Source organism: Equus caballus, chromosome 11 (assembly GCF_041296265.1).
Source record: "Equus caballus isolate H_3958 breed thoroughbred chromosome 11, TB-T2T, whole genome shotgun sequence".
NCBI classification, from domain to species: domain Eukaryota; kingdom Metazoa; phylum Chordata; class Mammalia; order Perissodactyla; family Equidae; genus Equus; species Equus caballus.
In genome coordinates, this window is record NC_091694.1 from 40,541,453 (window position 1) to 40,646,988 (window position 105,536).

The 105,536-nt window shown below is 39.0% G+C and overlaps 3 protein-coding genes and 1 long non-coding RNA gene across 8 annotated transcripts; 2 read left to right on the top strand and 2 right to left on the bottom strand.

The window, feature by feature from the left end:
- Positions 1 to 1,629: 1,629 nt before the first annotated feature.
- On the bottom strand, positions 1,630 to 7,222 carry LOC138916287 (uncharacterized). Of its 2 annotated transcripts, XR_011423371.1 has the most exons (4): positions 6,813 to 7,222; positions 6,061 to 6,137; positions 5,514 to 5,918; positions 1,630 to 2,692 (listed from the first exon to the last, which is right to left on the bottom strand). It is a non-coding gene; the product is annotated as an uncharacterized lncRNA (long non-coding RNA). The 2 variants fall into 2 exon arrangements; XR_011423370.1 differs by lacking the exon at positions 1,630 to 2,692 and having other exon boundaries at positions 5,009 to 5,918.
- TEFM (transcription elongation factor, mitochondrial) lies at positions 7,207 to 13,467 on the top strand. Its single transcript, XM_005597594.4, has 4 exons — positions 7,207 to 7,321; positions 8,156 to 8,619; positions 11,194 to 11,343; positions 12,635 to 13,467. Exons 1-4 carry the CDS (start codon positions 7,291 to 7,293, stop codon positions 13,067 to 13,069), a joined length of 1,080 nt encoding a protein of 359 aa, XP_005597651.1. The 5' UTR covers positions 7,207 to 7,290; the 3' UTR covers positions 13,070 to 13,467.
- Positions 13,468 to 15,136: 1,669 nt separating this feature from the next.
- On the bottom strand, positions 15,137 to 54,566 carry ATAD5 (ATPase family AAA domain containing 5). 4 transcript variants are annotated; one of them, XM_070227687.1, is made up of 23 exons: positions 54,101 to 54,566; positions 49,142 to 51,066; positions 48,399 to 48,507; positions 45,159 to 45,323; positions 43,561 to 43,684; positions 42,907 to 42,988; positions 41,757 to 41,941; positions 39,936 to 40,093; positions 39,302 to 39,461; positions 38,091 to 38,405; positions 36,610 to 36,706; positions 35,323 to 35,402; positions 34,952 to 35,094; positions 34,700 to 34,850; positions 30,085 to 30,261; positions 29,692 to 29,825; positions 29,130 to 29,223; positions 28,060 to 28,124; positions 20,983 to 21,163; positions 18,921 to 19,102; positions 17,304 to 18,169; positions 16,684 to 16,839; positions 15,137 to 16,572 (listed from the first exon to the last, which is right to left on the bottom strand). In XM_070227687.1, exons 1-23 carry the CDS (start codon positions 54,164 to 54,166, stop codon positions 16,494 to 16,496), a joined length of 5,694 nt encoding a protein of 1,897 aa, XP_070083788.1. In that variant the 5' UTR covers positions 54,167 to 54,566; the 3' UTR covers positions 15,137 to 16,493. The 4 variants fall into 4 exon arrangements, with proteins under 4 accessions (XP_070083788.1, XP_023508813.2, XP_023508814.2 ...); XM_023653045.2 differs by having other exon boundaries at positions 16,684 to 16,842; XM_023653046.2 differs by having other exon boundaries at positions 17,304 to 18,172.
- Positions 54,567 to 61,981: 7,415 nt separating this feature from the next.
- CRLF3 (cytokine receptor like factor 3) lies at positions 61,982 to 105,214 on the top strand. Its single transcript, XM_023653048.2, has 8 exons — positions 61,982 to 62,200; positions 73,855 to 74,062; positions 76,880 to 76,967; positions 78,000 to 78,177; positions 79,577 to 79,799; positions 80,456 to 80,588; positions 102,741 to 102,853; positions 103,744 to 105,214. Exons 1-8 carry the CDS (start codon positions 62,084 to 62,086, stop codon positions 103,998 to 104,000), a joined length of 1,317 nt encoding a protein of 438 aa, XP_023508816.1. The 5' UTR covers positions 61,982 to 62,083; the 3' UTR covers positions 104,001 to 105,214.
- The last annotated feature ends 322 nt before the right edge of the window (positions 105,215 to 105,536 follow it).

Below are 105,536 nucleotides of genomic sequence, written 5' to 3' on the forward strand. Positions count from 1 at the left end.
GAGGAAGATGGGCAGGGATGTTAGCTCAGGGCCAGTCTTCCTCAGCAAAAGGAGGAGAATTAGTGGCAGGTGTTAGTTCAGGGCTGATCTTCCTCAAACAAGGTACAAACATTATGGATTCATCCATGTTGCTGGGTGTACTTGAAGTTTATTCAATATATGCATAATCTTTTGACATTTGAGATATTCTAGGTGTTGGCTAATACAAATAGTGCTGCTATGAACATTCTAGTATTAGGTTTAACCAAGTGAAATTGCAGTTTTTGTAAATCAACAACTGTCAAATACTGGCAATTTTATACATACAGTTCAACCTATTGCATATCTTTCAGTGCACATAGGTTTGCATTCTGTTGAATATATATATACCCAGGTGGGAGTGCTGGGTCATCGGGTATACATCTGTTCAGCTTTAGAAGATACTGGAAACGGTTTTCCAAAGCCATTCTACCAATCACTCTGCCATCAGCACGTGTGCAAGCTGCACACCCTCACCAATGCTCCGGTCTATTGATCTGTTGGGGTTATGTGTGTTTCTCACTTCCGCTATTCTCCTGGGTGTGTAGTGGCATCACGGTGTGTTCCCTGATGACGAATAAAGGGAACACCTTTCCATCAGCTAATTGCTCACTTGAATATCCTCTTTAGGTGAAGTACCTATTCAAGTCATTTGCCCTTTTTTTCAGTTGCTTTGCCTGCCTTTTTCTTATTTATTTATTTTTTAAGATTGTATTTTTTTCCTTTTTCTCCCCAAAGCCCCCCGGTGCACAGTTGTATAATCTTTGTTGTGGGTCCTTCTAGTTGTGGCATGTGGGACGCTGCCTCAGCGTGGTTTGATGAGCAGTGCCATGTCCGCGCCCAGGATTCGAACCAACGAAACACTGGGCCGCCTACAGCGGAGCGCGCGAACTTAACCACTCGACCACGGGGCCAGCCCCTGCCTTTTTCTTATTAATTTGTAGGATTTTTTTTAATATATTCTGGATAGGAGTTCCTGTTTGTTATATGTATGGCAGATATCTTCTTTCACGCTGTGGCTTGCCTTTTCACTGGTGTCTTTTAACGAACAGATATTCTTAACCTTAATGAGGTCTAATTTATCTGTTTTTTTCCTTTATGGTTAATGCTTTTTATGTTCTGTTTTAGAAATGTTTGCCTATGTCAAGGTCACGACGTTATAGAGCACTAAGTTTTTATGTTTTTCCCAAATAAAATTAACCTTTTGGATGCTGCATTCGTGATCATTCATTTATTTTTTTCAACACACACTTAGTGAATGCCCAAGTGCACCAGGCAATGTGCTGGCTATTACAGGGGATATAGTTACGGCCTGTATCTGTCGTGTACTCTGGAGAGATCTGAAGAGGCTTGCCAGGTACCTCACTTGCCCCAGTTCACACTGTTAGCATGCTGGGATTGGCACACCGGTTAAAACACAGGCTGGATGGATTCCAGAGTCTGAGCATCATCACTGAGCTCCTGTCTCCAGGAGCAATGTAGAGACACCAGGAATGGATTTTTGATATATTCCAGTTGGTAGCTTCCAGATCATCTGGGGAAAATGTATAGAGTCAAATAAGAGGACAAAGACATGTAGTCAAAGCAAAACAAGACCAAAAAAACCCTGTGTCTCAAAACAGTGTGTATTATGAGAGAGACAGGAGTCAAGTGCTTGGGAGAAGGGAGCGGATGCTTCTGAAGCCTGGTACCTGAGGGTGACTGTAAATAACCAGTAAGAACATGATTACCCTGGGGCTGGCCCCACGGTGTAGTGGTTAAATTCGGTGGCCAGGGTTCATGGGTCAGACCCTGGGCAAGGACCTACACCACTTGTCAGCCATGCAGTGGCAGTGACCCAGTATAAAGTAGAGGAAGATTGGCACAGACGTTAGTTAGTTCAGGACTAATCTTCCTTAGCAAAAAACCCCAACATGATTACCCTTTGACCTTGTTTCAAACACAATCACAGATGAAAAGAAGTTAATCTTGTTAATTTTTGCTTTTCTTATTTAGCCTGAAGGGTGACTGAAGGGTCACAAGGATTTATGAGCTTGTTTTGTAGAAGAAAAACAATGTCTTCAAGGAAGTTATGATCACCAGATAACCAGCCTCCAGCTGCCAATGCCCCAAGTCTGATTGCCCAAGGGCTTATGTGGAGTGAAAGAAATAGGATGCCCCCTTTTGTTTCTATGAAACTCACCCTCCCAAGCCCCTTACCTCTATAAAAGCTCCTGCTCTCTTCTTTTGTTAAGGTGGATTTGAGAGAACCCATCCTCCCGCCTTCTCATTTTGGCCAATTTGAATAAACCTTTCTCCATCTCCAAGCAGATGTCTTAGTAATTGGCTTACTGCACATTGGCACAGGAATTTGAGATAAAGAGGTTTGGTATCACTTCTGGCTTGGGAGACAAGGAGACTTCTTGGGGTGGGAGGCACCCTTGTTGGCCCTTAAAGGTGAGCAGAGGCCGGCCTGGTGGCACACTGGTTAAGTTTGCAAGTTCCATTTCTCAGTGGCCTGGGGTTTGCTGGTTTGGATCCTGGGTGCGGACATGGCACCGCTTGGCAAAAAGCCATGCTGTGGTAGGTGTCCCATGTATAAAGTAGAGGAAGATGGGCACGGATGTTAGCTCAGGGCTAGTCTTCCTCAGCAAAAAGAGGAGGATTGGCAGTAGTTAGCTCAGGGCTAATTTTCCTCAAAAAAAAAAAAAAAGAAAACGGTGAGCAGAATTCAGACTGTTTGAGGGAGAGAGCATTCTAGGCCAGGGGACTGTTAGGCATGAAGGTGCAGAGGTAAGACAACACGGAACATGGGCGGGACTTCAAGGCGCCCAGTTTGTCTCCTGAGTGGGTGTATTAATCAGGAAGTTATGAGCTCCAGGTAACAGAATACTGATCTAAAAGCGGCTTAAACAATAAGATCAATTATTCCCTCACTGAATCAAAAGTCTGCAGATGGGTGGTTTCAGGGTTGGTCTAGCAGGTAAGCAGTGTCATTGTCATCAAGGCCTAGGCGCTATCCCTCTTTCTGTTCTTCACGCCCTTGTCAGCATTGCCTGTCCATGGAGAGGTGGCTGCTCCTCCCAGCTCATCCTCCCCAGATCACAGCCACAAGAAAGGGAAGGTGGCTGCTTCTCCTCCCACTGTTTATCAGCATATACAGTCTTTCCCTGATATGCCCCAAATGATGAGGATCAAGGCTGCCCCAGGGAGAGAAGCCCAAGGTGTCCTGCCCTATACACCAATCTATACCATCCTCCGGGAAGCATAGGACGTCCTGACCTGACCCGACCTGACTCGTATGCAAAGTTACAGGACCACCCAATAACCAGACTCCACCTGCACTGATACTATTTTAAGGACTTTTTTACATGATCTTTCCTTTGTCTTGTAAAGAAATAACACACATACCTATGCCTTATAAATGTAGCCCTACCCTCAACCCACTGCAGCTCTTCACTGCCCGTGGGTCCTGTCCCCATCCTATTCTCTGAATAAAGGAGCACTACTACCAGACCTTGAGAGTCCAAGAAACATTTCTTTCGATTCCTCAGCTCGCCAAGCCCACATCACAAACAGAATCACACCCACTCTCATCTTAATCATTAGAAAGGGAAATGGGAGCCAGCCCTGATGGCCTAGTGGTTAAAGTTTGGGGTGCTCTGCTTAGGTGGCCCAGGTTCGGTTCCCGGGCATAGAACCACACCACTCCTCTGATGGTAGCTACACTGTGGCAGCAGCTCACATAGAACTAGAGGACTTAAAACTAGAATATATAAGTATATACTAGGGCTTTGGGGAGGGAAGAAAAACAAGAGGAAGACTGGCAACAGATGTTAGCTCAGAGCAAATCTTTCCCAGCAAAAAAAAAAAAAAAAAAGGGAATGGGACCACTATAACTAGTTCATCTTCCTTGAAGACACTGCCACTTGCCTACAACCAGGCATCTATCAGCAAGGAGGAGAGGCACCACCGTGGGTGTTGGGTGCCAGAATGGGTGCCCGGTGCTGAGCAGAGAAAGAGCTGGAGGGTGAAGGTGAGGCCCCACCACAGGCAGGAGCTGATTTAGTCAGCACTGGGGCTTCTGGTCAGGACATGTGTGTGAGGGACAGAGCGGGGGCTAGCAAAGCTGGGAAATCAGGTGTGTGTGTGGGGGGCTGTTATTGCAAGAGCTCAGGTGAGAGACAATGAGGCTCTGACTAGGGCTCACGGCAAGGAAGAGGTGAAAAAGACATTTTGTAGGCAAAGCAGATAGAATTTCATGTATTTTACACTGCAAGTTGCCACGTAGTCATAAGTCATGAAATTAATATCAATTCAGTGGTTCCAACTAACCCAACTTTCTTGTTTTTAATCTCTTGCCTCCTCAAAATCCTCTATGTCCTTAGTCTCCTTAACTTGGCTTTATCCCATTTCCTTTTAAATTTCTCTGAATATTGCTTCTCAATCTTTTGGGGAATCCGAATCCTCTACTCACGCCCAGTGCTGGCGCCCCCAGCATTCTCCTTGCCTCACTGTGCTTTTTGCACAGCACCCCTCTCCTGGCTTATCCCGGGCATTCTCATGGGATAAAGAGTCATCTCTCTAAGCTGCCAGTCTCCAGATCTACACCCCAGCACAGTCTTCTCCCTTAGCTTCAGACCCACATATCTGACTAGCTACTAGACGTCTCTACCTCATGTCCAGAAAATTTAAAAACGGTGAGCAGGGGCCGGCCCTGTGGCTGAGTGGTTAAGTTCACGTGCTCCGCTTCAGCGGCCCAGCATTTCACCAGTTCGGATCCTAGGAACCGACATGGCACTGCTCATTAGGCCACGTTGAGGTGGCGTCCCACATACCACAACCAGGAGGACCCACAACTAAAATATACAACTATGTACTTGGGGGATTTGGGGACAAAAAACAGAAAAAAAAGAAAGAAAAAGATTGGCAACAGTTGTAAGCTCAGGTGCCAATCTTAAAAAAAAAAACGGTCAGCATTTTTTTTAAAAAAATGAAGCAATAGAAAATCTGAAGGTGCATCATATGTAAAAACACAAGTCTTTTTTTTAAGCTTTTGTTTCATTTGTACATCTATGTGTCCTGAGTCATGGTCAAAAAAGCTTTAAAAACATACGAACTAGATAACAGGCTAGATATAATGATGAAAGGAACAGGAGGAGCCAATGACATCTGCATCTGGGAGCAGAAACAGGGAAGTGAGGAGGAGCTGGTTTCTGGGGAAGACGACGGACGACTTTCATTTTGAACGCACTGATTCTGGTTTACAGTAAATCACGCACAGTGGTTGCCTCTCTCCCTACCGCTTCCAGCCTCCAGTGACAGTGTTATTCTGAACAAATGCTCTGAGGAATGAGGGAGTTTCCCCCAGGGTCATCAATAATTAGTTCCCAGGAAGAGGAGATGCTTTCATGGGGGAACTAACATTCATCGCACCCTTATTATATGCTGGGATCTCTGCATCCAATTATTAACAAGAAAGCCCCTTTCCAGCCGTGTGAGGCAGGTACCATTACCTCCATTTCATGAATGAGGAAGCTGAGATTCAGAAAAGATGAGAAACTGTCTAAGGTTGCACAGTCAGAAAGTGATGGGTGGCATCTTGCCCACGAAACACACCATCTCTGGAGGCATCACCAGGGCTCCTGACGGCCCCAGGTATTAGTGTCCTGGAGCTGCTGTAACAGATTGCCACAACCTGGGTGCCTTAAAACAGCAGAAATCTATTCTCTCACAGTTCTGGAGGCTAGAAGGCTGAAATCAAGGTGTCAGTAGGACTGGTTCCTTCCCAGAGTGAATGTGTTCCACGCCTCTCTCCTAGCTTCTGATGCCCCGCGGGCAATCCGTGGCCTTCCTTGGCTTGTAGATGCATCACTCCAGTCTTGGCCTCCATCCTCACGAGGTCTTCATATGTTGTCTTCCTATAAGGACACAAGTCATATTGGATCAGTCATCCCCCCACTTCAGTGTGACCTCATTTTAACTAATTATGACCCTATTCCAATGACCCTATTTACAAATAAGGTCACACTCTGAGATACTGAGGGTTAGGACTCAACTTACCTTCTTTGAGGGATACAGTTCAACCTCTAACACGTCCATAAATGGAATAAGCCCTGGAGTTATGAGGAAATTATTTCCTATGGAGTTGAAGGATTTTGCATCAAAAGTTGACTTTATTTCTTGTTAGATTCCTAAATTCCCCAGAAACTGGCAAGGTTTCCAGAATTCCTATGAGTAACGTGTGTAATTCCCCACATCCCCATTGCCTCCTGGACAATGTCTACACAGACGTCACCACCTCATAAAAACACAAACCCATGACCCTTCCCTCCAAAAGCCAACTCCCTCCTGACTTCCCCGTTTTTCACAAAACTAGCCAGAGGCCCCTCATCTTCCAGAAGAATTCTCTTCTCTCCACTCCTTACATTTCCCAGGTTCAACTCCTTATGGTTGCCTGTCTCTTGGGAAGATACACTCGCTTCCCAACATCTCTCCTCGTTCCCAAGCCCTTCACCTCCAGTCTGGCCTCACACTTCTACATACGGCCAGTTTCCTAAGACACATCTCCAGTCTGACTCCACAAAAGCCTCAGCGATTCCGGCTCCCTGGTGGAGCTGTTCGCCTGCTCCATGCCGCATTCAAGGCCCGAGGCTGGCGCTAGCCTCTTCTCCCTGCGTCCCCTCCAAATGGAATACGGCGACGGTCAAGGCCTCGTGCCAAAGTCACCTCCTCCTGCCTCGCCCTTCCCTGCCCGCTGAGTCCCGGCTGAGCTCCCGAAACACCTGGCATCTCCCCCAGTTATTCCACTCCACCTGCTGCTGAGGGTTTTTGTGTATCTGTCTACGCTGCCGCCCCGGACTCCGCTCCTGGCGCCCCAGGCACGGCCCCAACAGGAGCGCATCAATCTCCGCGCCAAAACCCAGGGAGTCTCCCCGACGGAGGGAGCCGGCCGACTACAGGCTAAAACTTGCCGGGGCACTTCCTTCCCCGCGGGGCGGTCGGCCCAGCCGCTCTCCGCGGCCGGACGGGGCGAGAACGCCTCCTTAATGCAGCGCCCTGAGTCTGCGGAACACCCGGGGGTTCGGGATCCGGGCACACGGTTTCTCCCGGCATGCACCCGGAACCCCGCTGCCCAGCCGCTGCCCGGCAGCTGCTCCGCCAGGCAATCCGGAATGCCGTGTTGACCGGAACCCTTCCGCCGAAAGGCCGGGCACTTTTGGGCGATGCACACAGGAACCGGAAGTCAGTGGAGGACGTGACCTGTGGGAGCCCGCTGATTTAAGCTGGAAGATGAGCGTGCCTAGTCTCCTCTTGGCAGGAGGTAGGACGCCTATATACGCGGTTAACTTCCCGCCCGCCCTTAGCCGCTGGTCCTGGAGTGTTTCCTCCCTCGGCGTCCCGGCTGAGCTGACCGGCCGGTTCCGGTCCCCGAGCTTCGGAGCGATCGTGCTTCGCCGCCCCAGGGGTCCGCGAGCGGCTGCTTCCCGGACCCGGCGGCGGGCGGCGGGGTCAGATCCGGACAGCCGCTTGCTTGCCTCTGGCTGCGTTATTTTCCTGCGGCTGCGGTGTCAGAGTGACTGTCTGTTGTTTTTTTTTACAACCATACGAGTTGTTCCTGGTGTGGTTTTTCTTCTCCTTGCAGAAACGTAGTCATGGTAGAAATCTTGAAAAGGGTCTAGAAGAAAATAAGAACCGCTCTTAAGTCTCCTACTCAGCTAAAACACTTATTATGAACGTATACAATTTAATTTTATTTGGTCTCACCAGATGAGAAATTAGTGAAAATAAATAGTTAACAAGAGATATTAATCACAAAAGATCCCTCAGGTTAAAAATAGCAAAAACGTTAAGCAGTTGAAATCATTTTAAATACATGCTTCTTGATGGGCATAAAAAAAGATATCTAGGTAGTAAAACTTCGGGCTTATCCACAAAAATCAGTAGCCATCTCTTGTGAATAAAACCGAAAAGCCCTATTAGAATAAATAAAGAGATATAATTTGAAAACTTAATTTATTTTAAAGGTGATTCTCCAGGAGAGTTTACGATGGTGCACTAGTTCTTAAATTATGGAAAAGTGTCACTTTGCAAGCCACAAGTAACTCTAGAAGGAAGTAGGACATCCCAACTTATGTTTTGCTAAATTCTCTTTTAGGGAGGTGGAGATGTTTTCCAGTTCCGTTAGGGTCATCCTTGTTCCAGGCCCTACGGAATTCCTGCTGTCGGAAAAAATCCACTGCTCCTAAGCAAACTGCTCCCAATGTTGCTTTTTGTGATGAAAATACAAAGGAGTCTGGAGATGCACTCGACAAGCTCTTCTCTGCGGAGCAGCAGGCTTCCATCCTGCGTGTGCTGAATACAGCATCTAATAAGGAACTGGAAGCTTTCAAATTGCTTCGTGGAAGAAAGTCCACCAATATTGTAGAGCACAGAGAAAAGTTTGGGCCATTTCAGAATTTGGAGAGTTTAATGAATGTGCCCTTGTTCCGGTATAAAACTACCGTCCAAGTTTGTAACAACATTCTTTGCCCAGAGACTGGAGGGAAAAAAGGAAAGTTACAGGAAAACCGGCTCTTGAGAAAGCTCATCAAACCAGAAATAGGAAGAGAGAGACTTAAGGTATATATACCCTTTTTCTTCCTGTGTGTTATAGTGCCAAAATGTTTGAGAACCTGCTTTGCAGAGCACCATTCTGGGCACCAAGACAGCGTTCTTCAGGGAGCTTATAGTTTAGTTGGTGGGCCCAGACATACACATATAAATAGACAGCCTATTAAATAAAGTAGTATGTGATCAGTACCAAAGCATGAGATGTACAGATAGAAAATTGGCAATTTAGAGGAGAAAGAACTGTGGGCCGTGATTGTTGGGGGGAAAGTTTACTGGAAGAACTCAACCTGGATCTTGGAGGGAGAGAATTAGGCTAGCTGGAAGAGGAGGGCATTCTGGGAAGAAAGAATAGTTGATGTAGAGAAGTAGGGCTGTGCAAGGCTTCTTTAAGAGGAATGAGCTGGAGATAATCTGGTGGTGTCTCAGGGTTATGTGGGGAGTAATAAGAAATTAGGATGCAAAGATAGGTTATGGCCAAGGGGTAACTTTAGAACATTATACCAGTCTTTCCAGCAAGATTTAAAGTTATTTTCTATCCCCTCTCCCTGCTTTTAAAAAGCATTCTAAAAGCAAATCTTTTTCAATATTGTCTTAAAAAATAAATATTATAATTAGTTGGCACAGCAAACATTAAACCTTTGAGGAACTTAGATCCTCTGTAGCATTATTTGATTAAATAGTCTCTTATTCCATAACAATAATAAGCACAATTTTTTCTGGACCAGTAGTTCTGAGTTTTTTGGCGATTATGCATACTTTTTGAAAACTTGATGAAACTATGGACCCTCTTTTCAGAAAAAAAGAAAATAGATTATATCTACACAGAACATTGCATATGCTTGCAGAAGACTTGCAGATTTCCTTAAGTCCATCCATGGACTCCGGATAGAACTGCAATTGATCTGGAACTTATTTGAAACAAATTTTTCATGGTTTGGATTTTCATTCAAATTTACGGCTAAAACTACTGTTTATACTCAGATTATAGTGGAGTTGCATCCTATTTAGACGGCTAGGTTCTAAAGTCAGTTTGTATGGAAAAAATCATGCAGTAAAAGTCCTTGGAAAAAATCTCTTCCCTATGAAGTGCCGTGTGTAACCTGGTTCAGGATTCTTATGCACACTAAAGCTTGGGAATCATTGAGCTAAAGAACTAAACGAAGGCCTGTATTTTGTAGATGTCTGGGCATCCAGACTGTTCTGCCTTTAATGGGTATTTATCCATTCCTTAGCAGGGAAAGGGAGATGAGTATAGAATTATAAAATGTTCCTGCGTATGTACCTGTGTATCCATGGAGCATATTAGTTTATTTGTCCACCTAAGTAAATGAGCCATGTGGGAGCGAGGTAATGCCATTGTACTGTATCTCCAGCCCAGACTTGGCACAGAGTGAAATCCACCTGTCTAATTCCCTATTACACACCTCTCCTTGAGGCCCTATAGGCAGCCTGAACTCAATACGTTAAAAAACTAGTCTCCCCCCACCTTCCCAAGTTTATCTGCTTCCTATCATCATCCTGATTAAAGATGCCATATAGTCACTCATAAAACTGGAGTTATTCTAGGCTCCTCCTTCATCTTGCGTATCATTTTTACTTCTATTATCTCTGATCTGTTTCTTGTCCTTCTATCACTGTCTTAGACTTTTTTTTTTTTTTTTTGGTGAGGAGATTGGCCCTGAGCTAAAAATCTGTTGCCAATCTTCCTCTTTTTCTTTTTTTCCCCAAAGCCCCAGTACATAGTCATATATCCTAATTGTAGGTCAGTCTAGTTCCTCTGTGTGGGATGCTGCCACAGCGTGGCTTGATGAGCTGTGCATAGGTCCATGCTCAGGATCTAAACCAGTGAATCCTGGGCTGCCAAAGCGGAGCACCCAAGCTTAACCACTCGGCCACGGGGCTGGCCCCTTAGATTCTTAATACTTTGTCCTATAATAGGGACCTAACACAAATCCCCACCTCTAATCCAGCCTCCTCTGGTCCATCTCCCACACAGCCATCGGTGATCTTTCTGAAATGTAACTCTCATGTTATGCTTGAATGTTACATGCTTGGGTGGCTCCCTGTAACTCAGGGTAAAGCAAGTTGCTTTCTGCAGAAATCTGCCTGCCCCCCTGCCCCTTTCGCGATGGCTCTTTTTTCCAGTGCCCGAGTATGAGGTCAAAGAGCTGCTTTGCAGACAGCTAGGTGAAATAACTTCACGTTTACCATTTTAACTCATTCTCCAATCCCTCAGTACGTCTTCCCTGACCGTTTCTCCTCTCTACGGTGTCACTGTTGCATTTCTCATGATGTCTGGTTATGTTCCTTGTTTCCCAGTATCCAGCAGTCCCCAGCAACATTTGAATATTTGAATGCCTACTCTGAGCTGGGTGCTGAGAACAAGGCTCACTGTCTATGAGCTGACTGCTCCTGGTTATCTTTTAATCATACTTACTCCTGCATTTCTTTAACAATTATCACTTCATAAACCGTAAATATATTTCTATTACAGAAACTAATTTGGCATTCTGAGTTTGTAGCTTAAATTTTCTATCTATTAAAATGTTTACACTTATAATTAAACTAGCCTTTTTGTTTTAGGCAGTTAATAGTATCGTATCCATTGTTTTTGGTACTCGAAGAATTGCCTGGGCTCACCTTGATCGTAAATTGGCGGTGTTGGACTGGCAGCAAAATGAATGCTGCCGATTGACGAAAGGAACATACACATCATCTGTCTACTTAAAAGAGGTAAGGCAGTTGCACCTCCAAATTCCTACCTGCCAGAGTTCCTGGTGTTGTTTAATCTTCTCATTCTAAAAGGAATGTAATAAAATAGTAAGGATAGATTTTCTTTTGGTACTTATTATTCACGCATTCCTATTAGGTTTTCTGTTACCTATGATTTTTAAAAATTGAATCTTTCTTCATTTAGTTCAAGAAATGCCTTATGTATCAAAGACACATACTGGGAAAATCAGTGGTCAAGTATATTACAGGAGTCCTTCCTTATCCACAGTTTCAGTTACCTGTGGTCAATCGCAGTCTGAAAATATTAAATGGAAAAATTCCAAAAATAAACAATTCGTAAGTTTTAAATTGTGTGCTGTTCTGAGTAGCGTGATGAAATCTTGCTTCGTCCCACCTGGGACTTGAATCGTCCCTCTGTCAGCGTATCCACGCTGTATACACTACCCGCCCATTAATCACCTGGCAGCCATCTGTTCTCAGACTGACTGTCCTGGTATCGCAGTGCTAGTGTTCAAATAACCCTTGTTTTACTTAGTAATGGCCTAAAGCCAACTTTATTATTAGTTATTGTTGTTAGTCTCTTACTGTGCCTAATTTATAAATTAAACTTCCTCATAGGTAAGTATATACAGGAAAAAACAGTATATATAGAGTTCCTTACTATCTGTGGGTTCAGGTGTCCACCAGAGGACTCGGAGTGTATCCCCCACGAATAAGGGGGGACTGTTGTATTCAAATGTTACAGAACTTCCTCGTGGTATTTATAAAGCTTATTTTTCAAAATACGATCACTTACTGTCTCATTTGAGTCTCTGACACCTTGGGAGACGGGCAGAAATTATCTGATCATGCCTAAGAAGACTGGTTCAATCAAGCATCGGGTGTGCTTAATCAGTTGCAGAGGTAACTGATTCTAGGCTGGTTATTCTAACCCTATGCTCTACCCTGGAAACTTCTAAAAGGTTAATGAAACTGTTTTAAGTTGTCTAATCTTAAAGCCTATAGAGATTTTAGGAATTATGAAGCCCATTTTTACAGATGAAGAAACTAGTACTTAGGAGGACTAAATGGCTTGTCTTAGCTCAGCTTGCTTCAGATAGAACCATGACCGGAACTTGGCTGTCCTGGCTCCCCTCTAAACGGCTTTTTCAATGACTTCACAATTGTCAGTAGCAATATAATGTAAGTTATAGAATTTCAAAGTAGAAGTGGGACAGAGAGAGGACCCAAACAATAAAACTTGATGAATTATTTCTGCTCACTTATTCTGTCTTTTTTTTCTTTTTCACAGATTTCTTCAGTCATTTCAAAGATACCTAAAGCTGACTTCTATGTTCTGGAAAAAACAGGACTTTCACTTCAGAACTCATCTCTGTTTCCTATACTGTTACATTTCCACATCATGGAAGCCATGCTGTACGCCTTATTAAATAAGACTTTTGCCCAGGACGGCCAGCATCAGGTGCTGAGCATGACCCGGAATGCCGTGGGCAAGCACTTTGACCTGATGATCGGGGACACACGGACTAGTGGAAGAGAACTCGTGAAGCAGTTCCTCTCCGAGTCTGTGCTGAAGGAGCCTCGCGTGCTCTTCCCATCAGATAAGATAGTCCACTACCGGCAGGTGTTTTCATCTACCGAACAACACAGGGTGGAAGAGCTGTATGATTCATTACTACAAGCTGTTGCTTTCTACGAATTAGCGGTTTTTGACACTGAACCTTAAGATTCTGAGGTTAATATATTATCTACTGTAATATTATATTAATTTATATTTATTAGCTGTAAAGTAAAATCAACTGTTTTGAACAACCATGTTAATGGAGAAGAAAACATGTCTGAGTGTAAATACATCTAAATAGATGTTTAAAGTCAGACTTTTGGCTGTTGAATGGTTTACACAATAAGCCAAGGCCAAATCAATAAATATGTTATGAAATTCTGTGACTTTTAGGTTTAAGTGTTAAATAGTAAGATGCCCCCTAAACAGCCAAAACAAGAAGCAAAGTTATCTCCTCTTAAAAGCAAATACCATCTTTGCTAAAGGTTTTATCATTGTTAAAATAGGGAATGATTTTTCTGGGTGGTGCTCATCATGGGAATAAAGCTAAATATGATTGATAACACAACGTGTAGAATCCTCTTATTTGTAGGTAGAATGTGGTTTAATGCACTGCCTCCAAAAGGTGATTTTCGTAAGCTCAGTCTATCAAGCCCAGAACAAACAAGCTTTAACTAATAGGCTCTTTTTTGTTTTTACTTTGAAATATCTTACTTGACAGACTGTCTTTTGAGAAAGTAGCACTTAATTTTTTCCCCACATCCCTCCGTTTTCCATCACATTTGCCTTGGTTCAGGCTGCCATATGTCATCTATACTGAATCCAAGTCTCTTTGATGTCAAAGCATCAAGTCTGGGGCCAGCCCTGTGGCCTAGTGGTTAGGTTTGGCTTGTTCTGCTTCAGCAGCCCGGGTTCAGTTTCCAAGCGTGGACCTATACCACTCGTGAGCAGCCATGCTGTGGTGGTGACCCACATAAGAAATAGACGATGATTAAGGGCCGGCCCCGTGGCCGAGTGGTTAAGTCCATGCACTCCACTTCAGTGGCTCAGGGTTTCGCCGGTTCGGATCCTGGGTGTGGACGTGGCACCGCTCACCAAGCCATGCTGAGGTGGTGTCCCACATGCCACAACTAGAATATACAACTATGTACTGGGGGGCTTTGGGGAGAAGAAAAAAACGAACAAGAAGATTGGCAACAGATGTTAGCTCAGGTGCCAGTCGTTAAAAAAAACATAGAGGAAGACTGGCACAGATGTTAGCTCAGGTGAATCTTCCTCAGGAAAAAAAAAAAGCATTAAGTCTTTTCTTTCCTTTAATCTAAAAGTGAAATATACTTGTTGACAAAAATTCAAATCAGAAATAAATGAAATAAGTGGAAGTCCTTCCTTCCAGCACCTCCAATGCCCCAGGGACTTTGGTATTCATTCTGCACTTGTTGCCATGCACATGTAAATCTCTACATTTACATGTATGGTTGTATACATAAACATCTCCACCTAGGAAACATAGATATATCAAACTACACATCTGAAATCATACTCTTTCCTCCAAACCACCTCCTTTACCATTGCTTTATACTTTGGTAAATAACTTCACCAACCATCCAGTCGTTCAAGCCAGATACATGGCATTCTACCTCCCATGTATTTCTGGAAATAGCTGTAAGTAAAAATGTGTCCAGAGGCTGGCCCGGTGGTATAGTGGTTAGGTTTGTGTGCTCCACTTTGGTGGCCCGGGGTTCACAGGTTTGGATCCTGGGTATGGACCTAGCACTGCTTGTCCAGCCATGCTATCATGGCATCCCACATAAAATAGAGGAAGATGGGCACAGATGTTAGCTCTATGACAATCTTCCCCAAGCAAAAAGAAGAAGATTGGCAACAGATGTTAGCTCAGGGCCAATCTTCTTCACACACACAAAAAAGGAAAATGTGTCCGTTTTAGACAGTTATAGGTATTGAAAAGCCATCAAAATTTGGTTACTTTTACCACAAAAGTGAATCTAAATCTTACAGGAACTTATCATCTTTAAGAATTGAGAAAAAAATGTCTTCCCCAAATTATGCTAAACCAAAAAAAAAAGATATGAAACATGTCTCTTAGGAAAATATCCCCATTATTTCTTGATTTTTCATCATTTAAATACCATTCTATGGAGCTTTTTTTTGGTTTCTCAATTATTGAGAATTATAATTTTCTAATGAAAAAAGACCAAATTAACAGGCAAGTGCTTAGGTACCGAACTCTTGTATTCAGTAGAAAAAAATAAATCTGTACATTAAAAATAAAAAAAGCTTCAGATCTTATTCTCTCTGTTGTACAGGGATGAAACATAGACGATACAGCCTATAGCCAAAGCTGCACAATATCCATACTCACCCAGATGATTACTTCTAGAACTCCTATTTAAATATTGCATAAAGCCTCTTAGCTTTAGCCTTTAATTAAATCAACATACTATCAGCACAAGAAAAGGTAAGTTGAACAAATAAGAGGTAAAAACTTATCTTCATACACATTTATAGACAGGTATACATCTCTATCTTTTAACTGTACAAAACTAGGATCCCTACCTTTTGAGTTGAAAATGTAATTCACCAGATAACATAACTGATTAATATGTAATATAAACACTTGAAATAGGAAACTATTTTCAGATTCACTTGATTATCTGATTGCAAAAATTATTTTAAGTGAAATGTGGTATTTTAAAATCTTGTAATTAAAAATACATACTTTCTCCAAAAACAACCTCAAGTGGAAATGGCTACGTAGAAATTCTATAGTTGAAACCTTCTTTGTTACAGTTTTAATGAAGAGCAGTTTGTCCAAAATAGATATATTAACATCATTAATATCTTTATGAAATAAAACATCAATGATATAAAAATACAAGAAAAATGTACAAGGCAAATGACGAGTTGGCAAAATATACAAGATATCACATATGTATGGTTGCTGAAAAAGATTTATGAAAACTACAATTTATAATCTTGATTTCACTTTATCAACATTCAATGATTCAATGGTAAAATATGCTGGAGAAGCACACTGAAAAACTGATCAGGAAGATTTTACTTAGAAAAATGAAGCATAATGTCTTTTCTAGAAGTTTTCTTATGTATTACATACGTAATTTTGTATTTTGGATTGTGTAAACTTATTTAAAAAAAGATTATCACCTAGGTGATTCATATTTACCACTTGACAGAGTACCGACACTTTGTTGGAGAGAGGTGGATTAAGGGTAACAGGAAAGGGAAAAATTACAGATTAGTTTAGCATTGAAACATCTTTACAAATATCTTAACGAACTCTAGCTCCTAGAAACAGCTCAGTCACATACAAAAATAGTCCAACAAAGCTAAGTCAGATAATACAAGAAATCCATTAAAAAAATACTACCACAATCATAAATACAATTTGTAACTCAAATTTTTCACTTTAAATATTTGCACACTAATAAAAATATACAAAGTCTGTTTCAAATGTACACTTAGAGAACTAAACTCTTCCATGAAAATCAATATAAAAATGTATCTTAAAGACCACATGATAATCTGTACACGGCATTGTCAACAGGGAACATTAAGGGAAGCCAGCTGCCAAAGTGTTCACAGTCTCTTTTGAAATGTTAAGATGAATTCCTTCAAGATAGTGCAAGAACCTGTCAAAATTACAAGGAAAAATACAATTTAATATCAATATTTCCATTAGATGCAAATATTTAATAATATTGAAATAGCTATCTAAAATGTTATTTTTATAGAGCCCTTACCTTCTTTTACTTTTTCCTTGTTCTTTTAGCTTCTCAGTCCTACAAATGTTTCGAAGAGTTGGCAAGTATTCAATTACACTAGCTTGTCTATTACCCAGGTTCAGAAGAGATCGGCTGGAAAACACACCTTTGATGACTGCTATCCTCTTCCAAGCACTGCTGTCAATGAAAAGGATTGCATTACTCTTTATTTTTAATGCTCAATAAAAATGCAACAATCCCAAACACAACAGCTTCTGGGCTCCGCTTCTCCCTGCTTCTGGTCTCGAGTAGACTAACTGGATTCCAGAGGAACTTCTTACATCACTTTCAACAGAGCGATCACTCCACTCCCGTGCTGAAGAGTCTTTAACGCTACCTGTCGTCTGCCACAGCAAATCCAACCCCTTTCCCTGTCATTCACGAGTCTCCCAAATCTAGCCCCTGAATCTCCTACTTCCTTTCCCAGCAATCAGGCTGCTCTCCTTAACTGTCTCATTAGAAGCTAGATTATTAATATTAAGGGCTTACCATGATCAACAAAGCCCAGCATTTCAAAATTAGTAAGAAGAAAGAAACTAATAATTTCCCCTTTACCATTTATTATTGAAAAATTAAAAGTAAAAGGAAGTAAGACTTACTCTAAATCAGCGGCTGACTGACTGAAGTGTACGTTGTTGCGCTTTTGTGAAACACAAAAAGTAAGCTCTTTCGTGGGATCTCTTCCTAATTTCTTGCAAGAATTCAAGGAGGTTTCCAATGCTTTTGAAATAGCAGAAGAACACTTAGTGAAGCTGAGCGCTTCTACAGCTGCCTTTAACTCTCCAGAGCTCGGAGACGTCCATCCATCGCTACCCTCAAGACTAAACTCATCACAAAGTCCGCTTTTAACCTTCCCATTTGTCCAAGTGAAGTCATTTTTACCAAAGTCCTTTTGTTCCCTTACGTCAGTTAAAAGGGCATCTAAGAAGGACATATTATCCATGAACTCAGTGAGAGAATTTAAACAGTGAGAAACCAGGGCAGAACATGTTTTTTCTGCTGGTGTTTTAGGAGGACAAGGAACAGATTCAGTGTTAGACTCTAAACATTTGTTTAGTTTCTTTGTCTGTGGATTGCTTCCTTTATCTCTGGCTTTGCTTTCTTGTGAATTTGAGGAAGAAGATGCAGAGGAAAGGCTAATGAATTCATCAGGAAAGTCCAATCCTGTGTCAAATAAGTCACTATCATCCAGGATTACCATCTTTTTCTTACGTTTCTTTTTTTGTGACTTTTTCAATGGCTTCTCTCCTTCAGAATGTCTCCTAGCAAGACACTTCATATTTTTTGTTGCTGCACTGGTGTCCACACTTACTGATGAACCACCTAAGTTTTCTGTTTCTAGAATGATATCAACAGGCAATGGTAGAATGAACTCAAGGTTACTATATAAGAAATCGACATTCCGCATTTGGAATTCTGTAAGAAGCTGGATGAGCTTATGCCATTCTTCCTTTGTTCTGATTTTCTGCTGAAAAATAATTTTGAGTAAAGAAATGTTATAACAGTACATACTCTCAACATTTTTCTACACATATGAATATAGTGTCATCCCTATTCTATCCTCAAAGTAATGAGTCACTAATAATTTTATTAACCTATAATCCCTTAATACATCAAAATAGCACTGTGAGTCTAAAAAATAAATTTAGACTGTTAATTTGAAGAATTATAATTCTCTGATATTCAGTATACACTCCAGTTCAATAATTAGAAGCTCATCTGTTTAAAAACTACTTTTATGAAATTGTCTCCTTTTTTTGCTGGGGAAGATTTGCACTGAGCTAACATCTGTTGCCAATTTTCCTCTTTTTTATTGAAGATTAGCCCTGAGCTAACATCTATGCCAGTCTTCCTCTATTTTGTATGTGGGTTGCTGCCACAGCAATGCTGATGAGTGGTGTAGGTCCACGCCTGGGATCCAAACCTGTGAACCTGGAGCATGCCAAACTTAACCACAATGCCACAGGGCCAGCCCCTGAAATTGTCTTTTTTATCTGAGCTATTTCTAAGTTCTATTCTAAATCCTGTGATGTGCATTTAGAGCAATGCCTGTGTACCATTTGTCAAAATGGTACAATGTATTAAAATAAGAAATCTGAAGCCTATAAAAATTATAGGCAAATTTAAGTTAACCCTAAGATTCAAAACATAGAGTGAGGGTTGAGAAGATGAAAAGGAACATAAATTTAACATTCCAAACCATACACTGAAAATACCTTTAAAAATGAAAATAAGTCTTCAGAAGGGGAAAAAATGTTCTTAAGGCCAAACAAGGTCTCAACACAGCCTGTGTCACATTTAGGAAGGTCTGTAGGATTCCTTTTAGTATTTTTAGTGTTATTTTTGGAATCAGGGCCATCTTCAGAGCAAACAGGTTGTACATTTCTGCTATTTCCTCCTACAAAATTAATAAAAGAAAATTTAGCTATCTATATTTTTAACAAATTGTACCAAACAATTATTTAAAATCTAAGATTCTTTGGCATCTTTTGTGGACCTATACTCCCATTTTGTTCTTCTCCACATATGTATGTAATTCATAAAGAGTACAATACAAACCTGATTTCTAGTGTGCACAGGTTAAGTGGGGGTGGGGTGGGGTGGGGTGGGCTTATAAAGCAATCCAACAGGAAAAAGTGCAAGGACTGTGAACGGGCAAGTCACAGAAGACGTATAAATGTCCAATAAACTCACAAAAAGATGTGCTATTTCACTAGTAATCACGAAATGCAAATTAAAACAAGATATTCTTTATTTTTCACCTTTTAAATTGGCAAAATTAAAACAACTAAAACCTAGTTTTGTCAGAGGTACACATAAAAGGGCCATAAGAAACTATTCATAGGAGCATAAATCCATACAATTTTCTTGGAGGGCAATCTGGCAACGCCTATCAAAATGTAAAATGTATATAGCATTGGCCCAGCAACCACACTTCTAGAATTCTGACAGAAATACTCACAGACGTGCTCAAGGATATATGTATAAAGATATTCACTGCATGCTTTAATGACAAACTCAAGATAACTTAAAAGTCCCCTAATAGTCAATGGTTAATTAAATTATGTCACATCCATTCTAGCACGCAGCTGTGAAAAAGCGATAAAACAGTATGCTCTGACAATAAATTGTTAAGTAAAAAACAAAATTGTTTAACAATATATATAGTATTGGTCAATTTGGCTAAGTCAGTAGGTAGCAATATTTGTATATGCATAGATAAAAAGTCTAACAGTGGCTACCTTTAAGAAGTGGGGAAGATCTTTGACTTTTGTACTTTATTATCCATCTGCACTGTTTGAATTTCCAATGAGTGTGTATCTGTGTTTTTTAAAAACAACAGGAATAAAATGCATATAAGATCTTCAAGAAAAGAAACAACGTTATGCTTGGTTTTTGTCTTCTGAAGTTCTTGGTATAGCATTTTATATCCAGTCGTATGGCAATAGTTATTAACTAATTTTTTATAACAGGATATATTCCATGTCTTACTTATCATATTTACTTCCAAGAAATAAAGCTACTAGCTTACATTGAATTAAATATATGTTTGTCTACTTTGAAAAAGAATATATTAAAAATTTGAACTAATCAAAGAAAAAAACTGATAGGGATTAATATTACAGAACTTCACCTTGGTTTTATTTAAATATTTGTGTATTTCCCAGAGCAGGATCTGTAACTACAGAACTGTGACTATGGAGCATGGAAACCACAAACTATGAACTTCTTCAGAGAAGGAACCATGTCTTATTCATGTAAACACAGGACCTGGCATGGAGAAAGTCCTCAATAAATGTCTGTGACTTGAATTAGGTTACGATGACTGAAGATCAATGAGAAATAAAATAAAGCATTTCTGAAATAATGAAGTTCTTAGGAAAAATAGAACTATAGACTATTGAAGAAGCTGAAAGGGAACTTATAATACAGTCATATAAAAAGAATTTACATATATGGAAAAATCACCAATGTTTTTTAATAAGTGAAAAAAGGAAGTTTCTAAATAATATAATTACATTTTTTTATAAGAAACTATATGTTTATAAATGTATAAGTTTGTATAAATTTGTTCCAGGTGCAGTTTAATTCTATTTACTCACATTTCACATTTACAAAACTTTTCATGAACAAAGTTGACATACGCATGTTTACTTTTAAGATTGACATGACACCTGGATGCTCACAATGTTTATACTCTTTGAAATATTTTGATATAGCATATATTTTAACATAGGGTCTCATTACAGAAATTTCTTTTATAACAGATCAACTTACGACGAAGGGATAAAGGCCTTTCTTCTAAAGATCCACCTCCACTTCTAATCCAGAACTGTAAATAAAGGATGCTTTTCCTGACGTCACAAACATTGGCAGTTAGCAGCGTCACGACGTCTTTCACGTCGGTTCTAGAATTTTCAGTCAAGCAGATCGTCTGCAGGTAGCTGGCGACATTCAGCTGAGAGACGGAGCGACAGAGGAGAGGGAAGAGACATGCTCAGTTGCATAGTTAACAGAAGTACAGCAATAACACATATCTAAAAGAAAGACAGATTTTGCTAAAATTCACAGTATCTTAAGCTCTTACTGAGAATGAAACTGATCTAGAAAGATATAAGGAATATACTACCAAATTAAAAGCATTTACATATACTTCTTTTATTAACTGTATATAGTCTAAGACAGCAAGGAAACTTATGGGACATTCTCCAACCTGAACCCTGGAGGCAATTTTATTAAAACTTGAGAAAACCCCTTAGGATGACATAATGGTACAACTTGATGGAATATTTTACAGCCATTAAAATTATAAAGATGAATACTATAATAAGCCTGAAAAATACTTATTATATGATTTTTTAAAACCAGAGTTAGAAAATTGAACCAATGCATACAGAAAAGCATAAACGTATGCAAACAAGAAATAGAAGGGAAAAAATGAAATAACTATGATTTGTTGGAAGATAAATGGACCAAGTAAATTTTTTCATTTTATTTAACGTTCCACTAATATTGCTCTAATATTTTTTGTAAAACAGCAAAACATATACAATTCTCTTCCCATTGTTGTTTATAGAAAGCTTTTTACCTTGAAAAGCTAAAACAAAATTATATTTACGTTTCACAGGTTTTACAAGACCTTTTACTTTACTAAACAAGACAATTAAAAAAATGTTTTCCCCTATGAAATCATTGACTTTATTCTATATATGTACATTACTCCTGCACACTTCTGGAACTTCTGCTCCCACAAACTAGGAATTCTGCTTTCAACAACAAAGGAGTACCTACTATCAGACAAACCCTGCCATTGATAACAATAAACTCTATAATCAACTGCAAATAAATATAAAAAACCAACTACCTGAAAGCACAAGAGAGCAACCAGAGGCAGAAGACAAATGAAGGAAATCACACTTGGACAAAGGAAATGGCCCCGAGTGAATTCCCCCTCTCTCTCTTTTTAAAAATAATTAATTAATTAATTATTTTAGTTCATAAACAAGAGAAATTTATTTCTTACAGTTCTGGAAGATGGAGGACCTAGATCAAGGTGCCAGCATTGGTCACGTTCTCATGAGGGCCCTGTTTCTGGTTCAAAGCTGGTTCCTTCTCACCGCATCCTCGCATGGCGGAAGGTGCTGGCAGCTCTCTAGAGACTCCTTTGTAAGGCACTAATCCCATTCCTGAGGGCTCCACCCTCACCACATAAGCACCTCCCAAAGGCCCCAGTACTAGTACCATTACATCAGGCATTAGGATTTCAACATATGAATTTGGGGTGGGGACACAAACATTCAGACCACAGCAAACACAGTTTAATTCCACATTTTACAGTTGCAGAAACTAAGCAACAGTCAGGTTAAGCAACTTTTGCAAGGTTACACAGTAGAGCCAGGATCAAACCCAGGCAGACTGCTCTAGAGTATGTGCTTTCAATTACTATCATACATATTAAAAGGAGGAGAGTAGAGAGCCACATTACCAAGTCACTCAAATCTTTAGCAGCTTTGCCCAAAGTACATACAAAGTCTCTGCTTCCCGCTTTTCAATAGCAAGTCTAACTCCAGGCTTAGAGCACATTTAGAGCAGTGGTTCCCAACCTCGGCTACACATTATAATCACCTGATGAGCCTTTATAACTCTGGAGGCCCAAGCTGCCCCTCAGACTAATTAAGTCCGAACCTCAACCCCCTCTCCCTTTTCTCAAGGTGATTTCTGGCTGAAGGCCGGCTGCAGCAGTGGTGGTTAAAACTCAAACAGAAACTCACAGTGATACTGGTTTGAACCAGAGGACAGAGTTTGGGATGACTGCAGCAGCTGGAAAGCGAGAGGGGAGGTCCATGAAAGTAGAGAAATGGAAATTCTAGCCATAAAAGAGAACACAATCATTGGTTGATGCTTGAACTTCATGTATGTGGGCCTGTCTCAAAGCATCCCAACCCAAACTAAAAGAACTAAACAGAAATCTCAGCTGCTACATACTACAAGAGAATACTTGTTCAAAGGAACACAACAGAATCCAGAGTATCTACAACATATCATTCATAAGGTAGGGGATAAAAATCTAAAATTGCTAAACACACAAGAGAAATAGGAAAAGTAACCAAGACCTCAGAGACAGGACAATCAATCAATAGAGACTGACCACAAGATGACGAAGATGTTGGAATTAGCAAAGAGTTTTAAAACAGCTGGTAAAACTATGCTTAAGGAAAACATGCTCATAATAAACAAACAGGAAATCTCAGCAGAAAAACAGAAATTATAAAAAAGGAAATTGTAAAACTAAAAATGATAATATCAGAACAAAAATTTCACCGGATGGGCCACATGTAAGAATGGAGGTGGCAGAAAAAAAAAGTGTCAGCAAACTCGAAGATAAAGCAACATAAATGATCAAATAAGAAGTATAAACAAAAAAAAACTAGGGGCAGGGAGGATGAACAGCATGCTTCAGTGACATGTGGGACAATGTAAAATGTCTAACATACCTGAAATTAAATTCCCAGGAAGGAAAAAGAGAGAAAATGGGCATAAAATAAATTTGAAAAATGTTAAAAACTTCCCTAATTGGAGGAATGACATATATTTAAGAATTGTAGATATCCAAGAACCACAGGCAGGATAAATATGAAGAAAAATAACACCTAAGCACATCACAGGCAAATTGCTGAAAACAAAGTTAAAGAGAATATCTTGAAGGCATCCAGAAAAAAATGACATATTATGTATGAAACCAAAAAAAGACTGCTGACTTATAATCAGAAAAAAGAGTGACCAAAAGACAGTGGGATGACCTCGTCAAAGTACTGATGGAAAAATTGAGAACCCAGATTTCTACATCGAGGGAAAACATCCTTTGAGAATGAAATAAAATAAAGACATTTTCAGGTAAAAGCAACTTAATATAATCCTTTGTCAGCAGACCTGCTCTATAAGAATTGCCAGTGAAGTTCTTCAGGCTGAAGAGAAACAAAAGCAAAGAAAGTGAGATCTTCGGAAAGGAAGGAAGAACATCAGAAATCATAATTATATGAGTAAACATAAAAGTCAACTTTTTACCCTCTTAATTTCTTTAAAACATATTTGACTGGCTAAAGCAAAAAAATAGAATAGTTAGAGTTTATAATGTATGTAAATGTAAAACATTTGAAAACTAAAGCATAAAGGATAGAAGGATGGTAAAAGGACTTATACTTTTGCAAGGTTCTCAAATTCTCCGTAAATTCATTCAATATTAATGCTAAATACACTATGAAAAGCTAAGAACATATATTTTAATCTCTACAGAAACTAATAAAAAATACGTCCTAATCCACTTCATGTAGCCTAGAAACTACACACCAATATCTTTCATGAATGTAGAGAAAAAATCCATAACAAAATATGAGCAAATCAAATCCAGAAAGACGTAAAGGACATAACACATCAGGACCATATCATCCCAAGAATTGTAAGGCTGATCCGACATTCAAAAATCAATCAATTCACCATATTAATAGAATTAAAAAGATAAACCACATGATTGACTCAAAAAACAGAGAAAGTAGTTGGCAAAAGTCAACACCAATCACGATAAAAACTTTCAGCTAACTGATAAAGAGCATCTATGAAAATACACAGCTAATATCCACTCAGTGGTCAAAGAATGAATGCTTCCCCCTCAACATCAGGAGCTAGGCAGAGATGTCCGTTCTAACTTGCATTCGACAGCATACTGAAGGTACACCGGCATTAGCCACTGGGATGTGGCAAAAAGAAATTAAGGTACAGATTGAAAAGGAAAAATAAAAGACTTTTCTTTTTTTTAAAGATTGGCACCTGAGCTAACAGCTGTTGCCAATCTTTTTTTTTTTTCTGCTTTTTCTCCCCAAATCCCCCCCAGCACACAGTTGTATATTTTTAGTTGTGGGTCCCTCCAGTTGTGGCATGTGGGACGCCTCAACGTGGCCTGATGAGCGGTGCCATGTCTGGGCCCAGGATCTGAACCGGCGAAACCCTGGGCCGCCGAAGCAGAGAGCGAGATCTTAACCACTTGGCCACGGGGCCGGCCCCAAAAGTCGTTTTAACTTACATGACCATCAATACAGAAAATTCTAAAGACAATCTACTACTAGAACTAACAAACCAGGTTAACAAGCTCACAGGATACAAAAATCAATTGTACTTCTACATACCAGCAATAAACAACTGGAAATTGAAATCTTAAAAATACCATTCACAATAACATCAAAAAACATTAAATCTTTAGGACTAAGTTTAACAAAATATGTGCAAGGTCTCTACAATGAAAACTACAAAACACTGCTGAATGTTAAACCCCTCTCCTAAAAAAACTGTTCATGAATCAGAAAACTCAATATTGTTAAAATGTCAGTTCTCCTGAAACTGACTCATAGATTCAATGCAATTTCCACCAAAACACCAAAATAAACTGTAAAAACTGACAAATTGTTTCTAAAATTAAGAGAGAAATTAATGACATGATAGACAAAACAATTTTGCAAAAGAATAAAATTGGAGGACTTACACTACTTGACTTCCAGACTTGCTAAAGAGCTAGAGTAATCAAGACAATGCCGTATTTCACACAGATAAAGAGAACACAGTAAGACATACACAGTCTATCGATTTATGACAAAACTGGAAAGTAATTCAATAGAAAAAAGATAGTCTTTTCAACAAGCAGTGCTGGAACAACTGGATATCTGTGGAAAACAAATGAATCTTATGTCTTACCTCACATTACCTATAAAACTTTACTATACATAGATAAAAGATCTGTATGCAAGAGCTAAAACTACAAAACTTCTAAGAAAAAATCTTCGTAAGCTGGAGTTTGGTAAAGATTTCTTTTTTTTTTTTAAAGATTTTATTTTTTTTCTTTTTCTCCCAAAGCCCCCCAGTACATAGTAGTGTATTTTTAGTTGTGGGTCCCTGCAGCTGTGGCATGTGGGATGCCGCCTCAGCATGGCTTGATGAGTGGTGCCATGTCCTCACCCAGGATTTGAACCGGTGAAACCCTGGGCCACCAAAGTGGAGCACGCAAACTTAACCACTCGGCCATGGGGCCGGCCCCTAAAGATTTCCTAAAAACTATGAACCATAAAAGAAAAACTTGGTTAACTGGGCTTCATCAAAATTAAAAACAAAACTCTTTACAATTAAAAAAATGTAAAGGTAAGCCACAAACTGGGAGAAAATATTTACAAAACACATATCCAGTACAAACTTGTATCCAGAATATATACAAAGAACTGCTAAAACTCAGTAAGAAGACAACCGATTTAAAAAATGGGCAAAAGATTTGAAGATACTTCACCAAAGAAGAAAGACAGGTGGCAAATGGACACATGAAAAGTTGCTCAACCTAATAGTCATTAAGGAAATGCAAATTAAAACCACAATGAGATATCAATACATAATTATTAATATGGACAAAATGAAATAAATGGACAATTCCAAATCCTGGTGAGTATATGAAAAACAACTGGACTCTCATACTTTGCTGATGGGAATGCAAATCGTTGGAAAACTTCAGAAACAGTTTGTCAGGTTCTTATAATGTTAATCAGAACAACAATTCCATCTGTAAGTATTTAAGTAAAAGAAATGGAACTATATGTCCAGATAAAACCTTTAATGCGAATATTCATAGCAGCTTTATTTATAATAGTTTAACCATAGACAACCCAAATGTCTATCAACGGGTGAAGACGACAGACACAAATTCATGTATGTGAGGTATAGCCATACAATGGAATACTGCTCATTAATAAAAAGGAAAGAACTACTGACACAGGTAACATGAATCAATCTGAAAAAGCACTATGGTGTATAAAAGAAACTAAATAAAAAACGCTAACATAAGATTCCATTTACATGAAATTCTACAACAGGCAAAATTATAGTGACAGAAAACAGACTGGTAGTTGCCAGGGCCGAGGGTTTAGGAGAAAGGACAAGACAATGGAGCCCAAGGGAACTTTCTGAGGAAATCGAAATGTTCTCTATCTTGATGGACACATTCTGTATCAACATTTGTGAAAATTCATTGAACTATACACTTAAAGTGGGTGAATTTTACTATATACAAATTATACTCAGATAAAGCTAATTAACAAAACGCAAACACACACGCAAGTACAATTACAAACACACAGATGGATATCACTACCGTGGCTAAAGTTAGAAAGACTGACAATAGCTGCCAGAATTCTCATGCACTAGAGACCTATTTGACAGATTCTTAAAAAATTAAACACATAACATAACGCATATGACTCAACAATTTCACTGATAGAATAGCATGGATAAATCAAAAAAACATTAAGTGGAAGAAACCAGATATAAAAAGACACACAATGTTTCCTATTATTTGAAATTTCAGAATAGACAATAATATTAAAGTTGATATGCATTAAAGTAGTGGTTACCTCTGGTGGGTAGGGGAGTGCTGACTAAAACGGGCCCAAGGGAACTTTTGGAGGTGATGGAAATGTTCTAAATTTTGATCTGAGTGATGGTTACATGGATGTTTATACATGGTAATATTTATCAAATTGTATACTTAAGTGCATTTTAACTGTATGCAAATTTCACCTCAATACAGCTCTATTATTATTAAAAAAACCTAATGAACATTGGAATATAGTAAAAATTTGAGTATTTGAATTTTGAAAAAAATATTTTTAAAGCAAAAAAATAAATATAATAATCAGAAGTTTCCTAAAACTCAAAAACTTTAACATATCCCTTAGTAGCTAGATTTTTAAATTGTAACTATCATAATAAACTATCTTTTATATAATTGTGATATGTAATTTATGATTGTCAAAATTCAAAACTTACCAGCGAAGGAGTATTGAAATTAATTTCTTCAAAGCTGCCATCAAACATTAAACTAAATGTTGGATCTACAGGGGAAAAAAATACTTTTTTAATAACACTAAGACTACTAAATTACTTTTTCCAGTTATACTTTTTCTATTAAAACATTCTGTATTTCATCAGTAATAAAAATAAAACATCATGCAAATTATAAATCATCAAGGAATGGAATTTCTGTCTTGACCTAAAGTTACTAAGATCTTTTACGTAAACTACCATTTAACTTGGTATAGTAACTTGATGAACATGATTTTTATTGATATTTTTATAGTACAATCACTAACTGTCAAATGGGCCATTAATTTCTAAGTGGAATTTAACATAAAAGACATTTTCCTATAGAAATCCATAGCAGAGATATTCCACTGAATATTTGCAATGAAAATACCAGAAAATGATATTACAATACAAAATTGATAACAAAAAAAGAAATTGTATGAGTTTTAAAATTAAACATTTAATGCTAATTATTGGGAAGCTGAACCAATTGTTAGGTTGATGACGGCTTACTTTACCTGAAATATGCAATAATCCATAAGTGTTATCAGGGGTTGAGGAATGGCTAAGTTCAATATTAAGGAACTGCAAAAAAGTTGAGTTCCATAAAAAATTTTGACCAGTGAATGAGGTTTGGTGATCTAATTATAGGTATGCAGAAGAGGCAAAAAGAAGGATCTTTTATTTCCCTACCAAAACCCCTTCCCCAGTTAGTTCATGAATCTCTATCGGCATTCGAGGCTGTTGTCAGCTTCCTAAATATCGAAAATCCAACACAGTGATTCAAAGTAGTAGCCATTTTTAAAGTCACTGCTATTTGCAAGGTAATATATTAATTTTATAATGTTTCAAGGCTGCAAATCAATTGCAAATTTGAATAGTTCTTAATTTAAAAAATGACCTAGGAGCCTCCTCAATTTAGAAAAAAAGACAATTTACTAGCTCCTTTTAAAGGAACATTTCTAACTAAAATTAGAAGCTTTCCCAAAATATTTTAACCAAAAGTTATTAATTGTAAAATCATTGTTACCTACCACTTGTAGTAAGGATTACAGGTCTTTTAGTTGTTGCCATGAATGTTTTGATTGCATTCAAAAACCCAGCATCTTCTTCAAAAATGACATCAACCTAAGAACATTTATTAGAAAATTAATTGTATTAAGCAACAATATACTTGCTGGAAATCAGTTCTGTATACATAGTAGATACACACTACGTTTGTTAGAGACAAAATTTATGAATTTATGAACAGTATGAATTCAGCCCAGGCTGAAAGCTTACAATGCCTTACACTCTTAAAAGAGTAAAAAAATTATCAAACATTAAAACCAAAGAAATGCAGGCACCTATAACTGGATAAGTATAAGTCAGAATAATTTCTACAATCATTGAACAATAATTAATAAGCGTGAGTTGCATTAATCCTCTTCCTGAAAAATTCTATGATTGACAGTTTCATTCACTTTAATTTCAAATAGATTCAAGTATTCCTGACTTTCTTGGCCATTTTACAATACTTCATAGTAACACATACAGTAATCTTTAGAATAAGTTTTTATCACGAGATATCAAAAATGTCTACTTCTGTAAGCCTACCTCTTCAAAAAGAATGAGAGATGTTGCATTTTTCCTGTTGGGTTCCTCAGCTCCAAATTCTTTGACATTTGAATTAGTTGTGTTTGTAGGTTTAGCCTGAATAATTTGCTTCTGTTCAAACGAATTTTTGATTCCTGCACAAATAAAATATTAATATTTTAGATAAAAATCACCTTTTAATAGAACACTAGATATTTCCACAGAATAAGCTCAAACTGAAATCCCCTATTAAAACTGAAACAAAATATCAAAACTCCTATATGGAGGACCTTTGGGGTAGCTGAGGTTTAATAAAGAACAATAGGAACTCATGAAATATGATCAGATTTCTATTTATCAGGGTCATTAGTATTAAAAAGATGTCAAGTTTATCTTGTCAATTTAATGTCTTACCTTTATTGTTTTCCAGAAGCACTCCTATTTCTTCACTATTTTTTGGCTTAGAAGACGCTTTAAAATAATTTGCCAAAGTTTTAGGTGGAAGTGCTCGCTTTGGTCCACTACTTTGTGGTGATGGTGGAGGCAGTTTCCTTGGTGATGTCACAACTTTCCTAGGGGAGCTTAATTTTTCTGCCAAAAAAAATTGCACTTAAATATTCTAAAAATTGAACAGATGGCAAGATTGAGTTATCCGCAGTCTATATTTCTACTCTTACCAGCTAAAAATCAAAGACATAGAAATTTTCCTTCATTCTTACATTTAATACTCTGTATTGTTACAGTTATTCTACCAGTAGAGAGGGTAAAATCAGTCATTTGGAAAAGACACTCTTTTCCAAAGAAACATACATTCTTGAAGCAACAATGTTCATAACCCCTCCATTACTTTCTCTACACCTGCTAGAGGTCAGAAGAGGCTGGAGGAAAAGTGATAACAGTACAGTGAGCACATTATGTAACTTTGTTGTCCAATTTCAGCTTAACCCTATCAGAAAGTGATATTGCAAGCAAATAATATGGTTTTCTAGAAATGCTATGAGGGATAAATACAAAGTTAAAAAATAAATGGTTGATCTCTACCCTCCAGGAGCTGACCGTGCCCAGTTTTCATTCCAGAGCACATCCTTTTTCTCCCCTCTGAGAGCCCTGACTCAGTCCTTACATGTCCTACTTACTATCATATGGCCTTGGAGCAGCTTGTTCATGTACCATCAAGTATACACAATTCCAAGACTCTGTCCTACTCTTTTTTTGCACCCCTATCTCCACAGATCTTATCATATTCTTTGCATATTATAGGCGTTCAAAAAACTACTGAAAATTTTGAGTTTGAAAAAATTATCATCGATCTCACTATCGTTTCATAAAAATAGGGCATTTTAACACCAGAAGGTAAGAGGTGCATAATCATAAAAAATCTTTCTTTATATTGAGTAGATTTGTTTATTTAAAAACTCGCTATTTTGTCCCTAGTTTTTAAATTTTGTCATAGACCAAGGATTGCTTGATCATGGACTGGCATCAGTCCAAAGATTGGTGTTAGAAAATACATGCTAATTTTTACTTTAAAATACTCAATAAGTACTTGGCTAAATCTTATCAATATATATATTTTTAAAGATTTCCCACCAAAAGAATGAGCTCCTTGGAGAAATAGCTAATTCTAGATCTGGGACATCTTAACCAGGCTGAAAGCAAGGAAAATATCTAAGATTACTGGGGCTATGTCAAAAGGACACAAACCAATTAAAACGTTTCCTGCTAGCCGTTGAGACAGACAAGATGGGACAATACGAGCAAGAAATGATAAAAGACAAGGTTCTGCTCCTAGCCAAGATAGACTGGATTTACCCACCCATCTGAAATAACAACAAAAAATGGAATATGATATATGAAACAGTGCTTTTCAAGACTTTGGACATCATGCAACACAGGACAGTCAAACCTGAGAGATAAGCAACAAGGTGAACAATAAGGATTGCCTCGCTTATTGCCTTGAGAGAATGTCCAGGCCACAGTGAGGAGGAGGAAGCAGTTCAGAGGCCTCCCTGAGTTGAGACTGAACTAGTAGTCTGGGGAGGCCAAGGCAGACAGAGTTCACAGGGCAGAATACCAAAGAGGAGAGAACCACACAGAGAGCTCTGGAAATCTGCAGAGGGTCCCCCGCAACTCTTCAACTGAGCAATGATCAGCGAAGGATGAAAGGAAATAATCTCTGAGGCTCACAGATAGCTGGGACTAGTTCCTCTTCCCACTAGACAGAATGGCAAACTTCATAATTAATGGGGCATTGGACAGAGTACTCAGAAGCGTTTTTAAGTAATGGGGCAAAATTAGCCCTAGACTTATGCTGCCATGGTGTCACCTAATACAGCATAAAAGACCTGAAAAGATCAGTGCTTTTAAGTAACTTAACTGCATCCCAGAATAAAGTTCAAGTATAGTTACAGGAATACAGAAATATCTAGCACCCAACAAGGTAAACTGTACCAAGTCTGACAGCCAATCAAAATTAACAGGCATCCAAAAAAGCAGGAAAACAAATTCATAATGAGGAAAAAAATATCATCAATTGACGCCAACTCAGAAATGACACAGATGATAGAATTAGTAGACAAAAACACTAAAACAGTCATTATAACTGTATTTCATACGTTCAAAAGCCTACAGGAAAGATTGGACGTGGTTCCACAGAAGATATAAAAGGACACAAATCAAGCTTCTAGAAATGAAAACTATATGTGATATGAAAAATACACCAGATGGCATGGACAGCATACTAAATATTGCAGAAGATGAGATTTGTGAATTTGACTAAATAGTAATAGAAACTACCCAAAATGAAACACAGAGAAAAATGAAAGACTGAAAACTGAACATACAATCAGTGAGCTGTAAGACAGCTTCAAGTGGTCTAAAATATACACAATTGGAGTTTCCAAAGGAAGGGAGGAGGACAGAAAAAATATTTGAAGAGATAACAAGTGTTGGCACGGACGTGGAGAAAAGGGACCCTTTGTACACTGTTGGTGGGAATGTAAATTGGTTCAGCCACTATGGAAAACAATATGGAGATTCCTCAAAAAATTAAAAATAGATCTACCATATGATCCAGGAATTCCACTTCTGGGTATATATCCAAAGGAAACGAAAACAGGATATCAAAGAGATACATGCACTCCCATGTTTATTGCAGCATATTCACAAAAACCAAGATATAGAAACAACCTAAGTGCCCATCAATGGGCGAATGAAGAATGAAGAAGAAGACACACACACACACACAATGGAATATTATTCTGCCATGAGAAAGAAGGACATCCTGCCATTTGTGACAACATGGATGGAACTTGAGCACATTATGCTAAATGAGATAATTCAGACAGAGAAAGACAAGTACTGTACAATATCACTTATAGGTGGAATCTAAAAAAGTCAAACTCATAAAAATGGGGAGTAAAATGGTGCTTACCAGGGCATGGGGGTGGGTGGGGGATAGGACAGATGTTGTTCAAGGGTTCAAACTTGCAATGACTAGCAGATAAATCGTAGAGATTTAATGGACAGTATAGTGAAAATAGACAATGATATTGTATGATAACCAAGAAACTTCCTAAGAGATTATAACTTAATTATTCCAAAATTAAGAAACTATCACTAAAAAGAAATGATAATTATTGTAACATGTTAGAGATGCTAATTGTTGATATAATGGCAAACATAGTATAATACAGAAATGTATCAAATTACCATGTTGTACATCTTAAATTTACACACTACATGTCAAATATAGTTCAGTTAAAAAAAGGTTGACATTTCCCCAAATTTGATGAAAAGTATAAACCAATACCTCCAAGAAACTCAACAAACCCCAAGCACATAAAACATGAAGAAAACTACACCAACGAACATCATAATCATAACTGCTTAAAACTAGTGATAAAGAGAAAATCTTAAAAGTAGCAAATAATGAACACAAAGAATTGAAACACATCAAATATATACAAATCCATGAGTTCATAATAATACTAAAAAAATTAAAACTACACAAAAATTCATTGGTCAACTTTGGAGATTACTAGAGCACCATAACTCTAAGACCTGATAAATGGAAGGAAAAAATGAAGCATTTCTCATGCTTTTCCTATACAGATTGTATTTCAAAGTATCCTAACAATTGATGAAGAATATTGCTTCTTAAAATTCAAACTATTAAATTCAGAAAGGCTGAGTGAATTACAAAATCACCATTTTTTAAGCCCTAATGAAATAACGAGTCTACTAGACAAAGATCAATAATGGCTGCAAAATACCATTAGATAAGAGATCGATGGGGCACCTTTATAATGGATGGATTAGACTGAAAACAACTGAACTCATCAATCAATTTTAATATCACTAAAAGTGGGAAAACCAGTCGTTACGTATCTCCTGCTACGATGTTATAGGAAGTACACAGCCCCGCCTCTGCATGCGTGCCAGCCCCAAATGGAATCTGAATCTAATCAAGCCCACAGATCTAACTGCCAGTTTATAAGAAACACACGCAAGAGGAACACGTTAACACATTCCACCAAGACACAATCAGCCAAATCCAGAATGCAAGAAATTTTATGACAAACGACTCATGTTCTTCAACAAACAAATGACATGAAAAGGGTGAGGAATTGTTAGAGAGATTAAAAGAAACTTAAGAGACATTAATCAAATGTAAGACACTGACCCTGTTTGGATCCTGATTTGAACAAACCATTTGAAGCAACAGAAAACTGAAAATAGAAGGGGTATTAAATCAAATTAAGGTACATAGTTAATTTTGTTAGGTCTGACTACGATGCTGCGGTTATGCTTATTAAAAAGTCCTTATCAGTGAGAGAAAGCTATTGAAGTATATGTGGATAAAATTATATGATGGTCTTGAGATTTGTTTTAAAACAGTTCAGGAAAAAATTAAAAAGGCATGTACATATGTAGGAAAAGATAAAAAATCAATGACAAAAAGCTGATTATTAAAATTCTTTTAGATTTCTTTCAAAAGGTTATGACTTAAGGAAAATAATTTACTTACTTGGTGACTTGCCTATGCTGTAGCTATTAAAAAAGCACGGTTTTTGTGAGTTTACACCTTGCTTATCTACTTGATGGGACTGAGTAGCTTCCTTAAGTTGAGACAGAATTTGTCTGCCACTGCGCTGAGAAGAGGCGTTCACTTCAAATATCTAAAAGAAGAATATATAGAAAAAGGCAGAAGGGTTTATGTTTTCTTTTAACTCAAGGATAATTATTCGATTAACACTCTTCAGTCATAGCTCTCACTAACCTTAAATCCGAGCTCTTGAGCACAAGCATAGACGGCAGCAGTCTTTCCCACTCCTGTTGGCCCAGTTATAAGAACAGTATTGCAAAGACAACTCTCTTCCTCATCGTCGGAACTGCCTTTGAAATCTATGCTATCCGACAGATCTGGAAAATGATTCAAACACATGTAAGGTGATAACTGCTCAGGCAGCAACTCTACCTCACAAAACCCAATGATCAAATCTCTCAAACTCCTTGCCAATAAATGCTGGAAATTTAATTTCCCCAAACTAAAAAATCAAATATAAAATACCATTAAGAAATTTCATAAAAATTTTTAGCTAATCTAAATCTAAAAATGTTCAGTGAAATGGAAAAAATGACTCAAAATACCTTCTTGTTTCTCATCTTTTTTTCCCTTCAAATTTTGTCTTTCTTCCAATTCAGCTCTTCTTTTCCAGTCTTTCAACCAACTGCCGTAAGAAAATGTATGTTAATAAAAATAATTCACAGAATATAGATACCTCTTAGACTATATGTTAAAATGATTGCTGGTGGGAATTTATGGCATACCATTAGTTTTTAAGTACTCCACAGTGTTTCTGAACCAACCAAACAGTAAAATATTTTTACATGGGTCTGAATATTTTTAAATGAAGCAATTTTTGCCAAAATACACATGGCTATACGTGCAAGGATATTCACTGCAACACTGTTCATACTAGCCTCCAAAAGGAAAAACCCAGAAGTACCTCAGGAAGAGAAATGTGCCACACATTATGGTACACTCACGTCAGAAACCAGCATAGAGCAACCACGAAGAACTGAGGTAGATTGTGTGACGACATGAAAGATGTCTAATGGACAATGCTAAGCAAAAGTAGAAAGATCAAGTTCTAGTCTGGAGCTAGACTGCCTGAGTTTGAATTCCAGTTCCACCACTTTCTAGCTGTGTGGGCTTGACAAATAACCCAACCTCTCTAGGCCTCACTCCTCACCTATGAGATGATAACAGTATTTACCCTCACGGTATTGTTCTAAGGATTAAATGAGCTAAGAACAATGCAAATACTTAGAACAGTGCTAAGCTCAAAGTGATAACTATTCTTATGGGTCCCAATTCCTTATATAAAATCCTTTGGGACAGGAGTTTTAGAATTCAAAAGATTTCAGATATTAGAAAGGAAATTTGGTACATACAACACATATAACAATACCCCTAATGGGATCTGTGGTGGTACTTCCATAATCAATCGATATTTCTATTTAAAAAAGTGTATGAACTCCTACTAAATGGGATCAATAAAGACCATAATAAACTTTACATAATAAAGTTAATAACTTTCAGTTTTCAGAACTTTTTGGATGTGGGAATTATAGACAAAAGATATGAACCTGAATTAGTTATAATATGATTCTGTTTGTTAGGAAGAAAGGAACTAGTATATGCGTATAATTTGTTCTGGAAGGTTTTATAAGAAATATTTAACAGTGGTTACCTCTGGGGAATAGAAATGGAAGAAAAGAGGGATATTTAACTTTCACTTAAAAAAAATTTTTTTAAAGATTTTACAGGTAATCTACAATACTTCATAATTTCTAGGTTTTAGTAATAAATAAACTAAATAGTAAAAATAGATTCATAAACGATTTCTCAGTTCCTTTACAAATTTTACCCACCTATGCAACTTCTTTATAGCTAGCTCATTGCCTATGAGTTCACCGGAGTTCTGGGGTTGGTACTTTTCTGTCCAAAGCATGTCTTCAGTTCCAAGATCTAAAGCAAAAAATATATACTAAAGTATTTGTTCCTTGACATAAGCATACATTCTTAGACATTTACGTTACTGTTTCACATAACAGTAAGTATTTGTACAAATATTTATATTTATAAAATGCCAAAAAGGCAATTTCAAAACTTAACGTTACATTTAAAATTCTTCACATCAAAACCTTTCCCCCTTAGAAGCTAACCACCATAAAGTCTGTGACAGTAAGGTTTAAAAAGACACATTTAAATTTGTAATAACCATTCAAGAAACAGGACATATGAAAAATAATTTTTACCACAAAAAATAATCTGAAGAACAAAATCAGCATAATTTTAGTTGAGCCTCTTTTGACCACTGAAAAGAAACATTGAGATGTCCCACTAAGCCAGCCTGGGGAAAGGGAGAGAGACGCTACACTCCTCACTGAGAAGACTGAGCATTGCAGAGATGCCAGTTCACTCCGAATTAATCCAGACACTACCACAAAGTCAAACCCCCATGGGATTTGTGGGGGTAAAAGAATCTAACTGTTCATTTGGGGGCTGGCCCCATGGGTGAGCTCCCACGCTCCGCTTTGGCAGCCCAGGGTTTCACCAGTTCAGATCCTGGGCGTGGACATGGCAGCGTTCATCAAGCCATGCTGAGGTGGCATCCCACATGCCACAACTAGAAGGATCCATAACGAAAAATACACAACTATGTACTGAGGGGCTTTGGAGAGAAGAAGGAAAAATGAAATTTAAAAAAAAGAATCTTATAGTTCATTTAGTAGAGTAGATGCATGAAAATAGTTTAAAAAAGTGATAGGAGACTTGCTGTAAAAAAATCAAAATAGGGCCAGCCCTGGTGGTCTAGTGGTTAACGTTGGCACATTCTGCTTCAGTGGCTCAGGTTCAGTTCCCAGGCGTGGACCTACACCACTCATCTGTCAGTGGCCATGTTGTGGTGGCAGCTCACATACAAAAAGAGGAAGATTTGGCACAGATGTTAGCTCAGGGCAAATCTTCCTCAGGAAAAAAAAAAAATCAAAATATACTCTAAAGCTATACAAAAGGATGAATTAATCAATGCAATAGAATACTTTGGAAAAGCTAGATAAACCAAATGGGACCATGTCAGAGATACGTGAAAAAGGTATAAAATAATATGTACAGTATGACCCCAGGTTTTTAAAAAAGTGTATGTATTTATAGAAGCAGAGAAAAAGCAAAGACCAAACACCAATCTGTTAAATGTGGTTATCTGTAAGACTCTAATCAGTGAGGCTTCCACTTCTTATTTATACATATATATATTGTTTGAATGTTGCAATGAGCATATATTAAGAGAGGGGAAAAATGAGAGGTTAAAAAACCAAGAGTTCTAGGACCAGAGGGAGATCTAATTTACCAGCAATAGAAGATACTTCTGATGTAGACTCTTTGTCATCATCTATTATCAGAATATCAGAATCTTCTACTGCTTCTGTTTCCACTTTACATGTTTGTTTCTTCCTGGGTGTTTTAGATGACGGACCTTTGGAAGAGTCTAGCTTTATCCCAGTGGAGATGTTTCTTTTGTCAAGTTCTTCTGGTTTCCCACGTATCTTTTTTGGACTTTCTGAATACTCATTTGGTTTCTTTCTTTTTGACTTATGATTCTCCGTTTCCACTCTTTTCCTTTTGGTCTCTTTTTGATTGACACAGGGCTCTAGTTGTGGACTTTCTATGTAGGGGATTAAGGAAAACATGAGCTTACTAATCAACAAAAAACAAATTTTCATACCCAATAATCTTAATATCACTTCAAAATATCCAATAGCCTTATTACTATGAAATGACAAGGCAGGGGCTGGCCCCGTGGCCGAGTGGTTAAGTTTGCGCGCTCTGCTGCAGGAGGCCCAGTGTTTCGTTGGTTCGAATCCTGGGCGCGGACATGGCACTGCTCATCAAGCCACGCTGAGGGGGGTTCCACATGCCACAACTAGAAGGACCCACAACGAAGAATATGTAACTATGTACTGGGGGGACTTTGGGGAGAAAAAGGAAAAAAATAAAATCTTTAAAAAAAAAGAAAAGGCAAGAATCAAATATGGCATACCTAAAGCAAGCTGGATACGTTGTTATTTAAACTACCTTCTGGGGCCGGCCTAGTGGCATAGTGGCTAAGTTTGCATGTTCCACTTTGGCGGCCTGGGGTTCGTGGGTTTGGATCCCAGGTGTGGACCTACATACCGCTTGTCAAGCCACGCTGTAGTGGTGCCCCACACACAAAGTAGAGGAAGATTGGCACAGATGTTAGCTCAGGGCCAATCTTCCTCACCAAAATAAATAAATAAATAAATAATAAATACCTTTTGTACAAGCTACATAAGTTCTAAGGCTTTCCTTCAACGAATTATTAATATTTTAACATAATTAAAGCTGTCTTTGGGTCAGAGTCTCTGGAAGCTGGCAGGGACCAACACTGTATCGCACAAGATGCTTTACTTCAGTTGAACAATTTTCTCTGCCAGCCATAAGCAGTGTCCTCTCTGTGGTGACCACTCTCAAGAGTCAATGGCTAAGTCTTAGTGTTTTCAAAACTGAAATGTTAACATAATGATATTAATTATCACTAACCTTGTTTACAACGACACTCAGAAAGTACCTGGTGCTCAGTTCGCTTTTTTAGAAGCAAAGGAAAATATTTCTTCAAAGAAAATTCAGGATTTGACCACCTAATTTCCTCCAGCAAAAGATTTCTTACTTCTTCAGTCAAATCTTTCCTTCTCCCTGTAAACTGCAATAAAGAATAAAATGGTCAATAACAGACCGACATTGTCTATTAATATTGATCACAATAATGCCAACTACTTTCTGTCTATAGTAAGTTAAGATCAATGTAGGATTAGCTTTCGTCCCTAAACACAACCTTGATGGCAAAGCGGCCTTGCACAGCTTTCGAAGGACTTAGTTCATATTCTTATTCTTCTCCCTTTCAACTAAATTTACTTTATAATGCTGACTTACAAAGTATCTAAATGTGCTATATAATCTAAAATTCTTTTGAAACTGGCTGTCATTAATTTTTAAAATGTTTTCAAAGCTCCAGGGGTATTTAAAAGAGATGTGTACCTCAACTGGGATTTATTTTTTAAAATTGGACTCTAAGAAAAAATGAACTTCAGGCTACAACAGTAGACATCCAAAATGTTTTTTCCTCTGAAAGATGTGAAGGAAACACCCTGCAATGGATGGGTACTCTAATACTTACCACAACAGCAGGATTACTACTTTTCGGATTTGAATTCAATGTTGAAAATTCACCAAGAGCAATAACACATTTTGAGAGATCCATTACTTTAGTATTCAGTTCTTTAAGTTTAGTTAAGAGAGGACAAGTGGGTGGTTTCAAATGCCACAAATGGCATCCTAAAGAAAAACAGAAAAATTCTCTTAATTACCTTCATTCATACTACCCATTTATCAAATGCCAAGTATGTAAACATGAAAAGACTGGACAAGAACTACACCGTTAACACAAAAGTACTGAAACTTAAGTGAGTACAAAGGGAACAAAATCCTTACCTCCGACAAATACAAGTAATAAAAATTACCTAGTCTTCCTCCCAATTCTTAAAAACAAGCAAACATTAGCAAAGTTTTTTTCTTTTTAAATCAACCTTGCTATTCAGGGTAAAAATTTCAGGGGCAATTAGCATCCTGGTTTAAAGTTTAAACTTTGAAGTCAGACCTGGATTCAAATCCAGACTCTGCCACTTACTAGCCAGGTGAGCATGGGCAAGAGCCTAAACCTTAGTTTCTTCACCTGTAAAATGGGGGTGACAATTATGGTACTCAATCTCTTAGAGTTATTATGGGGATTAAACTAGATATGCATATGAAGTGCTCAGCAGAATGCCAGGCAACAGCAAATGTTCGAGAACTCTTAAGGTTCTAAGAGAGAGGTTCTCTCTGTGCTTGCCTCATCTGCTCATCTACAAATAGATACTCTAAGCTTTACAGTAGCACTCTTGTGAAATTGTGTTTATCAAACTCAGGGAAGAAAAGCATAACTAATCTCTATAGTTAAACATACTGTTAGAAAATGCTATCTAAAACTGAACTAGTGAAATAACAAGAAAGCCTTCATCAACCAAATGGCCAGTGGCAGAGATGCGGAAAAAAGGAAAAATAGAATATTATTAGAAAGACTGGCTGGGAAGTTGCCCATACAAAAGAGAGGCCGAACAAAACTCAACAAGCACCAAGGTCAGAAACACAAAAAGAAGAGAAAGGAGAACAGAACACAGTGTCCATTTCATGAGTAGAGGGAGTGCACTAAACCAAACCACAAAGTCAGCTGAGAAGAATATAACTGTTTTTGTGCTAACAAAAAAAAACCTCTAGGCAGGGACAACAAAATAAAGATATAAGGCTTTGTACCTTACCAATAACTAAAAACTACGCAAGTACAGGAAGATTGTGGTTGCTATAGCATTTGAATCCAAAAAGAAATAGATTCTGATCAAGCTACTAGCACGGTAAAAGAGGCTTGTGCGAACAGCTCACTCTTGCGCACGGTGCCTGTGAGAAAGGGGGAACTAGAGCGCTGAAGCACTGTTACCCATTCCAGAGACACTCACGGCACTAAACAGTAAAGGCTGTTCTGGAAAGGAAGCAAACAGATTTCCTCGAACCTTCAACAGTAATTGGACGAGGACAAAGCTGGAGCTGCCGAGAAATTCTTAAGGATGATCTGTTCACACACAGGCTTTGAGAGTGAAGGGAACTGCCTTCCTTTCAGAACACGACGCCTCTCCGGAGACGAACATTCACTTAAGGCCCCACACACATGCCTGCTCTCCCTGGTGGAAGGCATAAGGGCTGAGGATGCCTTTGGCTTTCTCGCCCCCACCGCTCATCCTCAGTAAAATGGGTTCAAGGCTGAGGAAAAGAGGATGAAACACACACTTTAAATTCCCACTAAAATCCCCATAAGAATTATATTTGCATCTTAGCCTCATCTTAAACCAACTTCCATAGTTTCATATTGCTTCTAACATTTACAAATATTTCATAATGCTAAGCTCACCGTTATCTTTTTGTTGGACATGGACGACTCGCTGGAAACTGGCACTCACTGCATTGTACACATCTAACGCGGCAGCTTTCTTCGCAATTTTTCGTTTCAACAAATCTGGCAAACCACTCATTAGAAAGTCACGCTTCGCTTTAAACTGCACACCACAATCCTGAGACTTTTCAGATGTACCTTGACTTTTAAGAAAACGATGTGAAAAAGGAGAGCTAAGGTTATAAACACTTCAAAAAACTAAACTATCTATAAAGTAAACACACTAATTCAATTTGAAAAAATCTAATCAGCTACCTGAAATGCCAGCTGGTCAAATTAAATAAAATAAGTAAACTTTCAAAATCAAATGTTTATGTCCACACTCACGTTTAAAATCCTTTGATTGCTCCCTATTGCTGTTAGCATAATAAAATTCTTTCACATGGCCTAAAGGTCCTACGCGGGCTGGCATCCACCTCTCCAGCTTAATCTCACATTCCTCTCACCTCTGCTCTCTGTGCTCAAGTCACACTGGCATCCTTTCAACCTGCTCTATGTACCATGCTCCTTCTAGCTACAAGGACGCTGAACAGACAGGTCCCTCCGGCTGGAACGTTGTTCCTCCGCCTGATGACCTCCTGCTGATCCTTCAGTGCAGGTGTCATTTCCTCAGCAAAGCCTTTCCTGACCAGACCAAATCTACTTAATATAAACTTTAATAGAACTTTGTACTTCTCCTTCTTAGCACAACTGTAATTTTTCTTTTGTTGGTCCAACTAATTTTTCATCACAGATGGTCTTCCCTCTAGAGTGTAAGCCTCATGACTACAGGGAATGCATCTTGTTTTGTTCCCCATAATATTCCCAGTAACAAAAACAGTGCCTGGTACATAGTAGGTATTTAAAGATTTACTGAACAAGTTCATGATCAGTTTTTCGGTATTTTTGGTTTGCTTATTTTTCCACTATTTTGTCTAGAGATGGGCATGAAATGTTTGCAAAAGACCGAGATCTTCAAGTTGCAGTTGCAGTAGTGTCAATATTGCCATCTTTTAAAATGAACTTATTAAGCTTTAAATGATAACTTACATGCTTTCTAAGTAAATGAATAAATACAAAATACATTCCAAAAGATATTTTGAAATTTTCAAATGTGTATTGAACTGACCTGCTTTCATCAAAACCAAGGATAGGATCAGCTGTTTTTTGAGCCTTTCTGGTAAGAAATAAAGGAGCAATTTTCATTTTTCCTTAGGAAAATAAATACTTAAGTTAGTATCAATGTTTATCATCTCCACTTATCTCCAGCTACTTTCAAAATTATATCTCTCTTTTAAAACTTTTTAAAAAATTAACTATTTTTAAATTTTTTTAACTAAAAAAATTTCTATATAATGATCTGGTCTCTCAACCTGACAATATCAATATCAGAATCTCCTGAGGAGCTTTTTTTTTTAACTACAGATTCCCACAAGACACCACTAGAGATTTTTAGTCCATATGTCTAGGGAAGACCTGAAGATTTAAAATTTTTTAAATTTACCCAGATGATTTTGATAATCAGTCATGTCTGGGAACCATTTAACTCAGCTGAGGCTAAACAGATACACAAAAATGCAATAACTTAAAATATGCTCAGTTACCCCTGTAAAACTCTTCACTACATTACACTGTAACTTCACTTATTAACATAGAAATAATATTTAGTCTAAGTTTATATTTTATAAGACAAGAGATTAAATTAAAATGAGAGCATTCAGAACAATAGAATCATACCCCATACATTCTAATATTCATCATAAATGTTATCAAATCTAATTACCTGGTACATTTTTAGGAGTCTTAAGTTTTTTTCCTAGTACATCATTCAGACACTGAAGTTTCTTCTGATTTTTCTCTGTATGCTTTAAAGAAGTAGGACTTGAATCTATTATTATTACAGAGTCCTAAGAACAAGAAAAAAATTTTAAATGTCATGCAATTAATGACATTCAGATCTCAAAAAGATTATAGCACTAGAAGCCATAGACAAGATAATTCCATTAGCAAGTCCATGTATCTCCCCATCAGACACTAGCTGACTGACACTGAGAACACATGATACGAATGGCAGCAGTCTGTGCTTATAGCATACAAGGTCAAGCGATCAAAGAGTGCATTTATTATGACCACGGGTTTTCTTTTTTAAAGAAGCAACTAAGAGACTATCTTCCAGATGAAAGAATCAATATGACCAAGTTATAAAAATTCTGACTACACCCTATTAGACTTATAATGCTAGAAATGTATTAGATGAAGTCTGATATGTTTTTACATGATTAGCATACATTTACTGAGCATCCACCATGTGTCAGGCAATATAGCAGGCACTGGGAATACACTGACAAATGAAACCCCAGAGCTGGCTTCACGGTTACACCCGGGTTTAGGGGACAGAGGGAGGGCGAGTCCATGAGTAGAGAGTTTAACTAGTTACAGTACAGTATATTAACTAAAATACCAAAAACATATGAAAGTAAAGTACATACAAGGAAGGAAATAATTTGTCTTGAAGGCATCAGCAAGCTTTCAAGAGGAGGTAGTGGAATGTTCATAACATTATTCCTAATAGCCAAAAAATAGAAACAACCCAAATGTTCATCGACTGATAAATGGGTGAAGAAAATGTAGTATATCCATACAATGGGGTATTATTTGGCAATAAAAAAGAAATGAAACACTGATGCTACAACATGGATGAACATTATGCTAAGTGAAAGAAGCTAGACATAAAGGACCACATATTGTATGATACTATTTATATTAAATGTCCAGAAAAGGCAAGTCCGTACAGACAGAAAGTAGACTAGTGGTAGGCTAAGGTTGGGGGAGGGGAGATTGGGAGGTGACAGCTAAGGGGAATAGGGGTTCTTCTGGGGTGATAAAATGCTCCAAAACTGATTGTGGTGATGGATGCACAATCTTGTGAATATACTAAAAACCAATGAATTGCACACTTTAAATGCAGAATTGTACGGTAATAAAACTGAGTAGGAATTTCTTAGATAGAAACAGGTACCTGGAAAGTACATTTCAAGTGGAGACTACAAAGTGAAAAAAGTAAAAATTGCACCATTTGGGGAGAAATGAATAATTTGGCATGCCTAGAGCAGAAAGTGTGTAAATGAGGAAGGCAGTTGTTTTGAGGAAAAGAGCTAGTTCAGCCTATGAAGGATCTTGAATGACTCGATAAGGATTCAGACAGTATTCTGTAGGCAAAAGAGAGCCAAAGGCTTTTAAACCAGAACTGAGAATGATATTCTTTCTACCACCTCAAGGCGATCTTACAATTCTACCTTAAAACTTTACACTGGTTTCCTTCTCCCACTCCAAACAGCAGAAGAAGACGGAATTCATACCAATAAATATTGTAATACTTACTTCTGATTCTGACAATTTCTTCCTTTCGGGAAGTGTCTGATGTCTAGATGAACGCCTTAAGGGTGTCACTATTTCTTCAGTAGCTTTTGACCTACTAATGTGTAAAGCTTTTGCTTTTTCAACCAATTGTTTTGCTTTTGATACATTTTTTGAAGCTCTGCTTGCCTAAACAAAAATTTGAAATATTAATTTAGGTTACTTGCAAACATTTTATATTTAATAATAGAAGAAAACAGAAAAGGCAAAAGTTTGGACACAATAAAAAGATCAGTAGTTACAAAGAACTAAAGGAGATGGAGGGATGAATAGGCAGAACATAAAGGATTTTTAAGGCAGTGAAACAACTCTGTATGACACTACAATGGTGGAAACATGTCATTACACATTTGTCTAAACCCACAGAATACACAACAACAAGAACTATGGATTCTGGGTGACAACGATGTGTTAATGTAGGACAATTGTAACAAATGTACTCTTCTGCTATTGATAATGAGAGGCTATGCATGTGTGGGTGCACGGCGCATCTGGAAATCTCTGTACCTTCCACTCAGTTTTGCTGTGATCCTAAAACTGCTCTAAAAAATTAAGTCCATTAAAAAAATATATATAAAAGAAAAATGTAATCACAAATCACATTAAATAAAAGACAAAGAAATGGTTATTCAAATCTTACCAAGGAACTTAAATTAAAATGTGTCCAGTTATACTTAGTTTGCCTTTATTTCTAACTGAAATTTATTCAGATAAATATAACTACATTTGTGAAAAACACCCAGAAAGATGTCTGTATTAGATGTCTGCAGAGATTAGAATTCTTGGTTATTTCCCCACCATCTTCATGGCATCTATTCTTTGATTTTAGTCCTTTAGGCTGAATCCTTTGGAGAGAGGTTGAAAAGGTATTAGGCATGGAAAAGAGCACTAGATAAGAATAAAGGCTGGCTTTCAGGCCTGGCTCTGCCATTGATGTACTAAGTGATCTTGTGCATTTAAATATTATCTTCCAGATAATGTGCTTTTCCTACTCTGAGTTCTACAAGTTTTTATGTGTAGATTAAAAATACACAGCAAGGAAGCTGCAGAACAGTGTAAATTGTAGGATCCCCTTTAAAAAGGGCATATATCTACTTAAGCATATATGAAAGTATCTTTCATATATTTAAGCATAGGAAAGTCTGGAAGGATAAACAAGTAACTATTAAAAGTGGGTCACCCAGAGACAGTAGGAGTGAGAAAACAAAAAAAAAAGTTTTCTTTTTTTTTTGAGGAAGATTAGCCCTGAGCTAACATCTGCTGCCAATCTTCCTCTTTTTTTGCCAAGGAAGACTGGCCCTGAGGCAATATCCATGCCCATCATCCTCTACTTTATATGTGGGATGCCTTTCAGAGCATGGCTTGACAAGCAGTGCACAGGTTCATACCTGGGATGTGAACCAGTGAACCCCGGGCTGCTGAAGCAGAACATGCGAACTTAACCACTGCGCCACTGGGTCAGCCCCTTCACTTTTAATTTTACATACTTCTCTGTTTGTTTTTTTAAACAAACGTTTGCTGGTTTTTAAGACCTTTAAAATCTTTTAAAAAATCATTAAAAAGAATAGGCATAGACATTCAACACATACAGAAGAAGGTTTGGAATGTTAAGGATTTGCTCCTATAGGAGCAGAGTGATAGATTTTTGTTCTTGTTCTGCTAGCAAAATTTTTGGCAGGCTGATGAACCTTATAGAAAGTTAGTATTCAAAATAATCCACCTAAATTTAAATTAACAACGCAATCATTGAAACAAATTGTTAGTACAAAGAGATATGTTTTACTGAATGTGTGAAAAAAACCATACACATATACATTTTGGCAAGCGGTTCTGCTATCACAGTCATGCGTCTCTTTATGATGGGGATAGTTGCGAGAAATGCATTGTTATGTGATTCCGTCATTGTGCAAACATCATAGAGCATACTTGCACACACCTAGATAGTATAGCCTACTACTAATGTTAGGGGACCACCATTGTATACGCAGTCTGTCAATGACTGAAACGTCGTTATGCGGTGCATGACTACACTTGAAATCTGTTTTTTCCTAATAGTTTTCTGATAAGTTTTTAAAAGTTCTTATTTATAGAAAAACAGAAAAATAAAGAAAATTAAAATTAACCATAATCCTATCACCTCAAAAATAGTCATTTCCAACACCCTACTTTCTGACCTGGCTGCCTATCCTCCCAGCTCTGACTTGGTCACTCCTGACTACATGAGGAACTTCAGTCCTCACAGCTCTCTACTCGCTCCCTATTTATCAGCCCTTGCTTCCCTCCACCCAGCTTAGATTCCACTGTACACCACTTCAGCCACTCCTAAAAACGTTCTCCTCCTTTGCCCCACTGTCCTTCAAAACAGAGTTAAATATTTACTTCATGAGCTCAATATGAGTACTAAGCATAAGATAGTACGTGATAAGCAGTAGAAAAAATGATAGCTGTTAAATAAAAAACAGAAGAGATGCCAACTTTCTGTAGCAGTGATTGTCAGCCAAGGATTATTATCACCTTGGTGGCTTTTTCAAAACACACATACCTTTACCTGCTATCCTGGAGAGAATCTAGTTCTCTTGTGATGGGGATAAGCAGCTTATTTTGCAAAAGCAGCTAAACCATCCTTATATATCCCACCGCTCCCTTCATGGTAGCGGTTTTCAACTGGGGGTGATGTTTTCCCTTGAGGAGATACTTGGCAATGTCTGGAGACATTTTTGGTTATCATAACTAGGGGAGTTGGAGTACTACTGGCATCCCATGGGCAGAGGCCCCAGCTACTGCTAAACATTCTATAATACACAAGACAGTCTCCCACAACGAAGAATTATCCAGCCCAAAATGTCAACAGTACTGGGTTGAAAGATCCCACTTTCCAGCCTCTATTCTAGAGAAATAAACCAGAAATTCAATCATGACCTATAAGCAGCCTTAAGGAAAATGAGTGGAAGGTAACTCTCACTAACAAAACTTTTTCTAAGTAAATTACACTGTTCTTATCAATTGCTTTCATCTCACAATAAGATAGGTTGATTTCTTAATAAACTAAAGGTATGAAATAGTGACAAGTAATCTAGGGCTGAAGTTAATATAACCAAGCTATGAAGTATGCGAATCTTCCTTTAGTGTATTACTTCCCTTAGCAATTGTTGCTGTTTTAGGAAAGAGAATACCACTTACAAGACTCCCTAATATTTCAATTACCTTTCTAGTCTGAGAAGTAAAATCTCCATCAGTTGCTTCAGATTTCTCAGATCTTTTCTTTGATTTTTTCTTAGATTTTCTGGGAGTACTAATTCTGGTGAATTTCATTCTGGAGAAAAAACAGATATTCAGAAGCATTTTCATGATTATAGTGTGTAAAAATTTCAATTAAATACAGAATAAAACCAACCAGGGCTCCAATTTCTGGACAGTTTTAAAAAACAAAAACACTCCCCATTAGTTTCAAACTACTGACTCAAAAGTAAGCCAAACTCAATGTTAAACTCTTAGAAAATACAAAATGTTTCCTTTTAGAAATCATAAGCTTTACAGAAAATTAGCCCCTAAGATCACTCTTATATTAGTCAGAATCAGCATCAAATATATACCTCACAGTATACGGCTCAGTTTAGCCAAGAAATAAAGTTCTATAATTTATTTTTAATCTCATGTTTTGTTAAATGTACAGAATTCACATTTGAGGGATATTTCTCCAGGGACTAGCAACTGTGATGAATAAAAGTTTAGAATTCATCTAATATACATCCAGAATTCTTCTGGAATCATGCCTGACTTTAAACTAAATGTGGAAAATAAGCAGCATTTTTGAAGCCGTTTTCTTTTTCTTATAAATCAGCTGTGTTCTAGAAAAAACAATATCCTCCAATGCTTGAAGTATTTTTCTTCCCAGCGAATAATACATGCAGAATACTTAGAACTTCAGAACAAAAACAAAACTTTACCTAATAGGGCTCTCCGAATCGGAGGGTACTGTTATTAATTCTGCTGTATATAAGCTGTGCTTTTCTGATAAGTTGGGTGCTTTTGGAGTGGAAGCCTTTATGGGACTACCATCTTGTGCATCTTCAGAATCAGTACTTCTAATGACTGTTGCAGTAGGCGTGCTGCTATTTCTTACAGATCTTCTAGTTGATTTGGGTGTGGAAATATTTACCAAGCTGTCCTCAGTTTCAGCTTTAGAATGTGTAACCTTATCCTTAACTGGCACGCTGGTTTTTCTCAAAGTCTTCTTGTTATACAAAGAAGGTATAGTTAGAGGGTTAGCATTTGCTGTACCTTCACAAACAAGACTTTCACTGTTAAATAATGTGTTCCTTTTGAAACCTTCTGTTTTCTTTTGTCTTAAACTCATTCTAAGCCTATTTTGATTTTGTTTATCTTTAAAGGAAAAAGTTGTTTCTTGCTTTTGAGTATTTCCCTCTCTATTTTCACCTAGAGTAGCACCAGTATCTAGCATTTTCTTACCCTTTTTCCTCAGCTTTTTACTTTTCTCCTTAGGAAAACTTCCTTTATCAGTGTGTGACTGTGAACTGGCATTATTTGAAACCATTTCGACACTAGGATTTCTCATGACTTTTTTGGAATTACTGTCTCTTCCATCCTCATTTAAAGGTTTTTCATTGAGCTCTTTCTGCTTATCAGAAGACTTTTTGACTCCATTCTTAAGTGCATCTGATACTGGCTGCCTAAATGCTTTCATAAACTGCTGCCTTTCTTCTAGAGTGCATTTTGGTTTCACAGCTTCAGAACTTCCAGCTTCTAACACTGCCAATTCTAATTCTTCCTCCTGTATGACAACATTAGATTTTCTTTTCTGACCTGTCTGTTCATTTTCAGGATCAGACAGACTATTTTCCATTTCTAACTGCTTGTGTTTCAAGAAAATTGAGGGTATTTTCCTTGTCTTTTTTGGGGGGATAGGATGAACTTGTGCAAGAACGGTAACTGTCTTAAAGCGTACAGGTTGGGTAATTTCACAGGTTTCTGTGTCACTTATACAATCACTTTTGACTGCGTCTTCAACAGTTTCAGAAGGAGTACAAATTGACATTGCAGAGTCTGGTGTGTGTTCTACTTTATTCTCCTTGTGACTTTTTAAAAATTCCTCATATGAGACAGTGACCATACCATCAGTTAACTGGGCTGTTTTAGTTACAGGAGCTCCAGAGCCTGCATCATTTGCAATCCTCTCCACTTCATTAGTTAGGGAAGGCATACTGCATTTACTGTCTTTAACATCTTTTTGAAGGAGATTTAGTTCCTCTGCCAAGGGTAAACTTTCTGATAGGTCTATTACATCCCTGTACTTCCTTTTTCTCAATTTTTTGCAATGATTTTTTGTGGTCCTTTGTTTAGAATTTACTTTCTTAGAACTCTTTTTGGGGGCCATAGTGCTTGACTGCTTTTTGATATCTTGAATCCTTTCTGTAAGTACCTCTACATGTTTTTTGTCAAGTAAAACAGAAGTACTACTCTCCACAAAATCATTATTTAAACTAGAGTGTTCTTTACTATCATCACTGCTAATTTCAATTGGAGATTCATTTTCAGTTGTAATATTATTTAGTTGATGAGCTAAGTTAACTCTCTTTCCTCTCTTCTGAAACTGTGTATTTGAGAACACTTGCAAAGGTGATTTACAGTCTTTGCCACTGTTCGCAGGCAATGGTGGAGATGACTTGATCTCGCAGTCTTTTGCTGATTGAGTCTTCTCCTTTGTGGGTGAAGTCTTTCTAAAATAATGCAGAATGTTACTGGATTTTGGTGGAGAGAAAACCCTGTCTCCGGTTTTCCCTATTGGTGATAAATATTTTGTAATTGTTTCGCAGGAAGATCTGTCGTCATCTTTCCTTCGCTTTTTGCATGCCTATCAATTTAAAAGAAGAAAAAAAGCACTTATTTCAAGCAAAATAATACAAAACATAAATTTTAAACATGGATCTACTTTTTTTTTTTTTTTTTTGAGGAAGATTAGCCCTGAGCTAATATCTGCTGCCAATCCTCCTCTTTTTGCTGAGGAAGACTGGCCCTGAGCTAACATCCATGCCCATCTTCCTCTACTTTATATGTGGGACGCCTGCCACAGCATGGCACGCCAAGCCGTGCCATGTCCGGATCCGGGATCCGAACCAGCAAATCCTGGGCTGCTGAAGCAGAACGTGAGAACTTAACCACTGTGCCACCAGGCCAGCCCCAGATCTAATATTTTATGTAATTGGATAAAAAAAGGGAAGGCTCCCTTAGGTGACAAACATGATATATATTAGAAAGAAAAAGAGCTTTAAAGTTAAACCTATATTCAAGTCTCAATGTCACATCAAATTATACACTAATAATTTGTGTGCTTTACTAGATATATACTATACTTCAATAAAGTCTCAAGTCTACTATACTTATGCACAAATGTGTTCACTTCAGTTGGCCTCTGTTTACTCTATAACCTTTGAATAGTACCACCCACCCCACAGAATTTGTAATGAACACATTACATAAAAATATGTGAAGTCTGATGCATCATAGGGACTCTACAAATATTAATTCTATTCCATTTTTACTTTACTGTTAAAAATAAACAAAGTGTTCTAACTGTTTCTTAGAAATAAGTACATAGTGAATAAGCCTAGGATCTCAAAATTTACTTATCAAGTAAAAATTGTGGTGAAGGACATTTAGCACAAATAAAACTGTCCAGTGTTTTAATTTGCTATTAAAACAGTTACTGCCTGCCTCCTCCATTATTTACTATCCTCAGAATACCAAGGTGACTATAATGCTAAAAAGTTACATTTTTGTTGGGCCATAAATTAGTAACTTACATAGGTCAACTTAAAAAGCAAATCTGCCTGTTATTTTATCCTCAAAATGAGCTTATTCAGGAATAGCCAAAAGAATTGCAACTCAGGATGTGCAGCCTATGGCAAACCATAGGCAAATCCAGAAAACAAAGGAGGGGAGCTGCCTTTATAGAGAAAAAGGGGGAATAGGGAGGGGCTCTTCGAAACTAAAGTCAATTGGGCAAACGTAAGAGTTCAGGGTACAACTGGCTCCCCATTGGCTGAGCTGCAGTGTTTCTCATTGGCCAGGCTTGACCCGCGGTGGGGAGAGAAATTTTCCCTCTGTAGTAAAGCAGTTTTACTTCCTGTCAAAGATGCAAGCCGGGGTCTTTTGCTGTTTGGGGTAATTGACAATATATAATAGGGTATGAGAATTTCCCCTCCAGGCCTTCCAACTCCAACTTGGTCGAGGTTTCTCTTAGTCATCTCCACACATAATAGAAAAAGCTTATTAGTTACAAAAAGCTCTATCAGTTTTTCTTTAACTTCCCTCAGTTCATTTGTCAGAATAAACTTGCCAGAATAACAAGGTAATTTTTCAAAAGATAAGTAATGGATGGGGCAATTATACTTCTAGAAAATGAAAACATATAAAGCTATCATGACTAAAAGCACAGTACTGATGCATGAATAGGCAGGCAACTTAATGGAAGGGCTCAGAAAACCAGAAAAAGACATTAAGTATATATTTAAGAACTAGGTGTATGATAACAGGAGCATTCAAGTAGTGGACAAAGAAGTAATTAATAAATGGTATTGGGGCACATTTCTAACCATCTGGATAAATATGAGGCAAAATAAATTACAGACATTAAAATTTTATATGTTTAAACGAAATAGTAAATGTATTACAAGAAAATGCTAACGAGTTGTCAGTGTTACTATTACCCTGAGATGGTATCAGAGGCACTATACCATAGGCTCTGGAGTCAGGCAGATCTAAGTTCAAGTGCTAGCTCTGACATCTACTAGTGTGCGACCTTAAGCAAATTACTTTTAACTCTCTAATTTACTTTTTCTAACTTAACTTACTTTTAATTACTTTTTAAACTTCCTGTCTCATCTGTAGAATATAGATAATAACTCATCGCAGAGTTGATATTAAGTAAAATAACATGTATAAGGCCTTTACCCTTAAAATACTATACAGTATTATTACTATGAAACAGGCTCTGTTAGCAGGGCACCAAAAGTAGAAATTGTAACGAAACGATTGATAAAACTGACCACACAAAAATCAAGAACTGTGTAATTCAAGCACCAAAAGTCCTTCTTCACACTTGAGACAAGCTGAGCAACTGCCTTGATATAGGAAGCAAGCATCAGCATAACAACTATTAGCAAGTAGACAAAAGTTACTCAATTCTAAAAAGTAAGAAAGAGTCCCAGTTAACTAAGTGGACATACATCTTGGCTCACTGTAAGGACACCAGTATGCATACTTCAGTTAGAACGTTACCTTGAGATGAAAAAGTGTAAAAATATAGCAATCGTCCACTTTAAAATGCCACTGCACTACTTCATGGCATTAGAATCTCTTTATAATGACTGCTTAGTGCATTTCACTGAAACTTGACGAACACATGACAATAACAGCAGGCTCCTAATTGCGGTATCTTCAGCTCTAAAGCCGTGAGAAGCCGATTTTTCAATTAAGTACCCTGTTTGATTCCTGAAATGACAATCTAAACGGTAGTCCTAGAACAGGTAGATGGATGGACTAATGGAACTTAAAGATTCTTTTCAACGCTAAAATTCTATGATTCCTTATCACGAACCCAGACTTGATCCTGGGATCTCTATGACACTTCACAAGTCCAAAACATCAAGTTCCAGCAACATTTCAGGATCTGGGCGCTGGTCGCGATATCGTAAGCCCTGACTTAGCTAGCTCCGCAAACATCTCACAATCCTGTTTGTCAGGACCTACCAAGACTTTCAGAAAAGGCATACTCCAGCAATTGGTCCACACAATGTCACAACTGCGGGGCCTCACCATATCCCTCCTTTCCCCTCACAGATTCAACCTTTCTCCCACCCGCAACAGACGGAGACACTCAAGCTCACCTCAATCTCGTAGTCCTTCACCGGAGGGGGAGCAGCTGCCGCCGCCATGGCCAAGACCCCCACCATAATCCCTGCTTCCTGGAATCCCGGTTCCTAGGACCTTGCGCGGCCCGGCCCGGCCTGCCTGGAGGCCATGGAGGCGGCCGGCTCCTGCAGGAGCGAGGAGCTGGGCCGTGGGGTCGGTCTCGGACTCCCCCACGCCCACCCGCTCGGAGCGGTGGCGGAGGCTGGGCCCAGCTCTGCCCAGTCGAACGCGGGAAGAGGCGCTGAGAAAGCGCGGGCAGCGAGGACCCCGGGGGGCGGCGGGTGGGCGCGGGGTGTCCCAGAGGCGGACGCTCCAGGCTTAGCGCTTGGGACCCGGGCTCCCGTGGGGAAAGCAAGCCGAACGTAGATCGGACCCACCGGCTTCGGAGGGAGTTCTTGTCAATTGGGTTTTCGCGCCGTCCTGAACGCAGGGGGCGGGGCTAAGGATTGCTTCCGGAGGCTGTGCGGACGGTACGCCGAGAGGGCCAGAATACTTCTTTGGCGAACCTACGGGAGGCGGGATTGCTTTACCGTGGAATTTAAAATTAGCGGGGATTTTGGAGATTCGAACTCCTCACCCCCAGTTTCACGGATGAGGACATGATTTGACTAAAGTATTAAATTCTTGGTAGCAGAATTAAAACGCTAGACTTTTGAGACACCAGGCTAGCCCCGATTTAAAAGTGGAAATTTGAAGGATACAGAAAAGGAAATAATTGGTTACATTCATCCCACATAGAATAAATATTATTTTGGCAAGGGTCCTGCCTCGAGATACGCCCATTCGGGGTCGCAGATTTCGATTCTTTACCCTTAATGTAGCTAAGGGGGGCATTTCTTCCCACGGATTTCGTCCGCTCAAGCAGCCTGAGGTCCTTGGCTCAGCTGGTTGGCGTGTGTTGAGCCGTCGCAGGATGCCAATAGTTCGCTGGTTTGTAGCAATGATAATCTCATACATCATTTGCATTGTTTTCATGAAGTTGTTTAACCTTTACTTTTTTTACGTTAAAGTTGTAATTGCACAAATATAAAGTATGTTTATTTTGTTTGAGTGCATAGTTTTAACTGCACGGTATGCAGGAGCTGAAACAACATATTAAATAATAACGGCAGGCCACCTTGTTAGGTCGGGTTACGCAAACTAATTTTAACTATTGACGTAACTGTGTCCATGTTTATGGTATTTGCTATTGTCCTGACAACATAAAGAGTACAAATTTCTCCAATGAAATTAGCGGTAATTACTTTTTCTTTGAAAATTCTTAGCCCTCGGTTAGGGTTTTCAGGAAGGGAGACTGCACTACCTTCAGTCTTCGAAGTTTTGTTATTTTGGTTTGGGTTTTCTAAATAACTAAATATGGGAGAAATTCTTGATCGCTGATTAATTGTATTTCATTTATTTATAGATAATCTGGGATGCTTTGCATTGACTCTCTGGAAGTTCCTAGAAGACAAGGTTGATGTTGCTGAGGTACCAAGTTTGGTTCTGGATGTATGGGTACTTCCTCAGAAATACACTTTAGAAGTCTTTTCCCAGATATGTTACCTTACTCCAAGCATAATTCACATAACTGTCTCCTCCTAGAATATCCTTGAGCCAGGTGACTGGGTTTTGATAAATCTGGCCATTTTCTACCTTAATTTTACTACTCAATGAAACACTAGCTTTGTGGGTGGTCACAGTTGTCCCTGCTCACTGTCTTGAGAGAGTTTCCAGGTCCTGGTGCAGGGTGTGGGAATCCAGGCAAAGACTGTGGACTCCCTGAGTTAAGGAGACGGAGCAGAGTGTAGGGAGGCAAGGGGGCTAGAGTTTGCAGGACAGAGAACTGAAGAAGAGAGAATGCTCAGAGACTCATTTCTCTCAGGCTCATTAGTGGGCTCTTCTGTAGAATGATCAGGAGATGAGCTGGGATTTTCACTGGGGAACTTCCCAGGGTTAATAGGTGAGATCTTTTCTCTGGGACCATTCAGCTTCTGCTCCAATCTCTTTGGGGGCAGGGGTGGTTATATCTTGTACAGTTGCATAGAAGCATTGGGAAGGGGTCACCTAAATGTATGGAACAGGGCAATGGACCTGGAATATCAACTCTAATTTTAACTGATGTCTCCTTCTCTCAGTCCATACTTCATGAACTATGCTATTCTATTCTATGCTATGCTATTCATCCATCCATCCATCCATCCATCCATCTATCCATCCATCCGTTTGTTCTGTAAATACTATTGAGTGCCTGATATGTCCCAGCTATGAACAAAGCAGCTATTAAAAAGAAAAACAGACAAAATCCCTATCCTCTTAGAGTTTATATTCTAGTTGGAAGAGACATGTAATAAAAATGATAAATAAGTAAAATATATGGTGAGAGGTATAAATGCTGAGGAGAAAATAATGCAGGAAGTAGGATAAGGAAAGAAATGTCTAGATAGGGGTTGCAATTTTTTTAAGTGACTAAAAATTTTAAAAGGATGGATCTGAGGCCTTCTAGCCTGACTTTCTCAGAAATCTCCGGGCAAAAGTGGTCCAATTCTGATTGGTTCACCTTTGCAGTTTAGGATATAACTTCCATCAGTTGGCTAGAGGAATTACTATTCCTCCATTCACTTTCCATCTTCCAAAAATTTGTGGCACTGTCTAGTGCTCTTTTATGTTCTCCACTGTTCTGCTTGACCTTAATCCAGTTTTAAAGTGTTATTTTGAAGGGGTTTTAAGCATATGTGGCCAATCCAAGAAGAGCGTTAAGACAGCTCAGGGTTCACCTTCTCCAAGAAACTTTCCCTGATATCTTCTTCCTTCCAGTTTGCCTTGGGCTGGATTAGGTGGCAGGTCTCTGCTTGTACTCATTGCACTCACTGCATTATATTATAGATTTCTGCTTATATGTGTGTGTTCCCCCCACTGGACTAAGAAGGCGGGTCCTTGGTCTCATTCCTATTTTGATTCCCAGCACCTAGCACAGAGCCAGACACATACCTTGTACTCTTTAAACTTTTTAACATTTTTTTTAAGGAAGATTGGCCCTGAGCTAACATCTGTTGCCAATATTCCTCTTTTTTTTTCTCCTCAAATCCCCAGTACATAGTTGTATACTCTAGTTGTAGGTCACTCTACTTCCTCCAAGTGGGATACTGCCACAGCATGGCTTGATGAGCAGTGCTAGGTCTGCACCCAGAATCTGAATGGTGAACCCCTGGTGCAGAAGCAGAGTGCGCAAACTTAACCACTTGGCCACAGGCTGGCCCCTCTTTAAACTTTTTGTAAATGAATGTGTGCTTTTACATGGCCATATTATTCAGTCTTTACACCAGCCCTGTGGAAGATATTTACATTATTGTCAATTTACAGAAGTAGAAACTATAGCTCAGAGGGATTTCCAAAGTTAGTGTTTAACCAAGTCTCCAACTTCAACCTCTGTGCTTTTTTGCAAGGACACGCTGTAGTCAGTACACGGAGAAAAAGTGGAAAATGTCATTTTCTCTCCAATATTATATCCCACTCTCTTGATAACCATGAACGTTGTTCTGGTATCTACACTTCCCCTACTTGAACTGCATACTTGGGGAAAGCTAGCTCTACCCCTGGCTCTGGATCCACCCAAACTAATCTGCATAATCCAGCCTCCTGACCACAGTCAGTTATTTGTCCAAAGGTGGGCATGTGACCTAGTTTGGGCCCAGAAGACAAGCGAAGAGATATTCTGGGTGCCCCTGGGAGATAAGCATGTTTCTACTACTGATATAGGTCCAGGAAGGAGTTCTACTCGTTCCAGAAGGTGTATAAAATTAAACAGCCTTAAAATAAGGTAATGGTATAAATGGGAGAGAAGAGAGTTGCGGAAGTCTGACCTTTGAATCAAACTAACCCTAAAGTTGGTATTAGATAATGAATCCCCTTTATTGTTTAAGGTAGTTTGAGTTGGGTTTTCTGTAACTTGAACTGAAGGTATCCTAAAGGATACAAGATGAAAGGAAGGCAAAGGAAAAGAAGGAAAACGAGAGAGGCTCAAGATATTAATGACCTATGTAAAAGATGTAAATATATACTAAAGATATTTAGGAACATTCTGAATAAATCAAGAGGCCATTGAGATAAACTCAGGAAAGACTGACAAAACAAAATGTATGGACATATGTATAATATCAGCCTTGCCCCTTGGTCCCCTAACCTACCAACGAAGGAGAATTTTGTCTTCACCTCCTCCTCTGCAAGTTATCGACCTGGCTCCCCAGCTTCTGTGGTACAGAGCTGAGAGAAGGCACTGAAGAGACAGGTGGGAAGGGGAAAGCTGGGTATCAGGAGGTTCGCATTGAGAAGGGAAGAAGGGATTGAAGGAGAAACTCCAGAGCACCAATGGGGAATAAGAGAATGGGTGTGGAGAAGAGGATATGGAGCAGAGTTTCTATGACTTATGGAGACTGTCAGGAGATACAACAATTTAATGCAACACATTATTCTGGACTAGATCGGTTGGCTGTAACGGGCATCCTTGTGACAATTGGTTAAACTTGAATGGGAGTCTGAGCGTTAGATGGTAATAAAGTATCAATGTTAAATTCCTGGTTTTGATGGTTGCTTTGTTAGTTTGCAGGAGAATGTACCTGTAGGATATTAGCAATTTACTCTCAAATGGTTTATTCAGGAAAAAAAAATTTTGCACTGTATCTGCAACTTCTCTGTAAGTTTGGGATTTCTATAAATTTGAGTTTTCAAAATTTAAACATATATAGCATATGTAGCATATAAAATCTTTTAAGAGGCACAAGTCAAGGGGCTGGCCTGGTGGCATAGTGGTTAAGTTTGCACGCTCTGCTTGGGCGGCCTGGGGTTCGCAGGTTCAGATTCCAGGCACAGACCTACACACTGCTCATCAGGCCATGCTGTGGCAGCATCCCACATACAAAATAGAGAAAGATGGACACTGATATTAGCTCAATGACAATCTTTTGCAAACAAAAAGAGGACAATTGACAACAGAGGGTAGCTCAGGGCCAATCTGCCTCACCAAAAAAAAAAAAAAAAAAGAGGCATAAGATTAGAATTATCTCAATTATTTTGGTTGCTGGACAGTATTTCTTTGTATGAGTTGCTATTCAAAAACTAAGTCCTAAGATTTACTTAGTTCTAGCTAGGTGATTCTAAATAATGTGTTAATAGTATTGTGTGCATAAAGGGGAGTCAGAGAGCAAAAAGTTGTCAGTTTGTGCTCAGTACAGTTAGGAGCTTTCTGAGAAGAGGCTGAAGAGAGAAGAGAGGAAGCTTTTACTAAGCGGATGACCAAAGTATTCTGGACTTAATCCATGTTTACTAAACAACTCTCTGGTTACAACTTGACTTTCCAGCTGTTACAGTTTTCTTGGCAATTATGTTCTTATTGTAAATAAATAAATTAGCAAGTTGCTTTGTTTGTTTCTTGTAAGTCTTACTAGCATGAGGAGTCTGTCCCCCTGAATCTGCTCACCTGTGAGTACACTTGAAAAGTCAATTCTAGACCAGTGTAATGCCATGGACATAACAGCTCTGTAAAACGCTGTCTGATGGCCTGCTGGCTTCTGTCATTGCCACCTCAGATCAGTCTTCCTCTCTGTTATCAACCAGAGTTTTTACTCTTTAGGAATTTGTGCTCTAAAGTTAAAAACAATGCATCCCAAAATTTCAAGCCGGGGAAAGCAGTTTCACAAGATTTTCTTCATTTTTCTTTGTATTTTTGTATAGTGTGGATAAATTAGATACATATATCCTGCCTCTCATCAGTTAGTAGTTCAATAAAATAAAGGTGAATAAGACTAAGATTAGTGTCTTGGCTTTATGGACGTTTTCCTTTTAGTTTTTTAAAATTTCACGTAGTAAAGCCACCCAGGGTGGGATCCAATTATGTTCTATTAGCTTTAGAGAGGACACAGAACACACTATGTCCAAGAACATTTAATAAATCCTGGGTTTTTTTTACTGATTCAGTCTGTGCTTAAATCCTCCTATTCCTTGAACCACTTAACCAACTTTTCTCCTGATTTTACTGTCAAACCTCTGTAAAAGCCCACATCCTAATTCAAGCCTCTGTCATATCATACCTGGACTAATGCCATGTGGTTTTTTCTTATTTATCCTCCTCCATCCATCCTGTGTATATTCATTTCACTGAACAAATATTTATTGACTCTGTATTTATTACTCTACGCCATCCTCTACCTTTTCTTAAGACAGACCCAAGTCCCACCTCTCTATCATTTATCTTCCTAAAACATTGTTTAACAAATATCACTGCACATGCAAAAATCTGCAGTGTCTATTCATTAAAGTCAGAGCTTCTTCTGGTTTTTTTTTGTTTTTTTTTTTTTGAGGAAGATTAGCCCTGAGCTAACATCTGCTGCCAATCCTCCTCTTTTTGCTGAGGAAATCTAGCCCTAAGCTAACATCCATGCCCATCTTCCTCTACTTTTTTTTATATGTGGGACACCTGCCGCAGCATGGCTTGCCAAGTGGTCCATGTCAGCTCCTGAGATCTGGGCCCTGGAAACAGAACGTGCGAACTTAACCGCTGTGCCACTGGGCCGGCACCAAGTCAGAGCTTCTTAACCTGAACTGCATGGCCCTTACTCTTCTTTTAACTTCATCTCCCAATGTATCATTCAGTCCTACCTCTCCAGTCAAAGTTGTAGGTTCCCCCTTTCCTAAACAAGCCACTTATGGTTCTATCTCCAAGTCCTTATACCCTTCCCCACGTAGTTTTGTCCACCTGGGGTGCCTTTCCTCACTCCTTTTTGTTTAGTTAATAATACCTTGATTCATTCAGCTGTTATTTACTGAGTGTTTACTAAGTGCCTGCCTACCTTATCTTCAGGATAAAGCCAATTTCCCATTTTCTCCAAGGGCTTCCCTTTTCTAAATGTTTTTAGTTCCAAGTGTCATTTACTTAGCACAAAACAATGTAGCAGAAAGAGCTTTACTTTAGTCTGGTCCAGGAAAGTAGGATCTAGCCTCTAGTCCAGATTCGCTGTGTAACCTTGAGCAAATCAGCTTGGCTCTCTTTCCTGACTGGGGCAACTTTCAGCTCCAACATCCCTGGCCAGAGGTCAGCAAACTATGGCCCAGGGCCAAATCTGACTCACCACCTGTTATGTATGGCCTCTGAAAGAAGAATGGTTTCTACCTTTTTAAACAGTTGAAAAAAGATGCAAAGAATATTTAGTGACACGCGAAAACTATGTGAAATTCCAGTGTGTGTCTATAAAGTTTTATTTGTACACAGTCACGCCCATTTGCTATGTTGCAACAGAGACCTTATGGGAGGCCTGCCAAGCTCTAAATTTTTACTGCCTGGCCCTTACAGAAAAAGTTTGCTAACACCCGTCTTGGACTTCTGCCAGGTTGCTGGTCATAGCGCAGGCCTCCGTCTTGGCTTCCTCATTAGACTACAAGCTTCTGGGAGGTGGGGCCCTTGTCTGATCCCTCTGAGCCTGGTGCCTGGTTCACAGTAACCTCCTACAATACCTGCCGGTGCAGGCATGCTCCTTTACTAGGGTGGTAAGGCAATGACGACTTCAGAGCCATCTGGGTTGAAATCCCCAGGGCTTGAGAAAGTTGATTCCCCTCTCTCACCCTCAGTTTCCTCCTCTGTGAAATGGAGAAGCAAGGAGGACTGGCAGTGAGGTTAGAATGAGATCAGATGTGGGAAGCACTTCGAGAAGTGTAGTTATTCACTTTTCCCTGACTCCGCGCGTGTCCGGAGGAAGCACCCCGTCCCAGGCGCGGCGCGGGAGCGGGGCCGAGGTCAGGGACCTAGGGGAGGGCGGCGGTGGGACCCGGCCGCCCGGCGCGCGCGGCTGTCAATCAAGGCCGCCGTGGGCGGGGCGGGGCGGGGCGGTGCTTCCGCCTGCGCGTGGCCGCGCCGGGCCGCTCGGCGGCACCCGGGACAGTTAGGAGCCGCGCCCGCAGCCGCCGGCCGCGCGGCCGGACGAGGGGCGATGGAGCTGGAGCCCGAGCTGCTGCTGCAGGAGGCCCGCGAGAACGTGGAGGCGGCGCAGAGCTACCGGCGGGAGCTGGGCCAGAGGCTGCAGGGGCTGCGGGAGGCGCGGAGGCAGGTCGGAGGGCCGCGCCTGGAGCGGCGCTGTGGGCCCCGGGGAGGGCGCGGGGTGCCCGGCGGTGGGCGAGGCAAGGAGGGCTCCGCGGGGTGGGATGTGCGAAAACTCCAGACGGAGAAGGGAAGAGGCGCTGATGTGCTGGGACACCCAGCAGGGTCTGGGGAGCGGGGAGGTGGGTGCTGGGGGAGGGTTTAAGGAGCAGGGACAAATTTGGGGGATCGCGGGAGAGCGCGAGGGGCGTTCCCTAAACTGGGGCGGTAATGCGCATGGGGGTGGGGTCCGAGGTTGGACAGAGTGAGGAACCAGAACAAAATCCCGGGGCGTCACAGAGGGTGGTGGTGACTGGCAGAGTTGGGGGAGGCGAAGATTCTTTGAGAAGAGCTGCTGTGAGGATGCGGACTGGCTTTGGAAAGCCTCAGGAAAATGTGGGGCAGTGACTTGGGGAGACCTGACGGTGGAGGCAAAATGGATATTGGAAGGGGAGGAATAAAGAGAGAGAGAAGCAGGAGAGTTAACACTGAATGAATGGGATTAATGCCTGAAAGTGGTACTTAATATCTCATGTGATCTTGAATGCATGAAAAAAACCCATTTAGCGTAACCCCATTCTAGATGGTGTGGAATTTAAGGTGAAGCTGTGTTGCAGAGACAAAAGAAGGAAAATGAAACACTGGAGAGATGGAATACAAAGGTGTAGGGAAATAGAAACATTTAAAGAGGAGTGCTGAAAGGAGACGCTAAATATACTTTCAAGCGACAGCAGTGACCTGTTCCATGGGGACATGGCTATCAAAGATATAGGAAAGCCACGTGGTTTCTCTACACTCTGGAACATATACAGAAAAAGATAGAACCCCCTGTAAATGTGTAATAGGACAGATAATCCTCAAGCTACTCTTAACTTTTTGAGTGAGCGGGATTCCCTCTGAGTGGAATCGTTTGAGTGATTGGGAATCTGTTCAACATTTGAGGGAATGGGATCTCTCTACGTCGCACTTGGTATTAATCTATATCATCATCCTAGTCACTCCCGTGCTGCGTAGAATCTGAAAATGTCCAGCTGGTAGAATAGTGCTGTGATAACACTGCCTTTGGATATGGTCATTATTAAGGGTACTTACCATGCTTTAGGTTTTATATATTTTAAAATCCTTATAGAGCTGGTGCAAGCCAGGTGTCATTTGCGGTTTAGTAGCAACAGTGGGAGCAAAATCTAGATATGGTTATCCTGATTTGGTGAATGCTTTTCAAGGTCTTCCAATGCATTTATCTTGATTTCCATTTGAAAACATCTGCATTATTCTTTCTGCTGTTTTGAAATAGAGCTTCTAAACCTAGGACATTGTTTAAAAAGAGATTAAAGTATTTCTTACATTTGGCTAAGGTTCCAGCCTGTTAAGATATGTTATATATGAGCAGGACTATTGCTTAACGTCATCAGCAATTAAGCAGCAGCAGAGTGGACGCTAAATAAATGAGCTCGGCACTCAGGAGTAGTACTTATCAATTTCTGGTGTGATATTGGATGCATTAAAATTTAGTATGATCCCATCTTGAATGGTTTAGTATTCAATTTCCAAAGCTATATTCTTTTAAATTTTATATCCAATAATTTAAATACAGGACATACTTTCCTATAATTTAGTGTAATTTACTATGGTTTTTTGTTTTGTTTTTGAGGCCCATTGTCTTGGGCTTGAGACAGAAAACTCTAAGAGACCATCCAACACAGTTAGGTTCCTGATGACATTGCCTTCTGACTAGACTGAGTAATCGTGGTGTTCTGTTTTGTGAACTGGAATGTGTTTTGTGCTGGTGCCAGTTACAATGTGTCTCTCCTCAAAGCTAGTGGATTGTACACGTTTGGGTTTGTAGAATAAGGCCTCTGTCAACTTGCATTTTAAGGAAGGTCTGTGTTACAAAAATGTTATCAAAATAAGCAGCTGCTTTTGTTTGGTGGTTAGGATATTTTTAGGGTTCCAGTCATTTTCAGAATAACTATGTGAAATAGATGGCTTTTTAGTCAAAGATTTTGCACGGAGGAGAGCAGAGAGGAAGGATGCTCCCCTTTATATCTATTTTTTACTTGCTCATTCTCTTTCCTTTTGGCGTATGATTTTTTTATTGGTACATAATTTATATACCATAAAATTTGTGCCTTAAAATGTGCAATTCAGCGGTTTTTAGTGTGTTCACAAAGTTGTGCAACCATCACCACTATCTAATTCCAGAACATTTTCTTCACCTCCAAAAAAAATCCCATACCCGTTACCTGTTACTCCCCAGCCCTTGGCAACCACCAAATTACTTTCTGTCTCTATTTGAATTTGCCTGTTCTGGGCATGTCATAGAAATGGAATCATACAATATGTAGCCCCTCGAGACTGGCTTTCTTTGACTTAGCATAATGTTCTCAAGGTTCATCCGTGTGATAGCATGTATCAGTACTTTAATCCTTTTTATGGCTGAATAACATTCATTGTATGCATATACCACATTTATCCATTCATCGATTGATAGACGTTTGGGTTATTTTTACCTTTTGGCTATTATGAAAAACGTTGCTACGAACATTCATATACAAGTACAAGTTTTTGTGTGGACACATTTTCAATTCTTTTAGTATGTACTTAGGAATTGCTGGGTTGTATGGTTAACTCTTTGTTTAACCTTTTCAAGAACTCCTGGCATACTTTTTATCTTTGCTTTTGTTTCTTACCCTTTAAAAATCTCTCATGAAATTTGTGTCATATTAAGAAATCGTGTCTATGAAAGTCTAGCAGGAAGAAGAGTAAAAATCTTTTAAGTTATTCTGTCAAAAACAACTGCCAACATGTAGCAGTTTCTCCTCTTGTGGTTAAGTTTAGGCCCTACCCCCTGTCTTCAGAGAAAAGGAAGTTCTGTGTAGGAATGCAAGGGTAGTCTGTAACTCTTACTGTTTGAATAAGTTAAAGGCTAGATAATGTTTACAGGCAGCCTGGCCTAACGGGTGTTGAAATCGTTAAGAATAGTTATCCATAGCTCCCTGGAATTCTTGGTACTAAGATGTAAATACCAAAGAAATTAACTCCCACTCTTCTTAAATACTCATTTGTCCATTCACTCAATAAATATTTGTTGGATGCCTCCTGTAGGTCAGAGATACTTCTAGGTCCTAGAAATACTGTGGTCAGGAAAACACACCACTGCCCTCATGGATTTACTCTTTTCTTTGATGGCTGATCATTAGACTGTTACCCCTAAAAATGAAACAAATAGGAAAAACCTAAATTCGTGTGTATTCACTTCTGGATTTCACTTCCATTGTGTTTTCATCTCTTGTTTATTTCTACAGAGTTGGGTTTCCTGCTTGTTGTAAATAGAGATAGCTGATCAAGATGTCACATAGCGATGTCAGCTGGCACTACCTCCCAGAGTGGCACTACGTTGATGACATTGCCACTGTCCGGAGTCTAGTCCTTAAGCTGTGCGGTCCAGAAACTCCATCTTTGTGCGTTATCCAAGGGGGATTAGTTTGAGGTACTGGAAGTGCCTACAGTGAGAAATACCAGTGTTCTGGTCTGTGTTCAGTTATAGTTCGCTCTATAAAATGAGTGTGTTGGCTTTCCTGTGCCTTTTAGTTCATGTGATTCAGTGTCTCTCAGGAGCATTGACAAAAGCAAGTCTCTACTCTTCGGAGTAAAGGGCCAGATCCTGGTACCTAATTAAGATATTATCTAGTGAGGACTCTGGTCAGTGGTGTCCCTCTGATCCTTGCTACTACGAGTGTGGTCTGTGACCACAGCAGTGGCATCATGACCTGAGAGCTTGTGAAGAATGCAGGAATCAGACTCCACCCAGACCTACTGAATCATAATCTTGGCTTTAACAGGATCGCCAGGTGACATATGTAGACACATTAAAAAGTGAGGCACATTGCCTTAAGAGTATACCATTATTGCTTCATCAGCTCTCTACTGATTTCTGCAGTTTCATCTAAACTGTAGGTGTGTGTCATAAATTGTTGTGGTTTATCCTCAAGATTAAAACTAATGTACAATACCAGGTTCTCCATAGATCATTCTTCCTGCAGGATTTGAAAACACATAGCATACTAGTTAAAAACTGGGACAGATACAGAACTGAGCGGAAAAAAAAAAAAAGTTATTTCAGAAAACCAGGGCAGGAAGTCTTAGTAGCTCTGCAAAGAAAAGAAAGCTATTATTGCTTCTTTTATCTCCCACTTCCCCTTCTGTTACCGATTTTCAAAACAGTCCAGAAATCTGTTTGAAAATAATTTGTTACTGCAGTAGTATTTATACTGTCCCTATTACAGTATCCTAAGAAAAGGTTAAATCTAGAGCTGGGGAAAACCAAGCACAGATGAAATAATTTTAAGATAACCTATAATTCTGCCACCCTCAATGCTGTTAACATTATGGTGTATCCTTCTAGACATATTATTTTGCAAAATTGAGAGACTACTGTATGTGCAACTTTGTATCCATTTTTTTCTTTTGGTTAACATTATGTCATAAGCATTTATTATGAAAATTTTCCCATGTGTAGTCTAATTTTTAATGCAGAAGTGAAGAGAGTCTATTGTATAGGTACTTATGGAGCATTTGTTGGTGGTAGGCTGATATATATTGGCTGAGGTATGCCAAAGTACTGAAAGCAAGGCTCTAGAAGCAAAACTAATCAACAACCAAGAGAAAAAAGAAAACAGCTGCACAGGGCCAGGCCTGGGGGCCTAGTGGTTATGTTTGGCTCACTCTGCTTTTGCGGCCTGGGTTCAGTTCCTGGGCATGGACCGACCCCACTAGTCAGTGACCATGCTGTGGCAGCGGCCCACATACAAAATAGAGGAAGATTTTCCATAGATGTTAGCTCAGGGCACATCTTCCTCAGCAAAAAAAAAAAAAAAAAAAAAAAAGAAAGCGCTGCACTTATATTTGTGTGGAAAAGACCACATATTTACATTGGCTTTTCAGTCATATTTTCTCAAATAAGTCTTTTCACAAATTGTCTATAAACATGACACTCTGAAAGCTGCTTGTTGAGTCCAAAACTCACTTGAAATATAGAAAAGTATAGAAGGGATTTGAAACAAGTATTCTGAATCAACAATGTTAAAATTAATGACGTTAATTAAAAAGTGAGGGTTGGGGCCAGCCTGGTGGTGCAGCAGTTAAGTGTGCACGTTCTGCTTTGGTGGTCTGGGGTTTGCCAGTTTGGATTCCGGGTGTGGACATGGCACGGCTTGGCAAGCCATGCTGTGGTAGGTGTCCCACATATAAAGTAGAGGAAGATGGGCATGGATGTTAGCTCAGGGCCAGTCTTCCTGAGCAAAAAGAGGAGGATTGGCAGCAGATGGTAGCTCAGGGCTAATCTGCCTCAAAAAAAAAAAAGTGTCACAGTGCCCACTTTTTCTCTCTAGATTTTATTTTCAATGTAAATTGTAGTGTATGTATAATTTTGATAGAGAAGAACTATTCTTATTACTATAAATCTGGTAAAAAATATGCCTAATTTGTGATCTAAAAAGCCGAACAAATGTAGGCCAGGCTTTGATTATTGAGGAGTATCAATGAATCCCTTGTATTTGCAGTCGTTTTACTTTGTTAGCATTCGCCTCTGTTAGCCATGAGACCTTGAGAAACAACTTTCCTGATCCGCCCTTTCCTTATCTGTACAATGAAGTTGAGAATAGTACCTCCTTGGCCAATGTGGAAATTAAAATGAGAAATGTATTTAAAATGCTTAGCACCATGCCAGGGACATATGAAGTGCTTAATAAATATTAGCCATAATGATAATACCACTAAATATAATTGTTATTCAGGGTGATCTTCCCCTGCATCTCCAACTGGCAACTTATTCTTTAAATGTCCCCTACTCTCTTTTCCAGCAGAATGCCGTTTTTGAGCTCTGATAGCAGTTTGTGGCTGTCCCACTTAAATAAGAACTTAATACGTTTTATTATAGTTATGTGTTCATGTAACTTTCTCTTTTACCAGAATGACAGTTTTTCTGAGGTTAGGAGCATGCCTTATTCATCTTTATAGCCCCAGTTCCTGGCATATACTAGACCTCAGTAAATATTGAATGAGTGCCTTTATGAATGTTGTGGGTGTAATTTTGCAGACATTCTTTTTAGATTGTCCATGGTCTTGATTATATGCATTCTATTCATTAATGCAGACAGTCAAGAATTAAACATTTGTTATATCATGTGATTTGGTTATTTGTTACCACATAAACTATGCCAAAGTGTAACGGCTTAAAGAGCAATCGTTTTATTTGCTTCCTAGTCTGGGGATTGACTGGGGCTCAGTTTTCCTGATTTTGCTGGCAGCACTCATGTAATTGCAGTGAGCTGGCAGCTGAGGCTGGAATGTTCAAGTTAGAACGTTCACATACCTGTTTGGAGCCTTCGCAGTAGCACAACTCAGTTGGAACGCTGGCATGGCTGGACCTCGGTTCATCTCTCTCCTTTCCTCCCTTCCTCTCCCTCCCACCCGTCCCACTTTTCTCCCCCTTCTATTTATTGTCTCCAGAAAGAGAGCTGTACTTCTTACATGGTGGCTCAGGACCCGTAAAAGTGCGAAAGCAGAAGTTGCCAGGTCTTTTGAAGGCTGAGGCCTGGAACTGGCACAGCATCAGTTCCACTCTGTAGCTATGCACATTTGACTTCTTTGCTAGTCTCTGGCCCAGCCTATGTTCTAGGGGAGAGGACTGTTCAAGGTTATGAGTACCAGGAGGTGTGGTTCGTGGTTCAGTGGGGGCCGCTAATGTAAGAGACTACCAAATCATAAAGATCTTCTTTTTGAAAGTTCAAATAAGCATTAAAAAAAAAGTCTAAGAGAGACAAGAAGGAAATCTAGCAGTGCTTAGGAGTCTATACACGAGTCAGACAGTTCAAATTCTCTGCCACTTTACTAGCTTTGTGATGTTGGCAAGTTCATCTGACTCCCATATGTTACTCATCTTACAGATGCTTTCTTCATAGGGGTCTGGTAGAATTTAAATGAGATCGTAGGTATAAGTACCTGGCCTATAGCCGGTGTTCAGTAGATGATAGTTGCTGCTGAATTGTTATTGCCATCTTTATTATTTTTTTTAATGACTTGGTGTCAGTGCAAAGACAAATAGCTAATGCAGTACATTTCATATGAACTGAGAGGAAACATTTTGGTTAGCTTTTTCAATTTCAGTTAACTATTTTATATCTTTACTTTGTCTTTATTTTTGATCACTATGTTCTTGTTAGCTAATTGTATTTAAAGCCAGTCTCTAATTTTAAGATCATTTTAGTTTCCTATTAGCAATTTTCCTAATTGGGAAAATAGATTCTTAGATTAAACTTGGAGGATAAAAATTCTTTTCTTCTATAAAGTCATGATGTTTTAGAGGAGATTCCAGTTACTTAATTTCCTGAAATATACACACATATTATATTATATTGATATAGCAACTATATATTGCCACTTAAAACCAGAGATGTCATAAATCAGATTCTATGTAGGTTTTATGACTTTTTGGTAACTAAACTGTGGATGAAGCTGGATCGGTTCCTGTTGTCTTGGAGGGCTGTGAAGTGTGTATTTACTAGGTTTTTGCATGGCTTAGTATTGATGTATAAACTCGGTGACTTTTTGGCATTTTGTGAACTCATCCTCAAGTTAAAACTTTGAAATTATAGTTGCTTTGGGATTAGATTCAACTGCAGTGGAAACTTTGTAAATAAGTTTTAATGGTCTGTTACAGTAGAGGTTTTAGTGGAAAATTCGTTTGGAATATTATCAATGTAAACAATGTATATTACAATTTCCTTTTGGAGACCTTGAGTTGTGTATCATTTGTATTCCTAAATCTACTTTGTTACTAACCATCACAGTTCTTTTGCCTAGAATGGCTAGGGAGCATTTGGGGCTGATTGGTTGTCTACCGCAGGATTCTTCATGCAAGGACGAGAAATACGTGTTAAGAGCAGGACGTGTCTTCAGTCAATACATAATTTACAGGTTTACCTGAGAACTCTTTAAAATGGGATCTGTAAATACTGAACTGCTTGGTACAGTGGGAAGACCATGGTCCTTGGAGTCAGACTGTTTCTGGCACCATGAAGCCTTGGGGAAGTTATTTGACTTCTTTGAGCTTTACTTTGTTTACTTTTTTTGATAAGTTAAACAATACAGATCCCCGTCTCAGAGTTGTGAAGATTTAGTGAGCTACCGACATGTTGGTGAACATATTGGAGCATGGTACCACATCGAATATGAAGAAATTCACCCAGCGATGAAGTCTGCATTTTGAAATGAGTTCATAGAGCCAAGCAAATGAACCTCATTAGTCACATGATTGGATTAAAGGGGACTGAGGCTTTAAATTATGAACTATTTCAGGGAGAAGGAAGTGATGCCAAGGTAGCATCAAGTTTGAAACAGCAACGGTCGGGATTCTCTGAACCAAAGGGACCAAATTTATAATGAAAGTACAGGAGGCGGGTTTGGAAATGGATTCTCCCTTCCCCGGCCCTCTCACTGCTTTGTGTTCACATACTTCCTTTTTTTCTGAGGTTCTGAAACAAAAACAAAACATAGGCTCTGCAGCAGCTGAAGGAGCTTTTGAATTCTTTCTAAACAGGAAATTGACTTTACCTAACCGATGCACTTCCTGTGTGTGTGCCGTATCCGTTAAAGAGGGCGACAGGCCCTCGGTGGTATAGTGCTCCACTGCAGAATTTCCTCTTGGTGGTGGGAGTGCACACTATATTACAGTGCTCCAATGTGTTGTCTTCATTTATTCTGGTATCTCTGAGGTCTACATGCATCACCTGGGGATCTTGTTAAAATTGTACGTTCTGGTTCAGTAGTGCTGGGCGGGGCATTTCTAACGATATTCCAGGTGATGTATCAAAATCATAAGGCATTCTCTCCCTGGTTCTTTTAAAAAGGTCTTAAAATCACACAGGATTAATTTTATTTTTACTCAACGTTTATTTGCCAGGTGCTATGTATGTTAGGGCTGAGTCTCAAGGATCCCACAGTTGAGTGAGCAGCCAAATCAAGTACATTTTGAGTATGGCCTCTTTTTTTTAAAAAAACTTTGACTTGGATTTGTTTCGTAGAAGTTCTCTAGTAACTTTACAGAGATTTGTTAGCAATGGAACTTAAATTAGAATTTCTCTTTTTCTTTATGATTTGAGGACTTCTTTTACTTACTGCACATACACCATCATAACTCACATGAATGTCCAAAGGAGAAAAAACTGTTTCCGTGATCTGCCCACCACAGCCGATCAGACTGTTCCTTTTTTTGTTTTTCTTCTGTATTTCTTTGTAGTCCTTGGGCATGGGCATTTTGTTTTTACATGATTGTGAACATTTCTGGAAAATAATTTTGCGTTCTGAGTTTTATTTATTTATTATTGTTTTTAAAGATTTTTTTTTTCCTTTTTCTCCCCAAAGCCCCCCAGTACATAGTTGTATATTCTTCGCTGTGGGTCCTTCTAGTTGTGGCATGTGGAATGCTGCCTCAGCATGGTTTGATGAGCAGTGCCATGTCCGCGCCCAGGATTCGAACTAATGAAACACTGGGCCACCTGCAGCAGAGCGTGTGAACTTAACCGCTCGGCCACGGGGCCAGCCCCGCGTTCTGATTTTTAAATTTAGTATTTGAGGATAAATAGAAAGCTTTCTGAATTTCTCTATTAACTGTTGAAATATTGTGCTTTATCCATATTTTGATATACAGTTGTTCCCTCCATATCCACGGGGGGTTGGTTCCAGGACTCCTGCAGATACCAAAATCCACGGATGCTCACGTCCCTTGTATCAGATGGCTTAGTATTTGCATATAACTTATGCACATCCTTCCGTATACTTTAAATCATCTCAAGATTACCTATAGTACCTAATACAATGTAAGTAGTTGTTATATTGTGTCGTTTAGGGAATAATGGTGAAAGAAAAAGTCTGTACACGTTCAGTACAGACGCAACCATCCTAGTTGGTTATTAGTGATTGATTGAGCCCGTGTGTGCAGAACATGCAGATAGGGAGTGCCAACTATATTCTTTCTTGCTGGATTCTTCTTTGACTTCAAATACTGTTGCTAAGATAAGTTAGCAAAAGGGTTAGGGTAGTAAACATAATATGTCATATGAAACTGATATGATAATATCTGCAAAGTAAAGTATATGTTTGTTTTAATTCAACTAGGTGTTTGGCTGTAGTAAGAATTTCCCTGTTGAGCGAGAGAGTGAATTATGTTATCTCTATTCTTTAAAAAAATGAAAAACAAAAGATACTAGTGTCTGTATACACAACTAATTTGTTTTCAAAATATGTGTGAGAGGTAAAGATTTTCCTGTGATACCTCCTGGAACAATGGTTCTTTTTTTTTTTTTTTTTGAGGAAGATTAGCCCTGAGCTAACTGCTGCCAATCTTCCTCTTTTTTGCTGAGGAAGACCGGCCCTGAGCTAACATCTGTGCCCATCTTCCTGTACTTTATGTGTGGGACGCCTGCCACAGTGTGGCGTGCCAAGTGGGGGCATGTCCACACCTGGGATCTGAACCAGCTAACCCTGGGCCACCAAAGCAGAACGTGCGCACTTAACCGCTGTGCCACCTGGCCAGCCCCATGGGCAACCGTTCTTAATCTGGGCTCTGTGACCCTGAGGGCAGTGTTTCTCAAAGTATGGGCTGCAGAGTCATGGGTGTGCTTGTGGAAAGTGAGAACGCCATCTGTACGCTCCTCCAGTCTCTCCCGCAAGCTTCTGGATGTGTAAGTCTGGGATGGAGCCCTGCAATCTGAATCCTAACAGGCAGCCTACATGATTCTTCTGCAAACCAAGTTTCAGAAATACCGCTCCAGGCAAGCCATGGTTCCCATCTGAGGGAATTTGTAACCTCTGAAATGGAAGAAGTTTCTTTAGGGTATGGATTATTCATTTTTCTGGAAAGAGGGTCTGTAAACCTCTCTTTGAGATTTGAAAAGAGGACTATGACTCACAACCAACTAAGTCATTGCCCCAGAGGTGTGTTTTTCATGCACATTCTCTGCCTCTTTTGAGTCTCTTCGGATTTTAAGTAAATTCTTAGTTTTCTTTTAGCATAATGAGGGCATTTTATCCACGAGGTGATTTTTTTGTATTATGGCTTTCTAGTCTACCATTTTTTTTTACTTCTTTTCAGTAAAATGAATTTTAATCCTGTCCTAATTAAAAAATTTTTTGTACTGAAATGTACTGTTGCCAAGAACTACTTCGTGCAGATAATAATACTTTCTAACATTTATTTATTGAGAACAACAATGTGCCAGTTATTTTACCAAGTGTAACACATAGACTATTTTTATTTAGTCCTCACAGCAACTCCATGAGGTAAGCATTATTATATTCTTTAGACGAAGAAGGAAATTGAGGCGTGATGTGTTTAATTAACCTGACCAAATTGACATAGTTTGTGAATGATGGAACCGGAGTCTGAGCCCGTTCTGTGTCCCCTGAAGGCCAGTTCTGTGCAATTCTGCAAGTTTGTGCGAATGAATCACATTTGGTTTATCAATAAATGGAAGATGATGGTTGTGCCATGCCTTGTGGTTATGCGTGATGCCTGCGGATTAGCTTTTCCTAGGGATTCTGAGTTTTTACGTTGTTTCTTTTCAGATCAAAGAGAGTGCATCACAGACGAGAGATGTCCTCAAACAGCATTTTAATGATTTAAAGGGAACCCTTGGGAAGCTTCTGGATGAGCGATTGGTGACCCTTTTGCAAGAGGTGGACACCATTGAACAGGAGACGATTAAACCACTAGATGACTGCCAGAAGCTCATAGAGCACGGAGTTAACACTGCGGAGGACCTGGTCCAAGAAGGTGGGAGTTTAGAGAGCCTATAAAATGTGACACATTCAGATAGACACTGTTGATTTCTCCGGACACCAGCAGGCTTCTCGCCATCTGTGAGCTGCTTGGGAGGTTCCTACCTTGGGTCAGTTTGTAATACAGGATGACGGATACACAGTGAAGTATCCCAGGTTAAGAGGTTAAGTGCCATTAAAGTGTTCATTATAGTCATTTACAAAACAAGAAGGAGTAAATTATTTTTTCAAATGGTTCTGTGATATCTCATTTACTTTTTTTTTTTTTGAGGAAGATTAGCCCTGAGCTAACATCAGTTGCCAATCCTCCTCTTTTTGCTGAGGAAGACTGGCCCTGAGCTAACATCTGTGCCTTTATATATGGGACGCCTACCACAGTATGACTTGCCAAGCGGTGCCATGTCCGCACCCGGGATCCGAACCGGCCAACCCCAGGCTGCCGAAGCGGAACGTGTGCACTTAACCACTGTGCCACTGGGCTGGCCCCTCTCATTCATTTTTAAGACAGTGATTTTAAGGTCATTTTGAGTCTGTTCAGATATTTTTCAAAGTGTTGATTGTTTATAGTATTTAACTCCATTATTTTTAGAAGGTTAAGAAATATGATTGGTGTTTACTCCTGAAATTGTAGTGGTTCTAGTCCTAACTTTAGCCAATTATTTTGGTTAAAGCATCCCCGATCTTGCCTTGTTACCTTCCTGCCTTTGTGTCTCCCTTCCTTCCTTCACACAGGTCTTTGTCAGGTACATTAAATAAAAGGTAAGAGTTCTGCCCTTTGGGGTTCACAGCCCAGTGAGAGAGGCATGCCTGCCGAGATCTGAGACCTGATGGGAGCTGACCAGGGGAAGTGCTTAACTCTGTCTGGAAGAGTGTAGGGTAGCTTTCCGTAGGAGGAGTGCTACAGAGGCTTCAAGAAATTTGTCAAGAAGGCAAGGAAGAAAAGGAAGTAACAGCGCAATTGGCAGCAGAAGTAACAGCACAAGTGAGGTGAATGGCATATCAGGGATCTATTGAAGTATTTTAGGCAGCAGAGTTTGCAGTCAGATTTGCATTTTTGAAAAATGACCCTACCTACAGTTTGAAGACTTGATTAGAGGTTGTGAGACTGGAGGTAAAAGAGACCGATTAGAAAGTTGTGGCTGTCATCCAAATAGGAAATGATGAAGGCAGTGACAGGTGAAGATGACGCAGAGCTGGTTTAAGACTTCTCGGAGATAGCCTGATTGATGATTTTACCCATCAGTACGTGTTGATTATTGGTGATTGCCTGGATGTAGCTTGGAGGAGAAAGGGAAAGGTTTAGGGTGACCAAAACCAGCCTGATTTTGGATGACCAGGCAAATTGTGCTATTTACTGACATAGGAAACAAAGAAGGAGGGTGGGCTTCAGCAGGTAGTTAGGCATTCAGTTTGGGGCATGTTGAGTTTGAGGTGCTTAAGATGCCGGAAGGTAGTTGGGAATGTGGATGTGATGCTTGGGAGAGAGATCATACCTGGAGATGTCAGTATGGCAATTAATGGTATATATGTCAACTCTGAATCCATGGGAGTAGGTAGTCATCAAGAGACAGTGTGCAAGATGAGAAGAGAAGGTCGCAGAGGGTAGAACTCTGAGGGGTGCCAACATTTAAAGGGCAGTGGAGGAAAAAGGAGCCGAAGGAGGAGCTTGAATGCCATCCATTCTTCATTGAGTGCTGTGAGTGGCATAGCATAAAAAATTGTGCATGGCTCACAGGTCTGTCACTCCAAGTGGAAATTAATCCCCTTTTTAGTCCCACTTAGAATGTGGTTCTAGTGTTATCTTTCCATGCTAATTACATTTTTGTCTTATCTTCAGTGAGAAGTGTTTATCTGCCACTGGCCGTAACAGTGCCTTTGAGAAAATTCTTTTTCGCAGGACCACAGGCTGTCTTTCCCTGGAGGCTTTGTATTTGGAAACAAACCCAGAAGCAGTTCAGCACAGGTCAGGAGTGTACTCCCATCACCCTGAGGACTGAGAAATGTTTTTATTTTAGAAAAGAAACCCTTTGAGGCACGTACATGTTTGTTACAGCATCTGATGCTTGAATATTTCTACACTTCAGAAATATTTTAAATTTCATCCTCTTGCCTCCTCTCCCCTCCCGAGGGATAAAAACTTATTTATGGAATTTTGAGGACTTTGAGGCAGTGTTCAGTGTCTCTGTTTTCCTTTTGGTGAGGGAGACGGTCATGTCGTGTGGTCTCCAAAAACTTGAGTCACTCCAGGGTGCCTTCAGATGGAAGAGAGTCCTGGTAGTGTTCTTCAGGGCTGTGGAAGGACATAGAAGTTGGTCTTTTTTTTTTTTTATGGCTTTTTATAGCGTTTCCTTTCTATTCTGTTGAGTAATTTCCAATCTAATGTATAATATTCTTTTAGGAAAACATAACTCTATCATCTGGCTTTATAAGACCCCATGCCCTACTGCTCCTGTTAGGGTAGTATTTGTCCTTGCTCCTAATGAAGTTGATGAAGGTTCTGTAGGAGAGATGGAAAAAAGCACCTGGGCCTTCTGCTTTGCATAAAATTGGTTGACAAAGCAGATTTCCTTGTTGAGAGCAGAATCTTTCCTCTCTGGCAAAGTGTTGCCATTGTGTACCGCTTTTCCTCTTGCGCTTAAGCTTAGAGTCACTTCTAAAATAGTTTCTACTTTTACTTTTTGGGAGTTTAACTGCGGCATCACTTAAGAATTGCTTGCAAGAAAACTGGAGACCAGCCTAGGTGTGAGTTGTGTTGATTACTTTATAATGTGACCATTTTTCACTGTACTGGTTCTCTTATTCCTTATTGTAGGTGAGATCGCCATTCTTGGTGGTGTAGGAGAACAGAAGGAAAAATTGTGGAGCTTTACCAAAAAGGCCTTACACATTCAGTTGGACAGGTAAAAGAGTTAGAGCCTTTTGGGATTAGTTTTAAGCATTTAAACTGTCTACCTTTTTCCCCCCAATTAAAGATTCTTTTTCTTTTTTTTTTCTGCTTTATTTCCCAACCCCTCCCCCCCCCCCCCCAGTACGTAGTTGTATATCTTAGTTGCATGTCCTTCTAGTTGTGGCATGTGGGACGCCGTCTCAACGTGGCCTGACGAGCGGTGCCATGTCCGTGCCCAGGATCCGAACCCTGGGCAGCCGCAGCGGAGCGCGTGAACTTAACCACTTGGCCACAGAGCAGGCCCCTAAAGATTCTTATTAAGGGAGATAGAGAATATATTTTTCAAAATTCACTGCCCATTACCAGTATTACTGGTATGAAATAGTTGTGATTGTAATCTTTGGTAAGGTGTCATTACAGATTATCTGCAATTCTGATGTGCAAGAGAACTGTTAAATTTTTAAAATTGTGAACATGTCATTGAAACTGAGTCGTATCTCAGTGAAGTGGACCTTTTTTCTTTGGTCAGAAAGATTGGCCGTGAGCTAACATCTGTGCCAGTCTTCCTCTATTTCATATATGGGACACCACCACAGCATGGCTTGATGAGCAGTGTGTAGGGCAGCGCCTGGGATCCAAACCCACAAACCCGGAGCTGCCGGAAGCAGAGCGCACAAACTTAACCATTATGTACTACACCACCAGGCCGGCCCCATGGATCTTTTTTTTTTTTCCCCTGCTTTTTCTGCCCAAATCCCCTCAGTACATAGTTGTATATTTTGGTTGTGAGTCCTTCTAGTTGTGGCATGACCCATGGATCTTTTGATATAAACTTGACAATTATGATCCTCCCAGTTTTCTGTCTTCTTGCTCATGTTTATTTGAGAAAGGAATCTTTATGTAACATCTTGCAGAGCCCCCACTGCCATTAGCATTATTTACTGGGTGCTTCAGCATCATTGTAGTATGTGACCAATCTAAAATATTCCTTGTGTTTTTAATTCTCAGTTAAAAGCCTCATAAACAATGAGCTTTGTTTCCTCAGTTTACCAGAAGTGCCTTTACTGGTTGATGTGCCTTGTTTATCTGCTCAGTTGGATGACTCAATTCTTAACATAGTGAAAGACCACATTTTCAAGCATGGAACAGTAGCGTCTCGCCCGCCAGTACAGATAGAAGAACTAATAGAGAAACCTGGAGGCATCATCGTACGGTGGTGTAAGGTACGTAATTCAGAATTGTAGAAATGGCTTCAACATGATGAATTTGAGATTTGGGGTCTTTGATTTTTTATTAACTACCTTTGAATATTTTTTCCTCTTCGTTGCTTTACAATTAAAGTCACAGGGAGCTTGAACTGAGGTAGCTCGTCTTGTTTGAGATACACAGTTTTGACGGTTCTTTTTAAAATCTCTGTATCACAACACTTATTTCCCATCACATATTTCCCAAACTTAACTCTTAGTGAGTTGAGGATCTCTCCCATTTCTATTTATTAGAAAAGTCGAAAGTCAATGGTGAATATCGGTGTCTCATATTTTCTGTTCAACACTGTGCTAATAATACCTCTGAAATAAAATTCCTCGCACTCTCAGCATTGCTGAGAATATTGTGTCTTAAATCATATTATGTGTATGAGTTACCGTATTTTAGATAGAAACCATGTCCACATGAGTCATAATGTCTTGGCTGTTGACAAATACATCATTCAGAAGTGGGTGCTCAGCTTCTGGAAACTATTTTTTTAAGTGGAAGTTTTTTAAATGAAGCTTTCATATAGAAGAAAGAAGTAGAGATGCTTTTGATGGTTCAAAACAAGGGCTCTTATTCCATTTTTATTCTTTTGCCTGTCAGTGGACCTAGAGTTTCCAGTTTTTTTGCTATAAGCATTATTATTCAGGTTTCTTTGTGTACATGTGTAAGATTTTTTTCTAAAGTATATACCTAGCCATAAAATTATGAGGTCTTAGAGAATTGGTAATACTCCACTGGGTAATACTAAATTCTTCCCAAGGGGTCGTACCAGTGTATCTTCCACCAGCAGTGACCTGCATGGTGTTACTCTGTATCCTGACCAATACTTGGCATTGTCGGACTTTATGTTTTAGCCAGTATAGCACCTTGTGGTTTTAGGTTGCATTTTCCGTATTACAAATTTGGTTGAATATTTTTATATATTTTTGGCTGTTTATATTTCATATTCTATAGAATACTTATTCCTATCTTTTGTCCATTTTTCTGTTGGGTGGTTTGTCTTCTATTAATTTTTAGGAATCCTTTATATATTCTGGATGTTAATTCTCTCTTGGTCTTATGAATGATGTAGTTGTGGAATTCTAACTTGAATATTTTATCTTTCGCATCATTGTGTAGAAAACATGCTATTTCTTCAAAAGAAGCAGATTTTTTTCAAGTCAGACTGGCAAGTCTAAAACACATTGTTTAATAAGGAAAAGAAGGGAAAAATTGATGGCATATTTCCTGTGACCTTCCTGAGAATAGCCCATGCTCAGCACGTGGGCTTATGCTTGGCCGAAAATGCCCCCGTTCAAAGTTCTTAAGCAATACTGCTGAGAGAAGTTCTTCTCTGATTTTTACCTAACATAAAGCCTTTCTTTTTAGGTGGATGACGACTTTACAGCCCAAGATTACAGGCTCCAGTTCCGTAAATGTACTTCAAATCATTTTGAGGACGTGTATGTAGGCTCTGAAACTGAGTTCATAGTATTGCACATAGACCCCAATGTTGATTATCAGTTCAGAGTCTGCGCCCGAGGAGATGGCCGACAGGAGTGGAGTCCCTGGAGCGTCCCCCAGATAGGTCATTCCACATTGGTGCCTCATGGTATGCTATTGCCTTCTCACTCCTGAAGCTTAACTATGTATAATAATGCTTGTATTCTGTAGTAAAGGCAGCCCGCTAACAACTTTTTTTCCCAAGGATAAACCCTGAATTGATGAGAACAACATGGAATATGTCTTTTACTTCCTGCTCAAATTGCTTCATGTGAATTCAGAGTCCAAAAATAGTGCCAGACAGGATTATTAGCATCCCCTAAAACCGGAGATTTTAAATATTGCATTAGGACACTGATTTCCCAAGCCTTCAATACGTATCTGGATAGAGAGTTTTTCTTAAAAGTCTTATGATTTGAAATTGATCTCTCCTGTATACTATTTTAAAAGATTTAGACTCATTTGTTAATTAATTCTTAATCAGGTTGGAATAAGCTCAAAATTATGTTTTAACCATGATTTTATTAGATAGGAGATAACTCTTCTTGATCGTCCATGCCAGAATTGTTCAGCAATAGCCTAAAACCTTTTTGTGGTTTACAGGATTAACCACGATGCTATGTCACTGAATCTTTTTTTTTATTGAACTTGCCCATGACCCCTAAGAGTAGTCTCTTCTACTTTCAAGTTTTATTTAACATGTCTGTATTAAAGATATTCCTCAAAAGATTCCAATAATATTTGCTATCTTTGCTTTTTAAAAAGAGTGGACAGCTGGCTTTGAGGGGTACAGTCTGAGCAGCCGAAGAAATATAGCACTCCGGAATGATTCTGAATCCTCAGGTGTTCTCTACTCCAGCGCTCCAACTTATTTCTGTGGGCAGACGTTAACATTCAGGCAAGTAGATATTAAAATATCTGTGTGTCGTACCGTAGGCAGGCTAGTGAAATGCACAGAGCGTACGCGAGCTTTGGATTCAAAATAGTCTGAGTTTATTCCATTGTTTGTAGGCAGTGGAACTTTGGGGAGATTTCCTTATTTCTCTTTGCTTCCGTTTTCTTATTTGTAATCATAGGGTTATTATGAAGATTAACTGAGATAGTGTATATAAAATGCCTCGCTTATGTCTCATACATAGTACCTACTCATTATGTTTAGAGCTCTTTTCCTCTTGGAGAGATAGGGATAAATAGAAAACCTCTCAAAAGTCAATCTTAAAAATTAAGAGGCCAAGAATGTTTTTCCTTTGTGAATCAGTAAGAGTAGGTCTCTGAGAGGGACAACCTATCAGTGTAAACGCACTATGTATATATATGTATAGTTCTCTGTCAAATAAAACTGAAAGCAAGCTCTTCTACCACCAATTAATTTTCTCTTTATCCATTTCTTTTTGTATTAGAAAAATTTCCTTTTTCCTGTTTTCACGTTATCTGAGATGTGTTCTCTATGGTCATATTTCCAAATAGTTCCTCCTGGAACCGAAAGCCCAGTTTTGAATTTAGAAAAGGAAAGCTTGCCTGATCTTCACCAGACTCACCTCAGTGTAGCAAACTCTTCTCTGTTTCATGTCTTGAGATCATGAGTGCTTGTTCCAAGTCCCTTTTTTTCTTGGCCCCTTGTCATATAAGGCATGGAGGAGCTCTGCAAGTTTTATCTAAGCTAATGGTGCCATGTTCTTCATCAGCCAAGTCATTTGAACTGTCAGCAGTTATCAGAATGCACTAGTTTATGCTTTGGCTCATTTCTTTTTTAGTGTATTTTTTTATTTTATTGAAGTCATATTGGTTTATAACTGTGTAATTTCAGGTGTACTTTATTGTATATCAGTTTCTGTATAGACTGCATCATGCTCACCACCAATAGTCTAGTTTTCATCCGTCACCATACACATGTGCCCCTTTACCCCTTTTGCTTTCCTTTCTACTCTCTTCTGCCTGGAGCCACTAATCTGTTCTCTTTATCCTTTCGTTTGTTTATCTTTCACATATGAGTGAAATCATAGAGTGTTTGTCTTTCTCTGTCTGGTTATTTCGCTTAACATAATACCCTCAAGGTCCATCCATGTTGTTGCAAGTGGGACGATTTTGTCTTTTTTCGTGGCCGCATCTTTATTCATTCATCAGTTGTTGGGCACTTGGGTTGCTTCCACATCTTGGCTCTTATGAGTAATGCTGTAGTGAACATAGGAGTGCATAGATGTCTTTGTATTGTTGCTTTCATGTTCTTTGAATACCCAGTAGTGGTGTAGCTGAAGCATATGGTATTTCTATTTTTAGTTTTTTGAGAAATCTCCATACTGTTATCCATAGTGGCTGCATCAGTTTGCATTCCCACCAGCAATGTATGAGGGTTCCCTTTTCTCTATATCCTCTCCAACACTTATTTCTCATCTTGTTAGCTATACCATTCTGACAAGTGATATCTCATTGTGTTTTATTTGAGGAATATTATCCCTGAGCTAACGTCTGCTGCCAATCCTCCTCTTTTTGCTGAGGAAGATTGGCCCTGAGCTAACAAATGCACTCATCTTCCTCTATTTTGTAAGTGGGATGCCTGCCACAGCATAGCTTGATAAGCAGTGCGTAGGTCTGTACCTGGGATCCGAACTGGTAAACCCTATAACACCAAAGCAGAGCACGCGAACGTAATCACTATGCCACGGGGCTGGCCCTTCTCATTGTAGTTTTGATTTTCTTTTCCCTAATGATTAGTGACATTGAACATCTTTTCATATGCCTGTTGGCCATCTGTATATCTTCTTTAAAAGAATGTCTGTTCACATCATCTGCCCATTTTTTGATCAGGTTGTTTGTCTTTTTGTTGTTGAGAGTTGTATGAGTTCTTTGTATATTTTGGAAATTAATCCCTTGTTGGATGTATGATTTGCAAATATTTTCTCTCAGTTTGTGGGTTGTCTTTTCATTTTGTTCATGGTTTCCTTTGCCTTGCAGAAGCATTTTAGTCTGATCTAGTCTCATTGGTTTATTTTTTTCTTTTGTTTCCCTTGCCTGAATAGATGTGATATTCGAAAAGATGCTGCTAAGACCACTGTCAAAGAGTGTACTGCCTATATTTTCTTCTAGGAGCTTTATGGTTTCAGGTCTTACCTTTAAGTCTTTAATTCATTTTGAGTTAATTTTTGTGTATCGTGTAAGATAATGGTCTACTTTCATTCTTTTGCTTGTGGCTGTCCAGTTTTCCCAACACCATTTATTGAAGAGACTTTCCTTTTTCCACTGTATGTTCTTGGCTCCTCTGTCGAAGAGTAGCTGTCCATAGATGTGTGATTTTATTTCTGCACTTTCAATTCTGTTGCGTTGGTCTGTGTGTGTGTGTTTGTGCCAGTACCATGCTGTTTTGATTTCTGTAGCTTTGTAGTATGTTTTGAAGTCAGGGACTGTGATGCCTCCGTCTTTGTTCTTTTTTCTCAGGATTGCTTTGGCTATTTGGAGTCTTTTGTTGTTCCATAGAAATTTTAGGATTCTTCATTCTATTTCCATGAAGAATGTCACTGGGATTCTGATTGGAATTGCATTGAATCTGTAGATTGCTTTAGGTAATATGGACATTTTAACTGTGTTTATTCTTCCAATCCGTGAACATGGAATATCTTTCCATTTCTTTATGTCTTCTTTGATTTCTTTCAAGAATCTCTTGTAGTTTTCAGTGTATAGGTCTTTCGCCTCCTTGGTTAAATTTATTCCTAGATATTTTATTCGTTTTGTTGTGATTGTAAATGGGATTGTATACTTAATTTCTCTTTCTGCTAGTTCGCTATTAGTTAATAGAAATGCAGCTGATTTTTGTAAATTGATTTTGCACCCTGCCACTTTGCTGTAGTTGTTGATTATTTCTAATAGTTTTCTGGTGGATTCTTTAGGGTTTTCTATATCTGGAACCATGTCATCCACAGACAGCGAGAGTTTTACTTGTACCTTTCCAATTTGGATGCCTTTTATTTCTTTTTCTTGCCTAGTTGGTCTGGCCAAAACCTCCAGTGCTTCGTTGAATAGGAGTGGCAAGAGTGGGCACCCTTGTCTTGTTTCTGTTCTCAGAGGGATGGCTTTCAGTTTTTCACTGTTAAGTATGATGTTGGCTGTGGCTGCTTTGGCTCATTTTTGACACCTCCTCTCACCCCTTACATTACGAGGAAAGAATGACTCAATAATCAGAAAAACACCAACAAAGAGAGAGAGAAATAAGGAGTCTAATACCCAAAGACTACTTAATTATTCCCCAGAGTAATTATGAGTTTTCTATACTAACATACCCCTTCTCTGTTTATGTCCCTTGTTTTCAGAAATACTTTCCTTAGTGGATCTCCCAGAACAGGGTACTTCTGTGTAATGATAGGGCTTCCTGAGTTAATAGATTCAGGCCAGATATCTCAGACCATAGTAAGAATGATGATCATAGTAATAATAATTGCAGTTAATTTTAAATAGCATTTACTGTGTGCCAGGGACTGTTCTAAGGACTATACTTGTGTTAACTCATTTGATTCTCACAAGAACCCAATGGAGTAGGTGTAGTTACTCATTTTAGGGATGAGGATGCTGTGGCAGAGAAAAGTTAGTTCACTTACCCAGTGTCACATAACTGGTAAATGGCAAAGCTGGAATTTAAATCTAGGCAGTCTGACTCCAGAGTCTGTGATTTTTTTTTTTTTTTTTTTGAGGAAGATTAGCCCTGAGCTAACTACTGCCAATCCTCCTCTTTTTGCTGAGGAAGACTGGCCCGGAGCTAACATCCACGCTCATCTTCCTCTACTTTATACGTGGGACGCCTTCCACAGCATGGCTTGCCAAGTGGTGCCATGTCCGCACCCAGGATCTGAACCAGTGAACCCCGGGCCGCCAAGAAGTGCACTTAACTGCTGCACCACCAGGCCGCCCCAAGAGTCTGTGATCTTAACTGCTGGAATATACTGCTTCTTGTTTGTCGTTTTCATGGGAGAATAAATGTGATTCTAGTTAATGTTGAAATCTACATTTTCTCTGCAACTGTATCCTTAGCTCTTTTTCCTCTTCTCTGCCCTTTGTCCCCTGGTGATGGCGGCCTGATGCTCTCCTGCTTTTAAATTCTTCCTCCGTGAACACAAGGGAAGGTCTGATAGATGACATACTCAGGTTTGTCACTTAAGTCATTCAATAAATGTTTATTGATTAAGACATTGGAAATTACACAAATTGATTTAAATGCACTTTCTCTCTGTGGACTGTGATCTGACACTTAGTAGGCCTCAATAAACCATTAGTTCCTCCTCCTCCTCCAGAGGGGCTTGACTGGGCTCCACTTGGCAGGGTGATTAACTGAAACTTAGTTAAAATCAATATTATCTTAGCCAGACCTTTTCATTTTTGTCATTTTTCCTTTGCATGTGGAATGAAAATGTTTTCTCTCCTTGTTTAAAGGAATTTCAAGTATCAGCAGTTAAGTCAGAAGATGTGAGTTGGGGGAGGGCACCCCCATGCACAGGGGAGGGGCAGATGGGCCTACTTGAATAAAGGTAAACTTTATTCAGATTTTTGGCAGTGTTTGAGGGCCTCATAGAAGGGAGATTATACTTCTGTAGGCACTGCCCTGTTGCTCAGCCCCATCTGTCCATGTTCACGTTTCTGGAATGCTTATGGCTGCTGAAGCCAAAGAAACCTGCCACTGGCTGGCTCCTAACAGCCTCGAGAGCCCGGTCTCATTTGGTGCCCGGGTCTGCTAGCAAAGCCCTCCTTCCAGGCCTCTTCCTGATTTCCTGTCTAACATTCCTGCTTTCCTTCCCCTTGCTTCTGAGATTTCCTGATCTTACTATTTTTTTTTTTTTAAGATTTTATGTTTTCCTTTTTCTCCCCAAAGCCCCCGGTACATAGTTGTATATTCCTCGTTGTGGGTCCTTCTAGTTGTGGCATGTGGGACGCTACCTCAGCGTGGTTTGATGAGCAGTGCCATGTCCGCGCCCAGGATTCGAACCAACGAAACACTGGGCCACCTGCAGCGGAGTGCGTGAACTTAACCACTCGACCACGGAGCCAGCCCCGATCTTACTATTTTTTTAATCATATTTTTTTTACTTTCTCTTCTCTACCACCTACTTTCTTTAAAACAGCTTCCTTAGTCCTAATAGCCTAGAAGCTTATTGTCTTGTTTTTACCGATGAAGAAACAAAAGCACAGGGAGACTGAGTGACTTGTCAGTATTCAAATCCTGGCCCTCTAGCTCCAAAGTCTGTGCTCGTAACCACCGTGCTACCCTCCCTCTCACAAGTAACACAAAGTGGTAAATCAAGGGGCAATAAGTTGGCTATTTTTTGTTATTAACTTTTCCTTCAAAGAACATAAGAAAAGTTCCAGTTATCTATTGCAATGTAACAAAACTTAGAGGCTGAAAACAACAGTAGTCATTTATTTTGCTCAGAAAACTGCCATTTGGGCAGAGCTAGGCAGGGACAGCTCGTCACTGCTCATGTGGTGTTAGCTGGGGCGGTTTGACTAGGGATGGTCACTCACATGGCTGGCACATTAGTTCTGCTTCTTGATGCCTCTCCATGTGGGCCTCTCCGTGGGCTGCCTGGGCTTCCTCATAGCACGGTGGCTGCCTTCTATGAATGAGCATCCCAAGAGATAGGAAGTAGAAACCGCCGGTTTCTTAAGGCCTGGGCCTAGAAACTGACATAGTGTCACTTCTGCCATATTCTGTTGTTCAGCCAGTCACTGAGTCCAGATCCCAGGGAAGGGGCATAGACCCCACTTCTAGACCTGAGAAGGGTCAAAGAGTTTGTATCTCTTTGAGGTAACATTCTAAGATACAAAGTATCTTAGAAATGCTATGGTTGATAGCTGTTAGAAATAGTTCGCTTTGATATGTGACTTTGGTTTAATGCTTGCGTTTAGTTAAGCAATTAGTGTTATCTTTTCTGAATGAATTTAAGCTTGAGGAGATTTTCTTTTTCTGTATGAGGCTGGTTTCTGTCATTACCAGGTGTATCTTTAAAACTAATTGTTAGCTCCATATATTAAAAAAAGCTCCAGTCTAATTTAATCTTTCCTGGAAAATTCTAACAAGGCATAGTCTCTACTAGGATTAAGAAGTTAATTTGGGGGCCAGCCCGGTAGCCATGCTGTGATAGGCGTCCTACATATGAAGTAGAGGAAGATGGGCATGGATGTTAGCTCAGGGCCAGTCTTCCTCAGCAAAAAAGAGGAGGATTGGCAGTAGTTAGCTCAGGGCTAATCTTTCTTCAAAAAAAAAAAGAAAAAAGAAGTTAATTTGGGGGCCAGCCCAGTGGCGCAGCAGTTAAGTGCACATGTTCTGCTTCAGCTGCCTGGGGTTCGCCAGTTTGGATCCCGGGTGTGGACATGGCACCGCTTAGCAAGTCATGCTGTGGTAGGCATCCCACATATAAAGTAGAGGAAGACGAGCACAGATGTTAGCTCAGGGCCAGTCTTACTCAGCAAAAAGAGGAGGATGGGCACAGATGTTAGTTCCGGGCCAGTCTTCCTCAGCAAAAAGAGGAGGATTGGCAGCAGATGTTAGCTCAGGGCTAATCTTTCTCAAAAAAAAAAAAAAGTTAATTTGTTTTTAACTAGGGTCTTTGAAATCTTGTCATTTCCTCTTTATATTTGAGATAGAATGCAGTGTCCCAGAGAGAATACAGCTTTGCTGGGGTTTTATATTTTCCCAAGGTGATCCCCTCTAGAGATATGGTGTGTAGTCCTTTCAGGTTGGAGCTTGGCTCTTATTACAGACATGGGGAATGTCAGACAGAAGAGTTTTCCCCACAGACCCTTTATTATCGACTTGGGTGAGATAAGCCAGCTGGTTTCCTAAGTAGATCTCCTGTCGGATTCTGTACCCTAGCTTTTAGTTTATTTGTAGGGGGAGGATTGCCTGAAATCACCAAGGTGTTTCTGCTTTGGGGCGTTCGCATATAATAGCTATTCCTCCCAGATAATCTAGTGAATATTTCTTAGACTTTTTTCCTGTCCATGTTCTCTTTGTTGTAAACTACTTTTGCAAAATGTAAGGACAGATCTCCTGAGCCGCTCAGTCTTTTTGAATCTGAGGCTGATCATTTCGTTCAACGCTTATTCCACTCAGATGGTATTTACAGTACTTGGTATCATAGGGAATGCAAAGCTTAAGAAGAAGAACAAAGCAGAACCTTTAGCTCCCTGTGGAGTAGGCAGTTTATAAATTAATCTAAGAAAGATCCAGACTGCTGTGGAATATAGAGGAAGGAAAGGTTCCTTCTGGATGAGGGGTTGGTGAAGGCGTTATCTCAGTAGAGCTGGAAGGACAGTTCGGGTGGGCAGACGAAGCAGGAAGCAAAGATATGGGGAAGAAAAATGCAAACAAGAGCAAGTAATGAGTCTGCGTGGGCCTAATAGAGATGGGGAGTATAGTCAGAGAATCCCAGAGAGGCGGGCTATTCTTTTGGAAGGCTAAATATGTTTCTTCTTGAATTCCTCAAAGAAAGGCCCCTTTTGCACCCCTTTTGGAGGTCAGCTGTGCCCACTTTACAAGGAGGATGTTTGATACTGCATACAGAGATCCCCCCGCCCCTCAATAAAAGGCTTCACGAGGTAAAACCAAGTCAGGCTTATGTTTCACAGTCTTGGGTGAGAAGTTTTGAGCTAACAGTTTTGAGCCCTACTATGTGTTAGTTCTAAGTACTTAACTGAGTTAATGTATATAAATCCTCATTACATCCTCATGAGGTAGACACATTTTACAGATGTGGAAACTGATGTGTAAAGAGATGAAGCAACCTGCGTAAGGTTGTACAGATTAATAGTGATGCTGAGTTTCGAATCCTGATCGTCTCGCCCTGTAAGACTCTGCTTTGACTTTGAGTGAGATGGGAGGCCTTTGGGGGATATTGAGCAAAGGAATGACATGATCTGACATATGTTTTACCAGTCATCTTGGCGGCTGTGTGGAAAATGGTCTGTAAAGTCGTATGGGTGCAGGCAGGAAGACCAGTTAGGAGGCTGTAACAGTCATCCTGGTGAGAGCTAATGGCAGCTTGGACCAGGATGGAGCAGTGGAGGCAATGGTGAGTAGTCAGAATCTGGATATATTTTGAAGGAAGAACTGACAGGATTTATCAACAGATTGATTGCGGGATGTGAGAAAGAAAGTCAAGTAGGACCCCGGGGTTTTTGGACTAAGTAACTGTTAGGATAGAATTGCCATTTACTGAATTTTATAAGGCTGTAGGAGGACCATATTCTGGGTAAATATCTGTTTGTTCTTTCACAAATTAAATTTGACTTCCCTGTTAGACACACAAGTGAAGATGTGGAGTAGACAGTTGGGTATGCAAATCTGGAGTTCAGTGGAGAGGGCCAGGCTGGAGATATTAATTTGAGAGTTTTTAGCATATAGGTAAGTATTTCAAGCCATGAGACTGGATGAGGTCAGCCAGGGAATGAGTGTAGATCGAGGACATTGGAGAATTCTAACGTTTAGCAGTTGAGGAGAAAAGAAAGAACCAGCAAAGGATTCTGAGGAGGAGCACATGAGGTAGACAGGAAAAATGGGACAAAGTGGTGTCCTTGAAGCCAAACCAATGTAGTGTTTCAAGGAGGAGGTAGTGATCAGTGATGTCAAATGTTGCTGATCCATCAGATAAGAAAAGGGCTGAGGATTGACTTTTGGGTTTGTAATGTGGAGATCCATTGGTGACCCTGACATGAAGAGTTTCAGTGGAGTTGTAGAGGGGAAAGCTTGATTAGAGTGGGTTCAGAGGAGAGAATGGGAACTTCTAGGACCAATAGATACATGGTACCATGTTAATTCTGAATTTTTCTACTTCTAGAAACTTTTTGGAGTAATAAGAAGAATGGAAGTGGGGGACCCATAAGTGCTTTTTCAACAAAACTAAGACAGAAAACTCAGATTCCAAATTAGGTGTAAATGCTTCCTAAGCCACAGCCAGGCAAGAAATCCATTGAGAAAATCATGACAGTTTGTTGAGAGGAAAATGATGAGTGTGGAGGGGTCAATCTGAGAAATCCCCAAATATTCAGTCCCAGAAGAAGACCCCACCTTAAGGCTGTAAACTGTGCTTGAGTGTTCTGCTTGAGGAAGCAGAGAGAAAGGTGGAAAATCCCAGGGGAGTCCAGAGTGCGTCACCTTAGGCAGCAAGGACTATGTCCCTTGGTGACAGTCACCAGTGGTCTGTGAAACAGCCTCTGAAGAAGTCAGGGAAGCCCAGGTCTGGCAATAGAAGCTCTTCTGAACCAGGTTAGGTTTTGAATCTTAGAGCAGACATGGCTTCAAGGAGGAGCCATGTTATAAGGCAGTATATTCCTATAGCAATGGGGGACAGGCCATAGAACTTAAATCTGAAAGTTACCCTGGTTTGTCATGCACCCCCTTACATCCTTCCACCTATTACAAGAAAGCCCGATCTATTTATACAAATGACACAGAATGAGTGCTCATAGTGTCTATACAAGGTAGGATAAGAGAGAAAAATGAAAAAGAGCCGTAAATGTTTTCTACAGATGATGAAAACACACCCAAAATATTATCAGAAACGAGGAGAAAACTGTATCCAGCATCCCAGTATTAATTATTTTAAAAAGGTTAATCACAGTTATGAAGGAAGATTACAAAGAAGCAATACAAGAAGTCAGGGAGGAGATGGCCAGATAGTAAGAGGTGATGCACTGACAACAGGAGGATATGAAATAGCAGTTGCCAGAACTTAGTAAGGAGGTAGAAGAAAAAGACACTGTTTCAAAATCAAGACCAAATTATAGGGAACACAAGGAAGATTGATACCATGGGAAGCAGGGATAGTAAGAAAAATGAACAAATTGAAACAAAAATAGGGAAAAAAGGGATTCAAGAGAAAATGATAGAAAAAAGGTAGGCCAAAGAAATCTAACAAAGGGGTAATTAGAGGCCCTGAAAAAGAAAACCAGAAAAGTGGAACATAACGCCTATGTTAAAATACAATTGAAGAAACATTTCTGAAATAAAAGTTTCTATTTTTAATTTATCATGATTTTTAAAATCATTAATGGCTGTAGAATTTTGTGAAATATCTTTTCTCCATCTCCATGGTTCCCAGCCCCCCCTTTAACTTCTTAATGTAGTGATTTAAATGAATAGATGTTCTGACGTCTTCTTTGCATTCCTGGGATAAACCCTACTTGAAGGCATTGCTTTAAGTTATATGTACATTGCTGGTTTGAATTTGCTAATATTTTTATTGCTTTTTATTTAATCTATATTCATGAATGAAAACATCCTATAATTTTCCTTTTTCAAACTATCCTTTTGTGATGTCTGTCTCAAGATTATGATAGGGGCGGGCCCTGTGGCCAAGTGGTAAAGTTCACTTGCTCCACTTCAGCAACCCAGGGTTTCGCCAGTTCGGATCCTGGGCACAGACATGGCACCACTCATGGCAGTGTCCCACATGCCACAACTAGAAGGACCCACCACTAAAAAAAAATATACAACTATGTACCAGGGGGCTTTGGGGAGAAAAAGGAAAAAATAAAATCTTAAAAAAAAAAAAAAAAGATTATGATAGCTCCATAAAATAATTGTATGATCTTTCCCTGTTTTCCGTTTTCTCAAAAAAAATTATGTGGTAGGTTATCTCTTCCTTGAAGCTTTCATAAAACAGTCTGGATCCATTAATTTTTTTTTCTTGGGGGGGCAGTTTTTTCAGTTGTTAAAATTTTACATAAGTGAATTCCATCTTTTTGTTGTACAGTTTTAGGAGTTTTGACAGACGTATTCAATCATGTAACCGCTGCACAGTCAGGTCCAGAACGGTCCCGTCACTCCAAAACATCCCCTCATGCTGCTGCTTTGTCCTAAGCCCTCCTCTCTCTGGCTGCTATTGCTCTGTTTTCTGTTTGTGTAGTTAGCCTTCTTCAGAATATCATATAAATGGAATTATGCAGTATTAGCTCTTTGAGTGTGGCTTATTTCCTTTAGCATTATATATTTGAGACTCACTCACGTTGAGAGAGAGATATGTATCACTTGTTTGGTCCTTTATGGCTTAATAGTATTTCGTCATGTGAATAGATCACGATTTATCTTCCAGTCTTTGGCAGTATTACAGCCTCTGTAAACATTGATCTACAGGTTTTCGTGTGAACATAAGCTTTCATTTCTCTTGGGTAAATGAATATCTTAGGAGTGTGCTTGCTGGATCATACTGTAAGTGTTTGCCTATCTTTATAAGGAAGTGTCAAACTGTTTTCCAAAGTGGCTGTACCATTTTACATTCCATTCAGCAGATTATGAGATTTTCAGTTGTTCTGCATCCTTGCCAACATTTGGTATTGTCAGTGTTTTGTTTTGTTTTTGCTTTTAACTTTAGCTATTCTAATATACATGAGTCATGCCTCTTTGTGGTTTTAATTTTCTTTTCTCTAATGACTAATGATGTTGAGCATCTTTTCGTGTGCTTATTGGCCATTTGTATATCTTCACTGGTGAATTGTCTTTTCAAATCTGTTGCCTAAATTGAGTTGTTGGGTTTTTTTAAATTATTGAAACTTGATGAATATAAGTCCGTTATGTATGTGTTTTGAAAATATTTTTTCTCAGTCTGTCTTGTCTTTTATTCTCTTAGCAGTGTCTTTTGCAGAGCAAAAGTTAATTTTGATGAAGTACAATTTAGCAAATTTTATCTAGTGCTTTTGGTGTTGTATCTAAGAAATCTTTGCCTAATGCAGGGTCACAAGGTTTTCTCTTATGTTTTCTTCTAGAAGCTTTATTTTTAAAAATTATTTTATTTAGATCTATGAGCCATTTTGAGTTACTTTTAGTATAATATGAAATGTGGGTTGAATTGTGTTTTGTTTTGCATCTGAATGTCCAGTAGATCCAGCACTATTTGTTGGGAAGACTTTCCTCTCTCCATTGAACTGCATTTTCACCTTTGTCGAAAATCGCTTGACCATATATGTGTGAATCTATTTCTGGAGCTATTTAAACTATTTCTAGTTTCTTTGTCTTTCCATTTAACTTTTAGATTCAGCTTGTCCATTTGTAAAAAAAAAATTCTGCTGAATTTTGATTGAGATTGCCTTGAATCTATAGATCAGTTTGAGAGTAATTGATATTTTAATTTGCATGTGTGTGTGTATGTGCGCCCCCACATGTGCTCGAGAGGAAGATCGGCCCTGAACTAACATCTGTTGCCAATCTTCCTCTTTTTGCTTGAGGAAGTTTGTTGCTGAGGTAACATCTGTGCCAGCCCTCCTCTATTTTATATGTGGGATGCTGCCACAGCATGGCTTGATGAGTAGTGTGTAGGTCTGCGCCTGGGATCTGAATGTGTGAACCCCTGGGCCACCGAAGTGGACCTTTCAAACTTAACCTCTACACCATCAGGCTGGCCCCAATATTTTAATATTTTGAGCATTCCAATCTATGAACATCGTATATTTCTTAAATTTTTTAAAAAATGTCTTTCATCGGTGTTTCATAAGTTTTCTTCTTCTTATCTCATTACACTGGCTAAGAAGTATTATTCTGAATAGCAGTGTTGAAAGCAGGCATCCTTGTCTTTTATTTCTTAAGATTTTATTTTTTCTTTTTCTCCCCAAAGTCTCCCGGTACACAGTTGTATATTTTTAGTTGTGAGTCCTTCTAGTTGTGGCATGTGGGACGCCACCTCAGCATGGCTTGATGAGCAGTGCCATGTCTGCACCCAGGATCCTAACCAGTGAAACCTGGGCTGCCAAAGCGGAGCACGTGAACTTAACCGCTCGGCCACGGGGCTGGCCCCTCCTTGCCTTATTCCAGATCTTAGGAGGAAGGCATTCAGTCTTTCACATTCAGTATGATACTAGCTGTAAGTTTTTATATAACCTCTGTCAGCTTAAGGAAATTTCCTTGTAGTCCTAGTTTGCTGAGAGTTTTATCTATAAAGAGATGTTTAATTTCAAATTATTTTTATATATCTATTAAGATAATCATACAACTTTTCTTCTTTTGGTATGGTGAATTACGATGATAGATTTTTGAACATTGGACAAGCTTTGATTCCTAAGAGAAACCCACTTGATCATGTATTGTTCTGTATATATATTGCTAAATTTGAGTTTTAATAGTTTCTTGAGGATTTTTATGTCTCTTCATGAGAAGGATATTTATTTTTTGTTATAACGTCTTTGGTTTTATATCAGGGTAATGGATAGCCTCATAAAGTGAGGTGGGGAGTGTTTCTTCTTTTTTTTTTCCAGAACTGTTTGTGTAAAATTCTATCCTTTCTTCCTTTAAATGTTTAGTAGAATTCACCAATGAATTTGCCATCCTAGAATTTTGTTTTTTGGACGACGTTTAATTTCTGTAATAGATCTTGGACAACGTTCAATTTCTGTAATAGATCTAGTTAGAAGTTTTGTTTTGAGAGTGGATAAGAGCTATTTTAGGATTTGTGTAGTAAGGAACATGTTTCTATATCAAAAGTCCTCCTTTGCCGTGACTTGATGAGGCATCCCTTCTTTCTCTTCCTAACCCTGCAAGTCAACCTGTGCAATGACCCTCTTTGTTGACATATGGCTTATTCTCTATTCCGTGGACTAATTTCCTGGTAGCGACACACAGACTGATTAACTGTGTTCCTGGAAGCACTTATGTTCTTCCCAGCAGTGTGTGAGGGTACTGATGTCACACTTTTAAGTATTACTGTATTTACTTAATCTATAGCTGCTACACCAAAATGAAATTCTCATTTTATTTCTTATATTTATCACAAACTTGGATATTTTTCATATATTTATTAGCCAAACAGCTGAATCTTTGGATGTTTGCTCTAGGAGTTCATTTTGGGAGGAAGGAAGCTTGAGAGGGTATAATAATGAGAAGATGCCACTTAAATCCAGTCAAAGTTAGCCAACAGGCAGAGTGACAGGAATAGATTAGCTTTCTTGTTGCCATCGAAATTGCTCCTTTTATGGACCATGTTCTTTCTCAGAGCATTTTACCTTTGAGAAAAATTATCATCCAGAACTTTCTGCTTTACTCTATGAAATGGATGCATTCCTACTAACCTGTGCATAAATTGATTTTTATTAATTGTATCTCAGTTTTAAGTGCATTAGAGGAGGTCACTGTACCCTACCGTGAATTATTTTGTATAGCGTTTTTCTTTTTTATATAGTTTTTGTATTTGTATGATTTATACCAGGGTTTCTTATAGGACTTGTCTATGTGAGAGAACAACTACTGTAGTTTTTTAGGATATAATGTCCTGACTACTTGTCTTGCAATTTAAAAAATTAAAAGGTTTTAAACTTCTGTTCTGTTTCTTAGTGAACCATGAAAATACTTCTTTGCTTCAGGCATATTAGCTATTCACTTTTCTCGTTCATTCTGTGTTCGGAGCAACTCTTGTAAGCTTTTTATGCTATGCTTCTCTTATTTATCAAATGCTGTTTGTTTGCAGGATGCTTTTAGGAACTATTTTGTGATTTATTTAAATAAGGAGGTTTTTTTCCTTCTTCCCAGGATTTTTTTTCCTCCCTGCTTTGAAGACCTTTTTGTGTGTTTTACTACTTTGGGTTAATTTCAAGAAATTTTATTTGAATTAATTATTCATTTAAAAATTTTAATTACTGAAAAAGTGTATCCTTGCAATGAGTTGGCCAGACTCAAGGTTAAGAGCACAGTCCTCCTAAAGGTTGCCCTCACTTCAGGTGCCAGCTGCAAGTGCAGGGGACCCCAGGGCCCACCCTCACTTCTCACTATGTAGATGACTACAAATTCTGGGGTTCCCACGACCACCCTCGGGTTCTATAATTCGCTAGAATGACTCACAGAACTTAGGAAAGCACTACTCTTATGATTACAGTTTTATTATAGCCAAAGGATACAAATCAGAACCCGCCAAAGGGAGGGGATCCTAGGGCGAGATCTGGGAGAGCCAAACGCGAAGCTTCCGTTGTTCTTAGAGACGCGTGGGCCTCTAGCATGACAGTACTCAGAGTATTGCAAACCAGGGTGCTAACTCAAGCATTGGTGTCCAGAGATTTTTGGGGGTTTTATTATGGAGACATGGCTGATTAAATCGTTCACCACTTGACTTACCTCCCTTGCCATCCCAGGAGGTTGGGCTGATGTCATGTAACTCAAAGCCTCAACCCTCTAATTGCATGACTGGTCTTTCTAGGGTGACCTCCTCCCATCCTGAGTCATCTTGTTAGCATCAACTCTCTAGGCGTCCACCACGAGCACCTCATTAGCATAAACTATCAGGTGTGGTCTGAGGGGCCCACCACGAATAACAAACACTCCTATCACTTGGGAAATTCCAGTGGTTTGGAGGTTACGTCCCAGGATCCAGGCAGGCCAAGTTCTTCATTACACAATACTCTTTTTTTTTTTTTTTTTTTGAGCGGGGTTTGAATGCCTACATTGTTTCTTTTTTATTTATTTATTTATTTATTTTATAATTTTTTTTTTTTTTGGAGGAATATTAGCCCTGAGCTAACATCTGCTGCCAATCCTCCTCTTTTTTGCTGAAGACGGCTCGCCCCGAGCTAACATCCATGCCCATCTTCCTCTACTTTATATGTGGGACGCCTGCCACAGCATGGCTTGCCAAGTGGTGCCATGTCTGTACCTGTGAACCCTGGACCGCCAAAGCAGAACGTGCGCACTTGATCACTGTGCCACTGGGCGGCCCCACACAATAATCTTAACAAATATCTGATCTCTTCTATCCAGAGTTAGTGATATTAGCATGTTTTTACCTTTCAGAGAAACAAAATATTAGGAATATTAGGGCTAAAATTCAGGTACTTTGTGTTCCCCACATCCCTCTCTCTTTCTCTATTTATCTATGTAGTATTTTGTGTGGTTTAAAAATCTTTTTAAACATAATTTCAGACTTACAGAAAAGTTGCAAGAATAGTACAGAAAATTCCCAAATACCCTTCACCCAGATTCCCCAATACTGTATTTGCTTCATTTTCTCTCTACTTTTTTCCTAAGTCATTTTTAGTGAGTCTTTCATAAAAACAAAGAGATTATCGAAATCAGAAAATTAACCTTGATCCAATACTATTATCTGACCTACAGACCTTATCAGATTCAGTTGTTCCAATTAATATTCTTTATAGAAAAAAAGTCTTGGATCAGTGTTATTTTCAGTTGTCGTGTCTCCTTAGTCTCTCTTAATCTGAAAAACTTTCTCCATCTTTCTTTTAACCTTTATGTACTGACATTTTTGAAGGGTACAGGCCATTATGTTACAGACTATCCTTCAAATTGGGTTCATCTGATGTTTCCTAATGGTTGGATTCAGGTCGTCCATCTTTGGTGGGAATAATGTAGAAGTAATATTGCATTCTTCTCAGTGCATTGAAATCTTTAGGATATCTACCCAGAAATGGGGGTGCCGGATCATGTGGTGGTTCTATTGTTAATTTTGTGGGGAACCTCCATGCTGTTTTCCATAGCAGGTACACCATTTTAAACTCCCACCAACGGTGTTAGCACTCGGTTGAGGATTTTTTAATCTATAGTCATCGGAGTAATTGGCCTGCAGTTTTCTTGTAGCGTCTTTTTCTGACTTTGGCTTCAGGATAATTTTAGCCTCATTAAATGAGTTTGGAAGTATTCCTTCCTCTTCAGTTTTTTGGAAGAGTTTGAGAAGGATTATCATTAATTCTTTAAACATTTGTTAGATCTGGTAAACATTTGGTAGAATTCTCCAGTGAAGCTGCTTGGTCCTCTTGTTTGTTGGAAGGTTTTTGCTTACTGATTCAGTCTACTTTCTAGTTATAAGTCTGTTCAGATTTCCTGTTTCTTCATGATTCAGTTTTGTAGGTCATGTGTTTGTAGGAATTTATCCTTCTAGATTATCCAGTTTCTTGGTGTATACTGTTCATAGCAGTGTCTTTTAATCCTTTTCATTTTTGTAGCATCAGTTGTGATGTCTCCTCTTTTCTTTCTGACTATATTTGTATCTTCTTTTTCTTTTCTTTCTTTTTAGCTAGTTATCGTAGCTAAAAGTGTGTCAATTTTATCATTTCAAAAAGCCAACTCTTAGTTTTGTTGATTTTTTTCTATTGCTTTTCTGTTCTCTATTTTGTTTATTTCTGCCCTAATCTTAATTATTTGCTTCCTTCTACTAACTTTGGGCTTAGTTTGTTCTTCTTTTTCATTCCTTGAGGTGTAAAGTTGTCTTTTTTGAGATCTTTTCCAATGCACATGTTTGTAAACTTCCCTCCTCAGTGTTTTTGCTGCATCCCATAAGTTTTGCTTTCTTGTGTTTTTGTTTTCATTTGTCTCAAGGCATTTTCTAATTTTCCTTTTGATTTTGCTTTTGACTCATTGGTTGTTCAAGAGTTAATTGTTTACACATATTTTGAACTTTCTAGTTTTCCTTCTGCCATTAATATCTAGTTTCATTCCGTTGTGATCAGAAAATATATGTGGTGTGATTTCAGTCTTCTTAAATTCGTTATGACTTGTTTTGTGACCTAACAAGATGTGTCCTGGAGAATGTTCCATGTGTGCTTGAGAAGAATGTATATTTTGCTTCTGTTGGGTGGAATGTTCTGTATATGTCTATTATGTCCATTTGGTATATAGTATTGTTCAGATCCTCCTCTGCTCCTTATTGATCTTCTGTCTGGATGTTCTACCCGTTATTGAAAATAGAGAATTGAAATTTCCTACTGTTACTGTATAACTTGTCTATTTTTCCCTTCAGTTCTGTCAATATTTGCCTTGTATATTTGAGTGCTCTGAGGTTGGGTGCATATAAATTTATAATTGTTTTTTCTTCCTGGTAAATTGACCCTTTTGTCATTATATAATGTCCTTCTTTGCCTGTTTTGTTAGTTTTTGACTTAAAAGTCTGTTTTGTCTAAGTATGGTTTTGGTTATCATTTGTATGGAATATCTTTTCCATCCTTGCACTTTCAGCCTACATGTGTCCTTAAATCTAAAGTAAGTCTGTTGTAGACAGCATATGGTTGGATCTTTTATATTTATCAGCCACTCTATCTTTTAATTGGGGAGTTTAATCCATTTACATTTAACGTCATTGATAGGGAAGGACTTACTATTGTCCTTTTGTTCACTCTTTTCTGTTTTGGAGCTTTTTTCTTCCACTTTTCTTCACTTGCTTGCTTGCTTTGTGTTGCATTGATTTCTTTTTTTTTTTCTTTTTTAAATGAACACAAGTTCTGGCCTCCTTGGTGATTATTAATGGCCAGATGCTCATACTTGTTTTTTTTTTTTAAAGATTTTATTTTTTTCCTTTTTCGCCCCAAAGCCCCCCGGTACATAGTTGTATATTCTTTGTTGTGGGTCCTTCTAGTTGTGGCATGTGGGACGCTGCCTCAGCGTGGCTTGATGAGCAGTGCCATGTCTGCGCCCAGGATCCGAACCAACGAAACACTGGGCTGCCTGCAGTGGAGCACGCGAACTTAACCATTTGGCCACAGGGCCAGCCCCACATTGATTTCTTTGTAGTGACATACTTTCATTCCTTTCTCTTTTTCTTTAGTGTGTATTCTATAAATATTTTCTTTTTGGTCACCATAGGGCTTACATAAAACATCTTACAGTTAGAACAATCTATTTGAAGCTGATAACAAGGTAACTTCAATCACATACATACACTCCACACTTTTACTTCTTCCCCCTCCACACTTTATTGATGTCACAAATTACATCTTTCTATATTGTGTATCCATTAACATATTTTTATGGTTTCATTTATTTATTTATTTTTGCTGAGGAAGATTCACCCTGAGCTAACATCTGCTGCCAATCTTCCTCTTTTTTTGCTTGAGGAAGATTAGCCCTGAGTAATGTCCATGCCAGTCGTCCTCTATTTTGTATATGGTTTGCTGCCATAGCATGGCTGATGAGTGGTGTAGGTCTGGACCCAGGATGTAAACCCAGGCCGCCAAAGTGGGTGCACCAAACTTAACCACTACGCCATGGCGCTGGACCCTATACTTATTTTTTATACTTTTATCTTTTAACTTCTATATCGGAATTAAGAGTGGTTTACACACCACCCTTACAGTGTTACAGTATTCTGTATCTGTCTATATATTTAGCTTTACCAGTGAGCTTTATACTTTCACACACTTTTGTGTTGCTGTTTGGTGTCCTGTCTTTTCGTTTCAACTTGAAGGACTCCTATCATTTCTTTTTTTTTTTAAGATTTTATTTTTCCTTTTTCTCCCCAAAGCCCTCTTGTACATAGTTGCATATTTTTAGTTGTGGGTCCTTCTAGTTCTGGCATGTGGGATGCTGCCTCAGCATGGCCTGATGAGGTGCCATGTCTGCGCCCAGGATCTGAACCAGTGAAACCCTGGGCTGCTGAAGCAGAGCGCACGAACTTAACCACTCGGCCATGGGGCCAGCCCCTCCTAGCATTTCTTGTCAGGCAGGTCTAGTGATGACGAACAACCTCAGCTTTTAGTTATGTGGGCATGCCTTTATTTCTTCCTCATTTTTTAAGGACCGTTTTGCTGGATATTATATTCTTGGTTAGTGGTTTTTTTCTTTAAACACTTTGAATATGACTTCCCACTCCTTTCTGGCCTGCAAGGTTTCTGCCTAGAAGTTTACTGATAGCCTTATGTGAGTTCCATTGTACATGATGAGTCACTTTTCTTTTTCTTCTTTCAAAATTCTCAGTCTTTGACTTGACAATTTGATTATGTGTGTCAGTGTGATTTCTTGGGTTCATCCTAGTTGGAGTCCTTTGGGCTTCTTGAATCTGGATGTTCATTTCCTTCCCCAGATTGGGAAATTTTCAGCCATTATTTTTTTAAGTAAACATTCTGTCCTTTTTTCTCTTTTCTCATAAGTCTCGTAGACTTTCTTCACTCTTTTTCATTCTTTTTTCTTTTGTCCCTCTGGATAATTTCAAATGAATTTTCTTCGAGTTTGATGTTTCTTTCTTCTGCTTAAGTGTGATGTTAAACTCCTCTTATGACTTTTTCAGTTCAGTTATTGTATTCTTCAGCTCCAAAATGTCTATTTTCTATACTTTCTGTCTCTTTATTGGTATTCTCATTTTGTTCCTGCTTCATTTTCTTGAGCTTGCAGAGCATCTTTATGGTGGTTGTTTTGAATTGTTTCTCAGATAATTTGTATACTTCCATTTCACTCAGATAATTTTCTAGGGATCTGTTTTAGGTTTTTTTTGGAGCCGTGTTTCCCTATTTCTTCCTATGTCTCTTAATTTTCTGTTGGGATCTGCATATGTGAAAAAACAGACCCCTCTCACAATTTTTATGGCCTGGCCTTGTACAGGAGAAGACCCTCACAAATGAGCCCAGCTAGATATTTAGGGACCACTGAAACCTTTTGAGGGTGATGTGGCTTCCCTGAGTTCCTTTGCAGTTTCTCAAGTAGAGAGCCTTGCTGGGTTTTCAGGAGCTCATAATCTCACGCTCCCTCTAGTGCCTGTTTGTGGCACTGCAAGTTCTCTCGTGCTACAGCAGCAAGCTGCCTCCACACACTCATACTCAGTGGCCACGAGGCATTCAGAATATGCTGGCTCCCCATCAGCACCCCACATCAGGTGAGACAGATGCCATTCCCTTGAGCAGCCCTGTGAAAAGCTGGTACACCAGAATTGTGTTCTCTTCTCCATCCTGAGGGAGAGAAGCCTTGAGTTCTGTGCCTTCTCCCAGTTACACCAAGTTGTGCTGGCTGCAGGATGCCACCTCCCACTTTTTTTGGTCTCACCAGCATTCAAGAATCCATACAATGCCAGTTCTGTCAGTGCTCCAGGTGAGGTGTGACAGAAACCAGTCCTTTGGGCATCCCTCCAAAGAGTTGGAATGCTGGATGAACACTCCAAAGGAAAAATCAGAAACCGGGGTGTTCTTGCCTGGCAGTAAGCTGTCATAGCTTAGGAGAGGGGCTGACATGGGGAAAGTGAAATTGCTCTTCTTGCCCATTTCAGTGCAGCTGTTTTCAGCTTTGTGTTCCTTGGGGTATTGCAACTTCTTAGCTGGATTCTAGAAATCTCATAAAGGTATTTTTATCAAATCTGTCTATCATTGTTACAGCCATGTTTCTGTGATAGAATGAATACTATTCTGCCATGTTGCTGACATCGCTCTCTTCCCCATACTTCTTTAGACTGCTAGTTTAAGAAGTGAAATGACTTCAGGAACCCACCCACATGTTTATTATGATCCTACATGTTTGCCAATTTACAGTGAGACATTTTGAGGCCACATTGAGTATAAATAAGCACATCTTCCCTTGGTAAAGCTACATTCTGTTCTTTGCTAATTTTTCTTTTTCTGTCGTTGCAAAGTCTGGCCCCCTGGAATGGAGGGAAAGATGAGTCTGATAATAGGGATGTAAGTTGGCCTCAGTATCTAAGTTTCCTGTTTCTAGAGTACACGATGATGTATTATTTGAGACTAAAACACAAAAGGAAATGGTTAAATTTTCCCCCTAATAGGGTCTCCAAGCAAAACTGTTCATAACCGTATTAACTGTATTTTAAGACAATAGTGTCTATTTTTAAAGGCTTTAAATACTTGACAAGCACTAATCAAATCATTGCATAGAATCTCATATTAAAGGTTTAGGTGATGGCAGTAATAATCACATTTATTATAGGCAAACATGGCAGGTTTTCTGTGTATCTACAGCCAGAACATAAAGTAGAAGTGTGCTGTGGTGGCTGTAAATAGTTAACGCAGTCTCTTCAGTCAGGACGCCTGAGTTCATATCCTGGTTCCACCACTCAGCCAGGGCATCAGGGTGAGGTTACTTAGCCTTTTTTAAATCTTGCTTTTCTTTTGTGCCTCAGTTTCCTCATGTATAAAATGGGTATGATAATAACAGCACTTACCTAGTGGGTTGTTACGTGAATTGAATGGAATGATCTATAGATAGCTAGATAGATATGAAATTTTTAGAATAGTGCCTGGTATTTAGGAAGTGCCGAATCAGTGTTTGCTATTATTAGGAGGAATTGTGATGAGATTGCTCTTTTTAAGGTTAGTAACTGTTAGATATCATGTTAAAAAAGAAAAAGATTAAATAACCTTTCTAACTCATTCATAGAGTTGAAACTGTGGGACAACCGGACAGAAGAGACAGTATAGGAGTGTGTGCAGAAAGACAGAATGGATATGACTCTCTGCAGCGGGATCAAGCGGTGTGCATTAGTACAAATGGTAAGAGATAAATAACTGTCATTTTCTTTGAAATATGTGAATTACTGTAGTGAGATACGAATCTGTTTCAATATCACAAATTTATAGCAGGAGATGAGAAGATTTAGGACTTAGTGACATATCTCTACGGGTACTATGTACCTGGCATTGTTCTATGCCCTTTACAAATAATAAATCATTTAATCCTTTTAACAACTTTTTGAAGTGAGGAGTAATATTATATCCGTTTTATAGAAGATGAAAAGTGAGCCACAGAGAGGTTGAGTAACTGGCTTAAACTCACATAGCTTGGAGATGGTTGAGCTGGAATTTGCACCAGACGGTCTACCTCTGGATGCTGTTTCCATAGGTCATCTAAATTCAACATAGATTAGGGAACACAAGTTCAGTAGAGATTAGGGAACTGGGAAGAGAGTTCACTTAATTTGCTATGTATCTCTGATGTTCTTTGTTCCCTTTCTCTGCAACAATCACGCTTTTGAAAGTCCCTACCAAGACGAGTTAATATTTTGTGGTGTGGGTCAAGCAGCAGGCAGAGCAAGACTCCTGTTTATTCCGTGTGAAACAATCTTGCTATCCCACAGGATGTAATTTTGTAGTTGAGTCAGGTTTCTTTTGACGCCTTCCACATGGGAAACTCCTAGTCTCTATTCTAGAAGAGTAAAACCCTGGACCAGAACTCTGAAATGTTAACGCATTTTAACTTTTTCTCCTGCCTTGGGGGTGGGGTTTGATTAGCATATACAAATGCATTATCTTTGACCAGTTGGCATTCCAAAATGTTTTCTTTATCTGCATTAGGAAGTGAGCTGTGTTACCAGCAATCTAGAATCTGTTTCAATTCTTAGTTTTTGCTCACATGTAAATGACTCTTTGCCTTAACATTTTAGGTGCAGTTTTTGTAAATGGAAAGGAAATGACTAATCAGTTGCCCGCAGTTACTTCTGGGTCCACTGTCACATTTGACATTGAAGCTGTGACTCTAGGATCCACCAATAATAACGAAGGCGGAAACTTCAAGCTTCGAGTCACTATTAGCTCAAATAACAGAGAAGTGGTTTTTGACTGGTTGCTTGATCAGTCTTGTGGTTCTCTTTACTTTGGATGCTCGTTTTTCTATCCTGGTTGGAAAGTATTGGTGTTCTAGATTTCTGGATGAGTGGCTTTGGTCTGCAGGGTTTTAATGTAGCTGTCCTCAGCCCAGTTTAGTTATAGTTGATTTAAAAAGTTGTTAGATTCATTTCTCAGTTAAACTATTGGAAATGGAAATTGTTTACTGGTTTATTTTGGAATGTCTCAGCAGTAAGTGTCTTGAATATTGTGGACAAAGCCATAATGCAGTCAGTTTTATTTTTAGCATAGTATTAATTGAAATAACACATCAAAACAAAAATTTACTTGGCTTTTGCACTGTCAGCGGATACAGAAAGCCCTGTGCCCTTCCCCTTTACTTCTTTTTAATGTTGGTTATTAGAACAGAAAAACTTAATGTAACGTTGTTTTACTGAATCTCCATCTTTTAAGGGTCCAAAGCCGTGTAAGACATTAGAATAAAACCACAGGAATAGACAAGATGGAAGCCAGAGTTCTGTAAAATGCATTCACTCGTGTGCCCTCCACGTGAATGTTGACTGTACTCTCCATGTTCAGGTGTCTGTAAGCAGTATTGAATTTTATGTCATGTTCAGTAATCTTTCAGTCCCAAAAGCATGATAATATTTGCGTTTTTAAATGTTCTGAGCAAATGTCTAACTTAGTCAAAGTATTTTCTTTTGTTCTTTCCTTGCAATTCCTTGCAATTCAATTCACGATAGGCTAGAGGATTTTTACAGGGTAAAACTACTTACGGAAGTAGTATGCACAGCAGTGTTAGCCGTTCACTGCCCGTCATGTGCACATGTGCATATCCAGCCTCAGAGATGTGCACGTTACTATCCGGAAGGTGTGAGCTGCAGTCCAGTTTAATGTCAGTTTTATAAATGGTCTTTTAGTGGACCAAGCAAATATAGGGTAAATACTTGACCTATTTTTTGGAAAACTTAAATTTGTGTAAAATATTTATTTGAAGGACTTACTTAGTATGTAAAAATGATTATCTTGCTATACCAGCCTACAGATTTTTTTTTTAATGTGAATTTCTTCTTTTTCATTTTTAACAGTAGAAAAGTGGAAGAGCAAGTTTGATATTTTTGTAAGGTAATTTATTTGGGGATTCAAGTTCCCTGTTGGACAATCATGACCTTTGCCCTTGCCTTTTTATATATAAGTCAGTCGTCTTTCACTTGTTCGGTGATTGTTAAGAAGATGTGCTAGAATGTAGATGCCTCGTCCAGCTGAAACAAAATAAAAAACTAAAAGTTGTGTGTGTATTTTTTTCTTGCATGAGATTGATGAATCTAATTTTAATCTTTCCTTTTAAGTAGAGGGAGAAAAGAGTTATTTGTGGCTCTACTCATTTTAACTCATATCGTTGCAACTTGTGAAAAGTTACTTATACTTTCTTATATTTTGTGTATCTGATACAAAGCATGGTGCCTGACATGCACAAAAAATGTTTGATTGAATAAATGTAGATGAGTTATTATCTCCAGAACATCTTCATCTCATTCCCTTCATTCAGCAAATATTTATTGAACATCTTTATTGTCCTCCATACGAGAATGGCATCTTAAATCTATACCAA

What these genes read in the sequence shown, in the direction of transcription:
- CRLF3 (XM_023653048.2), top strand. Translation starts at nt 62,084, where the DNA reads ATGGAGCTGGAGCCCGAGCTGCTGCTGCAGGAGGCCCGCGAGAACGTG. An exon ending in TTCCACATTGGTGCCTCATG is followed by an intron (nt 79,800 to 80,455) that starts GTATGCTATTGC and finishes CTTTTTAAAAAG; the next exon opens with AGTGGACAGCTGGCTTTGAG. An exon ending in GGTGTGCATTAGTACAAATG is followed by an intron (nt 102,854 to 103,743) that starts GTAAGAGATAAA and finishes TTAACATTTTAG; the next exon opens with GTGCAGTTTTTGTAAATGGA.
- ATAD5 (XM_014741950.3), bottom strand. Translation starts at nt 54,166, where the DNA reads ATGGTGGGGGTCTTGGCCATGGCGGCGGCAGCTGCTCCCCCTCCGGTG. An exon ending in TGTCCAACAAAAAGATAACG is followed by an intron (nt 40,094 to 41,756) that starts GTGAGCTTAGCA and finishes GTTTTTCTTTAG; the next exon opens with GATGCCATTTGTGGCATTTG. An exon ending in CAGCATAGGCAAGTCACCAA is followed by an intron (nt 30,262 to 34,699) that starts GTAAGTAAATTA and finishes TTTTTTTGGCAG; the next exon opens with AAAAATTAAGCTCCCCTAGG.
- TEFM (XM_005597594.4), top strand. Translation starts at nt 7,291, where the DNA reads ATGAGCGTGCCTAGTCTCCTCTTGGCAGGAG. An exon ending in TAGGAAGAGAGAGACTTAAG is followed by an intron (nt 8,620 to 11,193) that starts GTATATATACCC and finishes TTTTTGTTTTAG; the next exon opens with GCAGTTAATAGTATCGTATC. An exon ending in CATCTGTCTACTTAAAAGAG is followed by an intron (nt 11,344 to 12,634) that starts GTAAGGCAGTTG and finishes TCTTTTTCACAG; the next exon opens with ATTTCTTCAGTCATTTCAAA.